We start from the raw sequence: 144,179 nt of genomic DNA on the forward strand, positions 1-144,179 counted from the left end.
ATCTTTGTAGTCTTTCTAAATATGAATTATGATACATGTTCTTCCATTTGTACTATCACCTACCCCTCTCAACAGGTTATTTCTTTATGGAAGGCAGTCAACACTGGAGAAAAGTGGCTTGGAATAAGCAAAATAATAAAAATATTCACCAAAGCAATTCTAATACACAATAATTACCCAGTGATTTGATAATACTGCAGTGTGCCTCTCAAATCTGCCTCCAGAGCTGAAGAACTTATTATCATAGCTGCTTACAATGGTCCTCTCTGTGAATTGTTTTCTGCTCAAGACAGTTTCTTCACACCAAGGAAAGACCTTCATCTCTATTCAGAATATTCAGAAGGGTGTTTGAACCTTCTAGGATGGGGGCAGGAAGGCAAAGTGAAAAGATTTGAGCAAAGATCTTGCTGGGTTTCTCAGTCCCTAATCTCTCTCTGTCCAATCTAATTTCCTTGAGTTTACCCAATGGGTAAACTCACTTGCAATAATTTTTGAGCTCACTTGCAATAATTTTTCCTGTTAATCTTTGTCTCAGAGTCCTGCAACCAGAGCAGCAATAATACATACCATTACTATTTCACTACTACTTGGGATGTGTCCAAGCATTTTCCAAAAATTTTTAAATCTTTTTGATGAGGAAGTAGGTACTCTTCTTAATACCCATATTAGAGAAGATGAAACCAAGACTTATGCAAAATATATCATTGAGTTACTGAAAATCATATAGAGAAATAGAAACCTCAAGTATTATCTAGCTGTTTATCCTTTATGTAGAGACAATAAGAATATTCAGACTTTGAAAGTAGAACCAATTTATTATTTACAAGTTCCTATCTGCTTTCTCTTTTCTCTTCTTTCCCTCCATCCCCTCCTCCCCTTCCTCCCCCTCCTCCTCCTCCTTCCCTACCAACAGTTCCTCCTCTCCCCCTCCCTTTCCTCCTCCTCCTCCTCCTCCTCCTCCTCCTCCTCCTCCTCCTCCTCCTCCTCCTCCTCCTCCTCCTCCTCCTCCTCCTCCTCCTCCTCCTCCTCCTCCTCCTCCTCCTCCTCCTCCTCCTCCTCCTCCTCCTCCTCCTCCTCCTCCTCCTCCTCCTCCTCCTCCTCCTCCTCCTCCTCCTCCTCCTCCTCCTCCTCCTCCTCCTCCTCCTCCTCCTCCTCCTCCTCCTCCTCCTCCTCCTCCTCCTCCTCCTCCTCTTGCCACTCTCAGAGATTGAAGTCTGGGCCTGAGCATTATCCCTAAACTTTTAATATTAGCATTCTACCACATGAGCCACAGCTCCACTTCTGGAATATTGTGATTAATTAGAGATGCAAGTCTCATGTTTTCTGCCTGGTCTGGCTTTGAACCATGATCCTCAGATCTCTACCGGCTCAGTAGCCAGGATTATAAGTGTGAGCCATTGGTGCCAGGTTCCTTTGTTTTAATTCTAGCCAACTGTGAGAGATTATACATACAGGTCCATTGAAAATTATTGTTTGGAAAACTCTATGTAGTACCATTTTCCTTATAGTGACAACAGAAAGAAAGCAGGGGAGAATATTAATGATAATCAAATGTAAAGAGGAATCATGAGGTATGATGTTAAACGAACACTACTGGTTAACTGTAGCCTCTATTATTGATGATATTCCTGTATCACCTTCCTGTGGTTGTACCTACAGTATCTCTGTATCTTATCTGAGTATATTGGAAACTGGTATACTGGTATTAGAACTGGAAATTGGAAGGGAATACCAAAATCGAGAGACAAAAGGTAAAAAAAGACAAACAACTACAAAAGCAATACTTACAAACTGTTTGGTGAAAATGAACTGAACAACTGAACAACTCATGGGGAGGGAAAGGGAGAGGGGGAGGGGGGAATGAGGGACAAGGTAACAAACAGTACAAGAAATGTATCCAGTGCCTAATGTATGAAACTGTAATAACTCTGTAATTCAGTTTGATAATAAAAAGAAAGAAAGGAAGAAAGAAAGAAAGAAAGAAAGAAAGAAAGAAAGAAAGAAAGAAAGAAAGAAAGAAAGAAAGAAAGAAAGAAAGAAAGAAGGAAGGAAGGAAGGAAGGAAGGAAGGAAGGAAGGAAGAAAGGAAGGAAGAAAAGGAAAGGAAGGAAGGAAGGAAGGAAGGAAGGAAGGAAGGAAGGAAAGGAAGGAAGGAAGGAAGGAAGGAAGGAAGGAAGGAAGAACACTACTGGGAATAGCTTGAGCTATAGGCTACATATAAATGTCATATATAATGCCAGAGTGTCTGTAAGTTCCAAAAACTGGCAGTTGGAATGATGCTGAGCAAAGTAAAGATGCATGGTTTCACTCAGGGCACAGACATATTCTTACATCAGTCCTAACATGAGCTATATTTTGGGTCCCAAGGATGTTCATTAGGTTGATAATGACCTAGTTAGTTCATAAAAGTTTCATATTTTTTCTCTCTTTCCTTCATCAGCAAGGAAATTAGGAGGAAGGGGAAAGATTGTTAAAATGCTAATTTGTGAAGGTTTCTGATGGGAGGTAGAATTTGAAGTAGGTTTCACACATAAATAGAGAGGAGAAAACTACTTTGGCAGCTCCTATGCATAGTTACCTATCTTTCTTGTCTCTTTCTTATAGCTTAAGATTTTATGTTTAACCATATCTGACTAATTCTAGTGCTCCCTAGAGAGAGTGTTGATAGCCTAATTCTTTAGAAATACCTGGTTACACTTTTTTCTAATATAATTTTTGTGGTGTGTGTGCCTGTCCTGTGGCTTGCACTCTACCATTTGAGCCACAGCTCTACTTCTGGCATTAAAAAAAAAAGTGGTACTTAATTGGAGATAAGAATCAGACAGACTTTCCTGCCAAGGCTGGCATCAAACCATAATCTTCAGACTTCAACTTCCTGAATAGCTAAGATTACAGGCATGAGCCACTGGCCCCCAGCTTGTTTTTATTTTATTTATTTATTTTTGTCACCAAGTAGTTGTTCAATGAAGTTTCAACATGTCAGTGTATGAGAATAAGGCATCTTGCTCAATATCACCTCTCCCATCCTTCAATCCTCCCAATCTTGTATCAATGCCATCTGTCCCCTCCCCAAGCTACCTAGTTCCATTTTCACATATGTACATTTAATATTATGACTGTATTCACCTGTACCACCTCTCATCATTCCTCTGCTCCCCAATTTGGGCCCCCTCTCCCTCTGAATAAACATGTTTCAGGATAGCCTAATTGTTGAAGAGTACGGTCCTTTGTACCATTCCATGAGCACCCGGTTAGATCAATGGTCTGCATGCACAGCCCATCCTGGTTCTATTAAGCAAGTCACTAAAGTACATGAGTTAAAATGCTGTTTTCCTTCCTTTGCTCTCAAATCATTGGACTTTTCTGAGCCTTGGTCTCTTCATCTATAAAATGGGAACTTATGTGTGGATATTCTAAAGAGTAACTCTAAGTATTCTAACAACTTTATGCAATTTTCAGTCATCATGAGTTCCTATGAAATGTTAACTGTTTACTCATATAAAGACACAAAAGACTCATTAATGCAAATGGGCAAGGATGGCTCAAGAGGAAGGAATCTTCCTGAATAACCTTTTGTCCACATCACCTGGGAAATGTCTAATCCGTAAGTCAGTTTTGTCATATTTCTTATTCTTGGCTCTCTGTAGCTAAAAGAGCAATTCAAGCGATACCAGCTATCAGCAATCCCTTTTGCTGAGAGGTAAGTAATAAGTGGGTCACTTCACATTCTTTCGAATAAGCAAGGACTGTCATAAGAATTAAGAGGGGGGAGGAAGAGAGGAATACAGAATGAGAGATAAGCAGACAGGGGAGAAGGAAAAAGAAGCAAAAGAAAGAGATGAAAAGGAAGAATACAGGTTCATCTCACCAGGGCTTTCTCATCCAAGATGGAAGCCAGGCAGTCTGCTTTGACTACCTGCCTCCCTCCTGGCTTCTGAAAACTCCTCACTGGTTCAAGATGTGCCACTAGGATTCAACCGAGTCTGCTGCACCTCCATCCATTTGTGGCCTTACAGAAGGGCTGAATGAACTCAGCAATTCAATGCCATTTGTGAGCATCCCTAAAACAATAGCTTTAGAAACCAAGAAGAATGATACCTTCTTCAACAAAAGTTCTGTGTCATTTGCTTGGTGATTGGAAATAAGGTGGGGAGCCCTTTCCTAAATACGGTATGTTACCAAGCAGATGTATAAGAATCAAAGGGAGGGCGGTTGCCAGGGAGACAAGATACTCATGCCAACTCTGTAGCCGACTAATCATAAAATGTCTCCAGGGGGCATTGTATAGCCACAAGCACAGACAGGAACACAGCCAAGCCAAGAATCCAGATGTTGCCCTTGGAACTGGGCACCCATTTTAGGGGCTGGCATCTGCCTCCCGCCAAACAGAATGTGTGTGGCCACATCTGTTCACGGCAGAAAGTTAACACACACTAAACACAGAGGAAAGGTTGCCATAAAATAATGATTTGGCACCATGCATGGGGAAAATATTAAATATTAGATAACGTTTCTGTTAACCCTTCATATGTGTTTTTTTCCACTGTGCTACCCTAATCCACCATAGGCCCATAGCCTATCTCTCAGCAATTTCTGTATAATTACGAACAACCTTGTTTGCAAGTAATATCTGAATTGTTGAAAATCTACCTAAGAGTACTTGAGAGTAAAAGAGAAAGAAAGTGGCCTCATTTTTCCAGTTCGACGAAGTACAGCTTTTACTTTATAGCTCTTAAAAAGAAAGGACAAAAGGTGAACAAATACAGCAGCAGTACTTACTAGATACTATGTGGAAAATGAACTATAAAACTGGTGGGTGGAGACACGAGGCAAAAACAGAGAGAGAGAGACAGACAGACAGAGGGAGAGAGAGGCAGAGGGAGAGAAGGAATGACATGGTTCAAAGAGAAATGTACTCATGACTTATGTAACTGTAATCCTGCTCTACAGCACTTCTACAACAACAATAAAATATATTTTAGAAAAACAGAAAAAAGCCATATTAAATATTTGTATCTGAAACTTAGCTGGCAAATTACTGTCTGATAAAAGGAGATGACAGCAAAATATTTTCAAGCTGTTCATGTTCACTCCTATCTAATTCTCACTTGGAATGGTGAGATTTTTGAACAATCAGTTACTGCACTTTAGAAACTCTTGAAGTTTATTTCGTGGGGGAAGCAGGGGATGTTTGACCAGGGAAAAGTTCAATGCTGTGTAATTTCATTTAAACATGTTCTGTAACTAGTCCTATATCAGACTCTCTAGATATGTTTAGTATTTCAGTTTATAGGACTTTTTTCAATTTATTTGTGTCTCATTCTTCACAAATCTCTCTAGAAGTTTGTTCATAAAGGTACCAGTAATCTTTGAGGACAGGATGTAATAAGCGTATAATTATGTGTGCACTGCCACCAATTGTCACTATCTTCTTCTTTAGAAGAAATGTTTCTACCAATACATATTAAAAAACAATGATTAGTCCTTTTTTTCTGTTTTTCTCAAAACTTTCTCTTTTTTTCTTCCTTTTTCAAAATTTTTGTCTTTGGGTTGGTGCTGGGACTTGAACCCAGAACTGTGCATTCTTCACTTTCCTGCTCACCGGTGAAGCTCTATGACTAGAGCTACACCTCCAGTCTGGCATTTTGATGGTTAAATGGGGATGGAGATTCACAGACTCTTCTACCCAAGCTGTTTCAAACTGCCGATCCTCAGATCGCAACAGCCTGAGTCTCTAGGGCAACAGATGTTGAGCCATTGATGCCTGGCTTTCCAAAACTTCTTTTTCATACCAAAATAGCAAGATTCTAGTTGGTTGTATTAAATATAAACCATCCTACTCATTTTAGTTTTCTAGTGTTACATAACAAATCACTGTGAACTTAGCAGCTTAAAGTAATATCCCCTCTGTCACATAATTCCTAAGCTGAGATCTTATATAGTCTTTCAAAGTAGAACTCAAGATGCAGACAAGGGCACATTCTCTTTGCAGGCTCAGGGGATGGACTCCCTTTGCAAGCCAATCAGGCAAGCTTTTGGCAGAATTCAGTTCCTCTCAAGTATAAGATGGATCAGAGGACCCCATGTCCTTGCTAGCTGTCAGCTGGGGGCACCCACTTCTATTTGAGGCTGGAACATTTCTTCCCACCTGCCACTTCTATGCTCACATCAGCAACAGTACACCGACCTTTCCTTTGTATTGGATTTCTTTAACTTGTCTTTTGCCTTTTGAAGGTCTTCTGTTATTAGATCAGGCCTACCCCGGACAACCACTGTATCCTAAGGCCAATTGAAAGTGACATGGGATTTTAATTACAACTACAAACTCCATTCCTAGCAGGATCTAGATTGGTGTTTGATTAAATAAACAGGATCCAAGCATCTTGGAAGGAGAGGAATCCTACAAATCTATCTCACACACATCTACTCAAAAAGTGGTTTTTAAACCATCAGCATCAGTGTAATCTGTGAGCTTGTTGGAAAATGCAGAGTTCCCGGCCTCACCTCAGAAACAGTGACACATATTAATTAGAAGCACTTGCTTTGTAATGCATTTTTGGTATTTTTCCTATCATTCTTTTCATTTTTGTAGCAGAAATTGGATTGGCAGAAACAAGAAGCCGGCCATTTAGTTCTTTTATTCTATCTGTGAATGTTTCTTCTCTTCCTTTCTGGTAGAGAGAAAAAGGGTCAGATAAGGCCAAAGGCAACTTTCTGGATCACAGCCTGAAAGTGTAAGTAGAGCTACATCCTGCCGAGCTGGGGAAGGAAAGGGATATTTTTTTCAGAGCATTTGCAATGGAGCTTTTGATGGTTTATTACTTCTTAGCCTTTAGCATTCTTAGTGGCACTTCTTTGCTGCTGAGAGTGGACAAATCTTGAGTATATTATGAAATCTTTTAGTGTTTGTTTATGGTGCATGGCTACAAAGTTTGAAACTTTAAATGAAAATAGATCCCTCTGCAGAAGAAGGATAATAGTCCAGAGGACAGAAATCAATTTTGTTTTAGATGGAGGGAATTATGCACCATCCGATTGTTACAATATGCTGCATTATTTAGAACGTATCTCACAAGAGGCTGGCTCTCCACGAGTGTCTATTGATTTCATGTCCACTTAGCTATAGACTGAGATGGGACCATAAGGAAACCCAAGTGCTGTTGGTCAAGGGCTTTCAGCATATACACAGCAGCTCAGGGCTGACCACACTTCACCAGAGGAGTGTTGAGACAATAGACTGCCTTTCCACTTGGTGCCCATGTGGCCCACTGTAGCAACTCCTCAAGCTGGTGCATAATACAGGGAGATGTCATAGAGTTAAAATACGAATATGGTGAGATCAGAATCTGATGGTGACATTTTTGCTTCTAATAAAATGAACAACTGCTGAGGAGAGAAAAACAAATAAGAAACAAAAATCAGGAAAAGTGTTTGTATTTAGGATGTGCCTGTGTGTGCTTCAGTGGCAAAAGTACAGGGAGTGGAGAGTCACCAAATGCAGAGATGCTCTGCCATCCTTTTCACAAGTTAGAGGCAGAAATATCTAACATCAGTTTTCAAGAGTAATGGTACTCACATGTCGTATCATGTGAAAGCATGCATATTACTTTACATTAAAACCATTATCACTAAAATGGCATCATTATTTCTGGTGTACAGACAGTATTGTAGGATTCTTTTTTGTATTTATATGAAGACTTGTGGAAATTACATTGTGTGGTGGTGGTGGTGGTGGTGGTGGTGGTGGTGGTGTGTGTGTGTGTGTGTGTGTCCATCCTGGGCCTTAAACTCAGAACCTGAGTGCTGGCACTCAGATTTTTCACTCAAGGTTAGTGCTCTACCACTTGAGTCAAAGCCCTACTTATGGATTTTTGCTGGTTAATTAGAGAAAAGAGTCTTTACCAACCTTCCTGCCTGGGCTTGCTTCAAACTGTGAGCCTCAGATCTCATACTCTTGAGTAGCCAGGATCATAGTTGTGAGCCACTGATTCCCAACTGAAATGACATCTTTAATTTCTGACTTTCTCTGTAATAATAGCATGTCCAAAGATAAAGTAGGAATATTGGACTAGCAGTATTACAATTAGCAGGCGTGATTGACTGCCACCACTTCACCAGAGGTGATGTCAGGTGCTATAAATGAAGAAGCTTGCAGTCCACAGAAACAATCAGGCATACAGTCAATTACACAAGAGTTTGGTGTGGGTACTCTGAGGAAAGTGGAAATTGGTACAGGAATAATGGTCAAAGCCTGACAAACTAGGGTGATCGGGATGAGAAAGACCTTACAGAGATAATATTACAATGTGCATTTTAATTCTATTTATCTTTATAGTAAAGGTGATATACAGAGGGGTTATGGTTATATAAGTCAGATAAAGAATGCATTCTTTTTTGAACAATGTCACCTTTTCCCTCTCTCTCTACCAATTTTTCTCTTCTTTCCCCACGAAAGAGTTGTATAGTTCAATTTCAATGTGTTTTAAGATATAACCAAATCTCATTCATCAGAGAAGAAAGGCAACACACCAACCAAGTGAAAAGAGTATGCTTTGTTTAAAAAAAAAAAAAACACGCGAACTAATGTGAGTTTTGGTACAGATGAGTTGTAGCATCTCTGGGGATTGGAGAGCAGATGGGAATATCACAGTTTCACAAGGAGGAAAGTCAAAAGGGAAAAAAATCAGAAAATGTGATAATAAATTATGCTTTAGCCTAAAACATTATGAATTCCAATAATATTCAAATGTTTTGCTTATTGTCCCTAAACAGTATTAACATTTTGATCAAAGAAGAGGTTCCTGAAAATGGAATTATTTAAAGAAAGTAAATTTAGGGATTTGAGAAAATGGTCTCTCTGTTCTCTTCTGTGTTCTAGTGTATGATCCAGTGATGAAATCCATCATTTTTGGCTATGACTTTCTGATTAATCCTGAAATCCTCCCATCTGGATTAATACATGTGTTGCTCAAGGCATATCAGTGGCTGCTACAAACAAAGGTATTGCTGTCATGACTCTTTCCTGCTTCAGAGACATGGCCTTGTCTTCTATCTCAAGTAAACTTTGTATGTTAACTAGGGAACCACCAACTCCCTCACCCCCATCTTCATTACTCCCACCCATCAGTGTAGGTTGGCCAATCAGTTATCTTAGAAATGGTTTCATGAGACCCTTCTCCTCAAACATACAATGGTTTATGAATAACTAATTTTTTTTCTTGTTCACTATGATATTTATATTTTTAAATTTTTTCATTGTTACCTTTAAGTAGTTGTAACTAAGAGTTTTAAAAAAATGCGTGGCAATCTTTGAGCTCGCTGTTCTGTCTGGGTTACATTTTTAATATTCAAATCTTGGTGAAATAGTCATATTATTCATCCCTCCTTTTTTAAGCAATGAGTAAAACAATGGCAGACAAGGCTAAGTTTATTTACACAATTATAAAGAGACAGGGACCTCATTCATGGCCAGTCTGTAGTATGCACACTTTATGAGCTCTACATTTAAGCTGCCTGTTACAGTGAGCTGATGGTGAGACAAGGTAGAAATAAAAATATTTACTGAGTACCTAGCATCAGTATGACACTGATAAGGAGCTATAAATGGTGTCTCTCCAAATTTCATATCTGAGCCAGGGAAGATTAAAATTCATCCACTGAAAATTAATTCTTTTGCATGTATGTAAAATGAGGAAGGCATTTCCTGAATGAAATAGTTTTCTCTTCTTTTTAACTTTTTTTTTTTAATTTGAAACTGTGAATTGATTGCTTTCCTGGCCTAGGCTAGAGTCATTTTAGGCAACAGGCATCATCGCCACAATCTAGCAACAGCAACTATGATCATTAGGCTTTAAATTGCCCTTACATTCACGGTCATTTCCTAGCGCAGTCAGATTTAAGCTTGGTTATTACGTTACAAAATGGAATGTATTAAGTTTGCTCAAGTTCATCTCCTGAGTTTACATGGAGAGTGCTGCGATCATCTAGTGTTTAGACTAGAGCTAAAATGGACATTTCCTTACAATATAAAAAGATGATTAAAATATTTCCCAAAAATAAACAAAAACTAAGGAAAGTCCCAATCAGCTTAAGGGTCTGAAAATAGAACTTTGACATCACATGCTCAAGTTACCATGCAGACAGCCATTTCAATGCCCAAGTCATAGCGACAGCAAATTAGGCCCAGAGATAAAATTTGTTTCCCAATCCAAGCATCATGAAGTCATTGGAAGTGTTCACTACAAGTTCCTACCACACTTGGAAAAGGCTCTAAGAAAAATATTATAAATATTATAATGGTGTCACAGAGTGGTCTGAATTTGAATCTTGAGCTCTGCTAATGACCAATTTCAGGACATGAAGATTCTTAAACCTTGGCAGCCTCCATTCTTGCATGGAGAAACTAGGAGTAAGAATATTTGCCTCAGTACATGAAATGTATCCAATGCCTAACGTATGAAACTGTAACCTCTCTGTACATCACTTTGACAATAAATAAGAAAAAAAATAAAAAAGAAAAGAAAAACAAAACAAAACAACATCAACAACAACAAAGAATATTTGCCTCTTAGAATCATTCCAAAGAAAAGAAAGAATATTTACATGTGAGAATTATTTGGGGAACATGAAGGTGGTTAAGTAGTCAGTAAGAGTCTATTTATTGAAGTGTCTCATCAATAGTCTGCAAGAATATGCTCAAAGTACATTATTCTCATCATGGAGATATCACAATGAAACCCCTTACATTGTATAGTTGGTTTGTGCTAATAAAATAGGTTTGATTTTATGTCGGGGACATTCTTGGGGAAATAAGATCTTTCTACCAAGTACAAATTGCAGAAACATTCACTTAGTTACAATTTATTATTCACCAGCTGGGAACCATTAATGTATTTGTGGGCTATTAAATGTCTTATAATTCTCCATCTACCTCTGTCTAAGCTACTTTTATTCTTCTCACTCCCCAAAAGGAGTCTATAAATTAAATGTTTGGAATCTGTAACCTAAGCTATAAATAAAGAAAAGAAATAATAAAAAATAGATTTTTGAAAAAAAATGAAGGACCATTCATTTCTCATCTTTATGATGGTAAAGTCACATAAAATTATCATTATTAATTAACATATTTGACTGCAACTGAATATAACAAAGATTAAGAGCTGTCTCCAAACCACGTTCAATTGAAGTGTCTTGAATTTATCAGGAAGAATATGAAAATTTACAAGAGAAAATAAGAAAAATGTTCCCTGTGTCATCAGTGTATAAGGAGATAGTGCATTGGGCCTATATAAACATACATACATATAATTGACTATGTTCACAATTATGTGGCTAGATAATATAGGAGTTCAGACATTTAAAGCAGGAAGAACACACATACTTTGGTAATGTCAGCAAGGAAATCTCCTTTACAAACTAACATGATAAGAATCATTATATTTTTGTTGTTTAGAAAACAGATATCTCAGTAACTACTGAGAGGCTCTTTGTCTTTTCCTATGTTAATACCAGAAGTATCTATGTAAATACATTGGAATTTATTTTTAAGCCTGCTACAAGTTTATAATCACATTTTTATAACATGAGAAGGAGGGGAGGGAAAAAGAATGCTTGTTTGTGAGCAAATGGCTCACGCCTGTAATCCTAGCTGTTTAGATCTTGAAGGTTGAAGTTTGAAGCCAGTCTAGGCAAAAAATAAAAGCTCATGAAATTCCATCTTCCAAATAACCAGCTAGAAGCATGACTGAAGACATGGCTCAAAAGCACAAACTGAGCAAGGAAGCAAAACAAGTATGAGACTCTGAATTCAAGCCCTGGTATCACCAAAAACAAAGAAAGAGAGAAAGGATGTTTATTTCACTTGTTTGCACACTCTAAGTCTATATATTCTCTTCTCTGATAATCACTAATGAAATGAGAATTTTCAAAAAAAAAAGCAAACATACATAACAAAAAATATGGAAATGAATATCTGTAGTGATAGAACAGTTCAATCTAACCCTAAGTATATAATAGCATAAATAACACCTCAATGGCAATAAAAAAAGACGTAGGGTCTAATACCACGTGGGTGTCTTTAAATTTTTCATATAACTCAAGACCTTTACATGTTTGGTATTGTATATATCAGTGAAGAATTTTTGACATCTGGATATTGGAATGTGTAATTTATCCTGTTACCTTTTGCTGTTTTACACCAAGTATCTTTGCTTTTGAGTTTGAATAGACGTAAGACTCAATTCCTCTCAACTACTTACAGAGCTCAAGGTCTTAGGAACAAACACCCTTTCTATCACAATGCAACTCAATTAATACTTTCTTCAGAACTGTTTTTTTCTCCTTGCATCACATGAAGGTTCTCAAACATGTCACAACCTTCTGAAAGTTGGGGCCTGGGCTTTCCTGTACCCAGAATGAAATGTTACTCCCCTAAGATAGTTCCATGGATATATGACTGGTCACCTCTCCATTTACTCCAGAAAGGTTTATCCTTGAAAAAAGATCCTTTGCAGTGGACACATTTAAATAATTACATATTGTATCTTGGGATTTGTCTTTTGTAAGATGAGTCAGGGGTGCAGGTCCCTGGAATGAGAGACCTCATCAGTGGGCCAACTTCTCACAGCCTCTAAGAACAGATGCTCAGCCATCTTCTCTCACACCTACTCATATCCTGTTGCCATCCTCTCCTCCATGGAAATGTCATAAATTCAGGTGCCTCTGTCTAATGGCCTCTTGAAGAAGGATAGGTTGCCACACATCCCTCACTGAGCTGATAGCATTGCAGAACCTCTGGCAGGTGACTGGCCAAAAGAGGGTTGCTCATTGATGCATGTGAACACCGACCAGCCTCATTCAGGGTGTGTGTACTTCCTGACATTCAGAGTTAGTGATCCTTGGCAAGCAACCCCTATACTGTGTTGAAGTAGTAACTTACAAGACAGGGAATTGCCCAGTACATGTCTACTACCTAAGTGAATCTAGTCCCTAAGAGGGTCTTGGCATCAGCTGCAAAGGCAACCCCAGGGTGACTGAGACACTGTATTTGCTTCATGACTATGCCAATTTTTAATCTGCTATCACCCATGGAGGCTGGTCATCTCATCTTCCTCCTTCCTACCTTTCTGAGTCTGTCATCTATTTGACTCTGACCCGTGTCAATGCACCTTCAAAGAAAAGCCGTGTGTAATAACTATGCATTTTTTTGCGAATTGCGTGAGGATTAGATGTGCTGATGCTTGCATTTCAAACTTTGCTAGCACATTTTTTTAAAACGCAAGAAAGAAACAACCATGCCATGTGGACAGCAAGAGACCTGAATAAACGAAAGTAGTATTCTGTGTGCACCTTTAATGGAACATTTTCCTTGATATTTTGAACTAAGTACTTTACTTTCTTTCATGTTTTTTCCCCCTAAGGGGACCTGCAAAATGCACACTCACTCTTGTCCTTACAACCCAATCTTGGACTCATCTGCGATCCCAGCTAGTAGAGAGGCTAAAATTTGGAGGATCTGTATTTGAGGCCAGTTCTGGGAGAATGTTTTCAAAACTCCAGCAGGAACTGGGCTGGGTAGTACAGGCTTGTTACCCTAGCTATGACGAGAAGGAAGCCGGGCAGATAGAAGACAAGGCTCAGGCAGGATTTTTTCTCAAAAAGAGCTCTATCTCAAAAAGAGCTAGCATTTTAGAAAGGCATGTATGTAAATAGGAAGAGTATCTGTGTTGCAAGTGTGAGGCCCTGAGTTCAAATCTCAACACCAGCAAAAAAAAAACAAACAAACCAACCCTAATTCCTTAAAGTCAGGCTATGCTGTACATCTTGGCTATTCTGCCCCTACCTAGTACCTGATATTAGCCATGTATTCAGTAAATGCCTTTTGAAATTTTCATTCATGTGCATTATAAACTTGTGTGCATGATGTATGTGCAATGTCTAAACATTTACACATTTAGTGTAATGTTCATATATACTATAAAATCTTATAAAATTTATATATGCTAGGAGTTAGTAGGGACAGATTTTGTTTCAATATATACTGTGAATATGTAATAACATGAAATAGATGTAAAACAGATTTAGAAAACAGATTTTCAAATTTATGTCTTTGTTATCATTCTTATTAAGAGACTACTGCATTAGTCTCTTTGCATTTAAAAGGTCATTAATCCAAATGCTAATTTAATCAATATTATATTAAATGAACTATAAAAAGTAAATTAATACCAGGTAAGCAGATTTGTTGCACCATAAGCTTTCAGAAAGTGCCTAATGTCAGCAAATTTCACTGAGAAATGAGCCCTATTTACACCCAATAGGAGTTACTTATAAAAATCTTGGTCTGTGCTTTCCTCATTGTTTATTCCTTGATTCACTGTGAAAGCAAAGATGAATATTAATATAATTACAATTTCTGGTTTGTCTGTTTCCAGTGCTTATCATTTTTTTAACACCTGTGGCTAAATGATGACAACATAGAATTTGGTATTACCAGATGTCTTTTAATATGAATTTTTCCAGAACATTAAGCTCTAAGTAGCTTATTTTTCTGGAAGCAACACTTTCATTTATTTAAAAAGTAGGAAATATGTTAATAGGGCACATATCAAGATATATAAATTTACACAAGTAGACAAATATGCATATAGACCACACAACACACACACACACACACACACACACACACACACTCGCACCACGGACACAAACTTATTTTTAGTAAGTCTCTGAATTAGGTGGGCTTACTCTACACACATATTCTTTATACTGTTAGCCTTTGGAGTTGAAGAGAACTGCATGAAATAAAGGAGAAAACCTAGATGAGCAAAATATAATGGCAAGAAAAGGAAAGAAAAACCATTCAAATTAAACTGTGACTTGCTGCAAAAAGGTACTGCCTTTTGCTGATAAACTAATTTAATTAAACATTTAGTAAGTATTTCCTGGGCATTTCAAGTGCCATGTCCTATCTAGATGTATGCACTCCATACCTTCTAAGGTTACTCTTGAATCACAATTATACTTTGATGTGTCCTAGAAGTTCAGAAGAGATGCTAGGTAAAGCAGGATCTGCCACATACACTTTTCTTCCTTCTCCCTCCCTCTGTGGTACTCTTTATCCCAAATCAAAAGAGCAGCACATACTCTGAGAAGCCATAAATTACCTCTATTACGTCTCCCTCCTACCTTTTCTCACTTAAATTGGTTCATGACCTTATTTTGTGTGGGTATTTGTTTATGAGGCTGTTTCTTTTCTGTTGTGTTTGCTTTCCAGACAGAGGCAGCATGCAAGAAGAAAAGGACAATACATTTTAGAAAATGCATATCAGGGTTGGAATATACAGTTAAACCTGGAGATATGCAACATTAATTAGTCTTCCAAAGAGGAGAGTGGATAAAAAACAAAGAAGCATTACTCACTTCCTCATCTTCTTTCTCCCCTGCTGTGTAGATAATAGAATCTGAGTTCCAGAATGTCCATAGATATTTTGAGTTTATAGAAGGCAGTGGAATATGTGTTACAGGTTGTTCTATCTAGCATTGTAATCTCTGTCCAATTTTCTAATCACGAAACTGTAAATACACACACACACACACACACACACACACACACAAATGCCACTTTTGTAACCTTGGTCTGTAATTAATTCCTTAATGGAGTCATGAGACTAGATTGATTGGGAATTACAAAGTGAACCAAACAGGATCTTTAAAACATTGCCAGCTGCCTTAGATATGAAACTGTACCCCTCTGTATCTCACTTTGACAATAAATACATTAATGAATTTAAAATAATAAAATATTTAAGCTTAAAAAACATTACCAACAATGCTTTGTATTTGAAGCTCTAAGCAAAGTTTAAATAATAATAATAGTATTTCTTATACTTAGTAGTTGAGGTTAAAAGTCCTATACTACTGATCCACTATCTATATCAAAATATTATATAAAAAGTCTTGGAGTAATAATACTTCTCCGTCTGCTAAAGGAACTTTTGCCAACTTTTATTTACACATCACATATATTCCATTCTGCCTTTCAGTACCAATAAGATTCCCATTCAACCACCATTACATGCTAACAATCTGCCAGAAACTTCCTTTACCTTCTGAGCCTGTCCTGACCATTAAATAAGAAATGACAAATGCTTTAGCATGCTGATTTAGCAGTATGGAAAAAAAAATTGTAGGGCAAAGGAAGTGAATCTTCTGGCATCTTTCTCCTGCTCAGCTAGGCTAAACTCTTCTCATCATAATTTATTTGCAATCCAGTCTCCTTCCCAAACCCACTCACAGACAATTAGACATTGTATCCACCTGTCATTCTGGCTTATTGTGTATTCTTGAGAAATATGGGAGAGAAGTTCAAGTGGCTCAATGTTCTGTGTGAAGGTTCTTGTCAACCTGAAAATCTTCCCACTAATTCTTCAAGCCTTGCCTGCAATGCCTGAAATGTTCCTGCTTCTATGAAGATTCTCTTCTCTTGCCCTAAAACTTGCTCTTCCTGGCTGAAACATTTAGAAATAATCAGATGATCAGATGGAAAATTGGAAATAAGATTTTTTTTTCTTTCTTATACTTTTTCTTTTTTTAAATTATTTTATTTTATTTTATTTTTTATTTATTTATTTATTTTTTGGCCAGTCCTGGGCCTTGGACTCAGGGCCTGAGCACCTTCCCTGGCTTCTTCCCGCTCAAGGCTAGCACTCTGCCACCTGAGCCACAGCGCCCCTTCTGGCCGTTTTTCATATATGTGATGCTGGAGAATCGAACCGAGAGCTTTATGTGTAGGAGGCAAGCACTCTTGCCACTAGGCCATATTTCCAGCCCTCTTACACTTTTTCTGATCTTGATCCTTGAACTCTGGGCCTGAGCTCTGTCCCTGAGCTCCTTTTGCTCAAGGCTAGCACTCTACCACTGGAACTAGAGCACCACTCTTGGCTTTATCTGTGATTAACTGGTGATAAGAGTCTCATCAACTTTCTTGCCAGGGCTGGCTTCAAACTGCAGTCCTCAGATCTCAGCCTTCTGAGTAGCTAGGACTACAGTCATGAGCCAGAGACTGGCTGGTAATGAGAAATTTTCTAAAGCATCTTCTCTTCTACAGAGACTTAAAAAAAAATACCTTTGAGGTATATAGGGGGACTGGCTGACCAAAAATAAATAAATAAATAAAAAATAAAACAAAAAAACACATTATCAGGGGATGGCACTCTTGTTTGAATACCAAGTTCCTTAACTACAGACAAAAACAATGTAACTTGATCCAAGTGAGATAGAAGCAGGTAGCTGGTCAGCATTTGACCAGCTTGTGAGTGAAAAGTTTATACTAAGTGGGAGCTCTGGTAGTCTTCAAACACATCCTACCCATGATACACTGGTATCATGTAGAATGGGGTCAATTTATCAAGAGAAATTGGTGACATTCACAAATTGAGGTTACAGTGTAGTCTTTATAATCCAAATACTTATTTATTAGCAGAGCAGTATAGGAAATAACTCATGGAATTATAAAAAAATTTGATTATGGTATGCTGGCTGCCAACAGATTATTACCTTTTTGTTGTTGTTTATCTCATTTGTGTAACTCTTACACTTTTAAACTTAGTAACTGGCCCTGTACGAGCAAAAGTTACCACCTTTTATACATTATGCTTAACAGTCCTATACTACTAGAGACAATATCCTAGACAAATTCTCTTGGCCTACCTTAGATTTCTGTTTTGAATTGTTCATTGAATCAAGTTCTGAATTGCTACTTTTGTGTCACAATATAAGTCCTGGGTCTGTATTTTGTTTGAAGATGAGTATTGTGATGCTGATAACATGCTTAACAGATTTCTGTAGGTCAGATTCTATTTCTGTCATTTTAAAATTTATTTATTCAAATATTATTAGGCACAATATATCACATATAAGAAGATAAAAACAATACTCCTGTGCATGCAGTTAAATTGCATTTACTATAATATGCTGTAGGATATAATTGCAATAAGGTGCATGCTTTTCCTAAGACCTGGATTTGCCTCTTTATACTGAATATACAGGCTCAAACGATCTTTATCTGACATCAGGCTGTCTGCAGAACCTGACTGTTTTCCTTGAGTCTACCTTGCCTCTGTTTTGGGCCATTGCTCTTTTGCTTCAGGAAAACCCATACAGCCCATTGGTGCCTGATCTCGTCCCATTAAGGCACCCTTTCTCTCTACTCTTCCATTTTCAGAAGCAGAAAACAACAATGTTCTGCTCTATTTGCAGCTTTCAACAAACATACAATATCATGATGCAAGTGGTTGTTCTCAATGCATCTTTATAACACTAATAACTAACACTCTCTCTTCCATTTAGAGGTATTCAGTAAATGTTGAACTCATTGGCTCTTTTGATAAATGCAAAACAAGCTTAATGTGTCATCATCTTCAAATGGAACTCGAAATAGGATTAAGTTTGTCATCCCTCAGAAATGAAGCCATTTCTAATATGCCTTGAGTGAAGGAGAGGGGGAAGGAAAAAAAATCATTTTACAAATTACAATAACTTGACAGCTGATCACTAAACAATATCACAATCATTTTCAGTGTGCTGCACATGGCTGAGTAGAAGAATCATTAATCTCAGGTCCCATTTTATTTTTGCCTCAATTTCTCTCTCCCCTCATGGTATCACTAGCAGAAATCATCAGTGGCTGTGTTCTTGCATATACCAGATTATTGCTAGAAAAGTCATACACTAAGTTAATGCAGATCTGCTTCCCAGAGGTAAGTCCAAATGGATTTAAGTTCTTTATTTTGAGTGACTTTGAGAAATCCCCATCTTTATCAGTTGCTACCAGAGAAATAGAACCTTCCAGATGTGACAGTAAACTGGCCACATATTCATCAGTTCCACAGACATAATAACTTCCTTAGAGGATTGAGATTAATACCACCATTTGTCAGTAGGCAAAAATCAGATGACCCTGTGTTTCAGGGCCAATGACATAGTATGTGGGAGGTTTAAACGACTGGTTTCCAGAGTTCTATATTTGAACAACTTTTCAAACAAATTGTGTATGCTTTAGTCGTGTCACTGCAATGCTTTTGTTCTTGGCTTACTGTTTCCAACAAATGATTACCTTCAAAGGAAAAGGATAGGGCAGTACTTCTCGAAGAAGCTCTTCATCTAGAAAAGAAAAAAAAAGGAAAAACCAAACATTGCTATCTTATTTTTCAAAGCCTAATAACCTGCTTAGGGAAACGGCAGATGTCTTTCAACTATAGGCGATGAGTGGCACAAAACACAGCTTGGATGGAAAAGAAAGGTAATTACAATTGAGCTGGCATTTGGGAGAGTAAAGTACTGTTTTCTATGCCCCTTGTTATCTAGTAATAAATAAAGGGATTGGGAAACTTCATAGATTTGGCTATGCAAAACTATCTTTCATTTATTTTGACTCTTGCAAAATTCTGATTATCTGTAGGCATATGAGAAATCATCTAAAGAGAATTCAGGAATCCTGTTCCTAAAATCACTTGTGTAAGCTTGGGAATTATGGGCCAAAATGACAGCACTCGGGTGAGCATATTTACCACAAAAGTCAAATAGAGTGTCGGCCCCCAACCAGGGTTCCCCAAGGGTAGATTAAACATCAGAACACAGAAGACCTCAAACAGCATCACAAGACCAAGAGGTAAAAGAGATCAGCCCAAGCCACACTCCTAATCAGGCCCTTCATGGGGGCATTTGTTCTGCCTTTCCTAACCCTGTTAGGATCATTCCTCCATTGGGCCTAAAATAATAAGGAGCAGTATAGACACTCCTTTTTTATTCATCCAAGATTTGAATGCAATGCAAAGAAAAATAAGAAAGATTAAGATCAGATAGAAGAAACCAACACAGGAATGTTCCAATGAAGAATAAAACAGCAAAAAAGAAAATTATTAGAACTCAGTTATTAGTGTGCTCTTTTGCACATAGGCACTAAATTGTAAGATAACAGTTTATCATTTATACTCTACAATTATATGTGTGTATCTACAAATATGTGCATATATTTACGTAAGCCCATATACATATGCATCTGTACACCCCTCCTATACACATGTGTACACAAATGAATTTATAAAGAATATACAAAATCTATTTATACAAACTTGTATTTAAACATATGTTCACATATGTATCTGTGTGTATATATGCATATATATATAGTGTGTGTGTGTGTGTGTGTGTGTGTGTGTGTGTGTGACTTGAGGAGGCTGCAGAAGTACAGCACAAAAGGAGCAGCATGTCCTTTGTACATGTCCCTTTATGGTTCAGGTCTGTCTTAGATTACCACGACTCTCCCAGTTTCACTTATCCCTCTCTAAAATGGATCTTGGTGTCTCAGCCTTCCAAATATAATGGAGCACTAGAGACACAGGAAACCATTTGGAGTCCCATGTGTGCCTTTGAACATCATTTATGTCTCTCCTTATCCAGCTGTCAAATTTCCACTTATCTTCCACTCATCTCTCATGAACAAAATAAAATGGCACTTATCATAGAGAACAATAACTGGCTCCTTCAGCCCATTAAGGGCCATATTCTTGGTCTTCTCTTAACATATCTCTCTCATACATCCTGTCACACAAACATTTGTCATGTTTCTAGAACTACATGTCTATTTTCCCAGAGTCTTCCTCTCTACAGACTGGGACTTGCTAGCAGGCAACATATAACATATAACAGTGAGCCTTTCTTTCAACTATGTAGAAATGCATTCTAAAGTGCTATAATATCAGAAACAATATTTATATATGAATGGGTTAATATATATGGAACTTCCCTTTAGGATTTCTTTGGCCACCCCTCTATTGTAAAATAAATTTTTTACACTTAAAATTTCCCTTTGCTTGAGCATCAGCATCTATTTTTGGCACAAAATTATAAATTATGCTGTGACCATGATCTGTGGGAGCCTATGAGTTTTTTACTCACATAATCCCATGGTTATCTTTCCAAGTTGATATATAGGATCAAGTATGGATTAAATCCAGAAAGAGAAAAATGAAGAAACTCATGTCTCCTCTAGATAAGATCATGCACTTGATTATATTTGGAAATGCTCAGCATATTTTTCACTTTAAATATTTCCAACTTATTTTAAATTCATGAGTCCATTTCCTGCAACATCAAAGTAGAAAGAATATTTGTCAAAACCTTTCGGTAAAATTCCAAGTAAGTGAATTTGGAGCTTATCATGCAATGTCCTTGTAATAGAGCCATTGAAGACATTTACACTTATTTCTTCTGACTCTATATTGTTCCTATACCCATAAACTCATTAGTGAGGTGAAAATAAAACCCTCACTTGAGAAGTTGGACACATAAGAGCATCCAATCAGTTCAGCTACTGCCATTATCATTAACCGTATTATATCGTTATTTCATTGAGTGGTTTCATTCTAAAAACTTCTGATAAGCAGAGATTTTTCAGTCATCGATATTGGGGCACAAATTCTCATTCCAAAGAGCTAGGTGGTCTAGCGAAAGTTCCTTCACATTGTGAAAGTTCTTTGCTTTCCCTGTCACCTATGGTCTCACTATAGCCTCTGACTCATGTTTACTACACTGGCTTTCTTTTGGTCCCTCAAAAACATCAAGTTGCTTCAGCTCTAAGAAATCCTATGCTTTTTGCCCTCTTCCTGGAGACAACTTTTCCCTTAGTGGCGTAGATGAGTCAGAAGTCAACTCTCCACAGTCCCTTCCCATGAATTGATTTCCTTCCATTGGAATGAGACATTGAAATGTCTAAGGCTGTTCCTTCTGTATCCTCAGCAGCTTGCCGGAGAAACCTTGAACACTGTGCTCAGATCTATTTCCTGCCACAACAGTCATGGTTTATTCAAGAGAAAGCAGAGCTCAGCACGTAGTAGGATTTCTACAAATAAATGAACAATGAATCAATTGAAGAATGAACTGAGTACAGCACCAGCACATGAGAGCTATTCATTATGACATCTTTACAGCTGCCCTGCAATACTTAAACTAAGTGCAATTGATTCCCCATATCCATGCAGTCTATATTGTTGGATTCAACCAAGACCAAAAATATTTCTTCAAATACGTGATCAAAATATTCGAAAGACTAAAACTAAATAGGTACTGAACATGAACAGAATTTGTACTTGCCTTTATCCCTTAAATAATGTACTATCACAACTCTTCACATAGCATTTATATAGAGTGTATAATCCAGAGATGATTTAAGTTCATAGGAGACCTGTGTAAGTTAAATGCACTTGAGCATGTATAGATGTATTATATATGCAGGGGACCTGGAGCCAATTCCCCAAAGACATTGAGGGATGATTGTTCTAATACCACTATTGCCATAAACACATCCTTGCTCTTTATTTCAAGCAAAGAAAAAACAAAAACCAAAACAACAAAAAAACTTAAAAGTGCTGGTAGATCTTGACAATTCACAAACAAAAACTAATTACTTTCAGGTATTAAACATCAAGGCAGGAGAGCAAAGGAGACTCACCCTAATTATGTAAAGAGACAATGCTGTATGCAAATTTCTAGTTACTGCTTTAAAAAAATGAGTGATTGCTTGGGAAGGAAATAATTGCTTTGGCACTAAATGCAGCTGTTATTTATGTCACATTACTTACAAGACTGATGTGCATAATATTCCTCCAGTCCTACTATAAATTAAAACAATTCAAGAACATACTACCTACAGACACATATGAGAATATGTGTTTACAGTTGCTACACTGCTGATTTGAATAAGAATAGGGACTTTGCTCAGAGATGAAGACATTTTATGGAGAAAAAAATGAATAAATGTCCTCATCATTGTCATTCTGGTGTGAAGGTAAATCAATAGACAAGTTATATGACTTTAAAATACCATCACAAAAGAGAAGCCCTGGTGACTAGAAGCCTCTTAGGCTGCATAAGATGATTTTAGGTGAGAACAGTAGTGTGTGAAGTTGTAAATGAGGCTTATCATCAGAAAGCATGACTCGCCACAGAAACTATGTTTGTCGTACATCTTAGGGCAAATGGTACACGAATCTAAGCCTCAGTCTTCATGTCTATAAAATGAAGGTAATAATACCTTATCTTAAGTAGTTTGAATGTTTCACACACTGAAAGATAATCCCACAGTGTGATAGAGAAGATGGAGGTATTTGAGAAGCAACTTAGTCCTAATGACTCTGCCTTCAGGACTAAGATGACATCAGGAAATCTCTTTAAAGTTGTTTTAGGTCTAAAAGCAGACAACATATGCAAAACAGTGTAATCCCCGCCCTATTTTTTAAAAAAGTGCCAAGTGGTGATGATGAAGAAAAGCAAATATGCTTTGGATAAAAACCCTGTAATGAATGTAATTAATTAGTTAATTAATGTAATCATTTGGGAGTAAAGGTATAGATGTGAGTGATAGCTTTGGGACTGGATTGAAAGCTGCAGATTGTTTTGTTGCATTGGGGAGGGAAGGGCTCATGATCAACCTGAGGGTGACAGAATAAACGTAGAATGACAATAGAAGCAACAATGGTAATCTGACAGCACCATCTCAGTTTCACCTAGTGGCAGGTAAGATCTTCAGGACAGATGTCAAAACAAACTTCAATGCCTAACCTGTTAAGTAAGGTCAAGGCACTCCATGTAAGATAGTGGGCAGTATCCTTGCAAATCTACTTTTACAATTAGTAGCATTTTACTAATGAGGGAGCTTAGCTAAGAACTTAGAGCCAGTTGGGTGGTAAATTTAAGCCAGGGGCAGGCTTCCAACTCGGAAAAAGTTAAGGAGGGAACCGGATTTTTCTTCCTCTTCTGCCAGTAATACTGGCAGAGAATATCAGCCTTTAAGTGAGTTTAATGGTATCCTGGCAAGAAACAAAGTGCCTCTGAGTAGAAATTCCTTTTCTTAGTGTTCTGTAATGCTGATCGCCAGAAGGTTCCTGAAGAAGAAGCGTCTGTTTCCGTGTCTCATCCATAGCATCTATGCGACCTCACATAACCATCATAGCCCAGACCTGGGTTTCTCTGCTCGTCTTGCTTCATTGCCACTCTTGCCTCAGGCCCCTTTGGAAGGTGAACTGACTCTGTTTAACTTCTAAAAAAACCCATTCTCTTTTTTTATGACAGAATTTTCACGGAGTAAGGCTATAATAACAACAGTTACTGTTGCTACTGTGGCTGCTGAGAATTGAGTCTCTATGTGTCAGGCACGCTGCTAGCTGCTTTAGACACATTATCTCTCACCCTTTCAATGACCCTGGAAGGGGAAATTATTATTCACATTGCATAGAGGTAAAAGCACATTGTCCAACATCACAGAAGTGTGGGAATAAAACCAATGAGGTTAAGTCAGGTCTGTCTGATTCTAAATTTATGCATACTCATCTATACCACAATATGGAAGGTTTATAATCATCCCAATACTTTTGATAACAATTATGACTAGGGAAATAAAAAGCCAACAAATATTTGCCGAGCTTCAATGAAGCATTATTCTCATAACCCACTGGCATCTTAGGTTTAAATGTTGCAATATAATGAACACATGCATTTGTGTGATTGACTTCCTTGGTCCTCACGCGGGTCTTGTATTTCTCAACTGTGATTTCCCCTCTTCCACATGTATAGGATCACCGGGTATATTTAGATATTTGAAACTGAAGTTGGTGTCTAGATTTATTTTATTTTTCAGGATTAAGAAGAATATGTCATTCATCCTAATTAACCTGGGGAGTGTGTGTGTGTGTATGTGTATGTGTGTGTGTGTTTCCTGCTCTGTAGCCACCATTTCTCACAACTTATTATCAATGAAGTCTCACTCATAGCTTGACTAACATGGCTGAGCTAGAATTGCAGCCTATCTCCAATCAGGGAAGCCAGGTGTCCATTCTGGAGAATTGGCTTGCTCACTTTCATCTAATAAGTGTTATGTTAAAGCTTTCTACCAGCCTTTCCATGTTCCCTACCATCTTCCTGCTGCAAACAATTCACCTTTTCCTGCAAGCAGCTAATGGATGAAAACTCTTGCACGTGCATTAGATAAAATTTGATCAACAGGTTTCAAATACAGTCGTGCAGTCTCAACCCTGAGTCCTGTCATGGGGAAGAGTCAGGTATCTGTTGGCATGGCTCAAGACTAAAATTAGAAAGGAAGAAAGGAAAGAATGGTGTGGTCAGAGCTTCATATTAAAAATCAGTAAAGCCTCATACACAATGCCTGTGTTTATATAGTTAAAAACAGTGGCCTTTACCTTTTTGCCAGTTTTAATTTTTGCATGACAAATTAAAAAGAGGAAACACTGAAATTGCTCAACAATGAGAATAAAACTGGCACCCATTATCTGGATTCTTCTAGTGGATCAAGATGCTAATGAGCAAGTCAGACTGCACAAAAAGCCTCACCTTAGCATAATGAGAGATTAGTAAATTAGATTGCTTTGCCCCTTGAAATCCTGCATTTGAATCATCCCTCACTACAATGCAGTTCCTTCCAAATGACACGTTCTATAGCAGGCCAATAACTCATTTCTGCCTCCCTGAAGGTTTCTCTTTCTATCTCTGAACCCAAAATGCATTACTCATAAATATTAACATTTTGTTAGTGCAGATCTTAGGCCAATTTGAATGCTGGAGATTGGGATGTGATTTGACTTTAAAAGAGTAATGAAGTTATTGTGAATCCAAGGATAGAAATGAGTTCTGCAGAAGAAAATGTCTGAAACAGTGCATAAAATAAGTGACAACCTTTGGTTTCTTTAATTACAGTCCAAATAGGGAAAAATCACAATGGAGATATTAGGCTCATTTTTATAGCCTTAAAAATTGGATACTGACCCTTTGAGCTCATTTTTCCCTCACCTCCAAAGCTTTAAGAATAGACTTTTAAAATAAAAAAAATGTCTAGCACATATTAGCCATTATTATTAACATTTCCTACATGCATCATTTCGTGAAATCTTTGTAAAACTTCTCTGAATACTAATTATGATCTCCTAGACTTATCCTGTTACTTAACTTCCCTACAAATTGCAGGCAAAAGATTTGAACTGAGAACTGTTGAAATTCAGAGCTATGGGAGGAGGTGGTTGACCACTAAATGAACTGCATAAAGTTTATATAGCAAAGGTGAAAGCAGAGTGGAACAGAAACTGCCTTAGTCCTTGCTTTGAGAAGGTCCTTGCTGCTTAGATAAAAAATTTTGAGTTCACATTACTCCCAGTTTAATGACAGTACATATCACCAGGCTCAAAACCGGTAGATTTAAGCTTTTTTACTTATTGCAAAACAAAATGCCATATTAGACACCTTCAAGGCATGGTGTTAGTGGGCAGCAAAAATTTAATATCTCTAAATGTTTCTGTATTGATAAACTCTGACTATTTACAGTTTAAGGTAATTAAACCACAAATGCATTGGAATAATGTTTAGGGCTGACTTAAACCCTTAAAAGCCATTAGCTGTTAACTGCCAAGTTGCTTTGAGCCTTGGCATGAAATTGAATCATATCTAAAAGGTTTTGTAGACTAGTGGCAGAATTCATAAATCTTTGACAGCTTCCTTTCTTTCCTCACAAACCAGGAAATGGGGAGGGAGCAATAAAAGAATGGATTTGGTAGAGGAAAGAACACTTGGCTTTCCATCCATCCAAAGTTTCTCTAGACTCTAGTCAATTAACCTTGTTCAGTCTTTAAATTGTGAAGTGGCAACTATCCATTTACTACTCTTTAACTCAATTCCAGTTAGAATGTATTTGCATCTCCTATAGGGTTTGTGAACTAGATGGAGCCCTCAAGTAATTTTACTATGAAGAAAGGCAGGCAGATGAGTAAGAGGAAAAGTAACTCATAGTGTTGATAATAAGAACACCAGAAGGAGATAGTGGAAAGCAAACAGGAGTGTATTAGGAAGTGAGTAAAGGAACAGTTCTTGCAATTAACTGTAATGGAGCCAGGTATGTACGTTTAACGGGAATTACTGGTATTGGAACTAGGAAATTGAAAGGGAATACCAAAATTGAGAGACACAGGGTAAAAAAAGACAAACAACTACAAAAGCAATACTTGCAAAACTGTTTGGTGTAAGTGAACTGAACACCTCAGAGGGGGAAAGGGTAAGGGGGAGGGAGGAGGGGGTTATGAAGGACAAGGTAACAAACAGTACAAGAAATGTATCCAATGCCTAACGTATGAAACTGTAACCTCTCTGTACATCAGTTTGATAATAAAAATTTGAAAAAAAAATATTTCACTCTAAAAAAACTATATTAATAACAAACACATAGACAAAAATGGGAATCTTTTTATACTCAAATAAATATTTCATAAATACCTTGTACACACATGAGCACCCCACACACACACACATGTGCCTACACAGAGCTCTGTCTTTTACATACCTGAAACAATTATGTGACTTCCTGCTGATCCTTCTCATTGATGGAAATGCTCTTGTCACTGAAGACTGTGGAATGCTAATAAACCCATTTCTCATAACCTCTATTTTACCCACCCCTGTAGTCCCTACAGCTATTCATATAAACTCCTCTCCCTGTCTTTCCTCTCATGTCAACGTAGCTCTCTTCATCATGCATAATCTTTCATTCACCTCTCTAATCACTGTATGAGGTCTGAACTTTACATAAATAGACCAAAAGAGTCCCAGAATTTTTACCTAATTGTTGAGATAGAGTGGTGTCAATTTGGACTAAATAGGGATCTATTATTCGCCAGAGAAATAGACAAGGAAAGGAAATAAAAAGGTCACACATAGAAAAAGAGAAGTCAGATTATATTTATTTGCCACTGTAGCATTCTATACTTAAAAGACCCTATAAACTCTACCAAAAAACTCCTAGATCTGATCAATATTTTTAGCAAATAGCAGGATAATATACCAAATATAAAAATATACCAAATATATCAAATATACCAATATACCAAAATCAGTAACTTTTTCTATATACCAACAATGAAAATACTGAAGGAAACAATTAAGGAAAATACCCTATAAAGATACTGGTAATCAACAGAGAAGATGAAAGATTTTTACAGTAAAAACTATATTACAAAAACTGTTATGAGGGCTGGGAATGTGGCTTAGTGGTAAAATGCCTGCCTAGCATGCATGAAGCCCTGGGTTTGATTCCTTAGCACCACATATACAGAAAAAGCCAGAAGTGGCACTGTGGCTCAAGTGGTGGAGTGCTAGCCTTGAGCAAAAAGAATCCAGAGACAGTGCTCAGGTCCTGAGTTTAAGCCCCAGGACTGGCAAAAAAAAAAAAAAAACTGATATGATTTGAATACAAAGAGGGGACTGTCTATGATGGGAACAAACAAAAAGAGGGAAGAAGAAAAGACAGGATGATGAGGGAGGAGGGTGTATGATCAAAGTAAGTCCACTAAAATATGCTTAAAATGGACTAAGGGAGAAGAACAAGGAAAAGCAATAGAGAAAATAAAATCTGATCAAAGCATTACATAAAATGACATGTATTCATTACCTGATTTATGAAATGGTAATCCCTCTGCTCATCACCTTAATGACAATAAATAATTTAAAAATTTGATCCAAGTTTATTCAATCAAATATTACAACAAAGATCTTTTGTACCAGTAATATGTACTAGTAAAATTAAACACATGCAAAAGAAAAACCAATAAACACTGAATACAGAAATGGAAGAAGACACTAGAAGATGGAAAGTTCTCCCCTATTCTTGAAATCTATACACAGAATTAACATTGTTAAAATGGGTATACTCACCTAAGTGATCCATAGATTCAGTGTTACTCCTATCAAAAGATGAATGCTATTTTTCATAGATAAAGAAAAGTCCATCTTAAAATTCGCATGAAAGCCAAAAGAGGAGAGAGGAAGAACTTCTAGAAGTACATACTATCAGACTTCAAATTATACTACAAATCCCTAGCAACCAAAAAATCATGGTGCTGAAACAAACAAAAGCAATGAAATAGAAGAACTTGAAATAAGTACACACAGTGTAGTCATTTGATCTTAAAGGATGCCAGAGATAAATGTTGGAAAAATCCAGCTTCAACTGTATTGGGAAAACTGGATATATACATGTAGAATAGTAAACTTAGAACTTACCTCTTACATTGTATGAAAATCAAAGACCTTTATGTAAGACTTCAAACTAAAGCTTGTACAGGAAAACATTGGAAGATGCTGACATAGGCAATGACTTTCTAAATAGAATTCCCATATCTAGGAAGTAAGAGCAAGAATTGACAAGCATGAAACAATTCCAAATAAAAAGATAACAGCGAGAGGTAGGAGAAAAAGGAGGGAGCATAGAACAGAGAGAGAACAAAAGTGTGAAATTCAGAAAAATACACCAGACAAAAAGGACATTTTAGGTAAAAGAGTGAATATTCTCCATAAACAACTTGGAGTCTAACTCTATCCATTGAGAAGGAGAAGATTGGGTGTTCCTTAGAAATGAGCTTAAAGATGAAAATGATGGAATGTTGGCCAACTACATTTTTTAAGTCAAATTTTCAAATGTGGATAATTATTGCTGAAATGTAAGTGGAGACTGCCAAATGAGACTGAAATTGAAGAATGGCACAACTTCCTTGTAATAGCGTTATTGACTCACAAACTTGCCTTCATATTTTGACTTTCCCCTGGGAAAAAAATTGCCAATATTTTTCAACTGATTTTACTTTTCAAACTGAAGTGATAGCTAATCTGGTCACAAATTGAGCCCACATAGGTAACTGTCAGCAGACAGAAGAATGGATTTTTACACCTGGACCTGATTTTCTTCAACACTAATGATAACATCTGTTTTCTCTCTTGAGTTCATTTGAGTAGAATCCAAACTCCAACAAATCCACCAATGTGAGGGTAATGTTTTAAATGGAAATTCTTTTCAATAGAATTTGAATGCAGATTTCACAGCTAGAGTGGATTGAAATAAATGTATTCTTGACAAACTTATTAAGCAAAAATTTCATGGTATTTCAATTTGGGACACCTTGAAACATGGGATGACCGATTCTTCAGTTCACACATAATCAAGATTGGAAGTGGAGTGCTAGGAAAATAGACACATTAAACATTGCATGTGAAATCATTTACAGAACAGAAGCCTTAAACATGTATTGCAAAGATGTATCAAATAACAAGTTTCAAACATTCTTTCCCATTAATGCATTTTTCCCTCCATGTGGCGTCTTTCAAGAGAAGAAAATCCTATCACCACTAAGTCCTTCTTTAAATTCCCATTGATCATAGACTTAGAACAAGATTATCAAAAATAGCCTACACTGAGGTAATGTGACAGAGATTCAGGGGGAAATCTCAACATTCTATTTTAGATTACATCTACTGGTTTCTTGGGCTCGTGTTCATTCCATTGAAAAAGATGGATTATCAGTGTGTGCCTGTTAATTAAGCACAAACAATAACTATTGCTTCTTACAGTTGCAACACAAATACCATAACCTTTCCCCTCTGTATTAAAAGCCCCATGTTTGATCTATTTGTCATTTAGGTGGAAAATACAGCCATTGTGCCTTCAAAGAATCAAGTATTGACTTAGAAAGAAACAATCTAACTAAGAGCAGAATTGTATGCCTTTTTTTTTTTAAAGTTATGTTTGGATTTTAGACCTTGCTTCCATTGTCACGAACTCCAAACTAATAGAAGAGAATAGTTCAGTTTCAAGTCAGCTTTTGATAGTGATAATGAGTACATAATTTTCTTTAATTAAAGTACTTTTAATTTGAGGGGGAAAAGCCAATTAGAAAGGCACTGCCAGCTTTATCTGAAATTATGTAAGTAGTTCTGGATCAGAAAGTGCTAATGATGGTCGATCTTCAAAGATATGCATTTTACTGTTGTTTTGTTACATGTTGGTATCATGAGCTAAAAATCAAAGCAGTGTTTTACTTCTTGATAAAAACTGATATTGGTTATTAGATCAAAGGACATTTTATACATGGAATGAGCACAGCACCACTGTGGTCTAGCACTGAAATGTAAGTAACCATATGTTTGACCACATGATACTCAGCATTTTATAGCTCTAGAATCATGAGAGTAATCCTTTACTACCCTGTTTGACTAATGTACTTAAAACTCGAAGAACCACTAATAGGTCTTTTTTTTTTTTCAATGAAAACACTAACTGTAGCTGCAGAGTCTGATCTGCTACATAGTGCAACTTCCTTTGTTAGGAGAATATACCAGGGTATTGGTGAATATGGAAATTAGGCAAAAGTAAATGAAGAGAAAATAGTGAAGAAAGAGGTGCGGAATATACCCCTAGCCTGAACTCTGGTAAGCGAAAGGACAGAGGGAGACTAGCTAGGGGAGTCTTAGGCTGTCTTGCTGCCCTAAGTTTGTTCACTTGCAGTGAGTTTAGAAGGCAAGATTTCTACCAATCAGAGAAGCCTCCTGTCTCTCATCCATTTCTGCTAGGCTTGTTTAACTGTCTGGGAGCAGCTTATGGGACACAGTGACTTCAGTACAAAACTAATAGGTGTTAAAATGCATCAACTAGGGCCATTGGTCACATTGGCTTCCTGAAGATGGGGAGAGGTGAGGACACTTTTATGTCCACCTTGACTTCCTAACTTAACCAAACTAGCCCCACTTATATTAAGATTATCCACCAGTATCTTTCCCTGGAATCGCAGTATCTCCTCTCCTCTAAAGAGATTTTATTCAGCTCTGTGTGAGGTTTAACTACTTGTGATAAACAAGAGCCATCTTATTAGGACCTTCTGTACAATGCAGACAAAGTGAGCAGTAACTTTAGCTGATAGTGATGATTAATAATAATCATCCAATAGGCATTCCACATCAGACTTACTATTTCCCTTTCCTTACTTTATAACAATTATGTCCTCATCTCCTTTTTGTTTGTTTGTTTTCTTTTCTTTTCTTTTTGCCAGTCCTGGAACTTGAACTCAGTACCTGGGCACTCTCCCAGAGCTTTGCTTGTTCAAGGCTAGCACTCTACTACTTGAACCACAGCGTCACTTCCTATGTCATCATTTCTTAACAGCCACAATTGTCTTTCTTAAGCCTGCTCGTCTGTCAAGTAACAACATAAGAAACAAACTTTTCTTTCATATGCTGCTAATTTAAGGCTATCAGTATAACCGAATTTGTTAAAGGTTTCTCTACCAAAGGGGAATTCCTTTTAGGGCAAAATACCCTCATCTAGCAACCTTTCACTTAAGGGAATTGGAGAGACAGGGGGGAAATGATGGAGGGTGACACTGGTGAAGATTCCATTGTACTCACAAACTCATGTGTTGAATTTAAACACTTCATACAGGAGGAGGAGATGGAGGAGCCCTCAATTTGAAAACAATATTTCATTGTTCCAACAAAAGAATGGGGATTTTCTACACAGAGAATTTACCTAGGATAACTGTGTTATGTTTGCTGTCTTTCTCATCTTCTCACATCTCATTGTTCTCCTTACTCCCAGAAAATGCCACCTCATCCCCAACCTAGTTTGTCAGGTAGAGTAATTTAAATCTCTTTCTCACTAGTGAAGTTATATAGTTTTTGTTTTTGTTTTTCTGCAAAGGTATCACTTACTTCCTTGCTATTTATTTATGCCTCACTCACTTTTCATTCCACAAAGAACTGGTTATGTTACAGGATCAACTGCAATAAAATATAAAGGAAATTTTAAGTACAATAAGAACATAGGAATATGATTATTCCACTTCTATTCAGTGTAGTAAAAAATGAATAGGACAAGTGAGTTAAAATAAGGTATCAGGGAGAGGAAAAGTATATGCTACACTGTAAGCTTTAGTCCTACATTAAGATATAAAGACAACACCAAAACATGTGCTTCAAAAAACATATTTTTAATTTTTTGTAAAGATAATATACACAGGGCTTACAGTTATATAAGTCAGGCAATGAGTACATTTCAATTAGAACAGTGTTACTCTCTCCATTTTCTCCCACTTTTCCTCCCCACCACACTTTGTAGTTATTTCTAACATAGTGTCCAGTAAGTATTGCTGTTTCATTGGTTCACCCTTTGTCCCACCATTTCTGTGATTCCCCTTCCATTCCCCAAATGAGATAAGCTTATATACAAGACAGAGGGTACTGAAATAAAATTAAAAAAAACAGTGACCACAGGGAATAAACCAAAGGAAAATAATGAAATGAGAAAGAAGTAACTGCATTTGTTTTGAATGTACTGTGTGAAGTTCTTTTTTCTTTCATTTTATTTCCTTTGGTTAATCCCCTGTTGTCACTGTTTTTGATTCTGGTACCCCATGTCTTGTATACATTTATCTGATTTGGGGAAGGGAAGGAGAATAACAAAATGATGAGCAAAAGGACAAAGGGTGAACTAATGCAATACTCACAACTTGAGGGGGAGGGGAGTCAGGGGAAGGAAAGCAGGAGAAAATGAGGGAAGGGATAACAATGTGCCATAACAAATGTGATCATTGCCTTATGTAACTGTAACACCTCTGTATATCACCTTTACAATAGAATAAAATATCATTAAAAAAAACTCTTGGAGTTCATTTAGATTCACATCATTTCATATTGTCATATGTACATAGCTACTGGGCTATTACGAACCTCTAGGAGAACTATCCCAGGTATATAGTAATTATTACAAATGAGGAAAATCATGGAGCATATGTTTCTTTGGGTCTGACTTACTTAAATGATTTTTTCCCAAGTCTTTCCATTGTCTTACAAAAGGGGTAATGTCATTCTTTCTGGTGGAAGCATAGAATTCTATTGTGTACATATGCCACATTTCTGTATCCATTCATCTGCTTAGCGTGGTAAATGATGTTGCAGTGAATATAGTTGTGCTTTAGTGTGGCCTTGTGTTGGGAATTTGGGTAAATTCCCAGGAGTGGGATTGTTGTGTCATAGGAAAGTTCAATGTTTAGGCTTTTGAGGAACCTCCATACTGCTTTCCAGAGTGGATGAACAAGTTATCACCACTAGCATCTGTTATTATTAGTTTTCTTGATAATGGCCATTCTAACTGGGGTGAGGTGGAATCTCAATGTAGTTTTGATGTGACTCTTGATTAACCTGGATTGGAGCTTCCAGAGAGCCAAAATCAAAAGGGAAACAAGACCTGTTTATTATTCTTCTCATCCACATGGAGTAACAAACCAACTCCCAAGACAGTAGCAAAGTTTTGCCTAGCACTGAACTTTAAAACAGCATTCCATGAAGACAGATATAAAAAACATGGAGCTTAGCTAGGGACCAGAAGTACAGGCCTCAGCTAATAAACTCACAAACAGGGATTGCTAGCTGTACAAAACACTGATTGACAAGAGGATGAAAGGATCAGTAGCAAAGGGGAGGCTCCTCGGTTTCTGGAGAAGAAAGAAAGTGAAGTGAAAAGTCACTGAACTCCTTCATCTTCTGAGGGATTATCCCAAGACTCTTGTCTTTCTTGTTCTTCAGTTTGATGGCCAGACTCCTTTATATTCTCCCTAGAGAGGGTCCAATGGCTCTACCTTCCTTAGTGAGCTGTGCTCACGAGTATTGGAACCAGTAGCAGACAGAGCTCTGGGCTTGGACTTTAATATGCTGCTCACTGAAACAGCTATTTCACTTAATGGTCTCTATCCAAAGAATAGTCCAATGGAGGTGACATTGACTATTAACCTTATCCAGAGTGGGGAAGGCCCACACAAATGATGCCTAAATCGTTCCTCAAGAACGACTGAGTGTGAATAGAAACTGCCTGCGAAACAGGCTCTGTCACCACGAATCAAAGATCTTTATTATATATGCAGAAATTATTCTTGCAAGATTCGCTAGTTAAGGAAGTAGGCTTATCACCATGGGTAGAGAAATATGAGGATGATTTTTTTCAAGCCAGCAAAACAAAAGTAACAGGCTTTACCACTGATTGTGTTTATTAAATTTCTCAGCAGGACATTGTTAATAGTCTCAAAAAGACAATTTGGGTGTACAAAGTGACCCAGAATAGAACCTATTATGATGCTTAAACTGTTTTAAATATATCCACTGAGTGCTTTGGTTGTTTTGTTTTGCTGTGTTTATGAGTTGCCCTTCAAGAAAGGAGATTGCGAAGCCTAAGAGGTAGCTTCTTGCATGTTTCCATTACAGGATCAGGCTTAAACCAGGTCTGATTTTCCAGTGAAGAGAAGTTGAGAAGATACATCTCAGACTTGTCTTAGGTCCATATCTCTAAGAGAAAATACAGAACTAACTTTGTGTGTGTGTGTGTGTGTGTGTGTGTGTGTGTGTATGCGCGCACACATGCGTGTATACATGTGTGAGAGAGAGAGACAAAAATGCAGTTTTTCTTGGTAAATGTGTATATACCTGTGGGTAAATGTACCTATTTCTGTACATATGAATGTGTGTAGGTGTGTTCTTTATAACCAAACACATCCATCTGATTCTATCATCATTAAGAACTCAGCAAAAGGATATAAGCAATGGCATCATTTGGAAATTCTTTTTTTCATTAGTGGAGAATATCCCTAATGAATTCAACTGAATCGATTGACCCAGCCACCGAAAGCAAGCACTGATGTCACTAATTTATGTAGGAAAGCAGGAGGAAGTAAGGAAAGGCAGGAAAAAGACAATAAATTATAAGAAATGGCAAGAAACTCCCAGAATCAAGAGTGTTTTAAAGCTCAATGTTTGAGCTCATGCTCAAAGACAGTTTTCCTGTAAGAACAGAGTTGGGGATTGAACTCACAACTCTACAGAAGCTAGAAATGGGTGAGACATGAGGAAGGAAAGAAATCTCTTGATGATTCCTGTTTTCTAAGTTGTGAATACAATGAAACTCATTTTCTGGCAGAACATGCCCTGAAAGGCTATGAATCAATTGTGGTATTTTAAATTGTGCCTTACTTAATAATTCACAAAAACATTGATTAGTATGGTAGTGATATATAATATGGATTGTATATTGGACAGTATCTTTCTAAAGGTTCGGGGAAAACAACTCTGGGTTCTGAGATATTTGACCCTAAGGGTTTTTACCAGCGGTTGTATTTCTTCATCAGTACAGTTAATACCTAAATATGTGTTCTGGGTTTTTGTTTTTTTTGATGTGCCTGCTTTTGTGCTAACTCCTGTTTAAGTATTTGCTCACGTAGTCCTCATTACACAGCTCTGAGGTAGATGCGATGCTCCCTGTCAATGCATAAAGATATCTGAGGCTTACTGAGGATTATTTACTTGCTCAAGGTTACACAGTTCCTAAATATCAAGACTGTCTTTCTGACTTTAAATGCCATTCTAAACCCTGTGGTTCTTATCAGAAAAAGTGCCCAGATGAGTATAAATATAGGAAGAAAATGGCAAGCATAAAGTGATAAAAATATCTACTTGCAGGACATCTGTGCTCAAGGACAATGATCCAGTCAGCCTAAAATCAGTTATTCTTTCCAATAAATAGATAAAACATAACTAACTATACTAAGAAATAAAATACATTTCAGGAGGATTTAGTGACTGTTTAAGCTTCAGCTTTACACGAATACACTATACAAGAAACTTAACTCAAACTAGGGTTTGAGCTCAAGGCCTCATGCTTGCAAGGCAGGAAGGAAATCTACCACTTGAGTCATGCCCCCAGCCCATGAACTTTGGAAACATAGTACTTGCAGGATGCTTCCATGCCTCTGTAAACATGATGTAAGCTGTGTTAGAAGATGTGCCCGCATGATAAGCCTGCTTCTTGTCACTGGTCCCTTTTGTATCTTCTGCTTGCTATGGTCGAATCACAGCCACATCCTTTGGATTGAGACTCGTTGGAATTCCTAAGGCAAAGCCCTCATTGAGTTTTCCAAAGTCACTCCTGATTGAGTGCAAGTAAAGGCACTGAGGGTATTTTCCCATCAGTCTTCATTCTCTTTCCTGGACCCCTGCCTACTCTGTTGAGCCAATTCTCTGGGGGCTTGTCTCATATGGCCTCTTGTGTAGATGGCATATCACCTGTCTCCAGAACCTATGAATATAATAAATCCTCACATCTCAGATGCTGCCTCTCACGGTGTAATTTCTGCAGCTGTGTTAGAATGGTCATTAAACACTCGGCAAGGGGGACAACTCCCCCATTTACAACACAGCACCTGTCTTTGTTCTTTGACCCAGCAATTCTCAACACATAATTAGGAGCCAATCAATTATGAATCAAGTTCACATGTTCTTACCTTCCCATGGTTTTAGAGAATCATAAATATTAGCACCCTGGCTACAACTCCCTCCTTCTCATGGAGGATATTCAATAAATATATATTGAATGCATTTATGTTTAATGAGTTGAAGGCTTTGGCATGGCTATTATTTTCAAGTGTATCATAAAGCTTCAAAGCTTTATTAACAGTAATAAATTGCAGAACTCTTCTCAATATTGCAGCTTAATACTTCAAACAGGCTTCTCAAAAATATAAATAAATAAATAAATAAAGAGGCCTGCTTGTGTAATCTCAAAGTAACACCTCATTATGATTCGCATGATATGGAGAGACATTGCGTGTTTATAAATAAACCGTAACATATACACACATACAGAAAGAGATACAAAACAATCCCTTTCCATTTTTAAATAGAAAGTAGGACTGACTTTTTCACAAGTAAATTAAATGCTTAACAAGTCGATGTCTAGCAGCACACAAAGCTTTTGGCAGCCATCAATTGTGCTAAATATGTGGCATTAATTGCAATTTATGTGGCATCTTCATAGCATGTATCTCCAAGTGAAAGATTTAGGGACATTCTCCTCTATGTTCTAATGCTTTGGTTGGCCATATAATGGAATTAAACACAAAGCTTTGGTCCTTCTGTCTAAAGAAAGCACCCACATTTAGCAATCTCAAATCAGATGGTTGTAGTGATGGCTCTGCCACATACAGTGAGATGTGACAATTTAGAAAGACAATGGGTATGTTAATCTATTCAATGGAGTTTCAAAGCTAGTGGCATGCAAAAGAATAAATAAAAGCATAAGCTTTACAGCTGTTGAGACAGATGAGCCAAAAAGGAGTCTCATATGTACTTCCATTCTTTCTTGTAATCATGGAACAATTGCTCTGCCAGCAGATTAGATCTCTTTATTTCTTTTGTCTCATTTATGTTGACTTGCAGTCTTGTCATTATTTTTTTTGTATATAATCATACATTAAGGGACAACTCTAATAAGTTATATGCTATTGCGATTTGTCATTCTGCCAAGGACTATTTACTCAAAGCTTAAATAGTCTCCTTAAAGGTGCCTTTGGTTCCAGAATTTTCAAAGTGGCAGCTTTATCTTTTGCTTGAAACTATGCCCATACTATGCTGTTACTGTAAGTTTTTCTTTCTTTGATATAAGAAATGTCCTTCAAATAGTGTTTTGCATTTAACATCTATTGATGTTATTTATTTATTTAGGATCTGCCACCAAAACTTGATTATAAATTCCCCTATGGAAAAACCCACACCTCCTGGTGCATAGGTAGTCACAATGAATATGGCTTGTTTAGCTCAAACTCAACCATCAAACTGTAGTTTAGGTGAGCTTTGTTTCAATTTTCCTAACTTTGGAAGAATTTGCCAGTCTTTGGAGTTGGGGCCTACGTGGCAATAAGCCAGCCTAGCAAGATCAAGGCCCTGGGTTCAAATACCAGCAATACCTAAAAAGAAAAAGAAAAGGAGGAAAGGGAGAAGGAAGTGGAGGAGGAGGAAGATGAGAAAGAGAAGAGGAGGAGAGGAGGAGTGGGGGGAAGGGGAAGAGGAGAAAGTAGAGGAGGAAAGGAAACAAAAGGAAGAGAAAAACAAAGAGGAGGAATAAGAAAAAGAAGAAGAGTGGACCAATACAACTTGACAAGTTATTCAAACCTTCTTTTACAAATGTGTAGGAAGGGGGCTGGGGATATGGCCTAGTGGCAAGAGAGCTTGCCTCTTATACATGAGGCCCTGGGTTCGATTCCCCAGCACCACATATACAGAAAACGGCCAGAAGTGGCGCTGTGGCTCAAGTGGCAGAGTGCTAGCCTTGATCAAAAAAGAAGCCAGGGACAGTGCTCAGGCCGAGTCCAAGGCCCAGGACTGGCCAAAAAAAAAAAAAAAAAATACAAATGTGTAGGAAGGTGAAAGAAAAATGGGGGAGGAGGTAACAAGTTGTACTCACTACCTTATGTCTGTAACTATAACTCCTCTGTACGTCACCTTGAAAATAAAACAAATTTAAAAAGGAGTAAGACTGCTAGAAGGTCTTGATCAATATGATTAAATAACATAGAACACTTGTTTATATCTTTAGAACAGTCATCAAGTTTTTATTTTTATTATTATTATTGCTATTATTATAGCTAGCTTGAGCTTTAAACAGCACGAATAAAAAAATAGGATCCTGAACTTGAGGTACTTATTTATATGCAGGTTGCCTATATAATGAGAATGCCAGTCTGAAGAACTTGACATTCCAAGAGAAGAGGCAACACAAGTTAGAAGCTGTATTCTCTACAGTCGGCACTGAGTCCATCTCCCTTCTATGTCAGGTCAATGAAATCAATGATTCAGGCCATTATCTCCCCCAACATATCCCTTACCACCGGAAAGGGCCAATCTGATAAAGTAGGTAGTTAAAAAATGGTTATTGATTGCAATGTTGGTATGAATAAGAGTTTGTGTTCGTTAACACATGTATTTTCTTATCTTTATAAATGGGGGGCAGGGCTGTAACAAAGTCATTTAAGAGAAATATCTCATAAACCATCTCATTTATAAGGACAACATTAAAACAGGGAAATGAGTGGGAAGTTGAGATGTTCAGAGAACTCAGTGGGGGTAGGTTGGCGCTCTAGGATTTATTTCACACTATCTACTCATCACAAATTGCATAAATGGCTGCCCATGGGGGACAGACCCAGAAAACTGTTTGAAGAAATAAATGCTAGTGAGAGAACACTGCTGTGGTCTTATAAAGCTTAAAGTTTACTTATCAATTAGTAATTAAATGCATATTAATTAATAATTATTTATGCTCATTAGGTATACTCATTAATTAATAAATAGTTCTGTCATTTAATATTTAAATTACTGCATTCATTAATAATTATTCATTAATAATTAACTGAAATTCATTCATTCATTGAATTACTTCCTGAGCTTGTATGTTGTGCCAAGAACTGTGACAAATAATATAAATATGACACTAAATAAAAATATTTCTGGAGCTGGGTGCCAGTGGCTTATGCCTGTAATTCTAGCTAGTCGGGAGGCTGAGATCTGGAGATCATAGTTCGAAGCCAGCCTGGGCAGGAAAGTCTGTGAGACATTTATCTCCAATTAACCACAAGAAAACTAGAAGAGGTGCTGTGGCTCAAGTGGTACAGCACTAGCTTTGAGCTGAAGAGCTCAGGGACAGCACCCAGGCCCCAGAGTTCAAGCCCCATGACCATCGACTACACACACACACACACACACACACACACACACACACACAGACACATAAATGTATATGTCCAATGCGTACCAGTCGCTCACACTTGTAATCCTAACAATTCAGGAGGCTGGATCTGAGGATTACAGTTCAAAGCCAGTCGAGGCAGGAAAGTATGTGAGGCTATTACCTCTAATTAAGAGGAAGTAGAACTGTAGTTGAAGTGGTAAAGCACTAACCTTGAAAAAAAAAAAAAAAAAACAGAGACACTGCCAAGCCTCTGAGTTAAAGCCCCAGGATGTGCAAGCATGCATACACACAGAGAGACACACACAGACACACTCTCACACAGAAATTCCTGTCATCAGAGGACTTTTTGCTTTCTATTTTTCTAAGTTCTAATTTACACTCAACAGATGGGATATTCTTTGAGGGCAGAAAAAGAAAATCCTATTCTATTTATCCTTAATGTTTCCAATGGCATACAATACCTACTCTTAAAAACTAACCAATATTTAGTTGACTAGATTGGACTTTGTATTTGATATTGACTGCTAAATATCCACTCCAGAACTGTAGGTTAAAAAAAATTATCATTGTACAATTTCAGTAAACAGGAATCTGAGGATGCCTTGTAGATTTGGCCCAAGAGTTGCCTCCAAGTAGCAATCAGTGCTATGTGTTGCCACAGACAAGTAATTCACGTCTATGCACGTTCCCATGAAACCCGAAAAACAAGCTCCTAAGCTCACCCTGATTCTCTGTAGGGACCGTGGAGCCCTGAGGGACAGAAGAGGTATGAATAGATGGTCTGTGTAGAGAAAGCCTGGCAGCAGCGGATAAATGCCTGTGTGTTTGTCTTATCTTGTGTTTGAGTCAAAGAATTCTGAGTGTTTGACAGTACAATGATCCTGCCAAAATACAGGGAGAGTGTCTGTGTATACTTATATTACTGCTTCTTGACATCCTTTTGGCTGCCCCTTAGAATGTGTCCTTCAATCTGTAACGAAAATTGCCCTAATAACATGTAATTTCTCTTACCTATTAAAAACAGAGGACTGGCCTAACACTTATAGCTCAATCGCATAATCCCAGCATCTCAGGAGACTAAGATCTGAGGATCACAGTTCAAAAGCCAGCTGGGGGAAGAAAAGTCCATGAGACTCTTATCTCCAATTAATCACTCAAAAGATGGAAGTGGAGCTTTGACTCAAATTGGTAGACTGCTAGTCTTGAGTGCAAAAGCCCTGGGAGAGTGCCCAGACACTGAGTTCAAGCCACATGATCAACAACAAACAAAAAAAAGCAAAGGATGTGCCAAATACTAGTGGTTCATGGCCTTAATCTTAGTTACTTAGGAGACTGAGACCTGAGGATCATAGTTTGAAGTCAGCCCAGGCAGGAAAGTCTATGAGACTCTTATCTCCACTAACCATCAAAAAGCTGGACGTGTTGCTGTGGCTCAAATGGTAGAGTGGTAGCCTTGAGCAAAGAATCTCAGTTATGAGACAGTATTGAGGCCCTATGGTCAAGCCCCTAAACCAGCAGAAAAGGAAAAAATAAAAAGCTCAGAGCAGAGGAATTTCCGCAGTTTAATCAATCCTGTCAATTAAACTCATATGACATATGATCACATATATGAATATTATAGTATGAATAACTTTTCTTTTACTGCCAGCCTGGTGTCTGCTGGATAGAACCAGCAGAGAGTAAATCTGCTCTGCTCTCTAGTTTAAGCTGTCCAAAAAGAGAACATGAGAAAACACACAAGATGGAAGCCATAAGATTTAAAATTGGTAATCTCAGAAAGGATAGTTCAGCCTTTCTGGCCTATTATATGTTATCATGGCATAATACCTGATAAACCCATCACAAATGGGAAATATTGTTAGTGAAAAATGGATCTAATACCCTTATCCTACCAAACCTTAGAGCGTCCCTTTCAGTATTCACCGCAGGCTGTTCACACTGATTATACTGTGGCTCCCAGAGCTAGGGTCATTACCACTGGCCAGCATCATGCGAGGTTCCCCCTTTGTGTCCCCAGTCTGGAAAATGATCAAAATGCAAACCCTGCAGTATGGCTTCCACTGAATGTACTCATTGTCACCACTAGAAAGTTGAAAACGCCTAATCAAATTATGATGACATTGGGACTGTCTATATAAGCCAAGTCAATAACTCCAGCCCACGCTTGATGGCAGAAGATTACATCAGGACACATATGCTAAGAACTAAGACTTTTAGGGATCCACCTTTGAAAGTGCTTACCAGAAACATTTTAAAGAAAATCTAGGGGATAAAGTACAGGGCTACTCTGAATAAAATGAAAATACTTAGTGAGCAAGTACCTGATGTTTGCTATAGGAAAATAAGTTATTATAGATGGGATAAGTTTGCAGAAAATCATGCTTTATGAGAAGTGGCTTTACCTCATGACCCCTAAAAATCATCAGCAAAACACACTTTAAATTGGTTACGGAGCTAATGGATTTTTAAAAATTCATAATCACAGTTGACTTTGTGCTTGGTTGCTTTCATGGTATGAAAGCAAGCAAAGCAAATCAGAAAAGAAAACATTGAAGTACAGAGGGAGAGACAAGAACACAGCAGCCTATCTTCTCCAGGAACTTAGAGAAAATTTGGAACAATACAAAGAATCAAAAAGCTGTGGAATTAGACTTGGGGACTATTATAAACTGACACGGGAAACATAGAGATTTCCTAAGACTTTTGGTTAATTGTGAAAATGGTTTTCAATGTCCATTTTCCCAGGTTGACAGGAAAACAGCGACGCCATGATGTTCTGTGCTGTATTCACCAATTCAGTGGAACTGATTGCTATATGTTCGGAGAAGAAAAAGATACTAAGTCATCGAGAACATGCTTGGCCTTTCTTCTCCATAAACAATACCTGGCATAGAGCCAGTTTTTATTTTATGTTTATTTCTTTCTGGTTGCCAGAAAAAAGGAATACCAGAACATGTTTACCCATCGTATTTCTGCAATGTAGAGGTCTATCATTTTATGACTGTTTTCTCTTCTGAAGGCTGTCGCTGCAGGCCATTGTATTACACAACATCACCTACACTCGCCACAACACACACCGCCTCCTGACAAATTGAACAGAGGTTCACAAGGAACTTGGCAGAAAAGGATGACTTGCAGCTCAATCATCCCCTCACAATAAAAGTTATACAGAGGAGCAATTAGTTGGCGTCAGCAAAGTATAGAAGGAGAAGAGACAGTGACTAAGCAGCCTTAATGATAAAACACAATAGCATGCATTTCTTGGAGATCAGATCACTAAGCCCTCAATTTTGTGTAAATAATCATAAAACCTATTATAATTTTGGGAAAAAATGTTCCAAGTCTCGGTAGAATTGACTGTGCCTGTCAAGGTTTCTTCCTTGCTTCTTTTGGCTTTCTCTCTCTTTTTTTTTTTTTTTTAACTCTTGGGTGTCTGTTGACATTAAATTCCCATTATCTAAGCTCAAAGTGTATTGTCTGGCTCTTGACATTTTTGTCTATAAGTGAACATACCTTAAAGGCCTATACTGCTTAAGGGCAAAGATCACATGTTATTTGTTTGGAAGCCTGTTCCTTAACCTACTTATCTCCCAGCAACTCTTCACCGAGTTTATTCTTGGTATCCCAAATTATATGGTAAATTTCACAAAGGAAGTAATGCATTTATCTAACTCAAAAATGTATCCTACATAGTAAAGCTCCTTGAGTATAGTAAGTTCTTAATAAATATTCATCAAGTGACTGTTTAATGAATAGGCATCATTTCAAAGCCTCATTATAAACAGGATATGAATTTTCATTTTCTCTTCCTCTGATTTAATAGGATCAAATTCCTTTAATAAATCATGCATTGCAAAAAGTCCTGTCACTAAAGACAAAGGCTCTTCATATTCTGTTTCTCCTTTTCTTTCTTTCTAGACACTGATGTTTTTGAGTTTCAACAATTATGACGTCAACAGTAGACATTTCACTCAAAATTTCAATGGAATTTAAAATCAATTTTCTTGTAGAACAAAAAAAGCCAGAAATAAGTAAAAAAAAAAGGTTAAGTATTTTTTTCAGTTTCACATACAAAAACGAAACTGACTTGCTTAACTGCTTCTGCATAATTTCTCTCCAAAAGCAAACACATCCAGTGTCTCCCATGCCTCTTTCACATCCTCCCACTTCATTTCCCATCTATTTCTGAAGCAAACAAGTTTTTTACTGATATAACCTGGTGTTAGTTTCCCCTGAAACATCTCACTTAATTGTCCATTTCTGCACTCCATCTTTTTTAAGGAGACCTCTATATGTACCTGCAATGGAGACAGAAAATCCCTATAATGGTGGGAAGTTGACAGAGCCTCTATTAGGTTTCTACATAGAAACAGAATTGTAGAGTCTATCTATCTGTGTGTTTGTCTATCTGTCTGTCTATCTTCCCGCCTGCCTATCTCTCTGAAATTATATAGACTTGCAAGTCCAAAATTTGCTTAGCTGGTATCCAAGTTCAAGTTTGAAACTGGCAGGCTGCTGTTGAACCCGGAAGAGCCAAGGTCCCTAATGGAAACCATTAAGCAGATTTCTTTCTTACTTGGCAAAAGGCTTTTTTATTACTCTGGCTTTCATTGAATTGGTTAAAATGTACCAACATTGTGGATGGCTTTATTCATACTACAAATTTCAATGCCAATTTCATTCAAAGACACTCTCACAATAAAACAGTCACAATAAAATTTGAAAAATATGTGCACACTATTAGTGGCCCAGTGAAGTTGACACATAAAATAAACCCACTATATACTCCAGAAGAAAAAAAATCTTACAAATGAGGAACTTAATAGTGCTTAAACATCCCCCTACAATGTCCATCCTTCAATTACAAGGCATTCTTCTACATGATACTACAAAGATATTCACTAAAACTAAGCCTTGATCGCAGCTTCCTCCCAATCTCGGTATCTGCTGTTTTGTTCTTCCATATTCTACTCTCCCCTACATATCCTTGTCACTTTCTAAAATCAATGACCTGTATTCACGTCTCGCGATGTGCCTCCCTAGGGAAAGAGAGGGCAGCTGATAGAATATTCAGAGCATTCATATATGCCCTGCTGACGGTGCAAAGCTATCTTTGACTCATTTCAACCTCCAGAATGATCTCCTGCCAAGCAGTGTCTTTTGGCCTAAGGTTTACATACACAAAGGAAGCTGGGGTCACGCTAATCATTCCAAACAAACAGGAATTGGATAGGGAGGCAGGCACCAGTGGCTCACATCTGTAATCACAGGTACTCAGAACGTTGAGATCTGAGGATCACAATTTAAAGCCAAGCCAAGTCAGGAAATCCATGAGACTCATCTCCAGCTCACCACTAAAAAAGCCAGAAGTAGAGCTGTGACTCAAGTAGTATAGCACCAGACTTGAGGGGGAAAAAAATGCTCAGGGACAATCACCAGGTTCTGAGTTCAAGCCCCACAGCTGGTGCAAAAATTACCCCCCCCACCCCCCAAAAAGGATCTCTTGCTTTCACTAATTAGCATCTCTTTACTTCAACTTGGGGAACATCCTTTAGTATTCCTTATAGGACAGGCCTAGTGAAGTTATATTCTCTCAGCCTTTGTCTAATAATGTCTTTATCTCTTTCACCTCTAGGATAACTTTTCTGGGTATCATATCCTTGGTTGCTAGTGATTTTTTTATCCCCATGGTTTCTTTTTTTTTCCCATCAATACTCTAAAAGTCTTCTGTCACTCTCTCTTGACCTATAAGGTTTCTTCTGGGAGACCTGTTACCAGGTGAATTTGAACACACATATTTGTTCTTTCTTCCTCTTGCTAGTCTAAAACAATGTATTTCTCCTTTGAGAGGCAGCATATAATGGATCAGGAGTCAATTTCCTCATGTTAAATATGACTAGTAACATTTACTTGACTGTGCCTGGATATGTATATCTGTCTCTGGGTTTAGAAAGTTTTCTGTTAACATCATTTTCAGTATACGTCACATCCTTGGCATTCTCAATCCCCCTTGAACTCCAGTGACTTGAATAGTTGCTCTGTTAATGCTGCCCCATCACATGTCCATGGGCTTTCTTGATTCTTCTTTTTGTTTAATTGTTCTTCTACAGCTATATTTTCAAATAGTCTGTGCTCACCTTACCAATTATTCCTGTTTGATTTATCCTTCTATCAAATTTAGAATTTTACTTAGTGCTCAAGAATTTCTGTTTAATATTTTAAATTTCTTTCATGTCTCTCTAAAATTTCTCCAAGTATTGAATTGTTTTCCTGTGTTCGCTTTAAGCTTGCTGAGTTTCTTTCAAAGAACTGCTTTAATTTCCCCATCCAAAGAGGATAGAGGAATGAAGAGAGGAAGATGGGGGAAATGTAATTATAATATTCAATGTGGGTCCTATAAAACTAAGAAAATTGAGGAGAGGGAAGGGGTTGATAGGAGACAGGGAGGGTTGGGAATATGGCCTAGTGGCAAGAGTGCTCGCCTTCTATACATGAAATCCTGGGTTTGATTCCCCAGCACCACATATATAGAAAATGGCCAGAAGTGGCGCTGTGGCTGAAGTGGCAGAGTGCTAGCCTTGAGCGAGCAAAAAAAAAAAAAAGAGAAGCCAGGGATAGTGCTCAGCCCTGAGTCCAAGTCCAAGGACTTGCAAAAATAAATAAATACATAATTTTAAAAATTTAAAAAAAATTCTAAGAAAAAAAGAAAGGGGACAGGGAAAATGATGAAAGGGGTCACATTAATCAAGATCCCGTTGTACTTATGAACTAAGCTGTTGAATGAACTCCTTAGTTAATAAAAACATGTTTTTATATATTCTCCATCCAAGAGTTTTCCCACACTATTTATCTATCTATTCACAGCTTCTGACACTTACTTTTACCATTAGGTAAGGTCATGGTCTTCTGAAATCTCTTGAGGTTTGGTTCTTTCCATTGAAGAATGAGATATTTATTCCAGTCAACCTCTAAAGTCTGACTTGGTTTCTACTTCTTCACAACACTGCAAGACTTCATGATAGAAAATGCATCATTTTATTCAAGGCTAGTCCAAAAATGTCAGACGTGTTGAGTTGAAAACAATGAGACTAGTAAAGTAGGCTACAGTCATAGCAGAAACTACAACTTTCTTTCCTTAAGGCCCAAGTCAACCCCTCACCCTCTGCTTTTGACACGTTCTCCAGGGAAATATTCTCCAGTTTGTTTTGATTCTACCATCTCTTAGATCTCAACAATAAAATTATGTGCCAGAGAACAATTCACTTATCATGCCAATAATATTAATTGGTTATGTAAAACTGACTCTCCACTATAAAATTAAAACTGAACTGTACTCTGTACTCTAAAGTACCTGAGAATACATGAAGATGTTTACTATTATCTCACCCTCACACCCACCATACTATGAATAATATCATGGTAGCATATAAACTTTTCAGTGCTCTTCCTTATTTTACATTATGGTGATTATACCTCTAGTAGGAATATGTTACTTATTTATATATAAAATTATTAAACTCAAGTACTTCCAAGAAATTTATTAGAATGTTATGTTATTCAACCAAATGAAAGCCTGTAAGTCATATTTCATAACTAGCCTCACTATAACCAAATGAGTATATTTATGTCCAAGAAGTTAAGGTTTCAAAAATTAACAAATATAACTGGTAATTTTTACTTTTTAAAAATGTAATAAATCCTATTTATAATTCTATGAATGACTGAAATCTAGACACATCACAGTTGGCAAAGGTTACTGTAAGAACTACAGTAAGATCTCTACATATATATATAGATGTGTACATATATATGTCTTGGTTTTCATAGATAGGGCATGTTGCAACAAGAAGATAATTCTGAGTGTATAATTCCATACACAAATTGATTCATTGTAATCATTTTCTTCAATCTCATTTGCTTGCTCAGATCTATGTTATAGAATATCAAAGAGGCTGCATTCTATAGCATTTTAGAAATAAAATTTTGCAATCTCTCTCTATGGGATTTAATTTCTTATTTGTCCCATGGTCATAATCAAGAGTTTTCACTGCCCTGTTATAGGCATCATATTTGTGTTTCTAAAACTTCAGATACAAGCTATTTTTTTCAAATTTTTATTATCAAATTGATGTACAGAGAGGTTACAGTTTCATACGTTAGGCATTGGATACATTTCTTGTACTGTTTGTTACCTCATCCCTCATACCCCCCTCCCACCTCCCCCTTTCCCTTTCCCCCCATGAGGTGTTCAGTTCACTTACACCAAACAGTTTTGCAAGTACTGCTTTTGTAGTTGTTTGTCTTTTTTTACCCTGTGTCTCTCACTTTTGATATTCCCTTTCAATTTCCTAGTTATAATACCAGTATACCTGGTTTCCAATATACTCAGATAAGATTACAGAGATAGTGTAGGTACAACCACAGGAAGGTGATACAAGAACATCATCAATAATAGAAGCTACAGATACACATGGGACGTTGAAAGGAGTTACAACTGTGATATAACAATCATTTCCATAACATGGAGTTCATTTCACTTAGCATCATCTTATGTGTTCATAAGGGTATAGCTATTGGGCCTTGTGATGCTCTGCTGTGACTTGCCTAAACCTGTACTAATTATTCCCAATAAGGGAGGCCATAGAGTCCATGTTTCTTTGGGTCTTGCTCACTTCACTTAGTATAATTTTTTCCAAGTCCTTCCATTTCCTTACAAATGGGGCAATGTCATTCTTTCTGATAGACGCATAAAATTCCATTGTGTATCTGTACCACATTTTCCTGATCCATTCGTCTACTGAGGGGCATCTGGGTTGGTTCCAGATTCTAGCTATGACAAATTGTGCTGCGATGAACATTGTTGTGCTGGTGGCTTTAATGTGATTTTGTTTGTGGTCTTTTGGATAGATAGAACCCAAAAGTGGGGCTGCTGGGTCATAGGGGAGTTCTATATTTAGCCTTCTGAGGAATCTCCATACTGCTTACCAGAGTGGCTGAACCAGTTTACATTCCCACCAACAATGAAGTAGGCTTCCCTTTTGGCCACATCCCCTCCAACAATTGTTATTGTTAGTTTTCTTGATATAAACTCCAATATAATAGCATTTACACGATGTAACAAACAGTGCAAGAAATGTATCCAATGCCTAATATATGAAACTGTAACCTCTCTGTACATCAGTTTGATAATAAAAATTTGAAAAAAAATAAAAGCATTTACAGAGGAGATGTCTTTGAGGTGAATGAGGTCCTAAAAGTGAGGTCATCTGACTGGAATCAGTGCTTGGATTACAAAGAAACACCTCAGACACAAAAGACCTCCACCTTAGTGTGTGTGTGTGTGTGTGTGTGTGTGTGTGTGTGTGTGTGTGTGTGTGTGCTGGAGTTTGAACTCAGGACTGAGACCCGAGTTAGTACTCTACCACTTGCGCCACAGCTCCACTTCCAGAATTATTGGATTTTTGGTAGTTACGAGTTTCATGAGTTTTCCTGCCTGGCCTGGCTTTTAATCCAAATCCTAAAATCTCAGCCTCTGGGGGAGCTAGGATTACAGCCATGAGCCTCTAGCACCTCACTCCAGCTCTCTCTCTGGATGTTCTCCCAAAGCACAGGTCATATGAGCCTGTAACAGAGACACAAGAAGAAAAGAGTCCGCATCAGAAACTGACCATGGGGGGCACCTTTCTCAGGCTTCCAGCTTCTTGTAAAGAAATTAAGGTATTAAGTCACCCAGTCTATGATATTTTGTTACAGAAGCCCCCAAATAAAACAGATCTCTTTACAGATGCCTCATTGGCAAGGTAGGGTAGCAGAAGCATGTATGTAGCAAAACTTAAATGAGAGAACAGTATTTCATATGAAGTCATAAGTAGAATATAAACTTTTTCTTTTTCTGCTAAGTACTTCATTTGAAGTTAATCTCTGTCTTCAAAATTAGTATCTGCTTTAAAGGGGACATGTCTTCACATACAAAATATTTCAAAGGCTTTTATTTTCTATTGTAGAGGAGATGTGATCATTGTCTTCTTGGTTTTGTTTTTTTTCAAATTCTAAAGGATTTGAAAACCCTGAGGTCTATCAATAAAATCCCTTGAGTTAAGCCTGCATATATGACTCCTAACTGAATTTTCCTATTCACCGTATTCCAGCAGGTCAAACATGGAATATATATAAAAATAAAATAAAATCCAATAATGGCAAAGACATGAAGATAAATAGAACAAACTGAGACTTCTTTTTTGTGGCAGATTTTCAGATGAGAAATCAGATATATACCACACTTACTTCAATCAGGATAACACATAGGGAGCCTCTGTGGTGTGAGCTTGCTTATTCTGGAACATCAAATCTGAAACCCTTGACAAAATGGCATCCATGTCAGGTGATATTCTAGAGAGAGGCTGACCCTGAATATAGGTTGACAGTCCATCTGGCAAATGTGAATGTCATTTACCAGTCTATATCCCAATGAAATGAAATAAGAATGTAGATTGGGTGTCATTCCAGACATACTCAGTTTCCAAGGTATTGATCACATTTGCAATAGTATGAACAAACTCTTTTCCTTCATCAACAAAAATATGAGCACACCAAGGAATACTACCCCCAAAAGCCCTCCATAAATAGAATCTTCTTGGAAAGTTGCAGTTAGCAAATGTGGGCTGATTTTTTATTAAAGAGTTAAGATAATAATAACTTTTCATGTTTACCTTTTTTGCATAGCTGGTTGATGAGAAAAGAATCTGACAGTCCTCACCAATTTCCTTCTCCCTTATACAATAAAAGCTAGGAAATGCCATTGCTATCCTTGTATCACCTCTCTTCCAACTGTGTGGATTCATGTGCCAGCTGGGACCCATGAAACATAAGGAGAACTCTGTTGGAATGGAGAGATAAAAAGGAACTACTACTCCATGAAAAGAACTTTTTTCTCATTTAACTTCTGTAATCCACATGTTTTCCTGAGTTTATAAGACATGGTGACTAAAACGGAATGAACCATCTTGTGAGCATGTAACTAGACTAGTCCCTGCCCAACAATATCAGCAGTTGAACTTTACCCAGTGCTCAAGTTCAGACTCCCTGTAGTAGGAGGTTGATACCCATAAACTTTACTCCCTGACATTTGCCTATGGCAAAGGGGCTTTGCAGATGGAATTAAGCAGCTGTTGAAGTAAGGCAATAAATGGAAGAAGAGGCCCACATATCATATGGAGCTAAATTCTGCAAACCACCTAAGTACTAAACTAGATTCTTCCTAACATCTTCCAGTGAAAAAAAAGTAGGCTGGCTACTACATGATTTCAATCTGCTGAGGTCTGAAGCAAAGAAATAGGCTGAGCTGATCAGACATTTGACCTATTGTGAAATATTTATATTTGTGTTTTTCTTCAATTGACAACATTTCCATTCCAGCCCTGATAGGAAACAAATACATGTCCTTCAAACAAAGTTATGTATGAATATGTTGAATACAGATAATTCTAGGGAGTCAAATAAACAATGACAGTAACAATATGATAATAAAAACAATAATGGTAGAATATTTGTCATTATTTATCATGCATCAACTTCTGTTCTGCAACAATAGGGCAAATAAAGATGCTAGAAACACTAGGCCAATGAAGCATAAGGAGAGGGACAAAAGAAAACAGCTACTCTCTGGTCACATAATCTCTCTACCTGAGTAAAGAAATATTTTCCATTCCTCATTTTTTGCGTTATATTCTTTTATATTCCCTCAATCTCATTGAGTAGAAGTGCGTTAGTCTTAAGAAGAAATAAGTAGCAAAGTACCAATATATTGAGGAGAGGGGTCTCAAGGTGCCTGGATACAATTTAGGTACCTGTCTGATTTTTAAAGACCGGAGTGGGTTGAAAAGCTCTGTGACTAAAATGCTCATTTTTCCCACACTCTTCCCTTAGACTTTGTGCCTTAGTAGAAGAAACAGAAGACAAACAAATGCACAAGAAAACATTAAAGTTTACAAACAGCTAGATGAGGGCAACTCATAAGAAAATTGCTTATCAAATAATTCGGGTTATATGGTCAAGAGAAACCTCTTCATTTGTTAAGTGAAATCTGAGTAATAAGAAGGAAACAACTAATAAATTTTGCAATGAGGGTAATGCAAAGGTCTGCAAATGTTCACTGAGAGAAACCATTGAGTGTTTTATACAAAACAGGTAGAATCAGGATGCATTAAAGAAAAATGGATGATAAAGAGCAATGACTTTGGGCTGGGGATATGGCCTAGTGGCAAGAGTGCCTGTCTCATATACATGAGGCCCTGGGTTCGATTCCCCAGCACCACATATACAGAAAATGTCCAGAAGTGGCACTGTGGCTCAAGTGGCAGAGTGCTAGCCTTGAGCAAAATGAAGCCAGGGACAGTGCTCAGGCCCTGAGTCCAAGCCCCAGGACTGGCAAAAAAAAAAAAAAAAAAAAAAAAAAAAATTAAAAAAAAAAAGAGCAATGACTTGAACTCTGAGACACACAAGAGAAGATTAGACAGAGGTATGTGCTCCACAAACACATTTAGCTCTTATATTTTACTCTCAGGGTAACAGAAAATCAGTGGCCAGAAAGGATTTAAATTGAAATTATTCGTGATCTTACATAGCATATGTATTGTAAAAGTAGGAGGACAACAATGGAAACAAGAGCTCAGGTTGCTCAAGAAAACCAGGCTATAGACAAAAGTGGCAACAGTGGCTGGAATTAACTGGATGGTTTCAGATTGTTTTGGACATAAACAAATATGGCTTTCTGAATATTTGTTACTGAGGTAAGGCTAAGAGTAGACTCAAAAATATCTTTAAATTTCTGGCTTGAGCAGCTACATACACAATACTCTATAAAATTAGGACGAGAGAGAAAGAACCAACAAAAAGCTTAGCAAGTGGAGGTGATAGGGTCAGAAACCAATTCTGCTTTAGTTATTTTAATTTTGAGATGTCTATTAGCTAGTCTAAAGGATAATTTGAAAACGTGTTGTCCAAAGTCTTCATATAGCATTTTGACACATAACACTTTTTTGTGATTTATTTAAACTATTTTCATATTTCTTATTTCTTTTTCTCTAAACAAAATCAGCATTCACTTTTAAAATGTGCTCCAAAAGGAATAGATATGATAAGTAGGTAATATATTCCTTTATTTTTTGTTGTGGTCATATGTTAGAGAAGTTATATGACCAGGGAAGATAATTATAAAAATACATAAATATAAAAATTATTTTAAAATTATTATAAACAAATATAAAATTCTTATTAAACATTGTTAAATATATTATAAAAATTTTAAAAATAGTTTATGAGCAAAATTATTATTTTTGACTTGCACTTTCTGTGACCTACCCAACATATTTTGAATATGTAGTCAGATTGGGTAAAAAACACATATGCATACCTACAATCCTAGTAATTCAGGTTGTGATCCAAGATTAGATAAGGCAAAGTTGTTGGGGTTTGGACACTCCCTTTCTCCCCCCACGGGGAGAATGGTAACCACAAACTCTATGAAAGAGCACTCAGCCTGGCCCTCCGCCAGCGGAAGGCCAAAGGCGTGCTCACATGGGCAAGCGCTAAGTTGAGGAAGGGTTGCTGAAGCCTCCCCTCCCCCCAGTCCCCCCACATGTTACCAAGGGCGGAGGCGAAAAGGAAGGCATCAGGGACATGCTGCGGTGGTGGGAAGCGTCTCAAAGACTTTAATATGGAAGGGCACTTATATAGAAGTAATGGCGGGAAAGAAAGGGGGCTGGCCAAAGGGCCAGTCATAGGCTAGGGACCACGTTCATCAAGTGACATCACGAAACTTCCCTTTGTGGGCGGGACAACCCCATCATGGTGGCACGCACGTGTTCACCTCCCAAGGGGTGGAGGCCAGAAGGTGGGAGGGACTTCCATTGTCCCAAGGCTGGTGGAAGGGCAGCCTTTCCCAGGCCATAATAATCCCCAACACAAAGTTAGCATAATATGTGATCTGAAGAACTAAAAGCAAAATGAATAGGAGTGTGGCTCAAGTCGAAGAAAGTTTTCTGGCAGTCACAAAACCCTGAGTTCAGTCAGAGAAAGAAAGAGAGAGAGAGAGAGAGAGATCAGCCTCTAATAATTTAATGTGAAAAACTCAGCAGATACAAAATAAGACATGCCTTTTCAGTCTTCTTGATTATTCCTTCAAGAACATTTTCCCCTTCCAGTTGATTTATAGTGTAAAACACATTATCTAAATTTTTCCTTAATTTTTCCTCCCTTCATATCTATAATCATGTATATGTCCTGTAGTTGGATGATACTGTTGTTGACCTAATAGATATTAAATTTATACATGGTAAAATAACATAATTATCAGAATACTCATATTTCTGGTCTTCAAGCATTGGAATGACCAAAAAATGTTTCAAGAGAGATTGAAATGTTTTTGTGTGCCAGGTACTGAACTGATACTTGTTTTTTTTGTTTTTGTTTTTGTTTTTTTTCAAATTTTTATTATCAAACTGATGTACAGAGAGGTTACAGTTTCATATGTTAGGCATTGGATACATTTCTTGTACGGTTTGTTACCTTGTCCCTCATACCCCCTCCCTCCTCCCCCTTAACCTTTCCCCCCCTGAGGTGTTCAGTTCACTTACACCAAACAGTTTTGCAAGTATTGCTTTTGTAGTTGTTTGTCTTTTTTTACCCTGTGTCTCTCACTTTTGATATTCCCTTTCAGTTTCCTAGTTCTAATACCAGTATACCTGGTTTCCAATATACTCAGATAAGATTACAGAGATAGTGTAGGTACAACCACAGGAAGGTGATACAAGAACATCATCAATAATAGAAGCTACAGATACACATGGGACGTTGAAAGGAGTTACAACTGTGATATAACAATCATTTCCATAACATGGAGTTCATTTCACTTAGCATCATCTTATGTGTTCATAAGGGTATAGCTATTGGGCTCTTGTGATCCTCTGCTGTGACTTGCCTAAACCTGTACTAATTATTCCCAATAAGGGAGACCATAGAGTCCATGTTTCTTTGGGTCTGGCTCACTTCACTTAGTATAATTTTTTCCAAGTCCTTCCATTTCCTTACAAATGGGGCAATGTCATTCTTTCTGATAGACGCATAAAATTCCATTGTGTAACTGTACCACATTTTCCTAATCCATTCGTCTACTGAGGGGCATCTGGGTTGGTTCCAGATTCTAGCTATGACAAATTGTGCTGCGATGAACATTGTTGTGCTGGTGGTATTACTGTGATTTTGTTTGTGGTCTTTTGGATAGATACCCAAAAGTGGGGTTTCTGGGTCATAGGGGAGTTCTATATTTAGCCTTCTGAGGAATCTCCATACTGCTTGCCAGACTGACTGACCCAGTTTACATTCCCACCAACAATGAAGTAGGGTTCCCTTTTGGCCACATCCCCTCCAACAATTGCTGAACTGATAGTTGTACATTGTCATATTTAAGCCAAGGACAATTTGGATTAAGATGACCAACTCCCATTTCTTATAATGGTGTTGGCCTGCCCTGTCAGATGTATAAACAAAATTGGGGGATTCCTGTGACTCTTTTTCAGGAAAAGCTAAAAATATATCTTCCTAAATAAAACACTTTCCTAACACATTGGCCTTAACTTGCAGATATGCTTTATCCATGATCTGGTTCTCTCGTTCTATAGTTAAGCTTGGGGTGAGAGTTATTTGCCAAAAGTATCGAAGTATTCTGGTGCCTCTGGCAACTCCCACTCTCACTGAAAATATTTTCTTTTCTACAAACACTTGTGTACAAAGGTAGACACTAAGGCCTTCTTAATTTTCTGCAATTTTAAAATCCTGGATTAAAAGGAGTTAAAATAGTTTAATGTAACTGACCACACCTTGCTTTATAAAGATGATTGTGAAGTTGTCTATAGCTGAGGATGGCGAGTGGGAAACAGCTCTGGTAATGTCTGCTGCTCAGCTATTTCTCCTAAGGACAGTAACAACAAATAAAAAACTTGGCCCTTAAAAAAATAATTCCTTCCCCCTGAGGCAAGAAATGCCTAACTCTATTGACTAATTATAGTTGATAGAAACATCAGGCAAATAAGGCTCTATACTCATTAACAAATGAAGAAGGGAGCTGAGGATTTGGGAGTGTTTAAATATGGAAGAAGTACTGACTTACCCACTAGCAAGAAACAACTCATGTTTATTTGAGCTAGGTGTTTGTCTTATGAATCTATCATTTTATCTCTTCTAGACCTTTCTGCCTAGAGTCTCTATGTATGGAAACCAGAGCCAAAAATCCTAAGACATTCAATGTTATTTTCACAACAGGTGCAACTGCTTTCAAACTCAATGACTTTAAGCCCACTGTGCATCCAATGGAGGCTGTACATTCCCTTGCAGCACCCCCAATTATTTCCCTTTGACTCAAGTATATTTTCTTTTTGTGTAGATCTATACTTCTTCCTAGCATATGTGCTGTTTTTCTATTCTCTATCCAGAGCTTAATGCAATGAAATAAATATATGCGTGCTTGTACACATTTTGTTTTATGCAAAAAATTCTTCTCCAGCAATCACAATTGGTAACAAAGCTGAAAATTAACTATGCCTCACAGTCAGCACTGAAAATGTTTATTCATCAGCAAACAAAGTTGGTGTACAAAAGGCAATAGCAAAATATCAACGCATGGAAAATGAACACTTGTTTTGTTTTAAAGTCAATTGGCAGGAAATCAATGACTTATGATGCGGGAAGCCCCATGCCCACCTCTAGAGGCCTTTGTATTAGTGTAAAGGATTCACAAATCATATGTACGCTCACAATTTTTCAAACAGCAAATGCTAATGTTATATTTACTCATCTTTTGAATGTTAGTTTTTAGCAACTGCTGTGTTTGTTGCAAAAGGTGTACCTTGAATCAATATTATCAATATCACTTAAGAACTTCGAAATTCAAATCCTCATATATATTTTTCAGAGATACTGTTGATATAGAATTCTTGTCCAGAGTTCTATCACTAGTATATGTATATGTGCATACAAATATATTCCTATGCATAGATGCATATTCATGTCTACCTCCATTCATATATATTTCATTTGTTTTCAGTGACAGAGGTCTGGGAAATTATTAGAGAATTCTCCATGGTTTTACCCATGTGACAACCTATCTATCTGCCATGGTCTCTTCCTCAAAAACAATTCTTTAAAAATCACTTAATATTAACCTAAAACTAAAATATACTACTTATTTGTATACTGTGTCTGCCACTCTTTATGTTTAATATCTTAACCACTGGATAGTAATTTTGGTAGCAAAATAACTTTGGTGTCCATGCAGAACATGAGAATATTGCTTGTGGAAAGTGAAATCAAACATTATAAATAGAATATGTGTCTGAAAATAAAGGATGTTATATAGAATGCATACCTGAGATTTGTGAAGTTATAACTTCTAGAAAGTCTCTGGATTTCAGTTAAAATAATAATAATTTCATTTATCTAATATTCTCAAAGTTACTTCTCTATGCATTTACTTGATTTTTCTAATATAATACATTCTATATAGCCCAATATATTGAAAGGTAGTCCTGATGCTTTCTCTTTATTTTTACAAAAATGTAACTTAATCATAATATTTTTAGATACTTTAACTATCAATGTGTTTCTTTGTTTAATGAAAGAACTCTCAAATTCTCAATGCCCTTTTGAATGCCAGTTGTCTTTCATGAAAACCTAGAGATCAGAATTTTCTATTCTTCTCTCCCTAAGTTCATTTTAAGACTGGAAAGAATGGCCCATGGATGCAACTTCAAACAAGTGGATGTCTGCAAGGTTCTTCACAAGTTATAAGTTTTGTTCCAAGGTGCCAGAGTTATAGTTCTGTGTTTCTCTGGGCAACAAATAAAAGTGAACTATTGTTTCCAAAACTTTAAATGAAAAAAATGGTTTCCTGGGGAAAATGACAAAGTGATTGTTAAACAATATACATAGTTAAAATTCAGAGGACTTTTTTAAAGTGGTCATTTATATCCATTGCCATCAGATAATAAGCATTATCCAGGCTATTTTTATTCTGGTCTTTGTTAGAACAAAGTCCAAATGTTTTTTTATATGTCCAAATTAATTTTCAAAAACCTCTGATGAGATGGTTAGAAAATCTTTTTCTTGAAATTCTAGTTTAATTTAAAATCACTGCCCAAGTTTTCTTAATTTTCATAATATAACTCCATTCAAATGAATGAACTTAATAGAAAAGGAAAATACATGTAATCATAATAATTTTATTGGTCTCCAACAGCATAAGACTGAAATTATGGATGTACAATTATATATAGCAGGGTGACCCTTGTGTTTTTGTAGTCAATTTTGCCTTGTAGCAACCTATTCAGAATTCCTCCCATCTCCCAAACCTGTACCCCATGGAGGTGGTATGATGTGAATTGCTCATGGTGACCATTCTTGTTTGTACCACTGAGACTGCTGTCACCTTACTGGACATGAGTATGGGTGAGACTAAGAATTATCCCTGAGATCATATGTACTCCAGAACTAGGCCAGGGTAATGAATCAAATTTGAGAACCAATTGTCACAAATACTAAGTAGAATAAGAAAGATTAAAAAATCTGAAACCTTTCATTAAACACTATGAAGAGTTTAAGTAAGATGAACCAAAGATTAAAAGACCTGGAGCCTTAACAGATATGGGTCATGTTTGCTTACCTTACAGTGATAAGCTACCTTACTTTTCTTCACAGAGGACTATAGATGATACTTTAAAAAATTAATATAAAAGTATTTTGGGGGCTAATAGCTCACTACTGTCATCCTAACTTCTTAGGAGGCTGTTATCTAAGCATCCTGATTAGAAGCCAGCCCAGACATAAAAGCCCATAGGACTCTTACCTGCAATTAACTAGTAAAATGTCAGAAGTGGAGGTGTGGCTCAAGTGGTAGAGCATCAACCTTGAGCAAAAACTATCCCCACCTTTTGCTTGAATTCAAACAAGAACAACACACATACACAAGTGTGGGTGTGTGCACGTGAGCGCACACACAGATGCATGTGCATAGGATATTAATTCATTCCCCATGCTTTAATTTCGATGTCTTAACTCACTTTATACCTGAGACACAATTGTTACTTTCTGCAACATGCTGATAAGTAGGAGGGGAAAATATACTCAAACATTCCAATTCCTATGATGTTTAAGGAAACATCATTTCAACCATTTTCAAAGGTTTATCTGCTGCAAATATAAGACTGATTATAATTCCCCACTTTATTATACTCTGGTGTTCATATACTAATCCTTATTATATTGCCATGAAATTAGAAAAAGAATATCATCACAATTGTGTGTTTATTCTCAATATGCTAGATAAGCTGTTAGCATTAATGCAGCTGAGGTTTTATTATGTTTCTTCAAAGAAAGAATGGAAATGAGTTTACTTAATATGAGATGATAATTTTGTATAACTGTTAGGATTAGGTAATGTTGAAAGTAGGAAATCTTAATAGAAAAAAAAACATGTTAAATTTCTGTGCATCTGAAATATGCGGACTTCAATAATGAGATTGGAGCAGCTGGTCTGATTTGGTCATTTGCAACAATTAATTGATGGAGTGCTACACTGTGTCATCATTCTCTCCAGACCCTGCTGGAGTGTGTGACATGTGTAACCCCTCTACTCCTTCTGGAATCTCCGAGAGAGACTTTCTGTAATTAAATTTGGTCTTTTCATTGGAGAATCTTAATGCTAGAAATAATAGTTCCGCAAATAGTTTACTTAGTGAGCAGAAATTTAGCACATACTAACCGAACACATAACTATCCTTTGTTCCTTAATAAGGAACGAATAAGGGCTTTCCGAATATGACTGGTAGACATTGAAATCAGAAAGATCTAGTTTTGAACCCTGATTCTATCCTTTAACTAGATCTCTTGATTGTCCATTGGTTCTTATTTAGGAAAACAGAAAGAGAAAAGCGCTTCTCTTATTTTGGGTGTAGGCACCTCACAAGAAACAATATAAATCTGTTCAAAACCAAGTGCTCCTTTTCATTAAAATGTGTAAAAATGTGTATTATGCATTTTCCAAAGTGGGAAAACTACATTGCCTTGCAGTTGCATCCCACACTCTATGTGAGATATGACAGACATATGACTGCTAGGCTCAATGACAGCAGTGATGAGATGAGGTAGTTAGGTGATTGAATGAGAAGAGGTAGTTAGGTGATTGAATACCTTATAGTTCAATATTAAAATCACAGCTAGACTGTCAGCTTTAACTTAAAGAGGGTAGTAAAATAAATAAATAAATAAATAAAACACAGAGTCTCTTAACACTTGAAGTTATTTCCCTCCTCTACTATCAAATTTCCCTAAATCCCTTCAACTATGCCTCTTTCACAGGGCAGTATCCTTTCAATTCTTCTAAGCAAATAAACAATAAACAGAAATATGAATTTTGACAGAAGCCAATGGCTCACATCTGCAGTCCTAGCTTCTCAGAAGGCTGAGATGTATCACAGTTCAAAGCTAGCCCAAACAGGAAAGCCCATGAGAGTTTTATCTTCAATTTATCACCAAAATGTCGGAAGTGGAGCTGTGGCTCATTTGATAGAGTGCTAGCCTTGAGCAACAAAGCTTATGGACTGAGCCTAAGCCCTGAATTCAAGCTCCAAGACCTGTATGAAACGAACAAACAAACAATTTTAAAAAGCTGAAAAAAAAGAAAGCAAAGCCTAGATTTCCAGCTGATCCATCATTACTAGACCAGCAGTAAACCTGGGACAAAAGGAAAACAAATGGTCATGATGGACCATTATTAGCCATTTATAAAATAGCAGAAAGAAATCCAATGTGCATTTAATTAGTTGACAATAATGACAATGCCTCTTAGAATTTTTTTTTAAAGAAGGCATATGCTCCAGGCTTCTGTAACTGAGAAGTTTCTAGCCTGGCTACAATGCAAAAAATCAGGCATCTTAATTCAGACTAACAGATGGATTTGGAAATCAACTAGGCCTTCTCACTGTACACTATTCATGACACACTCACAGAAAACATTAACCAACTTCCTAAAAATCATTTACTCCACTCACTCCCCTCTTCTCCTTCTTTGAGACTGGTAAAAAGTCTCTAAGCCAAGGGGGAATCAGAGCTATACAACAAAACAAACAAAAACAACAAAAATCCTCTAGATACCAGAAAAATGATGTGGTAAATAGTCATACAGAAAAACCTTGCCATTTAGGTCAATTCCCACTGGACCATGGCAGTAACAGCAAATGCAATTTTATTGTCCTAAGTCACTGGCATTTTGAATTGCTTTGATGTGTTAGTCAGACTTTTCCTTGTTTGGGGGGAAACATTGGGAGACCAACTCAGGAACAGATTTATTGAGATGCACAGTTTCAGAGGGTTCGTTCCATGGTTGCCTGGCTCCATGCCAGTGAGCAGAAGATCATGGTGCCTAAAACCTGTGGAAAGGAACAGTTCCTATCATAGTGGCCCAGAAGTTGAGAAAGGGAGTCATTGGCACTGGGTTAGCTTTAATCCCCTGCTCCTCGTTTATTCCATGCAGGATCCCAGTCTATGGAATGTTGTTGCCACATTCACAGGGGTCCTTCTCCTTCAAGTAATCCTCCATAGAACCTCCTTCAGAGAAACTCTAAGGACCATGACTCACCGGTCTCCTGGGACCTTCTAAATCCCATGAGGAAAAAAAAATCCCTCACATTTGACAATAGCCTTCTCTGACTAAGACATTCTATCTCACACCACAAAATCGGTTTATTCTAAGCCTGGATGGTTCCTGGAAGTCTTCCTAGGCTTTCATATAATCATACCATAACCTTTTCTAGTTCATCTAGTGTACTATAAGCCACCTTTGCTCTTATTCACCCTATCCCTTGTGATTTAGGTGGAAAACTTCTTTCTGTGTAAAGACATCATTCAACAGGACAAAAACAATCTCCTATGATTAGAGGTCCCAATATAAAGCCCAGGCTATGGGTGTTTGTGTATATGTGTGTATTATATATACATGAAAAATAAATTTATTTACCTTTTGGGGCAAAACTGAGAAGGGAGAAGTGTTTAGTCTCTCTCACCTATTTGACCATAGCAGTGCTACAACTCACATAAGATATGAAACTTTTTAAGTGAGAAAATAATACACATGTAGATTTATCTTTGGGCACAAGTGATTAGAAGAGGCAGATAACGACATTCCAGAAGCCGGGACTCCTGTGGTAGGCCAGGATGCAACAGTGTTCCTAATTCCTAGGGGCACTACTATACTCACACTTATTTTTCTACCAGAATTTACAGATGGCTTCTCCTCCTTAAAAAAACAACAACAACAACAAAAAAAAAAAACCCACAGTTTAATGCAGTGGCTCACTTCTGTAAGCCTAGCTATTCAGGAGGCTGAGATCTGAGGATCAAGGTTCAAAGCCAGCCCAGGCAGGAAAGTCGTTAAGAAACTTATCTCCAATTAATCACCATAAGACCAGAAGCAGCACAGTGGCTCAAAGTGGTAGAGCACTAGCCTCTACCTTAAGAGCTCAGGGACCAGGCCCAGAGTTCAACCCCACAACTGACCAAAAACAAAACAAAACCAAAAAAAAAAGAAAGAAAAGAAAAAATTAACTCTGATTCCCTGTTTCCTAACAGTGTAACCAGGGCAAATTGCCTATCCACTATGACCTAGTTTCTTCATGGTTTCCATTGCTTTGGTCTATCTGCATTGTATTGCCTCCCCGATAGACAATATTGTTTTTGATGTCAATCATGATAAATTAGTTCTGTAGAAAATAGTTATAGTGTTCTCTTTTGTATATTGTCTTCTAAGAAATAATGGTCTAGAGTTTTGTCCATACTATTTTCTTTTCTCAGTATCTCATTCTCTCTTCAATTCTGAGCTTATCTATTTGCAAATCAAGGGATACAGTCTCTGCTTGTCTTCTCTGTCTGGTTTTGTCTCTTTTGTAGTTTCCTCCAAGACTATGTTTTAGAGACATAATTCTTACATGTTTTCAGTAAAGCCTAGGACTGGAAGTGATGGGTTTCAGGGTGCTTGTATGTGTGACTTTTTTTAGAAACTGCCAGCCAGCTTGAAAAAGGGAGAGCCCATGTTTTCTGAGTACTGGCTGAGTGACAGGTGCCTCAACTCTTCACATTGCTCATCTCAGCTAACTCCTTAACACCATGATTCCCCAAATCATATCTTTATCTCTGATTTTCACAACTTTAAATTGAAGTTTGGAAAGGTTAGAAAGTATCCCCCCCCCCCCCCCGCCCTCCTCACACCATTGGTAAGAGTTGCTGCAGGCACTTGAAGCCAATTTGGCTTACCTTGGAAGTAGAGCATGGGCTAAGGATGAGGCAGACTCGTGTCTTCCCTTCCAAGTGCTCACAGAACTTCAAATCTCTCCATTTGGATCACACAGCCCCAGTTGTTCTTAGTAAAATAACTAACTGGGTCAGAGAAAGGTTTGCTTTTATATTTAAAGAAACTTTTCTATTACCTCTAAGTTACTCTTGACCAGTGATATGCCAAAGGCAGGAGAAGTGGAAACCACTAGCAGGATTGTATTCTGGAGCTGGTGGAAGCAGTTTGTCAGGCTCTGCTCAGCTACTTTGCATAGGCCACCACACTTGGCCACTACACTACAATTAACCTATCAGAATTAGGCTTCCAATTACTATCTAAGGAAGCTGGCAGAACCCTTTGGGTATTCTCCATGGGGGCTGAGTTAAGCATACATTTACATGTAAATGGCCTCTTTTTCTCCTTCTCAGCCTGCTAATGAAATATTCTACACTATCTCCCTTGCTGTGTTACACACACATTTTGAGTTAGAAAATGCTTCTGATGAAGGGAAAAAAAATAAAGGAAAACTACATAATTTTTTTTTAAAAAATGACCCTCGGGGAAGCCATTTACCTTTTTCTCTTCATTTATTACATTATTCAGTGAATATTTGAGTACTGTACCAGGTATTGGAAAAATATTGCTGATAAATAAGAACTTGAGACCTGCCCTCAAGGAGATGCTGAAGCCTGAAGGAGCTGATTGTTAAATTGGTATTTCAATGAAATTTTAAAAATAAAATAAATTGAATTGTACTAAGTGAAAGATTAGCACAAGTAGCTTGAAATAAAATTAAAAGATAATATCTGACTTAGGTTAAAGTCAAGAGAGTTTCTAAAAGAAGCTGCAAGGCAGGTTAACTACTTAAGCTGTTGAATAATGAGTCTAATCAATGTTCGCTACTATTAAGCATTCATCATAAGCAGGCAAACTCCTAAAGACCGTACGTGGATGTGGATAATCTCCACACCTTTTTGAGGGTGGAATGGCAATTATTCCATTATTCAGACAGAAATGTGGAGCCAGGGTTCAAACCTAGTCTGTGATCCTAAAATGTGTATATTCAAAGGCTGAGGGACCATGCAGCTCTAACTGCTATTACTTTACTTCCCAGAATTTACTTCTTTTTGGACTAGACATGTAACTTCATGATAGTCACATTGTGCAAGTTCTTGTCACTGCAACTTAGAGAATTGAAAGGCAAGGGCTAGGAATATGGCTTAGTGGTAGAGTGCTAGAGTGCTAGCCTTGAACAAAAAGAAGCCAGGGGCAGTGCTCAGGCCCTGAGTTCAAGACCCAGGACAGGAGACAGAGAGAGAAAGAGAGAGAGAGAGAGAGAAAGAGAGAGAGAGAGAGAGAGAGAGCCCAGAATATGAACCCAATGGAGTCTTCTTGAAAGGTGGTCATTAAGCGTTATTACAGTACAGAGCTTTAAGTGTTATTACAGTACAGAGCTTCCCCCAAAAATTCTCCCAGCCATGGAAGTAGCACTGATTGTTTAATGGCTGATGCTGGTGCTCCTCTGGCTCTTTTCATTGTCTGAGTGGGAACCCAGGGTATTATGGGAACAACAGGCACAATGATGGAGCACATATCTGTTGCATGTTACATCTGACATCTTTGATGTCTTTCCCCTTCTTTCCTTCAATGAAGTATTAGTTTCATATGTCAATATGTACCATAAAAAAATAGTCCCAAGTACTTCTTTCTAATAGAATATATATTTTTCTTTAAATTATTACTCCAGGAAACTTGTTCTTGATCTAAACCTAGGCCAAAATAGTTGCTATCTTGTACAAATAATTACTTTATTAACAAGCAAATGTACTCATTACCTTACATATGTAACTGTAACCCGTCTGTACATGACCTTGGCAATAAAATAAAAAATTTAGAAAAAAAATATCTACCATCCTACTGTTTTCTTCCATACTAAATTTAAATTTATATACTTGATTAAATGTTTTTACACAATATAATAATACCTACTGAATAAAAAACAAGCAAAGGTAAGATTGTATTTTTAAGACAATATGTTTCTAAAGAGCACCCATAACTGTGAAATTTTTTCTCCCAGAAGATTTTTGAATGGATTTTCACATCCCTATGTCATACATGAAGAACTCAGGTAAAGCAAAGTACAAAGGTTTACCCACTGCCACCCAGGAAGAAAGCTGGGGGCTACACTTCCATGATGTTGAGTGTCTGACTGGTCTCAAAATAACACTTGCCTATTTCAGGCTTCTTGGAAATCTTCAGCAATGTCTAGCGTAGTCTCATACTCACAAAATAAACAAGTTCTGATTACATGAGAGAAATGACCGAAGCTTTGCTTCCAATTGTTTTGCCTTTATTCTCCATTCACCAACCCATATCCTGATGGTTATTTCTCCTGTTGTTTTGATACCCGCAATGAATTATCCTGAGTATTTACACACACTTAGTTGGCTTGGTTGACTGCTTTGCATTATAAATTTGCATAATTACTTTCTTATCCAGCTCCATTTTATGAGAATTTGGAAAGTCTGTATGTTCCAGAATAGTAGAATGAAAGTCACTCTTATTTTTCCATGTTCTTTAGCCTCTCTTTCTTGTCCCTCTTGAACTTGATCTCTCTGTGTCTTTGTCTTTGTCTCTCTGTCTCTCTGATTCTCTCTCTCTCTCTCTCTCCCCACCTCTTAATCCCACTTCTGTATTCATTTCTTTCTTCCTAAGATTACCTTTTCCTTTTGATTCCCAGAAACTACAGGATCACCTTCCATGGCAAAGCAGCTCTGCTTTCAAATCCTCAGCCACTGTCCGCAGGACCATCTGAACACCTGTCAGGCCACACACACGCATGTGGGATTCAGGAAACAGGTCTGTTTGAGCTCCCTGTTGACATCTCTCTAAAAGCAGTTGGCTTTCACAACCTGTCTCTAGGGAGGTTTATAAAAAAAATAAAAAAATAAAAAAAGGAAGGCAGATGCTGCTGCTGCTGCTGGTGCTTGGCTTTCCCTTCACTGACAGTGCCTGTCTGTTCCTCTACATCGTGCAATTTCAGTCCCACAGCCTTCTCTTAAGCGTTCTCTTTTACTTGGCCTCACATCAGATCACTGGCTCATCTAAGCCCAGAGATTTTTCATTAGGTTTCATTACAGGACGTTATAGCTTCTGGTTGCATGGCCGCGCTCTTGGTGGTGACTTTTCACTGACACTGTTTCGAGAAACTAAGCGATCTGACATACAGTGGTGGCCGCACAGGCACCATGTCAGATTTTTAAGCCAAACAAGACTGAAGAAGTCATGTCTAAAAATGTAAACGTGCTGAAAGGTCCATAGTCACCTAGCTAAAAACAACAATGAAGCTGATGCTACAGAAACCCCCATGTTCTGAAACAGTCTACTTGTACATCCATTCCTTTTGCATGTATTCTGTCATGTACTTCTATAGGAAACTGAGTGCCACAAGGAACAGCTTACCTTTGTTATCTTTGACCACTGAATGCAGTTTGACAAGGACATATTTAAGTATATTTGACTAATCCATACTATCAGAAGCTGTTGTTGTTCTACATGAAGTAAGGTAAACATTAGCTGGGAGTGAATGGCTCATGCCTATAATCTCAGCTACTCGGGAGGCTGAGATCTGAGATTGATAGTTGGAATCCAGCTGTGACAGGAAAGTCTAATGGGGCTCTTAATCCTGAAAAAGCCAGAAGTGGTACTGTGACTCAAGTTGATAGACAGCTAGCCTTGAGCAGAAAAGCTGAGAGACAGCACCCAGGACTAACAAAAAGAAAAGAAAGAAAGAACAGGCAAACATAAATACATCTTTGAAAAGGCCCATACATAAATAAAATTTTAGTTTCATAGCAGACACAAGTTCTATCTGCACGGTGTCTTCCTTAGAAGAACTCTCAGAATATTTTCATCTCCAAAGTTCACAGATTCAATTTCAAAAGTAGTGCTAATCAATGTAAAATTGCAGTATGTTTGCCTGAGCAATAAGTGATATTGCACAATGTGCATGAAGAAAAACCACCTAAATGTTTCCTTTCATCATCTCTCCTCTTCCCTCCATTTGTCACTGATCTCACTAACTCTATTTTATCCTTCTCTTCCTCAGCTTTTGTCTTACAAAAAAAGCTTCCTCCTGCTTCACTCTTCAATCACCTTGGATTACAGAAATGATGGGATTGCTTAATAAGCATGTTTATGAAAAGGGCTAAAAGTATTCCTAAGTAATACCAAGCTTTGCCAGAACAAACTACCCCATATGGAGAAAACCCTCTAAATAAGAGCAATTACCCAGGATAGTGAATCTGTACCCACGAGGTAGAGGGATCATATCCTGTGGGATACAGTACTCCCTTTGTGGTGACAGTAATATTCACCTTCCTAGACACTCCTCCCATACCCTTGCAGAGGCAGAAGTGGGATAAGGCTAATCAAACCACCCCAAGACCAAGACTACTGACTCAGCTCAGCTATGCACACCTAAGGTGTTTGTCCTAAAATTCCAGCAACATCACAACTTGGCTGCCTTTGTACTGTCAACCATGTGTTCTCTTTTATACTGTCTTTACTTCAGTCCTATCCCTCTATATCTTATATCTTCTCTGCTGTTCCCCAAAACATCCCTCCATTCTGGAGAATAATCACTGGGTCAAGGAAGTCCTCTTCCTTATTTAAGGTAGTGTGTCACTTTAACCCTGTGTCACTTAGCATGGCTGGACCCTGGCTGCCTCCCCAGTCAAAGCGACACAATGCCTCTTTATTGTACCTCCATATCTTCAGAAGGCAAAGAACACATCCTGCTGGTCGTTTCTATTTTTCTTGTTAGAGTTCCTTTCAAGCATCTCCATCTCTACATATGTAAAATTAAATCCCCCAATCCACCCAATTCTATGAATGACTACTTTAAGTAGTGGCATAATTTTTAATAATAATAATAATAATAATAGTACATTGAAAACCTATGGTGTCATATGCTCAGGCAGGTTTGCTTACTGTGAAAACACATGCTTTTCCTTTCACTAGTGGAAGCATCTTTGCTGACTGTTATCTGCCTTGGAATTACTGCATGCTTATAGAGAAGGCTGCAAGAGGATTTCTCTGCAGTGCTTGTCTGACAAATGAGAAGTTGATATTTCCACAAATATAATAGGAACCCAGGAAGTGAGCTCAATTGCAAGCATCCATTTTCATGAACCGCAGTTCTTGAAAATACCTATTTTCTATTAATTTCAAAAACAATGCTCCGATTATCCTTGTGCTATAAAGTAACCATCACAATCTCTGAAATAGTGTTAAACCTCTAATGTATTTAGTTTGCTAAGTTAAAGTCTACCAAACTAAACACTATAATCTAATACAACATGATATTTTTATATCCCTAGAGATATTTCTTTCATGTTTCCTAAGTCATATTTTTGGATTTAACAAACTTCTGGTGTGGATAGAAACAAGATGGTTTCATTGTACTGTAAAGTGTAAAAAGAAAAAAAAACTGTAAATAACTCTAAACCAAGCTGTGTGGTATTTTTTTTCACAGCTGGAATACTAGTTTTTATTACAGCTCAACTGGCATTGCAAATTAAAATTCATCTCTGTTTGTTAAACTGCTACTTAAAATGGCTTCCACCAACTGTTACAGTTGAATATTATGTTGTCATTTATGCATTTTGTAGGAATGGTTCAATAGCATGCATTTTTTTAAATGAGTACACAAAAAGTCCTTTTGCTCCCCCATTGGTTTTCAATAGTTTACTAAATTATTACTTTGAGCTCTTGATCAAATGTAGCTTACTTTTCACTGGTGATAAGGCAGCTGTCAGCTGAATCAATTAAGTAATCTGTATAGGTATAAATTAGCTGGAATGGCTGCTTATAGCCAGACAACTCCATTATTCCTTCCTTGCTACATTACCTTGCAGAGTGGCCAATTAATAAAAACTAGATAGTCAGTGGATGCTTATTGCTCACACTTGTAAGCCTGGCTACTCAGCTACTCAGAGGCTGAAATCTGAAGATCACAGGCCAAAGCTAACTTCAGCAGAAAAGTCCATGAGGTACTCATCTCTAATAAATGAGAAAAAAACACAAGTGGAGGTGTTACTCCTGTGATAGAACACTACCCTTGAGCCAAAAAGGTAAGGGACAGCATTCAAGTGCTGAGTTCAAGCCATAGAGCCAGCACAAAAATAAATAGATAGACAAACAAAAAACTACAGGGCCCTACAGTGGCAAGTCATCCTCTTCTAAACAATAAGGGACATATTATTAACAAGAGGAAAACAAGATGCCTTTCTTTAAAAAATGTTTTAGTTTTTATTTTTATTGACCACATAAACTTAAAGTTTATTTTGAGTGGATTGTATGTTCATATTTAATTGTTCATTAGGATAAGCTAACATGTGCCTAAAACACTATTTATTTTATCCATTAATGAAATTAAAGAAAAAAAAACTTAGCATTATGACATAGTCATGCAAAAACAGCATGTGTTGCTTCCTTTAATACCAGCAATCCTCATTACAGTAGATTCCTCTTTATTCTTGGTTTTATTTTCTATGGCTTTAAGGCAACCATTGGCTTCTAAAACTATTATTATAGTACCATAAAGAAGTGGGATATGTGAAAGGGGAAGGAACAGGGTAGGAGCAAGATATTAGGAGAGTTTTAATATGTTTTCTACTTTTTAACCTTATTTGGTCACTCCCTTACAGTACTTAATTAGTAAATAGTCTTCAGTGTATATTTGCATAGAAACATAAGATTCTTACCTTAGCACTGATGTGCTTAATGTTGTGGAGCTATTTGGTGGTCTCAGATCACTGGAGTCACATTATCAAACGGGATTATGATATGCTGCTCTCCGCCTCCCTCAGTTTCATAAACTTTTCCTCTTTTTAAGGTTATCTCGTGTATTTCATTACAGTAATGAGAAGCTGACTAAAGCAACAGGGACAGGCACTGTCCACAGCTTCAGTTACCCAGCAGCGGGCTCGGAAGGGATTCCACATGGAATCCCTACTGCACCTCCTTTAAGAACCTCTTCTGATATCCTAGATCATTTAATGAGAACTTCATCTGAGGCCCTCAGTATCTCCTCAGTCATGTTATTCTTACCAAAATGGTTTTACACTTTTGATTTTGCATATCACACAGAGAGAAGATCATAAAACAAATACTATGTTTTATTACATATTAAATCCAAGTTTCCCAGCACAGTTTTATTAATACATGGAGGCAGGATTTCTATGATATTTTGGAGCCATCAAAGTAAACACCAATAATGAATTTAAACTCTTTTAAAACTCTGCTCTTATCCAATTGTGAGCTTATGTTTTACATGTATTTTATATTTATTTATATTTCTATATTTATAATATCCTTTATCCTGGGATAGTATTTGGTCTCCCTAAATGATTATTTTTTTAAGAAAAAAAAGGAACTTCAAATTCGTAGTCTTTTATGATTTTCACATACCAACTTCAAATTAAGAGAAAACAATGTCTCATGATCACCATATAAAGGAAAGAGACTACTTAGGTTCAAATATATAAGTTCTGAATTTTGCTTGAAAATAAAAATATGGTTACAATTAACCATTATTTCTGCAGGGCCATCACAATTCCCATTCACCTCATAATCTATAGAACAGAGAAATCCTGTTTCATTATGTGGATTGTTTCTGAGCAGACTAGATTCTTCATAAGTACTTAACAGAGACATGTACAATACATGTCTAATTTATAACCTATTCATTCTCAAGAGTTTTATCTAATGCACCAAAAACAATGACAAGGAGAGAAGGCTTGTGATCGCTTTATAGCCACCATTAAGAAAAATGTTAACCTTTTCTTGCTTTCATAGTTCACTAGAACATTTTTCACTCAGCATTGTCCCCTTAGCTATCTTAATCATATTGTACATTGTGAATTCCATAAAAAATATATATACATAAATATATGATGTCCTAGTAAAATGTCATCTTCGTGATAGCTTTTTTGTTTTTCTCATACCTGAATCATTTTATTTTTCCTATTGTTTAATATAAGGGGCAACTAAGGATCACAAATGGTAAGAAACAAACAGGAGATCACAAGAAAATGCTGAAATAGACTTTTTATGACTATGATATTTGAATGATAAAAAGAGTTAGCTTTAAGGAACTTGTTAACGAATGCTTGTATTAACAAAATTGTTATTTAGGAAAAAGATGGTGAGAACTAATTGCATGTCATTTGTAAAGAAATCATATTTGCCTCAAGCTTTGTACATGTAGTTTTTCAGGATTCATGTTTTTTCTATTCACAGGTAAATACTTATTCACCCATTATATTTCACCAAATAAGAACTGAGAGGTAAGCACCTTTGGATCATGCTTATAGTCCTACTCAGAAGGCTAAGGTCTGAGGATTGAGTTTTGAAGACAGCTCAGGCAGGAAAGTCTATGACACTATTATTGCCAATAAACTAAACTAACTAACTAACTCAATCAATCAATCAATCCAACCAGCAAGCAAGCCAGCCAGAAGTGGTAGAGAACTAGCTTTGGGACAGCTGCCAGACCATGAGTTTAAGCCCCAGGACCACACACACACACACACACACACACACACACACACACACACACACACACACCCCACCACCACCACCACCACCACCACCACTACCACCACAACAGCAGCAACAACACAACTAATGACAGCATTACAGAAAATCAACTGGGAAACAGTGGTCCAGGCTCCAGTTTTTTTCTCTTCTTTTTAAGACTGAAGAGTTAGTATTTCCTACTTTCGTGATGACAACTAATCAAGTCAAATCTGAAACTTAAGACTAAAAACAATCTTTAGCCTAGACAAAGGAGAACTATTGCTCTATTAAGGAATAAAATAAATGTCTTTTGAATCCTAGGTGATAATTTATGTAACTATCTTTAGGATGTATTTGATAAGCATTTTCAAGTGTGTTTTTGAAGCATCTTCTCTAGAATCTCACTATGAATTCCTAATAATATTTTCCAATATTTTTAAATGCTATTGAAGGAAATTATGTACCTTCATCAAGAAAGTCAAAAAGTAGTGACACATAAAACATACGCTATCAATGATGTGATTCTAGAAGGGACATCTCACTAGTGTTGGGTCTAGGGTCAGAAATAGTAAGTACTCATTGATTCAGAGTAGGAGATTTTCACTTAGAAATAAACTTGAGTTACCCTTGAGTTCTTCTATAGAACCACATTCCTTTTGATAGCTCACTGCCATATTTCCAAATCCTATCATCCCTTGCATTCACTCAGGCAAACTCATTTAATGGATGTGTTTTTTTAGGAAAGCATTTTCCCTACAGGAGCTTAGGGAAATAAATATTTGGATTTAGATAATGAATGTACATTTATAAATTGCAGGAAGAATTTGAAAAGAGGACCCCATGACAACAGAGAGAAATAGAAAACAGAAAAAGAAAATGGGAATGGAAAATAAGGAAGTCTGACTCTTGGGTGGCGAAGGGAAGGGAAAGTCAGTTTTCATTTAAAGTGGTGGGAAACCCAAATTTTATAAGCTATGACTACCAGTTGGTAGTCACTAACTATACAAGTCTGTTGAGCACTTTAAAAGCAATGAGTGAGTGAAACTGGATTTAAATTTTTGCAGAAGGGGCTGGGAGTGTGGCTTAGCAGTAGAGTGCTTATTTAGCATAGATGAAGCCCAGGGTTCGGTTCCTCAGTACCACATTAACAGAACAAACCAGAAGTGGCTCTGTGGCTCAAGTGGTAGAGTGCTAGCCTTGAGCAAAAGAAGCTCAGGGATAGTGCTCAGGCCCTGAGTTCAAGCTCCAGGACTAGCAAAAATAAAAATGCACAAGTTTATTTAACTCAAACAGCCATATGTGAACAGTATGGTTTCAGACATACTGAAATGGTCATCAGTTTTTGTACATATTGTGTTCCATTATTTCCTGGTGTTGCACAAACCATATTCTTCACCTCTAAATACAAATTAGTCAAACTGAAAATGTAATACAGAAAACTATATTAAGCCAAAAAAGAGAGAGAGAGAAAGATGAAAAAGAAACGAGAAAGGAGAAGGAGTAAGAGAAAGAAAAAGAGGAAGAGGAAGAAGAAGAGGAGGAAGAAGAGGAAGAAAAAGATGAGGAAGAAGAAGGAAGAAAGAGGAGGAGAAGGAGGCGAAGAAGAGGAGGAGGAATAGAAGGAGTAGAAAGAGGAAGAGGAGAAATAGAAGGAAGAGAAAGAGAAAGAGGAAGAAGAGAAGAAGAAATATGTTAAAACCTAAAATAAGGACATAAATTATTATTTCAGTCTACCTAAGATATCCACTTTGCTATTTTAAATGAAGACATATCAACTTGTCATTGGGAGACAAGGAGGGAGGCGGAGAGAAAAGTAAGAACAGAAAGGAGGAAAAAATCAAAATCCTTTCCTCTATGTCCTGACAGCTATATAACTTTTATTTCACATTATTGGTAGGAGAGTTGGTGATGCAGATAATGGACCCCATCTTTATTTAGTACAAATTTAACTTGAGAATAACATCAGAAGTTAGAAGAGTTATGATGATAAATGATAACTTTGACAATAAATGATGAAAATGATGAATTTCACACATCTGTGCAGTAAAAGCTGTGAGGACAGGTTTTGCTAATACAAAGCTCTTTTCTAATGCCATGTGGGACAGGAGGTCTCCCTGTCGACATTCTGGCTCATAATTACTCTTCTCTAGAATGCATGCCGTTTTTACTCTATACGGTATAACTTACTATCTAAATGAAAGCCTGAATAATATTTCCAGACAAAACTGCAACCAAATCTTTCTCCTCATTATAAAAATATAGACAAAAATATAGAGAGAGACTAAGAAAGCTATAATCTGTGTTTATAATAAAATAACAAAGGTTAAAGGTAAGACTTAGTTGAAGAATACACTAAGGTTGGGTGTAAACAAGATGATCTTCTTTTGGCTCATTTCATAGCTCTTGTAGCTACTTTTTTTTAAAGAAAACACTCAAGTAAGAGGCCTTAGAGAAAAGTAGGTTCATTTGTGTTTGGAAGAATGAGTACAGAGCATGGGAGGTGTTACAATGCCTTATTTTAACCTGGCAAGATCATAATATTTTGTGCTTCATACATGATCATATAAAGGATCAATCCTATTAGCTATTATCAGTTACTGGTTTCATTAATTTATCACTCACTAACTCATTGAGGTCTGCAGAGAATACAGAGGATGACACGGACTTTTCCTCTCCTGATGAAACTCAAGGTCTATCAAATTAGGAATACACACGTGGTATGACAGTCTGCCCAGGATGGAGTGCTAAGCATTGGTGCTCACCTGCCCATAGATGCAGATATTATTTTTGAGAATGGTAAAGTATATTTTCATTGTCTAAAGGCCACTTTTGTTTAGTCTATTATGAAAACCACCTCCTTCTGTCCTAGTGTATGAAGATCTGCTTGCCTTGCTGCCTCAAGTCACATTTCTCTTAATTTTCTAGTAAATTGCACTTTGCACAATCCTACTTTCTGTGTTTTTCTTTGCTCTCTCGGCTCCTGTTTTGGTGGGAGGGTCTCCATACAAGACCAGGTTTTCCCAAGCCACGAGATACATAAGGGAACCTTGCAGTAGAAGTTGCCAATAATTATTATGATGCATAAATGTTATTTTTTCCTACTACCAAAATTTCAGTGAATCTGAGAATTTCAAGTGCAAACATAATATGTACAAATGGAAGTAATGAAATACAACATGCCAATGCTGTAAACTGTATAAAGAGCTTAAATTTTGTATAGGAGGGGGAAGATAATTTTGCTTGAGTTACCTGAGGAGGTTCCATTAGCTGGATCTTTGTGGACAACTGCTATGTATCTATCAATATATTACATCAATAAACCCAGTTTCTAAAAGTAGACCGGGTAATGCTAAAGAGGAATCACACACCAAGTATATAGACACGAAAGAGAATGCCATCTAAGTTTGCTATCCAATAGACAATGAAAATCACACACAAGGAAAAGACAGCCAGGATCCAGTCACATCTGTAATCCTAGCTACTCAGAAAGCTCAAATCTGAGGACTAAAGTTCTAAGCCCAGCCCCGGAAGCAAAATCTATGAGACTCTTAACTCCAAATAGCCATCCAAAAAAGCCAGAAGTAGAGCTGCTACTCAAGTGGTAGAAAGCTAGCCTTGAGCAAAAAAGCTCAGGGACTATGCCCAGGCCCTGAATTCAAGTCCCAGGACTGTCGCTTGCACGTGCACACACACACACACACACACACACACGCACACACACACGCACACACACACGAAGGAGTCCAGTGTCAGTGGCTCATGCCTGTAATCTTAGCTATTCAGGAGGCTGAGATATGTGGATCATGGTTCAAAGCCAGCCCAGGCAAGAAAGTCTGTGAGACTCCCATTTCCAATTAACCACCAGAAAACTGGGAATTAGTAATATTATTCAGGAAGAATGTTCTGAGTTCTGGAAAAGTTCTCATTTTCTCCTAAAGAACGACGAAACAAAGCTATAACTCTGATAAAAACCCATGCTTTAAAATGCAGAGGCCATAAAATAATAATCATAAGGAACAAATGGTGTATTTTTGAAGTCACATATGTGACTCACATATGTGAGGAATTAAATGTGCTCTTAGTCATGGCTCCAAAAAAGGAAAAAGATTTACAGTAGGCTTTTCCATCCCCTTTGTTAGATTCCTAAATATGATGATCATCTTAGGTCCCTCAGAATTACCCACAGGAGGAGATAGGGTTAACACCATTCTGACCATGCAACTGTGTCCTGAGATTCACAAAGAGGACCAATCTCAAAGAAAATCACCTTAGGAAGTAAGAATGGAAAATAAGCCGCCAATCTAACAAAAATGTCAGCTTGGTGGGGTATTAATGTCATGCGCACAGTGCATTGTTTAAGGAATAGGACTTCCTCATCTTTTTGAAAATGGGGATGTGATTTTCTTTAGTCTTCAGTCTCCCTGTCCTCCTCTCACTCCCTATTATTCTTCAAAGATCAGTGGTTTGGCAATATAATTTCCTACTTCTTTCAGAACCCAGGGAAAGCATAAATCCTGGCTGGGGTTATTGAACTCATTTAAGACCTCTATTTTGGTGTCATTATAATGTATACACACATCTGACTGTGTGATGCATTAAATATAAGTACTCATTTCCATAATCATTCAGAGTTTTGCATTGTGCTAAATGAGACTTGGTGATTTTTTTTTTGACTGCTCTCTGTGCTTTGTCCAGGGAAGAATGGTGCTTAAAGGGCAGCCTTAGATAATTCACAGAGAGAAAGGTCATGAAGTTGGAAAAGAAAGAATGATAGAGTTGCTCATAAAAGAAGGTGGGTGATATTAAGTTGAGGCAATTCAACTTTAAAGAAATTGAATAATGAATTGGAAGAAAGATAAAGTTTGATGGAGAAAATATACATACCTGAAATACTGGGATGTTATAGAGTTATTAAAAACTAAAGAACATTATAAAAGAAGAAGAAATATATATATTTATAGATGTGGAGAAAGATTGGATAGCAATGTATGAAAAATGTAATAAAATTATATGGCATGTACATTTTTAGTCTTTATACTTTATTTTCCAGACTTTCTACACTCGGCACTTATTATCTTGAGATTAGACCAAAAAAGATAAATATCTATTTGGATTTTACTTCTACTCCCCTCCACCCACCCAAAAGTTTGAAATGTATTGCTCATACTCAGTCTTTTTCATAACAAAATGCATAATATTTAGAGGTGTATCTCAAAGTTCTTTTGTATGGGATGTACAACAGTCATTCTTTTCTTTTTTTCTTTTCTATTTTTTTTTGCTCAAGGCTAGCACTCTCCCACTTGAGCCACAGCGCCACATCTGGCCTTATCTGTCTATCTCTCTCTCTCTCTCTCTCTCTCTCTCTCTCTCTCTATATATATATATATATATATATATATATGTGTGTGTGTGTGTGTGTGTGTGTGTGTGTGTGTGGTGCTTCATGTATATGAGACAAGCACTCTTGCCCCTAGACCATATTCCCAGCCCAGACAACAGTCATTCTTTTATGTTCCAGCCACTCAGGAACTTTAGCTTTCAGAGAATTCCTGTGGATATAGGGGAAACTGAGCCAAATTAAAACATGGACAATCTACAGAAATACATAGAAACACAATTCAAAACATTAGCAATGCAAAATTATCCAGTCCCTGGAAAAGATATGAGGGAGGGAGAGATTGACAAGAGGATTGTTACTGGGTACAGGGGTGGCACAGGTTAAGAAAAATAACTATTACTGCTGTATAGCACAAGAGGATTAATATCGTTGACAACCCTTAATTGAACGTCTCAAAACAGATAGTGAAATTCTGGAATGTTCCCAACAGAAATAAATGGCATATATCTCAAATTGTAGACAGGACAATTACCCTGATCTGATCATGACAAATTGTATATGTGAATTGAAATATTAATACTGAACCCTATATGTATGATTACTATGCATCACATTTAAATCAAGTATCTTAAAATTACATGTTTAAATTGTTGTTTTCTCCACAATATGCTTAATAACTTTACACCTTATTTCAGTTACAATAAAAAGTAATAATCCAAAAATCACATACAAGCCAATTTCTAAAGTTAAAAGTAATTTTATCTTTTAATTTAAATTTTATTGTAAAGGTGATATATAGAGGGGTAACAGTCATATAATCTGGTAACAAGTGCATTTCTCTTTAATAGTGTTACTGCCACCCTTCATTTTCTCCTATTTTTTCCCTCCCGCTCCCCTTCCCCTCAAGTTGTAAAGTCCATTTCCAACATAGTGTCTAGTGAGTATCACAGTTGAATTGGTTCACCCTTTGCCCCTCCATTTCTGTGATTCCCCTTCCTTTCCCCAAATCAGATAAATGTATATACAAGACAAAGGGTACAGAAATCAAAAGCAGTGACGATTGGGAATAAACTAAAGGGGGAAAAAAGGAAAAGGAAATATCTGCAAATAGTATAATTTACAAAAACCTTTTGCTCCCATTTCCTAGAGTTCATTTTGTCTTTGTTTTTCTTTTGCCAGTCCTGGGGCTTGAACTCAGGGCCTGAGCACTGTCCCTGGCTTCTTTTTCCTCAAGGCTAGCACTGTACCTCTTGAGCCACAGCACCACTTTGGCTTCTTCTGTTTATGTGGTGCTAAGGAATCAAACCCAGGGCTTCGTGCATGCTAGGCAAGCACTCTACCAATATGCCACATTACCAGCCCATTGGAGTTCATTTCGATAAGCATCATTTTATATGGTCATATCCACATCAATATTAAGCCATTGTGATATTCTCCTAAAAATATCCCAGACAATTCTCGTTATTACAAATGAGGGACACTATGTTTCTTTGGGTCTGGCTTACTTGGTTTAATATGATTTTTTCCAAAACTTTGAATTTCCTTACAAATGGGACAAAGACGTTCTTTCTGATGGAAGCATAGAATTCCATTGTTTTCTTGAAATACCATGTTTTCTTGATCCATTCATCTACTGACAGGCATCAGGGTTCACTGCATATCTGAGCAATGTAAAATGCTGCAATGAACATGTTTGTGTCAGTGGTCATTTGAATAAATGCCCAGGAGTGGAATTGCTGGATTATAGGGGAGTTCTATATTTAGCCTTTTGAGGGATCTCTGTACTGCTTTCCAGAGTAGTTGAACAAGTTTACATTCCCATGAACAGTGTAGTAGCATTTCCCTTTTGGCAGCACCCCCAGCAGCGTCTTCTATTGTTAGTTTTCTTCATAATGGTCATTCTAACAGTAGTTTTGATTTGCATTTCTTTTACATCCAGAGATGTTGAACATTTCTTCAAGTGTCTATTGGCCATTCTTACTTCTTCAGAGAAGTCTCTTTTTAAGTCTTTAACCCAATTATTAATGGTGGTGGTGTTTGTTTTTTGAGGAGTATAATTTTTTGAGCTCTAAATATATCTTAGATATGAGACTCTTGCCTGGTGCATAGTTAGTAAATGTCCTCTGCTATAGAGAAACTAGTTTGATGCAGTCCCATTTATCCATCCTGTTTTTGATTTGTTGTGTTATTGGGTATTTATTTAGGAAGTTTCAACCTATGCCAAGGAGTCCTAATGTTTCCCCTATCCCTTCCTGTAATAATTTCAGAGTATTACAAGACAGTTTTATACAAAATGGTACACTAGTCTCATTTCATTCTCTAACATGTCTTTTGGAACTCAGTAGAAGTAACTTCTTGGATACACTTGTCTCTCTTTGACTAATCTTTGCTTATACAGCTCAATACATGCCAATTGAATGCTAGACCAATGCTTCAAAGCTTTAAGAAAAAGAAAGGCACAGAACAAAAACCTTCTTGCCAGAAGTTGGTAGTTCATATCTATAATCTAAACTACTTAAGACATTGAGATCTGATGAGTGCAGCTCATAGCTAGCCCATGCAGAAAAGTCCATTTTCTATATCACAACAACCAGTGAGAAAGTGAAAGCTTGGTTCAAGTGGCTAGCCTTGAGCCAAAAGCCAAGGAATATCATCCAAGCCCTGTGTTCAAGCCACAATACTTTTAAAAGAAAAAAAGATTTAAAAGAAAAAGGATTAGGACATGTAAGATGCTAAAAACAATGAGTTAGCAATATATGTAATTTTCTGTGATAACTTTATACTTTTTGGTAAACCATATTCTGAAGTTTAAGAAAATGATATAAACACTCTGCATGCACACATGTACACACACGCATGCACACGAACACACACATACCTGAACACTTCTGAGCAACAATGTCTTCTTGAAAACACAGACTAACCTTTTAAAAATGCACATTCAGTCACTTCATTGCCCTGTCCAAGTTCTTAAACTACCTCCTCTCAAGAACATTTACTGCATTCAGCACAGGGGTTTTGATGACCTTTCCAAACCCATCTTCCTCCTCATCTCAGGCTCCCTGCATTACCCCAGGGCTCCTTGTGTTTCCTTCATGCTTTCATAACTTCATACTGTCTAATATCATGAGAGTAGACATCATTTGGAAATTGATTACAATGGAGGTTTGTCTCAGTTTAATAAAGATTAAATGGGCCAAGAAGAATGGCTGTTTGTGTTTATTTTACTTATTCCCTGCTACCTACAACAGTCATCCTGTCTGACAGAATCTTTTGATCAAAGATCTAGTCACGTAGATTATTGCTTGCTTGAAAAATGGCCTGTGGTGCCCTAAGAATGAAGTTGAGACGAAGCCAGCCCATCGTGTGTGCAGCATCCGACCTCTAAATTCTATCTCTAAGAGCTATGTTCATAGCAAAACTTTGATAGATGTCTCTCAGAAGTAATACATTTTATTTTAAGCATTTGATTGTTGTGATAATGATAGGGTAATAATGATGAACAGGGGTTTAATCTCAGAGTACAAGGAAGCCAAAACACAATTGGTGTAAGAAATTATAGGAGGGCTTTGTTTTGTTTAAAGACATTATTTAGTAAGATATATAGGCTATTATCTTTGCATTCTCTCTGATCCATAAAGAATTCAAATCTTTATGGATTCAACAAAAGATTCACATTGAAAGAGAAACAAATTAGGATGGATGGCCTAGCTGTCTTTTTTTTTTTTTTTTCGGAAATAGAATCTCAATATAGGTCTTGTGAGTTTAATAAATAACATTTTTACACTCTGGTTCTATGATTTCCCCAAAATAATCTCACTTATATAGTTAGTTATATATATATATACTTAAATAAAAGTTAGTGTTTATTTATTGAAGCATTATTTGTTTGAAAATACTACCAGACATTTCTATGAAATATTAAAATTTACTTTTTGAAACACCTCTATAGATTTCCTTCTCAAAATGTCAAATGTGTTATTATTGGAAACAGCTATTTAGCTGTGGAAAATATTTTTTCAGGAGGCTAAAAAAATGGAAGGTTGCAGAGGAACTATAGGCAGTGTATGTGTTGAATTAAGGTGAAGATTTGGCTTGATTACATGAGTTTAGTTTGGGAGCAATAGAGTGAAAATATTCCAATAAATATTGGATGCTTCATAACCATTCTTCTTGGCGTGGGGGGGGGGTGATTCAAGTCAAGTATAAAAGGAAAGTGAAGGTTGAAAGTTTCAGATTTTTAAAGCAGCAAAATTCCTATCTCTCAAATGTCAGGAGACTGTATCTCTCATCTTAGGTGAGAACCAACTCTACCCAGCTAGTGTCACCCAAACCTAAAAATGCCATTAGAAACCAGTGAACTTATAAAATCATTGTTTTATATACTGCAATTGCTATTTCTATGGTTGTTCCTGTACTTGTTCAGATTTTGTGTGTGTGTATATGTGTGTGTATGTGTGTGCGCGTGCTGTTACTGGAGCTTATATACATGGGCCAGGCACTGTCCTGATATCCAACCACTTGAACCACAGCTCTGCTTCTGGATTTTTTTTATTGTTAATTGGAGATAAGAGTCTCCTGAACTTTTCCTGTTCAAGTTGGCTTCAAATCGTGATCCTCAGATCTCAGCGTCCTAAATATCTAGAATTATAGGCACGAGCTACCAGCTTCTGGCCTAGATTTTTATATTCTTGACTTTGAAGAAGTGGCTAGCCTTATCTTCCACAGTCAACTTATTAGCTTATGTGTAACACTGTTTTGAAAATTTAACAAAAATGACATGTTAAATGACTTAGTATACTATAGGTAATATTACATCAACTCAGTAGAAAGTCACTACTAATTTTACTAGTTGACATTATCAACAACATCAGTAGTTACAGATTTTTTAAAAAGAGAGCTATTTGTAAAACTAAGAAAATCTGTATTTGATAACCACATCTACTTTTCCTATATACCAGATACATCTTAGATGAAAAATAGTATGGAAACAAGTATGGTCAGGGCAAAGAAGATATTTTAACTTGACTAATGAAAGAACAAGGATCTAGCTAGAGATCTCTTAAAGAAAACTGAAGTTCTTACAAACAAATAAATATGAGTATCATACCATGTAGTATTTAGCCTTTATTATTTTTATCTACTATAGCAAGTTCCAATTAGATTTAGCATTTTCAATTAGCCAGCAGAATACTCTGTTCTCTTCGGCCTAAACTTGAATTTTTCATCAAACTAGTACATAAGAATCTCTCAAAGATGTTTTATGAACATTTCAAGCCATATGTAAAAGAATACATTTAGTATCTGCGAAGTATAGAAATAATAACGACCAAGTTGTAATAAGTTTTGAGAACTTGTTTTATGACTGGTGTTCATAATTGCATTCGATCATCATAAGGCTTAGAGGTAGAAATGAGGGTCTGTGTTGATAGATAAGAAAATCGGTTTCAGAAGCTTTTCAAGGATGTTCTAGTTATTATTTTTTTAAATATGAGGTTATTCATTTATAAAGAGGAAAGATGTCTGTTAGCTCACAGGTCTGTAGGTTCCAGTTCAATATCAATTGACTCTGTCACTTTGGGTCTCCAAGAAGATTATCACTTGGGGCTGGGGATATGGCCTAGTGGCAAGAGTGCCTGCCTCATATACATGAGGCCCTGGGTTCGATTCCCCAGCAGCACATATACAGAAAATGGCCAGAAGTGGCGCTGTGGCTCAAGTGGCAGAGTGCTAACCTTGAGCAAAAAAGAAGCCAGGGACAGTGCTCAGTCCCAGAGTCCAAGCCCCAGGACTGGCCAACAAAAAAAAAAAAAAAAAAAGAAAATTATCACATCATGGTGAGTGTGGTAGAACAAGTCACTTACCTCGTGAGTTAGGAAGGTGCCCATGTCCCACAGTCCCCTCGGTGGACACATCCTCTATTGCCTGGATCTTCCATAGGATTCTAATATCACTAGGACTTCCCCCTTGGAGACCAAGGCTTTATCACATGGACATTGCATGACATTACTCATATTCATTGTGCAAACACACAGTTCCTGAGTGAAGGAGTGACTCCAGTCAATGGGACTCCGAGTACTCTGATTTCCTCCTTTCTAATTTCAATACCTCTCTAATTCACAAGAGATGGCATGTCTTTGATCTATTATTCAGAATTACTGAGTCATGTCATCCGTAAGTATTTAAACCTTTATAGCAAAGTTCATTAGAAGCATCATAATTAGCAACAGAGATTAGCTAATCAAAGAACTAATGATAATCTAATTGGTACAGTGTCTTGTTGCTTACAAAGCAGTTTCAGGTAATTATATAATTTGATTCCTAAAATGATGATGTGTGGCAGGGATTTCCCTCCTTGCATTCCGGTAAGGAAATTGATGCACAAAGAAAATTGATTGACTTGCCCTCAAATCACTAAAACTTGTGAAGAGGCAATGCTGGGGAGTGAAGGAATCCTAGCTCAATAGCACATGTTCTTCAAGTACAGAACATAGCATTCTGCAACAGGGTAAAAGATCAAGGGCAGAGTTCTCAGGAGTCCTTGCCTTTTTTCAGAAATGACGTGTGATGCATTCCTTAGTGGGTAATTACCCTTTCATCTGCAATCTTAGATCCTAGTTATGTTTCTGGTCTCTTCTCCATAGAAAACATTTTTGAAAGGCCACTCATTGCCCTGGGAATGCTGATTTAGGTCTTACTTCTTTCTTTCCATACCCTGCCTGAGAATACTTTTGTAATCTTAAAGAAAACAGTGAGAGCATGTTTAAGCCATCAGCACCCATCCATAGCCCTCACCATATACTACAAAAAATATTTCTTTTCCATTAAACTGCTAAGCTTTTAGCTTTTGGAAGTAACACTAATATTTTTGTAATTTGTTACCCTTAAGGTAAATAATATCCCCACTGGCAGAGACATATATCACACTTATATAGTAAGACATGCCTATACACACACATTCAAATATCTTTCAATTGATAGTTTGATCTGCATGGATGCCACCCTAAACTGGGGGTCAAGTTTACCTTTCCAAGAATAACTCAACAACATTTTCCATAAATCAATAAATCAGACTTACAGGTCATTCTTCATAACTCATGAAGCATCACACAGACTAACATGTCCTTAGTTCTTGGAATTGATATCCTCCTTTTCATTTTGGTACCCATACCAAGGAATTTATTGTTTTGCCTGAAATGCCCTTTCCTTTTTTTTTTTTTTTTGCATCAAATGAATTGTCTCTTCTTTAAGACCTCAACTAATATGTGTCTTGGGGGATCAGGTACTGTTAGATTGGGCCTATAATCCTAGATACTCAGGAGACTAAGATCTAAAGATCACAGTTCAAAGCCACCCTGGAAAGACAAATTCCAGATACTCTTACCTACTATTACCCAGCAAAAAGCTAAAAGTAGAGCTATGGATCAAATGGTATAGTGCCAGCTTTGAAAACAAAGCCAGAACACCCAGGCCTTGAGTTCAAGACCTAGCACCAGTATAAATAGATAGGTAGGTAGACAGAGAGATAGATGGAGAGAGAGAGAGAGAGAGAGAGAGAGAGAGAGAGAGAGAGAGAGAGAGTCCCTCTCCAAACACTGTTTTATTTTAATTTTTGTCTATCCTAGGTAAAGAATTTTATATATTCAACCATCTTGGTCCCATTCACAGTACCTAGGTAATGGATAATAATTGTGTATTTGTTCATAACAATCACTTAGAAATCATTTATTTACCCTTCCACATAATAGATTATTCTCCATGATGTCAATGTATGATCTCCCTATTCTCCTTTGTTGCATTCCAGCACTGACACAGCTCTTCACACAGAACAGGTATACAACATTTGCTTAATGACTGGAAAGTGGTAGCTTTTCCCCAATCCAGTGATTTGAGAAATTCTCTCATGATGATAGACAGAATAAGTTCTCTAATCCTTGAATAGCTTCAGTATACCCCACACAGTCGTGTTTTAAAAAAATTCAACTAATGAAACAAGCCGGGTGAGTCTTGGCTAATGAGAAATAGTGCATTGGCCTAGGAGGAATAGACCACACAAACATTCTAAATTGCTTTTCTTCCCAACTTGGGAGCAGCTGAACCCAGGACTTGTAAAAGGGCAGATGGCTTCACACTGCCACACTCTGGAGGTGCCTGTCTCTGTTCTGCATTAAGAACATCTGCTTCTTTCCATTTTTCACCATGGCAATCCCTCCCCAGTTGAGAGACAGGCTCCAAGGGCTCTGGCCTCTACTGGAGCAGGGAGATGCTTTCTGCTAATTCAGAGAGATGGCACAGGGTGCCGACAGACAACTGATTCATTAGAACTCAGCAGTACATACATCCTGAGGCAAAGTACTAGTGGCAAGCTGTTGTTGGCACAGCAATATGCCTTTGTTTCCACGTCTGAGATTTTAAAGATAAAGTAAGAGCAGCCTAGTCTTTGGCTCCACATCTTAATTAAAGCTCCTATCAGAGATATTCAGAAAAGAGCCAAATATTTGAGTGGGGAAGATCAGGCTCTGAATCCAGGCTCTTCTATGTACGGATATTGTGCCCTTAGATTCATTAACATCTCATGTGACAGAGGAGCCTTCTTGTTCATAAAATTAGAATAAGGAGGTTGGCTTCTTAGGCTTACTCTCTTTATCTCTTAGCTTTGCAGACTGTTCTTTGTATCTCACATTAGCTCATTATTCCTTGGGAGACATGTTTATTCCTTTGAAGCATCACTTATCTTGAAATTTACTTACAGAACTTGCATCAGAATCATACAGCACCTAGAAAATTTGAATCCATGCTAAAGATTGTTCTACATTATTTCATTAGATCGAAATCTATAGTGTACAAGTTTTGTTATAGCAAAATGTGTGTGTGCTGTAAATAAAAAGACACAAATTAAGCTTTCACATATTTTATATAAACACAAAGATAGTTTCATGTGCACATTATTCATGTGCACAGTGTACATTAAATATAAAACTAACCTGGGATAAAACTAACCAAGATCCTTTATTCTTCCTGGTGGTATCTTGATTTGCTTATCATCAACTGTTTTTTCTATGCACTTAAACATATCCTCCTTTTCCATTTTGCTAAGAAACATGGAGGAATCCATCTGGCTTTGTAGGCAATCACCAGCTCATGATTCAACATCTCTTTGCAATATCAATGGTGATTTTTCAAAATAAGATTAGAGACTGGAGAATTATGTCGGTGTTCAGTAATAAGGGCATATATTAAATGGAATATTTATTTGTCTAATTTGAGAATGGATAGAACAGACATTTTCATTTTCATGAATGCCCATGGACTTCGCAGCTGGGAAAAATTACCAATACAGCATCCAGCCAAATCTACCATCTATTAATACAAGGTTGGTTGACAAGCAGTGTGTCCATAACCAGCAGATTTACAGCACGCTGGCAGGTTGGGAAATTGGGGGCTAAAGAAATGTCTAGAATAGATGAACAATGTAAGAGGAGGAGAAAAAGAAAAGCAAGGAACAAATATTGCTACTGATTTCTTAGCCCTTTACATTATCTCAAGCCTAGGAGAGCAATTCTAAGAACCACTTTCTTTTCTTCTTGTTCTTCTGTGTGTACAACAAGAAGGGAAAGTTTGGTCTTGAGTATTTCATGTATTAGCAAATACTTAGCCATGTTAAATAAAGAAAGCTATAATTAAATTCTGAATTTTTGTTTTGTTTTTGTTTTTAGTCCCAGGCAAATCCATTATACTACCATGGCCATAAATAATTATAAAAGATGAAAAACCAAAACTGCATAGGGAACACCAATGTGCTAAGGGGGAAAACAGATAAATCTTCCTTGTACTTTTGCAACAATGAGTATTAGAACTGAACATAGAGAAAATGTAGAGTTCTAAGTTGTAGAAATGGTATCTACTGTATTTTATCATTCGTTTTACATTACAATATTGCTAACATCAGTATGAAACATACAATAGGAGACAATATGTAATCATCCTCATTAAGCCAAAAAAGAAAAAAACTAACTCTGTGTTAAAGTTCTTTTCTCCCTCTATATTCATACAGAATTCATACAGAAGCTTTCTTGATTGCTATTTTTGGTATCATGTTGCTGGATAATAATAACCCTTTCATTAACGAACCAAAAATAACAAACTCGTCTGAGAAAGACACCAAGAATCTGAGATATCTGACAAAATTCTAGGCAAACATTCTGGTAAAATCAAGACTGGAAAAAAAAAAGCCAACCCAGTGACATTGCTATCATGGGAAATATTGGGAAATATTGGAGGGGGACTTCAAGAGTCAGCCCTTGTACTGATGTACCATTAAGCTAAGAAACACTGATAGAATAAACTTCTGTGCAACTCTGGAAGCTCTACCCAAAGTGGTAAACAGGGGAGTATGTAAGAGGAAAAAAATCTCCTTAATTTTGGAAAGAAAGTGGTGCCGTGATTTGCTTACTCACCATGGAAATGGTGGTCTTATGTATGTCCCTGATGGATTTTATCATTTCTGGAAGTGGCAAAAGGACTTCATCAAAATACCAGGTGATGTTTCCTGACCTATTTTAGTTTCTGGTACAAAAGCATGTGATCACATTGCCTTCATTGATCTTGACTAGCTTCAAGAACTAGTATGAAGAATTTAAAGGCATGTAATAAATAATATCTTTTCCAAAGAGAAAAGGTAGTTTGATGTTTTTAAGAGAAAAAAAAAAAAAGAATGAGGTAGAGGTTGGGGAAGAAGTAGGCAGATGTCCAAGGAAGCAAAGATGTGGGAATAAGCACTGTCTTTGAAGGTTACTGAGTACAACAAGGAATCTTTTATGCTCACTTAAGGATGAAGATGAACTCAGAAAAGTCCACAGCAGACCCTGGGCCTGACCTCTGTCTGATCTCTGAGTTCCATGCCAGCAGAAGGTAAGTGCTAAATCTATGCCAAAGTGGCCTGCGTAACATTGCACAAATGTCCCCACTCACAGCAAATCAGCAAAGACAGACAGGGAAAAGGGTTTTGGCTTTTCATTTTGCCCATGGGTCTCTGTCAGGTCACTGACTAACTGCTGAGATAATGAAACCATCTTCTTCTATGGCCACATATGACAAATAATGCAAACTTGCGTTGTAAACGTCACAAAAAATTCATGACTGCAACCTTCAACAAGCAATGACAGAGAACACTTGGGAGGTGAGAAAACCCAATTTCGACATTCATCACATAATCATATTCAAATTTTCCAATTTACAACCCAAATTATAAGTTGTATAAAGAAATATTTCCTTTATAAGAAAAATGAACTGACAGATACCATATCTAAATTATCTCAGGTTTGAGACTTCATTTTAAATTAAATATCCTAAATGTGTTCATCTAGTAGATAATATATAAGTGTGGGAAGAAACAGAGAATAACAAGGTAACATGAAGAAATAGAGAAAACAATAGTGAGAAGTTAGGGAATAGTCAATAGCTGAAACAAAGAAATTACTGAAATATATTGATAAATTTGAGCAAAGAGGAAAAGAAATAGGTCATCAAACTCAAAGATAGTACAGAGATTGTTTACCCTGAGTGCAGAGATAAAACAAAATTTTAAATGAACATTTTAAGGAAGTTGTAAAATAATTTGCTTACAAATATATGCATTATAAGATTCTCCAAAGCGTAAACAGACCAAGAAAAAAAAAGAGAGAGAAAATTTGAAGGCATGATGGCTGAAACTTCTCAAATCTATAGTGTACTAAAAAGAAAAAATAAAGTCAGCCCCTCATCCTCTGTGAAGCCACGCACGGTGGTTTATGCCTGTAGTCCCATCTACTCAAGAGAGGATTGTTTTTCAAGGCCTGCCAGGATATGGGGACACATCACTATTATTCTAGTAACTATGAAGTTGAGATCAAGAGAATAGTGGTTACAGGTATACACCCAGACAAACAGCAAGACTCTGTCTCCTGTGCAAAACAGGGGTTCATAGTCTCACAGGCTTGTGATTCCAGTCGTAGAGGGCACAGATAGGACAATCACAGTCCAAGACAAACCAGAGACCAAAACAAAAGACTTTATACAAAAATATGTAAAAGGAATGTGAGTTTGATTCCAGTAGAAAAGGGCATGCCTAACAAGTATGAAGTCTGAGTTAAAACCTTAATACTGCTAATATTACAAAAAAATGAAGACAGGAATTCAATAAATATTTGTACAAATATTCACCACAGCCAAAAGATGAAACCCCAAATTTCTATCTATTAACAAGTGACAAATAACAAGTATTGTGATATGAACATTTAACAAAATACTAGGGCTGGGAATATGGCCTGGTGGCAAGAGTGCTTGCCTTGTACACAAGAAGCCCTGGGTTCGATTCCTCAGCACCCATATATAGAAAATGGCCAGAAGTGGCACTGTGGCTCAAGTGGCAGAGTGCTAGCCTTGAACAAGAAGCCAGAACAGTGCTCAGGCCCTGAGTTCAAAGCCCTGGACTGGCCAAAAAAAAAAAAAAAAATACTACTCTGCTGTTAAAATGATACATAGGACAATGTAGATGACCATGAAAGCACTTTCAGGGAAATGCAAATGTCACATATTGCATGATTCCTTATATAAGAAATATTCAAGATATGCTGGGAGCTGGGAGCTCACACCTGCAATCCTAGCTACTCAGGAGGCTAAGATCTGAGGATCACGGGTCAAAATGAGCCGGAAACCCTGAGATCCTTATCTCCAAAAAGCTAGAAGTGGAACTATGGATCAACTGGAAGAGCACTTGCCTTAAACTGAGTTCACACCTTAGGTCTCTCTCTCTTGCTCTCTCTCTCTCTCTCTCTCTCTCTCTCTCTCTCTCTCTCTCTCTCTCTCTCTCTCTCTCTCTCACACACACACACACACACACACACACACACACCTGAAAAGAAAAACAAATATCCACAATAGGCAGATTCAAACACAGAAAGTAGCTTGCTGTTTTCTAAGGGCCAGCAAGAGGTAGAAATGAAGAGGAATTGTTCATTTTAAGGTATGCAGTTTAAGAAGCTGAATGTATTTGAAAACTAGACAGACATAGTGATGGCTTGATATTGTGAATGTATTATATGTCATTGATTGTATAATTTTAAACAGCTAATTTGTTATGTGACTTTCAACTTTTTTTTTCAAAAAGAAAAATGTACATAAGCAGCTTTGAAACAAAGGCCTGAGTTGTAAGAGAAGCCCTCTTTTAGAAATTGTGGCATTATGAGCACCTTGGACTTTGAAATGATGGTACTGGGTGACAATAGATGAGCATCAGCAACTGTAGTGTTCAAGTTCTAAATGAGAACTTCAAGTGCCTATCTCTGAATGCAAGAGGCTCCCTAAATAACCAAATTCAAGGGCAATGCATAGAACACACTGGGTTGTATACATAGAAAAATAATAAAATCCATCTACAAAAGTCTGCAAGAGATTTCTAAAGTAAGTTACAAAATATAAGTACTAAAGCCTGGCATCAGAGTATAATGGGCAACATATTTTTTCCCCTATGGTGCACAAGACTGGGGTGCATCAAAATGGAGGTTATCTTGGGTTTAGTGAGAAATAGTAGATAATGTGATAAAATTACTACACGTTCTACAAGAACTACACAACAGGGATAAAGTATTCATTCACTTGCCTTTGTCAATCAAGACTTGAATGTATTGTGTAGAATTCAGGATATAATTAAATAAAATTTTTACCATGAAAACTTTGAATTACCTTTGAATAAAAGTGGATTTAAAGGCAACCTGAAGAAAATATTCACTGCTTTTCAAATGCTCAACAACAAGGAGACAAAGGAACTTTGGGGCATTATTGTGAATCGAAAATAGTTATAGAGGTGTTTTAGGGCACAGTTTGGGTTCAAAGCAGTGATTCTTCTTTCCTGTAGACTTGAAGGATGATTCCTGAAAACAGTGGGGTTTCAGCAGCACCTTATAAGAGGTAAGAGTTTGAGGTTGATCTCATCAGAATATAGCCAGAAGGCCATTCTGGGCAGAGCAAATTACAAGAAGCAAGGAAAAAGGGTTTAAGGCAATTTAGATAGAAATTGCAGAGAGATGACAACTAGAAAGGGGCAAGTTTGAAGGGTAGGGAAAAGAGACAAGGCCAGAAACAAAATCAAGAATGTATCAAAAATACAAGATTTCTGAGTATCATACTCATAATTATTTCCTTACTTGGCATTTTAACAAAAATTTAAAGGCAATAGCTCATTTCACTATTCTTTAGTGATCTCTTTGATAAATCACATTTGATAGAGTACTAAAACCTAAAATTACTTTGAAATCTACTCATATCCTTGGCCCAATATCTTACAGTCTTTTAATTTCTTTACTTAAGAAAAAAAATTAAATCTAGCCTTGTACAATAGTTTGAGATTATAGAGATACTTTCCAGCAGAATCATTCCTAGAAGACATACAGTGATCTTTCAGGTAATTTATTTATATGCCCTCTTGAAAGATTACTACATGCCGTTTCATAGAGGCTTGATAAAATTAGCACTACTAAGCAGTAAAGCTCTTGAGGTCAACATCCAAGATTTCATCATTCATTCATTTAAATATGTACCAGTAAATGCCTTGCACTATGCATTTTGATTCATTTCTGAAAGACTCTTTCATGTATTACCAGTAAAATTTACTCATTTCTATTGGCCACAAACTGATTAAAACCAGCTATTCTAAAACATCCATTTCAAACCATTAATTCCCTTGAGTAATTCTGCATGAATGTGAAATGCGTGTGTTCCTGAGTGACTACATGTGTGTACATACACAAATACATACACAGTTCGTAAGTGGCTAATGTAGAGAAGTATAGGTTTGAACATCTATTATTTTTTATGCAATCTGTTTGCAAGAATGGCATAAAATATACTCAAGGCAATGTTGGCTCACATCAAAATCACAAATAATGCCATATTTGACATAACTACGTGTTATTTCTTTCTGAAAGTTCAGAAAACAACAATCATACCTACACTCTCTCTATAAAAAAAAATTGAGCCCTGAAAATATATCTCTTTGCTAGAAAGTAGAAATTTAATAAAAACTAAATTTTGAAAGAAAAAGAAATTATCTAAGATAGATGTGTTCCTGTCCTTGATGTTGATATTGACTTTGGTCCAAAAGTTTTTAAATAAACGCTGTTGTTTCTTTTATCATCTGTTCTGTAAATTTTTCATACTGGAGATTTCAACTTACTTCTTTACTCTTCTCCCTCCTCTTTATACCAGGAATTGTTTAAAGGTAAGAACTCTTTCTGATGAACCTTATATCACAAGATTCTAGCATTTTCCCAAACATTAAATAATACTTTGATAATTGTTTGAATTGGTGAACAGGGTACAAGTGGGAGTGAATGAGGGAATGGCTGAATTAACTTCTATATCAGTAAATAAGGGCATAGGTGGATGTCCTGGTAGAGGTTGCCTCGCTACAAAAGTCCGCCTTATTATCATTTTCCACTTAAAAATGAAGAATTGGCACTTCAGAGAATGTAATGAAATGTAATGTAGTGTAATGATGAAACACTCCAAACCGTTACTATCAAGAAATTACTAAGGACAAAGCATTCTACTAAAAGTTTTCTGGGACTTCCAAGGGGGGTCTTCTTTTGTCCTTTGAAGTCTATATAAGATTGTCCTACATCTGAAAGTCTAAATAGATCATTTCATAAACTGGAGCAAATGTGAACCTGAAAAAATATTAAAAGGAAAACTTCCAGCAAATTAAACCCATTGGACTAAAGAACAATTCATGGAATCAAGCAGCAATCAGAACAGAACTCAGTACCCAAAAGACAGAACACAACTTCACTTCCAGAAGACAGAACAACACAATTTCAGGTGGCTCTGTCCAACAGAGTCAGTAGAAAGTTCCTTTTATTTTGTTTTTCAACAGGCTGAAGGATAGAAATACCTGGTTGGTCACAGAGAGGTACATGGTATAATCAGCTGACTGCTTGTTATTGGCTGAAACTGAACCATTTATGACTGATTGAAACCTGAACACTTGTTATAAATATGTGTGTATACATATATACACATACATGTATGTTTCTTAACTATGTTTATACCCTAAGATATGTTGTAATTTGCTACCTAGAAATTTAATGTATGGAGGCAGCCTCAGGCTAATGGTCGCCTGCTGATATTTAAGTTAACAAAGGAACACAGTAATTTTCCTGGGTGGCTTTAAATTGAGATTATCTCAGTACAAGTAGAATATAATCATACCAGCTTAATGTCCAAAAAAAAAATCATCTTTAGAATGTCTACATTCCTGTCTGGGCTTGTATTCTGTCTTTTCCTTCCATATGAGGAAGGAGCTAAGAACAAATTTTGAGAAACTCTAACAAGCTAGAACATCTCCAAACAGAATTTATTAGCAAAGAAGCTGAGTGATGATTTGGAATCAAATTGGGAGAGAAATGTTAATAAAACTCAACCAAGAAGCTTGAGTTGAGCATAAAGCACTGAGAAATTATATTATCCCACAAACAAATTCCACTGGTTCACTTTTCTATAAAGACAAAACTTCAAAGAATTTCTCTCTCCGACTCCTCATTCTCACATCTATTTGTCCTTCTTTTCAACTTTAGAGGATTTACAAACACACATTCATTATTTTCCTTGTTTTATTTTTAAATTTGTATTTGAGGTTCTTTTAATTAGTATCTATTAATTGTATAATGAGGTTTTATTATGTTGTTCCTATACAAGGATATATTTGACTTTGGGCAAATTCTCCTCCTTTTATTATTTGTAGGGCTCTTACCTTAAATAATTTAAACATTTTTTATGTTCATGCATGTATATGAAGTACTTCAATTATATTCACCAACATCGCCCTCTTTGCTTTCCCCTCTTCTTCACTATTCTATGATTATGTGTTTTTAAGAGACTTCATTATTTCATCTCCTATTGCAAAGGTGATATTGAGTTGTTTCTTGTCTCTAATAGTTCAGAAAATGCAGAGTTAATATTACATTATCCCTTGTGTGTCCCTTGGATTAAAACAACTGAGGCAATTCAAACATTTTATCACTCAGCTCTTGTCTATAAGCCTAGAGTTCTGCAAGGTCCATTTCCTTCCTTTTCCTTACAGTCTGATAGCTCAATGTTGGGGTGCCTTTGATCCTCAAGATGTTTCCTGAGGAAACCTACTCTCCTTGTCCTTCACTTTCACTCCACATTTATGCTGAAATTCTAAAACTTGCATCATGAAAACTCTCAGATCAGGCCTGGGTTTGCTCTCTTCACTTGGATTTATATCCTCACCACTGTACTGCCTCGGTTGGAGATTTTTGTGTTGATCTCAAATAACGGAATCTCAAATAAAAAACTTAAAAAAGCCAACCAAAGATATTGTTCAAATAATCCAGGATAAAACAGGGGTGAAAAGTTCATGATTGGTGCTCTATTCACTGACTTAGAAGATGCTTCTTGGCCTTCATATGAGGAAGTAGAAGATCACATATCCACATTTAGTTCACTGTCATATTTCCTTGAACTGACTTAATTCTAAGACAGCAAATGGTGTCAAGACAACTGGACAACCTTTTTTTCTTCAACCCTTCCCAGGAAAAAAGAGTACCTCTGGGAAACAAAATCCTCTTTCTGCAAGTTTCCCCCAAAGTTATGACTTTCACAATTATTGTCTTGTTATTGTCTTATATTATATGTGTAAAGCAGTCTTTGAGCTAGTAGGAATGTTTCAAAATTTCTAGTGGATAGATACCTGAAACCAGAGAGTAGTCAAGTCAACCCTCAAAGAATTTTGTTTTTCTTACAAATACATTTTTCTTAAAGTTTACTTTAGAAAACAGAGCCAGATAGAGTAAGAAACCTTAGCTACACAATCAAGAGATCATGGATTGAGGCTAACCTGTGCAAAAAGTTCACGAGACTATCTTAATCAGTGGCTGGTTCTGTGGGCACATGCCTGTCATCCCGGTGACTTGAGGTTCATATTTCAGGGAAGCCTAAGATTCAAGTGAGACCCCAACTTAAAAGCAGACAACACAGCTGGATGTTGGTGGGTCACACCTGTAATCCTAGCTACTCAAGAGGCTGAGATCTAAGGACTGTGGTTTGAAGCTAGCTGGGGCAGAAAAGTCTGTGAGACTCTTGTCTCCAATAAACTACTCACAAAAAGGCAGAAGTAGTGCTATGGTTCAAGTGGTAGCTGTGAGTCCTAGCTTTGAGAAAAAGAAGCTCAGGGACAGTACCCTGAATTCAAATCCCAGGACTGGCACACACACACACACACACACACACACACACACACACACACACACCATATACAACAGCCAACATAAAAGGAACTGGAGCTGGGTGTCAATGACTCATGTCTATAATCCAAGCTGCTCAGGAGGCTGAGATCTGAGGGTTAAGTTTCAAAGCCATCCAGGGCATAATATTCCATGAGACTCTATGTCCAAGCAACTAGCAAAAAATTTGGACCGCAGGCATGGTTCAAGCAGTAAGTCTCTACCAGTGAAAGAAAAAGTTAAGCAAGACACCCTGAATTCAAGACCCAGTACTGAAAAAAAGGCTAAGAAATAAAACATGGTAAGAGATTAACAATAAAAATATAGACCAATAGTAGCAATGTTCTCTAATAGAAGTGTGTAACTATGTTCTCCCTCCCCACTCCTGGCATGATCTCATTGTATACTGTTTCCACATTTTCCTTGAGAGAACTCCTTCCTGGCTCCTCTTAGGCATATCCAAATGCCAGTGCCACTACTCTCGCATTTGTAGCCATTCATAAGTAAAATCATGGTTTATTAAACAGAAACACTGTAAAATCAGGATGGGAATCTGTCAAGCCAGGTGGCTACCAAGTGCGGAATGAGCAGGTTGTGCATATGGCATGGATTCACATCCTGGGTGGGTTGGAGTGGGGGCAGAGCTTGCCACGATACACCAAATTACCAGCAAGTAAAAACTGAGAATTGACACTTCTTAAAATGACTACATAATATCTTCAGATGATGATAACTGAAGCCATGGAACGGGAAACCATTAACAAAGGAGAATGATGTGCTGATCCTTACCGGTAGACCTGGCTGGGTGATATGCTTCAGGTATGAAGCTTTACCCAACTAGCAGAAGATGAGCACAGCAACATGTGAATCTTTAAAGGAATGAAAGAAATTCTAAAGGACAGGAAGAAAGTACATTTTACAGCCTCATAATGAAAAGATTGCTTTGTTCTAGCGTATTCCCCCACATTTCTGCAAATTTCTCTTCCATACAGTTTGTTTCCCTTCTTTCCTCTCAGTGTTACAGGATCACAGTCCTGAGCTCATTAATATTGACTCCTATGAAGAAGACAGCAAATAGATCACAAACAGTACCTTTCTGTCTAATCTCTTCCCACATCTTTTTCCTATAACATATACAAACAGTGCAAGAGCCCAGGAAGAATTTTACAAGATGTTCACAAGGCAAGTTACCATGTAGGCCCACAATAAATATTCATTGATAGATTTTTAAGTCCTACTAAACTACTTCCTCAAAGCCCCTTTGGCCCAATTAATATCTTTGCAAGAAAAGACAAATCTACAGAGCCATACTGGAAAAAAAAACAACAGATTGATTTTGTATATAGCTTTGTCTATAATCTTCAAGATATATATTGCTTAGAGAGGTGCTCAAGGTGTTTTTTTTTTTTTCATTTCCATCTTGTCTCTTTAGCATCAGTAAAGGTTGTGATGGGGAAAAGAACAGAATTTGACACTAAATATTATACTGGCAAATACAGAGATGAAGTAGGGAAACAAAGAATATCCATTTGTTCTCTGTTTTTAAGACTTTCAGTCCAACAAGTTGGCTTGAAAAATGTTGAAGAGTTTTATCCCTTTTGCTTTTCATGAAAGGAAGCAGACAGAAAAGAAAAATAAATTTGAGGCCATCAGGAGCGGGATGCCTCACAATGCAGCTGCATTTTAATTTATCTCGAAGAGTGTCTGTATTGCCGGTCCTTCACTGTCAGAAAAATCTAAAAGAACTGATTCCTCCTAATGTGAGTCTCACATTTTCCATCCATAAAAGGGTATATTAATACCACTCTTGTTATTTTGACACAATTATCACGGGGATCCCAAACAAAATATTTATTACTTCTTTTTGTTTTTATTTACAAGAGTTTTTCATAGCAGTTAAAACACAGACTCAGGTTTTCCGGATGACAGGTCTCAGCTCTGCCTCCTATTAGCTAAGTTGGCATAGAATATGTTTGAACAGTTCTATGCATAGGCAGGTTTAAGATTCTTTGGAAATGATGCATAGGGGTTGGTATTGTATTGTCTTTACCCAGGGAACTAAATATAAACAGTGGGGGGATATGCAGAAAAATTAAAGAAAGTACTATTAAGCTATATATAATTAAACCAGTTCTGAGATGAAATCCGGAAACACACACAAGTTCAACTTGCTTGTCTGGTGTTGTACCTCTTAAGGCCACATCTCCAGCTTGGCTTTCTGCTGGTTATTTTGGAGCTAAAGTTTCTCAGGTGTTTCTGCCTGTGCTGGCTTTGAATCATGATTCTTTGGATCTCAGCCTCCCCCAGGTAGCTAAGAAGTCAGATAGGAGCCACAACGCCTGGTTGACCCTTTCATTTTTTGATTTACATAAGTAATCAGAGTCAGAGTTAGATTTCACTTCATATTCACTGTTATTTGCCAGAAACATAGAGAAATTACCAACCTTTCTGTTAGGGACTTTTATGTTGTTGTTGTTTTGTTTGTGGGCTAAGTGATAGTTTAGTGGTCCAGGACTTGCCTAGTCTGTGAGAGGTGTAAATTCAATCCCTAGCACCACAAAACACGCAAGCAAACATATATGTACATACATATATGTATATGTATGCATATATGTATATACATATACATATATGCATACATACACACATTTATACATGCATGTTTATATAAAAGGCTACCTATGTCTTTAAAAGAATAGGAGAAAATCTCCTTCTAAGTATAAGGACTAATGAACATAGATGTTCCTTTCTAATATTTATTGTCATAATCAAGAGGCTAGGTCATAAATCACTGGTATATCTAGGAGGACCGGCACACCATCTCCCTTGCTGTCCTGAGATTTGCTGCAAATCACTCACAAAGGGTAAGTACAGCTGTCCTTAATGATCATCCACTGTCAGTCCTGTCAATGGAGAGAGTGATGTTTCTATCTTAGGCTGGAATTTCCTGCCCCATCAGCACTTACAGCTATGTAGTGCTCAATGACTGGTTAGTAAAGAAGCAGCAAACAGGTTCATTCTGAAGAGGTTCTTTAGAAGGAATCCTGAAAAAAAAAAAAAAGTCATTTTTCTTTAGCCATCTGATACTGTCAAAGCTTACAGAAACTCTAGTGGCAGAAACTTTATAAAGTACTCGTGTCAGCCAAGTGAATGTTATTTTGGAATGCTGTGAGACATGTTTTGTTTTGTTTTCTCCTCCAGAGTAGTGTTCTTTCCCTTTTTACTGTGGTCTTCTTTTCAATTCCTCTCCTAGGCTAGGGGGAAGAGTGTTAAAACAGTGTCATTTTTCATTGTCCATCCCTTGTAGAACATCCTACTTTCTTCCTCCACATGTCAGTCAGAGTCATACCAGGTACAGGTAGCAAAACCACAAAGCAAGGCTGAACACTGATGGCTCACACCTGTACTGCTAGCTACTCAGGAGGCTGAGATCTGAGGATCACCAAAGTCAGCTCAAGCAGGAAAATCCACAAGATTCTTATCTCCAATTAAACATCGAAAAGCTGGAAGTAGACCTGTGGCTCAAGTGGTAGAACTAAAGCCTTGAGCAGGAAAAGCTAAGAGATAGTGACCAATCCCTGAGTCCAAGCCCCAGAAGTATAAATGAATAAATGAATAAATAGAGCAAATGTTGCTTTTAAAACATTGTGTCCATGAGAATCCCTATGTGAAAACTTGCCCTGGAAACAAACTACTTTGAAAAAGCCTCAATATATAAACAATCCTACATTGAATACCAAAAAAAAAAATCAAAAAACAAAACACCACGCAAAGTAAGAAATACAATCAGTTATAGCAGAAGTCACTACTATTCACAATAAAGTTGCCAATGCAGAATTTGAGGTGAATTTAAATCTTTTTTTGCAGCTTCTATATGATTAAAAACTAAATAGTGGATCTATATTTTATGGGAATTTAAAACCAGCAAGTTTCTTCCCCAGAGATTTTTATTCACCACAAAAAGACTATCTCTTAGCCAGGTGTGGTGATACATACCTGTAATCCCAGCACTTGAGCGGATAAGGCAAGAAGATTGAGAGTTCAAAGCCAGCCTGGGCTATCAAAATAATATGTATCTACTCAAAAGAATACATACCTTTTCAAACCAACTGTACAGCTCACCAGGGGGAGAGGGAAAGGGGGAGGGGGAGGCAGGTGGAAATGAGGGAGGAGGTAACAAGTTGAACAAGAAGTGTACTTACTACCTTACATATGAAACTGTAACCCCTCTGTATTTAACTTTGACAATAAAGGGAAAAAAAGAAAAAATAATAAAGTTACTGTGGAATGAGAAAAAAAAAAGAAGACATACCTTTCCAAGTCAATGAATTTTTGTGTGTATAGACGTCCACTGTATATGCAGGAAAGTACTTTCAGGTTTGGGAATCAAAAAAGTATATTTTAGTCTCTATGTTGATGATGAAGGTTTATAGCAATTCAGATACTTTAACTTTGAAAGGTAATTATCCCCAAATAACATTTGTATGAAAAAATTACTAAATGAAAAAAAGGAGGAAATGAAAAGAGTTTTGAAGCAATATTAGATCAGTTGTTTTGTTTTGTTTTCTAGAATCTTCTCAAACACCTTCAGACTACCACTGAAGAAAAGTGTCTGACAAACCAGTCAATCACCTTATATCTAAACCCCTTTATAACCGGTTGAAAATAAACTCTTTCTAAACACATCCAGATCATAACCACTGCAATTTAGGACACTTTGTTTAAAAAATAATGTGTAGAGATGTTGTATTAGTCTTGTGTTTCCATATTCAAAATATCTAACAAAAAAAGGAAGGAAAGAAAGATGTGCTCTGGCTTTTGGTTTGGGAATTTTAATCTATGGATTCTGGCTTCATTGGTTCTGTGTCCTTCTCAGCAAAACAAGATGGCTGGTAAGAATGTGTGCAATATATCCTGTTCACCCCATAGTAGACATAAATCAAGAAGCTAGGGCTAGTGACATCCCCAGGGTCACGCATTCAGTATCTTACTCCCTACCAGCCCCTCCTGCTTTCACCACCTCCCAATAAGAACATGATGAATCCATGAAGCAATTAACCTATCAATATGTCAAAGCCCTTGTGGTTTGTTTTTCTGGGAAAGCCACCGCAGACACACTGAAGCTGTGCTTTATTCCCCTGAGGTTTTTCTCAATCCAATCAAACTGACCTTCAGGATAAACCATCTCAAATCCACCCCCTTGAAAACCTGACATTCAAACACATTTCCTCAACCCATAACACTCTATTCCCCCCTCCATAAAGGGCTACTACTATCCACCTCAAAATACAAAATGCCTTTCATTAAAATATTGTTCAAAATCTCCTCTGAGACCCATGGCAACTCTTAGCTGTGAGCCCCTGTCAATTCAAAAGCAAAGTTCACACCTTCAATATAAAATGACCCAGAATAACCAACCCCATAACAAAAGAGGGATAAGGAAATGGCTAGGATGAATAGGACCAAAGCAAGACAAAAATCTCGCAGGGCAAACGTTAAATCCTATAGCTCTGTGTTGGGCATCCCAAGTCCATACTGTCATGCTGTGAGCTCTAATAGGCCTGGGCAGCTCTAACTCTATGACTTTGCCATTTGTAACCAACATGGTTTCTCACTTGGTCTGGATCCACTGTTGCCTACAGCTTTCCTGAGTAGATGTTCCATGGTCTTATCATTTCCGGCATCCTAGGGCCTCCATTGAAGCTTAGTTTTCATTTGCACAGCTTTTAGAATCACCACATCACTGCTAGACAGGCCTCGCAAACCTTCCTCTGAAAACTGGGTAGTTTAGGGTTTTGTTTGTTTGTTTGTTGTTGTTTTCTGTACCTCTTCCACTCTTCATGCCTACAAAACCACCATTATGTGGACAATTCCAAGGTCGGCTGTCAGCCTGAGCAGAAGCCAAGCCCTGTTGGAATAGGGGTGGTAACAACATTTGAATGTCTGAGTTGCTGGGCATAGTGAAAGGAATTCTAGGGGGAAAAAAATCCTAGGCTGTTCTGTGGCAACAGGATGGCCTGATGCTTTCTTCACAAGGCAAGAATCTTCAATACTCTTGAGCTTGGGAATGGTGGGGAAGGCCAATTCCTGAGATGTCCTCCAGACATCTTTCCTATTATCCCAAGGCAAGCACTTGGCCTATTTTAAATGGCACTCATTTCCTCAAGAACCATGCCTTCCTCAGCTACAAGGTCACTATGGGCTTTTCTGAGTGAAATGTGCTCTTGTGATTTGTTGGCTCACCACATGTCTGGCTAAAGGCAGCCTGCAATATGCATGTCACAGCCTGAATACTCCGGACTGCCTTAAAAATGTCCTCAAAGAGATTATTAGCCTGTGGTGTTTTAATTCAGCCTATTCCAAGTGTCAGAATGCAGATGGAAGGCAGGCAAGTTCTTTCACAGAATGTAACACTCATTGCCTCTAGCACTGTCCTTATTCCCGTCAGAAACCTTAGGACTCTGACCTCTCTGGCCACATTTCTATTTCCATTCTGGTCTTCTGAAATCCCACCCATATTCCCTATACTAAGATCCACTTAGAGCATTGTAAGGTTTTTCTGGCACTCATCACCAAACATTTCCAAATTCTTCCCACCAACCAGATTCAAACTCTCAAAAACCAACACTGATCAGGTTTACTCACAGAAATTACCTCACTTCTCTAATATTGACTTTCCTGTGTTACTTTGGTATAACTTGATCAAACTACCTGAAACAGCTAGGTAAAAGAGAGCCTCATTTATTTCAGGCCATGTTTACAGTGATTTCAATCTATAGTCCTTGATTTTGTTGGTTCTGAGCCCCAGGTAAGGCAAAACATCATGGGGATTGGAGGTATGGAAGATAAAGTTGCTCACCTAATGGCAGACAGGCAGGAAAAGTGGAGCATGGAAAAAGAATGCTCTAGTCCCTCTGGTCACAACCAGAGTGACATACTTCCTCCAATTTATATCTTTCTACTTCCCAATAAGGGTATACCCTTTTCACAAAACAGTTGATGTAGAAATCAAAGTTAACCATCACAAGTATGATTAAGTTAAGGATACTGAGCTGAGAGAAAAAAACTTGCATAACAAAGTAATTCACACATTTTACTCAAGTCTTGACTCTAAGAATTGTGTTGGGATTCTTCCTTGAAATACTTCCAACAACTACCACCAACCTCAATGATTGTGATCTTATGATTTTCCTCTGTCGATCAGAAAATGGTGAATAGAAGGTACCGTAATATCCAGAAAGATATTAACAACATTAAGGGGGAGAAGAGAATTAAAAATGGTAGTTTCAAACTTTTCCACATCTGCTTTCTTGAAGGATGAAATAGAATTTAAGCAAGTTGTTTCTCAGTATCAGTCTCATCATCTGGAAGAACCTTGAGCAGAAGTGCTTATCTTTTTTACCTTTGTTTGTTTTGCTTTTGTTTTGTTGTCATTATTGCTTTTAGACATTGTCTATCCCAAGTGGGCCTAAACTCACCATGCAGGGCCTACCTCACAATCATCTTGACTCTTGGGATGTTTGCGTGCTGATATTATAGGAATACACCAAAATTCCTTTGTATCTGAGCCAAAGAGGAAGCTACAGAAATTCTAAGGGTATCAGGAGGTTAAATTCTCACCACAGAAATCTTTAAGCATAAACAGGAAATGATTTTATCCCAATTGACCTATACAAGAGGAAAAAAGATAATGACCATCTATTGAGTCCACATAGTACATAGTCCTTTTCATAAATTACTTCTTATAACAAACTTATAACATGGGAATTAAGATGGGAACTTATAAGATGGGAAGATAAGAAACTGAGGCTTGGTATGGGAATGTGGCTAAGTGGCAGCATGCATGAAACCCTGGGTTTGATTCCTTAGTTCTACATAAACAGAAAAGGCCGAAGTGGTCCTGTGGCTCAAGTGGTAGAGTGCTAGCCTTGAACATAAAAGAAGCTCAGGGACAGTGCCCAGGCCCTGAGTTCAAGTCCCAGGACTAGCAAGAAAAAGGAAAAAAGGGAGGAAGGAAGGAAGGAAAGGAGGGAGGGAGGGAGGGAAAGAAATGAGGCTTAAAAAAAAAAACAGAAAAGGAGGTTTCAACAAGTGTCACACCCTTCCATATTTAAAATGCAACTGAATTTCTCAAAACCCTACTGATTCTAGTTCGTGACATCTCAGACCTTTTCATAGTCTTGGAGCTTAGCACATCTATTTTGGTGAAGTCATGGGACATTGATGCTTGATTCCCTCTTGTTAGGCTCAATTACTCTATAGAAGTGGTAGACACATGAGGTATATAATACATCCTTTTGAGAATTTTTCTAAGCAAAATAAATACATATAGAGGTGTACATGTAACTCTCAAATTCCCACGGAAAGTATTTCTTTCAGAAAAACATTTTATTTGTTCTTGAAGCAGTAATCATTGAAAGCAAAGCTGGAAATGACAAGAACTGATGGAGAGTCACTTGAAACTTACATAAGACAAGGAGACTTGCCCAAGAGAGTTGGGAAGTGGGAGAGATGTCAGACGCAAAGATGTGCAAATGTGTCAAGAAAAATGTAGCCACCTGACCAAATGTTTATGTATGTATCTGTATATTGATGAACTTGTAAGTGTAGGTTAGGCAAACAACCCTAGGCTAAATTTAGTGAACATTATTTGAGGACTATCTGATCCTCAAGAAGGAAAGACCTTTGGGTATAAAGAAAACTGTGACTTCCAACACTAGAGCTAAAAGAAGTCCACTGAAAAAGGATTCTAGTCCTATCTAGCTAAAGAAATGCTATCTAACCTATTCTGTTTCCTGAAGAATTGCTATGGATATTCTCCCAGAAAGGGCTACTTAATTAGGCTTTTTAAAATAGAAATGAAGGCTGGATTGCAGGCAAAGGGCCGGGGTTCTAGCACTGCAAAAATAATGTTAACTGTAATACTAATGATAGTACAATAAAATGGAAATTCCAACACATATTTAATTTTTTCCACAAATCTATAGAACAGAGACCTATTTCAGAGACCTGTTTATAACTGTGCACATGCGTGTTCCATATTTACTTGTATATAAATTAATATCTACATAATAGTTGTCCAAATCCTACCGGAATTATTAAGACTCCATTGTTTGACTTCAACTCCAAGCTGGAACCCTGTCAACTGACTAGAGATTACTTACTGTATGTAGGAATATCATGGGTGTACATTGCAGAAAACCATAAAGAAACAAAAACAAAAATCTCAGCCCCAGCAAAGCCCAGATAAAAGCAATCATTGACTCTAACTGAAAATGTGACTTTCAGTATTCTGCGTGCAAGAAATAATTGCTATGCTACTCTAGACTTGAATCCTCAGGAAAGCATGTGCTTAGACCTAACAACATTTCAAAACATGCTTTATTAGTAAGCAATACAATGTATGCTCCACATTCTTCATAGGATTAACAAAGTAAGTTGATGAAAAATTAATATCAACAACAAAAGACTATTATGGATAATACTTTATGAATTCACAATAATGTATTTGATAGTTAAGACATGCACGTGTGTGTGTGTGTGTGTGTGTGTGTGTGTGTGTGTGTGTGTGTGTTGCCTCTGGAGTTTCAACTTAGGGCTTGGGGCACTGTCCCTGAGCATTATGCTCAAGGCTAGCATTCTAGCACTTGAGCTACAGCTCTACTTCCAGTTATTTGGAGGCTAATTGGAGATAAGAGTCTCAATAGACTTTCTTTTCTTTTTATTATTTATTTATTTTCAAAGTAATGTACAGAGGGGTTACTGTTTCATATGTAAGGCAGTGAGTACTTGCCCTGGGCTGGCACAGAACCAAAATCCTCAGATTTCAGCCCCTGAGTAGTTAGGATTATGGGCATGAGCCATTGATGCTCAGATTAAATACAGTATTTTTGAACTTACAAAACATTATGCATTTATTAGGTTTCATTTAATTATAGTTACATATGTATGTAAACATAGCTTTACTTAATGAATATACTACAAAAGAGAATAAAATAAAATTATAATTTTAATTCCTTTTAAATTCTCTACATTTTACCATTAAACAGTACTGAACTTTTTATTTCTCTATGCCAGTCCAGGAGCTTGAACTCAGGGAATAGGCATTGTTCCTGAGCTTTTTTGCTTAAGACTAGCAATCTACAGCTTGAGTTCAACTCCATTTCTGGTTTTTTGGTGATTAAATTGGAGATCTTATGGACTTGCCTACTCAGGCTGGTGTTGAACTACAATCCTCAGATCTCAGCTCTGATGTATCTAGGATTACAGGTGTGAGCCACCAGCACCCAGCAAAAATGTAATGAACTGTTAAGAAACAATTTTCAAAGGAGGAAATTATACAAGGCCTAACTTTTCAAACAGTTAATGGGGGATTTCTTCCTTTATTTATAACTTTATTGTACTTTATTTATAACTTTATTTATAACTTAATGCTGAAACACACACACACACATTCACACACGCACACATACACAGGGTTCTTCACACTTCCTTTTTCCTATTCTTTCTCACTGTTTTCCCCTCCCATTGCACAAAATAGCTGTGCTAATCTTTCCTGCCTAAGTTCTCAGTTCATATCGGTGTTCTGGGAGATAAGATTAGAGGCCTTGATCCCCCTGCTGTTTGAAGAAGACCTCAATCTCTCACTGTCTCTATTTAATCAGGTCCCTATTTTAGCTGCCACAAAGCTGTCAACAAAAGAAAATAAGCTATCTCCCATCAAGGGGTTAAATTGGATTTCACAGTGTACAAAGGCTCCTGTGAGCAAAATTCCACCTGCACCTTCCATCAGGCAAATTACTTCTGACTTTTAATTTATTTCTCTAGGAAATGGAAAGGTATGGCATAACCAAAGTCAACAGGGAATAAAGTACAAGGTGTAATCAGGTGCTCACCAATCGCAGGCCCTCTGCTCTGTCAGCTTTAATAGGTTCTCAGAACACATAATTTATAGAACGCATGACATGTCCGCTCTGTGCTGAGTTTTCTTTTGGACTTGTCTAGTTAATGGCCCCAACAAGTGACAACTGACGTTTGCTTGATGCAATAGTGCCTGGAAGATGTATACTTTGTATATATCTGAGAGTTTACAAAATAATAATAATCAGACTAGACTCTAAATCAGAAAAGAAATCTAGTGGTAGCAATACTCATGTCCTACAGGTGTTAAATATAGTGTGTATACTAAAATCCTAGAGAATACATTTTTACAGGAGGTTATAGTTTTGTTACCAAATCCATTTAGCAGCAAGTCATTAAATAATTCAAGTAATACAATTTATTTCACCCCCTCTTCTAAATTTTATGGAATATGAAGGCATTTGTCTGAGTTAATTTCATAAAGCCAGTTTTAGGAAGACAAAAAATTTATGTGAATTAATAACTGTAGGTATGCATTGCTTTGGTGAACACGGCAGGCATTTTTGCCTAGGAGATTAAAAGTCAAAAATTGGGTTATTTTGGATACAAATTTAATAAGAGTATGAAGAGAATACCTCTTCAACAAAGGAAAAGTAGAATAATGATGAAAATTTATATTTTCACTATGAATTAAATTATTTGCTGACAGCTTTTATTTTATTTTCTAATATTAATATTTAATTCAAACTAGCTTTGAAGTAAATTTTATACACCCCCAAAATAGTACAACTCTTCTTCCATCCTAAAAGGTTGTTGATTAATTTCATATTTCTTTTCTCAAAGTAAATTTTGAACAGGAGATTATTCACTAGATAAAGAATTATTGGACAGTAATATTTCTTCTAGCTGCAAATAAATAAAACTTGGGGCTGGGGATATGGCCTAATGGCAAGAGTGCTTGCCTTGTATACATGAGGCCCTGGATTCAATTCCCCAGCACCACATATACAGAAAACGGCCAGAAGTGGCGCTGTGGCTCAAGTGGCAGAGTGCTAGCCTTGAGAGAAAAAAAAAAAAAAAAGAAGCCAGGGACAGTGCTCAGGCCCTGAGTCCAAGCCCCAGGACTAGCAAAAAAGAAAAAAGTAAATAAATAAAATAAATAAATAAATCAAACTTGTCGTGTTATTATAATTAACATGGAGATACTTCTTGATCCTTATACTAGTTTCATAGATCATTTAAATCCATGTAATCATGGATTTGGGGAGCCAAATTTTCAGAGTGAGGACTGCAACATAAGAAGGGAAGCAATATTAATAACCATAAATAGACACTTGTTAGGAGTATTGAAAATTCAAACCATAGATCAATGCTGTTCATATATATTTTTAAGGAATGGAGATCTTTTAGTAATGAAAATATTGAGTCTTTGTTACTATTTACAATTCTAAAGAGGGTACTGTAATAATTTTCTAAGAAAGGAAAAGACTGGGGCTGGGGATATGGCCTAGAGGCAAGAGTGCTTGCCTCATATACATGAGGCCCTGGGTTCAATTCCCCAGCACCACATATACAGAAAATGGCCAGAAGTGGCGCTGTGGCTCAAGTGTCAGTGTGCTAGCCTTGAGCAAAAAGAAGCCAGGGACAGTGCTCAGGCCCTGAGTCCAAGCCCCAGGACTGGCAAAAAAAAAAAAAAAAAAAAAAAAGAAAAAGACTGAGTCTCTTTACCACACTAACTGTGGCAGTATTAGTGGCCAAAGTATATTATCCAAACTAAAACTTATTCTAAGAGTGAGCAGTACAGCTGTCTGTAAAAAGGTAGTTCTGGAAAACTTTCTCTCAAGAAAATTTAGATCCACTAACAAACATATCAACCTAATTATGCACTTATCAGTTTTACTTATTAGTAACTTATTACTTATTAGTTACTTGTCAGTAACTAATGGTAAAGCAAAAATTATTAGGGACTTTTGGAATGGAAACAGCTCTAAGGATGCATTATTTAGTAGGAAAAGATCTGATAAAAATAAAAGTGAACCTCACAGATGTCAACGTTTAGAAATTTGGAAAGATAAGGGACATTTAGACAGACAGGAAATAAGAATGCATAATGTCAAACAAAGCAAAAGTAAGCATTTTTGGGGGGAAAAGGATGATTTAATTTTAGACAATGTTGGGAAAATGGAGGAGAACGGAAAAGGAATAGGCCGGACTCCATCAACAGGCCAAGACTGTTTATTGAAGATCAGCAAGGGGCACAGATCTTCCCACTGGTTTGGAGGTTGTACTAGGGGGTGGATTTGGGACCAGGCTTATATGGGGTCTGAGCAAGGAGGCAGAGGTTATTGAAAGCACCACTAGCAAGTTGAGGTTTTTCAGTTTGGCCCATAAAAGTTTGTTTACAGCTTGGCCTAGGTGAGACCTGAGACAATAGTGTGGGGGGTCAATCCTTCAGACTATAAGGATGGCAAACACTCAATTGGAAATACATCCTTACTACAGTGCTAAACACATAGAAAGATACCTATACCTGACAAATTATTACAGTCAAATTATTACAGTGAAAAATTATATATTTCTTACAGCACTCCAAACTATCGGTGTTGTTATGTTCAGTGTACCATGTGAAATTATGCCTTTTTCTTTTGTCTTTCTTCCCCATGGTTTTACCCCTGATGTCACTGTAACCGATTTTTGTACCCAGGAATATAGTTTATTGGAACTAGGGAAGGGATGGGGAACATCAAAATGGAGAGACAAAGGGTAAAAGGTGAACCAATGAAATAGCAATACTTTGAAGACAATATGCTGTAAATCAACTGTACAATACTGTGGGGGGAGAGGTTGGAGGGAGGGGAATGTGGGAGAAAAATGAGGGAGGAGATAATAAGTTTGATAAGATATGTACTCACTGCCTTAAATGTGAAACTGTAACCCCTCTTTACCTCACTTTGACAATAAATAAATTAATTATTGTAAAAAACATACTGCAATGAAAAAATAGTTATGAGTATTCTGAATAAGGTTTATTTTATGAAGTTAAATCCCATTAAATGTAAACAAGTGATTAGCACACTTCATTTACTTTTCTTTTATTTCCTTACAAAGAATTTCTTTCCGAATTTAGAGATTTTTTTCACAGAGATTTGCTTCAACAAATTTACAGAATTACATCAAGACATTTCTCTTAGAAAGCTGAAGGAGGTAGAGAATAAAAGACTGGATATGATCTTAGAAATATATATACATATGTATGTATATATATATATTTTTAAAACCACCAACAGTTACAAAGGGGAATTGTAGGCAGATATCCTAATCATGACCACTACATGATAAGAAAGATTTATTTTGATCACATTTAAATGGTAATTCATGTTTTTTCAAGTAAATATTGTTAGAAAATACAGTATATTTCCCTGTTGTGAACTGAGAACTAAATTATATCTACTTCCCCAATATACCTCTTTAGGTACATGTCAGAGTATTTCTTTTTGGACTTTGATGACAATAGAGGAGACATTAGATATTTTCATCTTATTTTTATTACTCATTATGAGTACATAGCTATTCTAAAATTATTTCAACACTATAGAAACAAACAAATAACAACAACAACAAAAACCCTAACTCTAATAGAAACCATTCAACCCAGGAGGAAGTTAGAATTCTATGAAGTCAGAATTCTATGAATTAAACATGAGCAACTCTACCTTTCCCAACCCTTCTTATTGTTCTGTGAGATATTGCCATGGGGTTTTATAGACTCAACTAAAAGGTGATAGGATGTAGTTAAGAACACAGTGCCTGCCTACAATATTTCTAGCCAGCAGGTCAGTTACTTTACCTCTCTCCGTCTTCATTTCCTTAACTGTAAGAAAAAGACAGTGGAGGGAAATATTTCTTACCTTGCTCCTATTTTTTTTGTGACAATTAAGGAGTTTACCCACATAAAGCACTTAAAACTATGTTGATGTAGCAGACTCTCTGGGTAACTGTTAGCTGTTAGGGTTGGATTTCAAATGTCCTCCTTTCATTAAAGGCTTACTTTCTACTTTGGCACTACTGGGAAGTGGTAGAAAATGTAAGAGGTAGAGCCTACTAGGGATTTGCAGGTCATTGGGGCTATAATATATTCTCAGAAACTGCTTTTTGAACTCCACCTCTGGGACTCCAAGTTAACTGGCTGGCAGAGGGGTCTCCTGAGTTTTTGTCTGTAACCTTTAAGATGCTAAGGAGATGATATTGTCTATTTGAGGAGTAGTTTACCTCATAAATCCTTATTGGTGAATTTTTATCTTTCTTGGAGCCCAAAGTATTTATAAAGTGACTCCAGCAGAAAATGGCTCAAAGCCAAGGGCAGAGATAACCAAGTTGGGGGGCTGTAAGTTAATTCACATGGGCCCAGGAAAAGATAAGTGTCTTTTAGGTTGTCTCTTACAATCTAATGTGCTAAAGTGTTTAAGTGACCGTAGACGGCAAAAATAAGAGAGGGATAAGAAATGATGCACCTAAGCTCCCAATGAAGTCATATTGGTAGACTCTTGATCCCTGGTCCTGTCAGTTCCTTCAGCCATCTAACTGCTGTGTGCTTCATTTATTTTGGATAGGATTTAATCTCACTTGCCAGCAAGCAGGTAAGCAAACAAATCCAATTTCATCTACTTTTCTCATAGTAGGAATAGAGATATTACTCCTTTTGGTGGATCCTTTTGTTGTCTATTTCCTGGTCACAGAAATTGCTACTTTTTTTTTTATTTTCAAAGTGCTTTAACTCACTAACCCATTTTTTCCAATGTGCTCTCATTAGAAATTCACTAGAATAAATTTAATCCTGAAGCTGATAATGGATTCAGCAATGATAAAGAAGTCCATTAATGATACTTCTCCATTCTTTTAAATCTATGTAGAATATTCCAAGTGAGGCACAGAGAGCATATAGTAGACAAATTTTTTACCATAAAACTTACAACCAACCCAACAGGTATTTGTCTTGTCTAATATTAACCAATCAGTAAGCTCCTCCTACCCCCTCACAACCAAAATATCCGAACATCATTGGAGTACATGCCTACAACTTTAATTTTACTTATCCTAGGCCATGTATGAAAATGAATAAGCATGAACATTAATGAAAACTAGTTGCTTAAAGAAATAGAGTTTGAAAGCATAAGTTTTGGCCATCCCAGAGGACCATGAGGAGATAATCACAGACAGGAGAAGAAGGTTCATAAGGAGGTTTATTAGTGGGGCCATAGTTCCCACGGGAGAGGGAGCTACATGGAGTCTGCACCTTATCCAGGTAGCAGCTTCTCTCTCAGGGGGTAAAGGGGAAGTAGTTAGGTAGTAAGTAGGAGTGGCTCATTAGGTATGGGTGGATATGGGAGCTAGTGGGAGGAGCTGAGGACCTGAGGCTAGGGAAATGCTAACAGAGTTAAATACTAAACGCATCAGAATGTAAATGATATTAAATATCATTTTGGAATGACATGAAGTATCATTGTTAAGAAAGCAAGGTGTACCTCTTTCAGAGCTTCTGAGTAGATATTTGCTTTCCCCTTTAAATTCCTTGACTTCTTTATGCAATGATCTAGCTCTATTACCTACCCGGATTATAGATAAGCCTTTTCACTTTAAATCTGTACATCTTGTTTGTGATCCAGATGACAGAAAGCAATTGCACTTAGTCCAGAAGTCTGTTTGCATACAAATGGTGCCTTCCAGGCTTGATTTACATTACCCAAGCAGGTTTTGTCCAGGGAAATTCACTTTTCCCTGAGACTTGCATGTGGGTGTCAATTTTCATCAAGGGTGAATCTATTAGTCTCCTTCATTTCCTGATTATTCAAGGCTTTATCAACTAGAAGGGATATGGCTTGCTCAAAGAATAAGCCATTTATCCATTTCTCTAAATGTGGTAAATATTCTCTATGAATCTAGCCAATCACAAAGCTATGAGCCTGGGCTACCATCTTTGGGCCTCTGATAGAAATGTTTTCATTGAATGACCTGGCTGGTGGCAAGACTCAGCCTTAAGAAAAATTAGTCCTTGCTTACACTAAGGCCTGAGTAAAGTTGTCAATGCTATTCTTTACATAACATATATTTTAATCATTGGGAAAGGATGCTCCACAACACATTGATGAACTGGAAGATATGACTAAATATTCTTTCACTTATTCTTCAGGGACACAAGACAATAGCTATTATCTCTTCGCCACAGTATACCTTAAAAAAACAACACTTTTCTGGTGCACAAGGCTCACACCTGTAATCCTAGCTATTCAGGAGACTGATATCTGAGAATGGAAGTTTAAAGCCAGTCCAGGAAGAAAGTTGATGAGACTCTTATGTCCAATAAATTACCAGAAGGAAAGAAAAATACAGAACTGGAGCTATAGCTTAAGTGGTAGTAGCCTTGAGCAAAAGATAGTCAGGCCCTGAGTTCAAACCTTAGGACTACCGACAGAGAGAGAGAGAGAGAGAGAGAGAGAGAGAGAGAGAGAGAGATCTTTCTTCTTTCTTCCCTATTTGCTTCTTTTTCTATTTTTTTCTCCACATGAAAAAAGGTTGAAAATACTATTACTAGAGACTCATAATGTTAGAAATAAAGTCAGTGATGGCCCATTTTCAAGATAAGGCATTTGACCCCAAGTGGATAATTACCAGCTTTGTTTGCATAGTAACTTGAGAATGTGACAAGGTTCATGCACAATACCTCCTCCACAAATACCAAACTTAATGGACAGTATAATAATGCAACTAAAGTTGATAATAATGAAACTAAAAGAGCATCAAAAGCCCACTTCTGAAATCCAACCAGCCTTAAGATGTGCATGTATCTGACATACCCAATGTAATGCAACCTAGGCATGAACAGGAGGGAACCTGAATCCCACAGTCCTCTGACCAATTGTTGCTGTTTCAATCTCAGAGAATTTACACACCCATCACCAGACAGATACCAGATCTTGTAAGGCCTATATTATTCTAGTTTTGCTCTTGCTTTGCACTTGAGCTTATATAGTTGAGTGTATTTCTCACAGTAACAATTATACTGGTAGATCTCCTAAGTAACTTGTTTTCATTTTGAATCATGAGGAACTTAAAATTCCAACTGTCCTCCATCTTTTCCATTAGCTCTTTAGAATTTTAGTGTCAAACCAAATATTGACTTGACAACCCAGATGCTACAGTGAGCTTTAATGCCGAAAGCTGGAGTTTAAATTTTAAACCCACCTTTGTTGTATGTGTTTTATCTTCACTACCTGTTTGTGTGTGCGTGCATACAGAAACACTTTTGTTAGTGTGTGAATTTGACAACTTTTTCCTGCTTGATGATAATTCCACTAGTCACTATAAATATGAGTAGGAATAAAGTAAGACATGGGGATAATAGAATATTTAAAAGTAGTACCTACACCATCACAGTAATTAATGACTTGTGAAAGAAAACGGGTCAACTTAATTAGCCCAGACATCTAAGTAGAAATGAGCAGAAATAAAGAAACACCTCTGGTCACAAGATTTTATCCTTCCTTCCTAGAAGCAGAATCCTAAAACTCCAGATGTGCCAGAATCCTTGAGCTGTCCTTAAGGACCTGGTCCTATAGCTTCCTTATTGAGCACACTTCCAATGCCCCAGCCAAGCATGCAGCCTGGGGTCTTAATGACCACCCAGTGATAGAGCTACACAGCAAGAGCAGAGGATCAAATGCAAGTTACCTGACCTTGCTCTCTCAAAAGTGCAAGCATATGACTTCCCACATCCAGGGAAGCAATTGTGCCACTGCCCAATCCTTTGGGGAGAATCATAGGGAATGGCCCCAATTTCATGCCTTCTAGTAACTCTCCTGGATAATGAAAACCCCAAGCCCCAACAACTTTAAGGCACTTGATCTTTATCCACACTGCATGCTTCAATCTCAAGTTGTACTTTTGCTTTGCTAGTAAATCATCCCATGAAATCTTTATATCCTTTGACATTCTTTTGTTACACTTGGAACAGTGGCTTAATCGTAAAATAGTGGTACTTGAGTAACCAAAGAATAACCACAAGTACCAAATTTAATGTATAGTATAATAATTCAACTAAAGTCTATAATAAGGAAACTAAAACATATGAATAAATTAAAAGCTTTCCATTTTTTCTACACAAGAACAAAGGATATTTCCATTGTTAAATTCAGTTAGTCTGTTCAGCACACACATACACACATATAAAACATATGTAGTAAATAAAAATTTATAAAAATGTAATACATGTAATGTGCATTACACTGCCGAGAAAGAACAGTGAAGCAAACAAGGAGTACAACTCTATTATTGGAGTAATTTTTATTGTGAATACAAGTACTAATTATGCTACTTTCTTGTCACTCTTACAAATACCTAAGAAAAGCAACTTGAGACAAAGAAGTTATTTTGGCTCAAATTTTCAGAGATTTAATAGCAGGGAGACCATGGCAAAGTAATTTACATCTTGGCATTCAATAAGCAGAGAGAAGGTGTTCTCCTTTTATTCCATCTGGGTTCACAGACTGTAAGATAGGGCTACCACATTCAGCATATCTTCTCAATCCCCATTCCTCCCCCTATCATGAATTTATTGAGTACCACCCAACAGGGGAGGCAGATTGTCTCTTTTAGCTCCTCTTAATTCTTTTTTCTGCAACCCAAGGCACATAGATTGTATAGCAAGTCCTTCCTCAGTAATACTTTTGCAACACAAAAAGGGACACAAATTTATTGATAAGGGAAAAAAGTATGAGCAGCTTCATTTGCATATATTCATTCACTTCATTTCTAGTCACCTTTATGAAATATTACACATATTGTGCAAATCAAGTAACAGGCTTACAGAGTTTGGGCATCTTGTTCAAGAACACATAAAATGTCACATATAAACCTAAACAAGAAGCAGTGTAATTTCCACCAGCAGGAACTGTGCCTAATAAATGCACACACAATTTTAGAACACTTGATGAAAAATGCCAGTTGTGAGTGTAACCAACCACTCGTTTCTTTCTGGAGGAGAAAGAAGGAGGTAAATGTCCAGCATGGAGCAGGCTCTTGATCACCGAACAGTTGATGTAGTATTTGTGCCCTGATCCTGAATAAAAACAGTAGCAATATAAATTCAAGACTTGTAGCAAAAGAGAAATGCCTGCATGTGTCATGTAGAAGCCTGATTGAGCAAAGTCATTTTTCCCATGGTGCTTCTTCTGTTTGGATTGAGGTTTTTTCCTCAACTCTGTTCTATTGCTAAGAAATAATTCCACTTTCTATTTTCCCTACTTATTCATTCAACCACTGTTTATGGAAAACTTTCGTATGAAAGAGAGTTAGAAATGAATACTTTTTTATAATTACCAAAGTGGCTTATAGTTTTATGGAAAAATGCATTCATTTTGTCATCCTTTATTTATCATCTGTATCTCTTATAATCCTACTTACTACTTTTGTGATGGACCTTAACCACAATCTATAATTTATTTTTCCTTTTGAATGAGAAGTTGATATTTGGATAATGTTAATTCCTAGGAGTTAAGTAATTATAAAACAACACACACACACACACACACACCCCTTGAGATATTCACAGTCTTTATCAAGTGCTTATGCAAGGAGACAGCTGGAAGGAATGAATGAATGAACATATGCACTAGCCAACACGTATTTGGAAAACCAAACAAAAAAAGGAAAAAGATCAACTGGCAATCCTTTGCTTAGTCCTTTGCTGAGAATGAGGGCAGGGCCCCAAAATATTCAATGTACACTTACTGCAATCCAACGTACAACTATTGTATAGTTTATAGAGAAAGCTTCCCATGTCTGTTCAAAAGCAGAATCATGTGTGAAATGATAGAGGCAAGGCAGAGGTTTATTGATTCATTTATTTTACCATTTTAGGAGAGCACTGATTGGGACTCATTTTAATGTTCTGAGAAATGGAGACTAACAGACTGGTAACTGTTGTGTGCAGGCATAGAAACTGACTTTTGATTGAAATACTCTCTCTCTAGGGCTGCAGAACAACTGCTGTATACCAGTGGAAAGTTTGAGAGTGACAATAAGAAACTGAGAACACGAGCTGAAATGCACAGGACTAGACCCACCCTAGAGATTCAGCTTTAACAGATCTTCCCTGTGAGCTTAGAATCTGAATTTCATGATTTTACGGCTCTATGGCACCAGTTTGGGAAGACATTTCTTTATGTAAGTGGGGCCCCCACAAAGTGTGATTAGAGAGACACAAGTCCAGGGGACTCTATAAACCAGACACTGAGGAAAAGGTAGATTTCCAAAGACTATTTTCAATCCTGGGGAAGATGAGGGCAGCTTATTCTGTGCATTACTAATGAAGGCAGTGCTTTTATATTAAAGAATCCCTGCTGTGGAACTATCAACTTCAGGAGCAGCCTGAGCTTTCAAGTGCTAATGATCATCCTCTCTCCTTCCCCTAGGGGCAAGGCAGGCTCCACTGTCCTACTTAGGGGCTCTGGGCTCCATTGTGGGTTGACATTCTAGGAACTGTGAGAAAGTAGAGGCCTTTCCCTAAGGGGTAGATGTATCCTTTTTCTAAATCACTTTCACCTCTCCTCTATGCTGAATGGTGTATGCAATCCAGACTTCAGTGTTTCGTCTTTCTCTAAGCAGTATCTTAATGGGAATCTGAAGACTTTCTGTGGTATGGGAAAGAGTCCTATGTTTAAGGTTTGGTGGTCTTGAGATCAAGCAGGGGTTAGCTAGCAACTAGTTGTCTAATGTGCGTACCAACTTCTTCATCTGTAAAATAAAAATAAACTTGTCACTGCAAGGTCCATTCATCCCATGTACAAATGTGGAGTGGGCAACAATTAGGGGCCAAGCATACTGCTAGGGCATGGATACATGTTCATAAATAAATGTAGGGGATGGCTTTACCTTTAAGACCTGGCTGCTGGCCATTCCCATCTCCTTCCAGGTTCTACAGGAAGAGATGCCAAACCAGCCCCACCCTCTCATCTGCGAGCACATGTCTCCTAATGGTGCCGGAGACCCCAGAGGCCCTGTCCTTGGGGGGCTGTGGTCTCCGCCCATAGAGGAAGTTCTGTGACATCACCATGATGGACAGTTCATTAGCTAATCATTAATACCCAGTTAGTCCCTCCTCTTCCTGCCACCATTACTGTTATATAAACCCCTCCCTTGAATAAAGAACCTTGGGAAGCCGGTAGACTATCGGGCGGCTCCCCCGGAATCTCCGTGTCAAGTGTCCTCTCTTAAATGTAAGGGGGGCTGGGGATATATGGGGATTTCGGCAGCCCTATCCCAGCTCAGCTTAGCCCGACCAGGACGCTATGCCCTTGGAGCAGCACGCAGAGCCAAGTGTCCCCCACAATTAGAGGCTTGACGTCTCCCAAGGAGGGACATGGAGATTAAGTCCAACAAATAAACAGTCAGGATCCATGGGTTTTGGAACTTGGGAGGAAGACAAGAATTGCATGCTGAAAGCCAATTTCAAATTAGGGCAACTATTGCAAAGCAAGTGAAGGGAGCACAAGGATTTTAACCAAGGTTAAAATATAGGCTTGAATATTGAGGTTGAATAACAATTTCTTTTTATGAAGTAACTTAAAACATCCAAGGAAGCAAACAACTGGAGAAAGCCAAAGAACATGTGACTGAGGTTCTAAGTTCAGAAGAACTTCATCCATAAACCTGAGAAGAAGCCAGTGTCACCGGGGAAAAGCAGCAAGAGATAAGGTTAGTGAGCTGGGAGCAGCCAAGTCCTTAATGGCCTACAATGCCAGCGACAGGAATTTGGATTTCATTCTAAATATAATGAAAAATTGCAGAAGGGGAAAGAAATCTTCCAATTATGAGAAATATATTATAAGTTTGGGGTACCTAAGAGGAATTCTATAAATAACATCTCTTCTGAGTCATGATTTAGATTCATTGTATAACTAACCGCTTAGTCACTCAACATGACAGAATAACAGAAGTGAATTGGTTAGGGAGTTCTACAAATTATTGTCATTTAACCTGGACTGGCTCAATACATACATACCCTAGTTATTATATCTTTTAATTGCGAGAATCTCTTGTAAATGCTTGAAAAAAAAAAGTTAAAGGGCACAATTTCCAAAAACAGGAAAGCAACTTAAGGCAAGGAACATTGAATAAATATTGAATAACATAAAAAAATTCGACAAAAAAATTTTATAATATGCAACAGCTTTAAATGTTCAATGTTCCTAAATGTTCACTTTGTAAACTTGGTGCTAAATTCCATTAATGAAATGTTTGTCAATGAAGAAGATAGAGCTTGAAGTGAATAAGAAACTTAAGCATCCAGCTAGTAAATAAAGAAGCTTACTTAAATGACAAAATAAGTCACAGCATTTGCTCATCTATTTATCTCTGTAAACCAGGCTGTAGAGTTCCTGTACTGATCTTCTGAAATAGAAAGCAACATAAATAGTAGAAAGAAGAGCAGGCCAACCAGGAAGAAGAGTTACCAACTCATTATTGCCTATAGGCAGAAAGATCACAAAAGTGCAATATTGAGTATGTCCACAAGTCAAAACCCATGAGATGAACAAACCTGAGATTTTATGGGACACTCTAATGAACTAGACCAAATCCACATGCATTTTAATTAAGAAAAAAAATTAAACGTGCTCAAAAACTAGCAAGATCATCTCAAGTGGAAATTAAATTTAATATTCATCTCATGTGGAGATTAAATTTGAGGTAGAATGGAGGGGTACCAAAAGGTTTTCTTCTTCATGTAATACTAAAACAAATTCTTTTGTTTAGTTTGTTTCTGGCTTGAGGAAGCCAGCTTTGTTTTAGCATTATAAGCCATTAAATAGTATCAAGAATGAGGGGCCACAAATACATGGTGAAAATGCAGTTGAGAAATACAGTGCAAAGAAAAGGATAATAAAATAGCTGTGTGAGATAAAAAGGGCAGCTGTTCTTTTATCAGAATTTTGGGCTTCACCGCATGGCCTAGGTTCCGGCTCAATTGAACACTAACCAGCCTCAGTTTCTAGTCATCATTTCGCAGCTATAATATGGGAATCATATTTATTTTTATGGGATAATGTCTATGTGAGCACTTTGAAACACCATGGTGGTGTTTATTGTTAGATTGAATACATCTAATTCACTCTTCCTAAACTCTCCTGTAAAGGGAATACCAAAAGTCAAGTGAGTTACAATTGTCAGAAAAGAATTAGATAGATCGAACCACCTATTATCTTCAAATAATAATTTTTTTAAAATGATTTGTGTATTGGTATTACTGCTTTGTTTTTGTTTTGTTCTCTTTCTATTCTCAGTCTCCAGTGTCAGCAGTGTGTTTCTCTATGGCAACCAGCAGGTGGCTCTCTGGTGTACCACTGTCAAAAAGAAAACTCAAAGTAACTCTGTAAGCCAGTTGGAAAATTGACAATAAACTTTGAAAAAGTATGCCTTAAAAGTTCATATAAAACCATTATTAGCACCATGTTACCACTCTGTCCCACCTTACTTATTTCCATCCTAAAAACAGTAGTGGCTAAATTTCGGCCCAAGCTTACAAGGCAACAAGCCAGAATGGATACCTCACTACTCCTGACAAGTTCACTTTCAGAAAATGGTTTGTTTGCTCTCTTTCCCTAACAACCAGCACTCATTAGAACTAGCAAATGACAACAAACAAATCTGACCAAGAGAGCAAGCAAAATTTATGTTTTATTGTTGGCATGGTTTGAGACAATTGTTTCCTAAACTAGTCCAGGTTGGCCATGAACTCACAATTTTCTGGCCTCAGCCTCAACATGCGTGCTGGGCTTGCAAGTACAAGCTGTACATGAATATCTTTAAAGTAATACCTCTCAATTTGTTGTCTTGTGTTTCTATGGGACCAATTTTGGTATGTTATAAGTTTAGTACTCAGTTACTTTAGCTCAATATTACCTTTATCACACTCATTTGAATGTGGAGCCAAACTGCTAAACACACTCTAAAAAATGTTAAGCCAAACTTCTGGTCTGATGGCATGGATAAGCATGCAAATTCTGACAAGCATTATCATCATATTATGACTCACTTGAATGTATTATGTATAGAAACAAGCTGTGGTTTTCAAACTATTAATCTAAGAGAGCAGATTATATTGTACGAGGAATCTCTGATTTTGTCCAAATTTGAACTACAAACTCCTTTTTAGATAAAAGTTATTGACAATACCCTATATGCATAGCTTTTAACATAACAAATAGCAGAGCACCAGTGACTCATGCCTGTAATCCTAGCAATTCAGAAGGCTGAGATCTGAGGATTATAGTTTAAAACCAGCCTGGGCAAGAAAATCTATGAGACTTATCTCCAATTATCTAGTCAAAAAAGCCAAGGAAGCAGTTGTGGCTCAATTGATAGAGGATTAGCCTTGAGCAAAATAAGGCTCAGGGACAGTGCCTAGGCCCTGAGCTCAAACCCCATGATAGCACAAAAAAAAAAGAAAAAACATAACAAAATAGGTTATCTCTAGCTACACATTTGGTTTTGCCAAAGGAACTTGTGAGTTTATTGTTAATATGGGTTCCTTTTTTTGAATAAAATATTGTAATTTGGAGTGTTACTCAAGGCTGGTAACTTGAATGAATTAATTGCTTATCATGGCTTTAAAGTTAATTCTTTCTTGAGGCTCTATAGTCATACATATTTTAACATCAAAAGCTAAATGCTAAAATTAAAATTAATTTTATAAACCTGCACAGTAACCCAGATTTGAAATGGAGCAGGTTGTTTGTGTGTTACTTTGTAAAGAAAGAAAATTAACTATTCTAGATACAAAGAGTCTATAAGAAAATTAAAGTCTTGGATTCCCATCTAGGTTTTTGGGTGTTTTTTTTTCCCAGTCCTGGGACTTGGACTCAGGCCCTGAGCACTGTCCCTGGCTTCTTTTTGCTCAAGGCTAGCACTCTGCCACTTGAGCCACAGCGCCACTTCTGCCCTTTGTGGTACTGAGGAATCAAACCCAGGGCTTCATGTATATACAAGGCAAGCACTCTTGCCACTAGGCCATATTCCCAGCCCCTTCCTATCTAGTTTTGAAAGAAGTTAAGACAGTTAAAATATTCTAGTTTTTCTAGATGTCAAGTGTCTCCTTACCAGACCCATTGCTTAGGTCTATTAAACCATTTTTATACATAAAACTATTACGTACTATTTCCTTTATCAAAGCAGCTAAGACTTAAATTTATAGAGATGCATGCCTGTAAACCCAGGCTTCATCTCAGGCCAACAAATACATATCTATATTATCATTACACCTTGCCCTCTCCTTGAAAAAAAAACAAATTCATGATCAAATCAATTCTCTACCACATAAGGTCTATTCAGGTGAAGTTATAATAAGGAAACAGAAGATAAAACTATAACCTGATTTCTTCCATTTTGTACTTTCTCTTTCACACACACACACACACACACACACACACACACACACACGGAAAGACCTAGCTTTCTTCTGAAAATTTACTATTTTCTCACTTGTCCTAAAGGAATTCTTCAATTTAATTCAATTGGACGTATCTTATGCTAATATTTCCCCAAATCTACATGTAAATAACATCTAAATTGTGAAAAGAAAAGAAGATGATCTGTGCCTGGCAGGGAACGCAATTTTCCCTGGACCTTTCCACTCTGGCCTCTCATGCCGCTTTCTTCACTTGAATGCCTGGGCTCTAAAAGTCACCCTCAATCTGTCCCCTGCCACCTGCTGGTAGAGGTCGATGTCCCTGCCTCCCCACAGAGCTAAATCATTCATCTCCTCTCCAAGTAACACCTCGCATTGATCACTCCAGTGGGGCTGCTTCTGAAAATGTGGATTCAACCCTGTGGGGAAGATGGGCTGGGTGCTGCTGGATGAGCTGGCCTGACAGAGGCTCTAGCAAACGGCACACCTTCTAGTTTTCATTGGCACACAAAGCAATCACCGACTGCTCATGCTCCCCACCCCTTGCCTGCCTTTTAAGCAAACTTCTGCCAAGCTGGCAAGTGATCTCAACCTGAAGTAGAGAAGGGCAAGTAGAAAGCCAGTTGAATGGCACCACATGAAACATCTGTTTATTTCTGCCCTTGTGCCATTTGCATACTCCCAAGAGAATCTGAAACCCAGCTGCCATCAGAGTTGTCATGCTCTGCTTGGATTTTAACCCTGGGAAGGGAGATTAATGAAAAGCTCTTTGACCACTAAAAATACCTTTCCCAAAGCAGTCGTTGCCTAATGCACAACTGTTCCGAATGGCATCGTTTAACAATGTTTATAAGTCATAAAACATACACCAGGCTGATGTACGAGTTTGTATCTTTAAAGGAACAGGAATTGCAAACAACAACAACCGAAAAAAACTGTAGGGAGGGAAAACAAGAAAAACGTTCTAACAGATGTGTTCAGTACTAAATAGAACACACAACATGTGCTACCAAATAAAAGAACCATTTGGCAACATAAAATATCTTGGCATCTGCATGAGATTTGTAACCACGGTAAAATATTGATATGGACCATAAAATCCAACTTCCATATTCCTGCGCTTCCTGAGTGACTCTGCTTTGAAAGACTTTCTGTGTGTTATAGAATTGTTCTTGTTTATCAAAGATACTTTATGACAAACCTACTTTTATGACATTGTATGATTGGCTCATTTTCATGAAGTTAACACAAAAAAATGACAACAAAAAAAGGACTCATCCATGAATCCCCCAGTGAGGCATAACATTAACATGTGAAAAGAACAGCAGGAACACAACACAACTTGGACCTTTTGAGAGGAATTTTTAAGTAGGGAACCCGGTCTAGATTAGAGATCTTTGAATCCTACAGCTGTTTAAATATCAACTTTATATTTAGGGAATAAATCATAGAGTTGGCTATTTTCAGAAGAATAGACCTGCTGAAAGATATAGACTATAAATGTACATATTATATATACTTAATTGTTATTTGGGTAGGTGGTTTTCCAGATGATATGACAGATATTAGATCAAATATTAATTCTAATTTATATTAAAATATTTTAAGAATTCCTATAATTATGTTTTGATATTATAAGAAATACATACTTGGTTTATATGTCTCCTTATGAACATATGCTGAGATCTCTGGACTCTGCAGAGTATGGTGCATATTTTGCTAGGTGGCTGAAAGTAAACTAGCAAAAAAAAAAAAAAAAAAAAAAAAAAAAGAAAAAACAAGAAATAATATGAGAGAGGGTGAAACTCTCCATAGTCTCCAAAGTGAAGAGAGACCAAAGTGAAGAAAGACTAAACATTCAGTATAGCATATAAAATATATGTTATACACCAAAGAATATAATCAAGAAGACACAAATAATTGTGGCAAGGATAAAGAAGTATAGAGAGATGATATGTGTATACAGATATATCATCCATATACCTATATCTATATATCTATAGATAGAAATAGTATAGATAACTTTTAGATAAATCCTTCCACTCATGAAGGTCCCAACGTTAAACTCCTTTAACATTTTTTTTCTGAAGCATTAAACTTTAATTTTGGAAAAAGTATTTATGGTACTACTTCTTATCCTCTCAATTTTAGGCAATATTAACTCCCTAATATGAAAGATGAACAGTATTTGTACATAAGCTCTCCCCCTCCCCGTAAGTGTAGCATCATTATGAGTTAAATAATAAGCAGTTACTCCTACATTTTCCAGAGTAATAATCACATAGTTGTCCAGATGATTGAGCAATCCCATCCCTTGGTTTTGTGTGGCAGAGCTGATACTGGGACAAAACATGTAAGGAGACTTGATTAACTACTATAAGCCTGCTGTTGGAATAACCCAAGAAGTATTCAACTGTATTCCACGATTGATTAGATTCCATGAAAGTTGTCCTGGATGAGATCAACAATAAGATTATTTAGGTTTTTTATGATCATGAAGAAGTAGCCACTTTCCCAAGGGTCAAGAAAGGAATAAAAAGTGCATCTCTGCCAGGGTAACAGGGATCTCTCTAACTCCCATGTGCTCTGTTGTGCACCAGCACTTTACATTCCCTAGAGGATTAAAAGTGGAAGCATGTACAATCTTTGGGAGTCTAGTCAAGCATTGACCTCTATAAGAGTTTGCTCTTCTCCTATGGTCTCAAAAGAGAGATTCATCAGAAGATCATGTAGTAACCCAAGCCAAAAGAAATGCACATATACCATAGTGGAGAACAACAGCCTTTTCATAGGAAATAAATCATACAATTCATATATTTAAGACATCTTCCTTCAGAACTACCCAGTATTGCATTTCTCATTGAGTAATTGAGCACATGTGTGTTGCTTTTGCACAGGAGTGGAGTTTTCTTTTCCACAAGCATTTATCATCAGAGAAAGGCAATGTTGCAATTGCTTTAAAGAAGCAGGAAACCAACAAGATAATTAAATTTCAAAAATTGAATATTTACAAGCTATTTTAACTTATTTTTGGATCCCACTGTAATCATTTATTAATTTGTTTAGTGAAAAATTAGCTTCCTGAATCCTATAAATCTGGAAATGCTGATAAAATTGGATTCCTCTTTCTGCCAAACTGATAAACTAAATATTGGGTCATGGTAACCAAAATAAAATAAGGTCACCCTAGAAAATTTTTGAAATACAGTCTGTCTTCTCTAGTGATGGTGGGAAACTTGATCAAATCCATTACAGTGTATTAAAAAGAGAGGGAATGCAGGGGGAAAAAACATCTTGGGCCGTGCATAAGGAAAAAAATCAGTGCCAAGTTAGGATAATCAATTAGTCAATCAAAAGAAAATCATATAACCCCAGGTTATCTAACAGGAAATATGGAGGCCAGAGAGCTGCATTTATTGTGGGTTTCAACTTCTATCTATCTCTATGTTTGGTGTAGGACACATATTGGCTCAATGATCTTGAGGTCCCTTTACTGGCAGAACCAGAAACATTCTAGAAACAACAATCATCTATATCCTCCCATAAACCATGGCCCGGTTACTATCACTTGAGGCTTGTGTATACCCAGCAAGGCCAAGGGAACCATGAGTTTTCAATTGTTAGACTCCAGACTGTCTGGGGGTGTTTCTGCCTGTGAGGCTCATTCTCTCTCAGGAGTGTACTAAATATGACAGCAGGGTAACAATTAACACAATCTGTGATATGCAGACACCTGTCCATTAGGAATTGGACTGGAACCATACATTCACTTTATAGAGGCTACAGAATGGGAAGTAACTATTATAAAATAATGGCTTCCAGCCGCTATTGCTCAGGGCCAGTTTTGGATTAGTGGTGAGGAACTAAAAGGCCCTAAGTACTTTTACAAATCCCAGCAAAATGTTCTCCTTAGTTAAGTAGATAGCCATGCATGAGGCTAGAAATGACTTGCCTACACCCAGGCTTTAAACTAAGATGTATGTGGTTCCTCTTGGTGACTTTGAAAATTGTAGACATTTGACTAAAAAGACATGGAGTTATTTCACATGAAGAATAGCTAGTTCATACTATGACATAGATTTTTAGTTCTTTTAAAAATAATTTAACTCATATATTTAATGAGGTAGATGTTTTTGCTATTGCAAAAAATCATTGAAAAAAATCATTGAAAAGTTCTATGAAAGTGAACACCTGTTTTGATTTACATAACCACCTAAACCATCAGAATTGGGTTGAAAGAATTCAAACACTTTTCTCAGTCCAACCTTTAGTAACACTCATGTGACGTTTGTTCTTACAGATTTTCCTTTCCTGGAATGTCAGAAAACAAATTCATACATTATAAAATTTGAGTCTAAATTCCTTCATTTATAGTATTTCATTTGAGATCACTCTCTATATATTTAATCTGTATCAATAATTAAACCATCTTTATTGAGTAGTATGGAAAGACTAGTTCACTTTTTATTTCCTGTATTTGAGATAGGGTCTCACTCACTATGAGTAGCCCAGGCCGGTCTCTCCAGCCTCTACCACCCCACTGTTGGAATTAATGGATTAGGATGCCAGGCTAGATTTACCTCCCCTGGTGCGGGGATGCTAAGCTTACTCCCTTATCAGTGCTCCCCTTTTCACCCTCTCCCCTGGGTGCCCAACCCGCGGGTGGCCAAGGTGGAGTGAAGGGACACGGGCAAGCCTAAAGTGCACATGGCCAAACCAGATCCCCTTTTCCTCCCTCCTTACCCACCAAGGAAGCCAGGCGCAGAGGATCTCGGAGACGCTTCGGAGAGCAATCTGATTTAATCGGGAGGGGCTTACAGTAATATAATGATGATGACGAGGATTGAGCATGAGCTGGAGATAGGCTATCGAGCTTGTACATCCAAGAGCAGCTCCCAAGGACCTCCCTCATGAGCTAACGTCATTTCCCATAGTACCGCCCTCTGGGCAAAGCCGGAGGAAAAGGGAGCATACATGCTTGCTGGCGCAAGGTGGGGGATGGTCTCAAAGCTAGCCCTTCTGGTTCCGGACCCAGAAGGAGATAGGTGTGGCTCACTTCCACATTGCCCCAGGGCTGGGGGAAGGGCGGCGTCTCGGGAGTGCTCTCATCGCCCTTCCCCCCTTAAGGCCAAGATGAATCCCCAACATTAGGCCATCAAACTCAAGTGGAAACCAGTATGCTAATTAACATTTAGAAAAAGCATTTGGGTTATCAGTTAGGTATATGTGAATATGGCTACTATAAACTTTTTCATATGTAAAGGCATTTTTTTTCCATCATGGGGCTTGAAATTTGGTCCTGGGCACTGTCCCTGGGCTCTTCAGCTCAAGGCTAGCATTTCACCACTTGAGCCACAGTGCCACTTGAAGTTTTCTGGTGGTTAATTGGAGATAAGAGTCTTACTTTCTTGCCTAATTGTGATCCTCAAATCTTAGCCTCCTAAATAACTAGAATTACAGGCACGAGCCACCACAGCAAGCTGTAAATTTATATTCTTATAGGCAAAACTCTAAGACATTTTTGGTCTATGTAACCTTTATGTTAACTATCTGTTTTTATTTACATTTAAGCAGGTAGATCCTCTACATATAATAAATATGTTAACATTTTATTGTTATTTTTTTTTCTCTTTTTTAGGCATGCTGGGTGATTGAACCCAGAGCCAGATATTGGCAGGCATTCTACTACTGAGCTGTACTCGCAGCCCCCAGCATTTTATTACTAAGTACATATGATAGAGAAAACTGGTAGAATTATAGGGTAAACTAGTCAGGGAGTCAAGGTACCTTTTACTGACATAGAACCACTAGTGGACATTTGGTTTGGGGAATGAAATGCACTAGAATTCACTACTTGTGAAACACTGTGGTTTTCAACATCTGGGAAATAATCAAATATTTCTCTGAAGCTGGTAGTTCAATATAAGGCTCCACAGTCTAAATTTTGAGTCTTCAACACAGATGGTGATTGAAGTTAGAGAATGAATGAAATGATCTAGGTGAGGAGGAGAGAATTAGAAGAGCTCACATTGAGCCCCAGAGGAACTCCATCATTCAAAGGTCAGGCCAAAGAGGTTCTGAGGCAACCTCAAGAAACTGACATTTTTGCTGACAGACACAAACCTAGTAATAGGGCTATGGATGAGATCTGAAGGCAGGGGAGAGCAGCCAAAACAAAGGGCAAAGCTACAAGAAAAGTTAAATTCAGAACAAATGGGAGAATCGATTAGTTTAGTTGATGACTGTGATGTGAGAAAAGAGATGTGGTGACAGGAAAACCTTTAAAGTTAGGTAGAGTGATCAGAAAATCATTATTCAAACATACTACCATTTTCTTGTTGTTATTTAGTCAGTATCATTCAAATAAATCACATTGAGAACAACAACAGCAAAGACAAACCTCTTGTTTCCATATCTTGGAGTTCATTTCGCTTAGCATCATCTTATGTGATTATATATACACTACTAATGAGCTACTGTGAGCATCCGTTAGGACTATTCTAGTCATATACTAATTATTACCAATGAGGGAAACCATGGAATCTATGCTTCTTTGGATCTGGCTCACTTCATCTAATATGATTTTTTCTGAGTGTATCCATTTCTGTACTAATGGGGCAATGCCATTCTTTGTGATGGAAGTATAGAATTCCACTGTGTATATATACCACATTTTCTTGATCCATTCATCTACTGAGGGGCATCTGGGTTTTTTCTTTGGTGTTGGTGTTGTTTTTAATGTACTGCATCAAATTACTTCTTTTTTTTTTTCATTTTTCTTTCCTGTGGTTTAGCCCCTGTTGTCACTGTATTTGATTTTGGTGCCCTGGGTATTGTATATACATTTACCTGAATTAGGGAAGGGGAACATCAAAATGGTGAGACAATGGATAAAGGACAAACCAACCAAACAGCGATATTTACAAGACAGTATGTTGGAAATTAATTGTATAACTGGGCGGGGAGGTATTGGGAAGGAGGGCAGGTGGGAGAAAAATAAGGGAGGGGGCAACAAGTATGACAAAAAACGTACTCATTACCTTACGTATGCAACTATAACCCCTCTATATATCACCTTAACAATAAAATTACATTTTAAAAAATGAATTAATTTTAAAAAATTACATTAGGACTACAGATGTGGCTCAAGTGACAGAATACCTACTTAGCAAGTTTGAGGCCCTGTGTTTAAACCCCAGTGGCATCAATAAAGAAAAATCACATTAGCACAAAGTTTTAGAATAACTAGCCCGATTACCAATTTCTGGGAGAAAGAAGGATCTAATTCAGACTTTTAAAATATTATGATTTATTTAAATAGTGTAAGACTTGGTCTTGCTGTAAATACCTGTGTTAGGGATGGATAAGGCATACCTACTCATTTGGCAAATGTGTGTTTTCATTTACTCACAATGAAATGGTTGTGTCAAAGTTAGTGTAAATAAATATGGCTTTTCATCTTCTAATTGTACCATCACTTTCTGAAAAGGCAGTCTTGGGTAAAAAGCCCAGTTTAACAATCATGTAAAAAGCATGCTGCAATCAATTGGCAGTTTGGTTTCTGGTGAACACACAAACATTCTAATTCCCTAAGGTGTGGTTTCCTTATTCCATTGAGCTATTGCAGGCTACCATGGAAATCAGTCAAGAGCTGGAACTGACTGGGTACCCAGGACCGGAGACATTAGCTTCAATGCCAACCTAATTGTAATGTAATTCCAGTAATATACGCAGTTAGCACTGAGCACAATTTAGGGTTTCCTGCCTAGAGTTTCAGGAAAGCCATGCTGTTATTATAATGAACCCACTGCTTTGCTGCTCCAGTTTTACTCCTTAGTTTTATTACTCGGGATGAGTTCCCCAGTTCTTTCTAAAACTTCTCTAAGAGAAGGAATGTTAATGTCCTGTAGATTTACATTCAGTAATAGTGGTATGTTATTTTTTTCCTCAATGAAATTCTAATTTTTTTTCAGAGTTCTGATTTTGCTAGATGCTTTGCACATTCTCTAGATTATCAATGCTGTGTACAAATGGGGAAAAAAAGCAAGAAGGAAAAGATGTGGACATGAAAAGGAAAGGAGGAAGAGGAGTGGAGGGGAAAGAAAGATGGAAAGGAGGAAGGGGAGGAGGAAGATAGAGAAGACTGAAAGATAAAAAGGAAGGAGGAAATGAATGAGGGAAGGAGAGAAGAAATGAGAGAGGGAAGCAAGAAGGGGGAGAAAGGGAAGATGAAAATGGGGGAGGGGAGTTAAAGGAAGAAAGGAGACAAAGGAAGAACCATTACCAATATTGTAAATGGCTGAAATTAAAGTGATAAAACATTTTTGTTTAACAACGGATTTGTATGATTACTAAAGAGTGATACATATGAGCTCTATCTTGCCACAAGAATCTAGAAATCAAATCCTGCTACAGTCCGGACAGGTGGGTTTATCAGTTCCTATTACAGAATGTAGAAACTAAGACTCTGGTTTATACAACACTCCGAATGCAAAACAAAATCCAAAATAATGATTTTTATCATTATATTATATTTTGCAAAAAAAAAACCCTAATTTATGGAGGATCAAGTTCATCACTATTTCTCCAGAACGCAGAATTTCCTCTGTAATGAATATGATGTACAGTGCTTACCTTTCTTTGTCCTTTTTTCTTCCCTCCCTCCCTTCCTCCATCCTTCCCTCATTTCCCTCCCTGTTTTCTTTTTTCCCTTCTTTCTTTCCTTCCTTCCTTTCCTCCTTCCTTTCTTCCTTCTTTCCTTTCTCCTTCCCTCCCTCTTTCTCTCGCAACCTTCCTCTCCCTACATCCTTCTCATAGGTGGGAATCACTCAAGGCTTTGCATGTAATTAGCACAATTCTCTCCCACTAACTCTCCGGTTCAATAACTATTTCTTTAGGCATTCTACAAATATTGGCATCTTTTAAATAGAAATATACAGGCATAGGGTACACTTAACCAAAAAATGATGGAAATGCAAAAAAATAACAGTATCTCATTTTCCTTATCTTAGAAATTATAACACTGACAATAACACTAGACAATGCTAAAATTGTAACTAGTTTTACTGTTAGTTTCCTAGCACACCACATTTAACAAAGCCTTTTATTTATAGAATCTCATGTGCCCATCCTAAAACTCATGTAAAAAAGAGAAGATGTACACTCACATCTACTGTAGAGATAAGGCCACTCAACTTCAGAGGGGGAAAAAGCAACTCAAAGATCCAGTAACTATTCTGCTACTGGTTGTGCAAACTTTAACAGAGATCTTCAGTCTCCAAGTCAGGCTCAAGGAGATAGGTTTGTGTTTTTTCTTTTAAAAAATATTATCTTTAAGTAGTTGTACAAAGCAATTGCCATTCACCAAGCCAATTTATGAACACAATGCATCTTGCTCAATCATCCCTTTCAACATTTTCTCCCATCCATCCCAACTTACCTCTTCCCTTATTTATCTTAATTTTAGGTTATGTATTTAATTAATTTGCTTGCCTCTTTTTTTGGTAAGAAAACTTGGCAGAGCTTTATTGAGTAAGTAGGCAAGCAGACAAGCAGACAAACACATAAGCAGAAAGTCAGGAGCACATTCTAACAGTGTGTGAGCACTCTCAAAAACAGTATGTGAGGGAAAAAGAGAGATCTAGTTTTTTGGGGGGGGCGGTTTGGGGGTTGTTTTGTTTTTGCCTTTTAAACAAAGCAGTTTAAGTGTACAAAAAAAAAAAAACAACTAAGCTAAAGTCCAACAAGATAAGTATCAGGAAATGGGTATACTCAAAAGAGGGCAGAGTGGGGCTAAGGGGAGAGGGATAGAAGAATGAAATGGGGGGAAAGCGAGCATGTGGGCAAGAATTCATTGCACATACAGCCAAATAGCAAAATACATGGGAAAGGATGGGCCAAAGTGGAGGATGAAGATTATTCTCTATTTGAAACAAGCACATATATGACCAACTAAAAACACTTGAAACTTCTCTGGCAAACAGCCCTCATTTACTCAGCTCCCTCTCCAGGGTGAACCCCAAAAGACTCCTGGAAATTCTCAAGGCTATCCCCGCCCCAGCTTGAAATTACTTCAACTCTTACCATGCTCAAGCAACAGCTCTGGCAGGAGTCCTGTCATCTCAGAGCACCATCTGAAAGAGTGCAGCAGCTCAGGATGAAAAACTCAATCACTCCCATCCATCACTAGTGAAAGGCAGGAAAACAATTGGATGGGTGTCTGGAGTACCTTGGTCTCCGCCAGCTCACTATATTTGATGTTATTACTAATGGAAGAAAGGGGAGTAAATGCCCTACTGTGTATAATATCAACTGCAAGAGTCTAGATAGATAAATGTAACTTTTATGGAGTTTATAGATTAGCCATCAGGGAAAGCCTCCACTATGTTGGCAGACACATTTTCAATGCCATGCTAGATAGCTGGGCAGGACAATAAGTACAGCAAACACCTATCCTCAAGGGAAGAGCCGCAGTTGATCTTTAATGCTCTGGTCAGAGGAGACCTTCCGTTCAAAGGATGAGGGATGAGGTTCAATGGCATTTATGGTTTCCCTTGGCCAGGTACTTTTCTCTCTGTTATTGCAGGCAAAGCCTTCATTGATCTTTTCTCCTAGCTGTTATTTATGCTGTCCTTTTAGCCTTAGCAAAGGAGGAGGATGAAGGGTTCAGGCACTTTGTCATTCTCTCAATACTTCTCAAGACTATAGTATTTAAAAAACAAAAAGAAAGAAGGAAGGAAAGCAGAAAAACAATAGTTTTCTTTTTCAGTGCTACTCTTTTCTTTGTCCCTGGGAATGCAAGGGCTGCCCCTTGGGTAGCAAGAGACTGGACAGGGTTGGAAATAGGAAGGATTTAATTCACTAGCTTTGTTTTTGTTTGTTGTTGTTTTTTCACTTTCCATCGTGTCCATACTGTTCAGAACTGCATTACTTATAGCTCCTCAAAAATACAACCATTGCAACAACGAGATTCACAAGACAGTACGTTGGAAATGAACTTTACAACTTGAGGTAGGAACTGGGGATGGGAGAGGAAAGTGGGAGAAAATCGAGGGAGAAAGTAACAATGTTTGACAAGAAATGTTCTCACTAACTTATACATGTACCTGTTACTCCTCTGTATATCACCTTGACAATAAAATTAAATTAAAAAACACATCGCATCATTCCATCTCAATAACTATCCTCTTAGTTTTGGTAAATGTATTTTTCTTCTTGTTCAATTTCTTCATTTGTCAGCAAGTAACATTCTTTGTAATAGATTACAGAAGAAGATTCATCCCTGTAATCCTAGCTACTCAGGAAGCCAAGATTTGAGTGTTGTGGTTCAAAGGCAATCCCGACAGGAAGGTTTGTGAGACACTTTTTCCCAATAGTGTACTCAAAAGAAAAAAAAATTCCAGAAGTAGAGCAGTGACTTAAGTGGTAGAATGCTGGCTTTGAGATAAAGAAGCTCAGGGACAGGAGGGACTCACACAAAGGAATAGGGTGCATCATATTAGAAAAGTCCATGTTCTAAAACCAGCTTATCGCTGCTAAACTGTGTGGCCTGTTAGCAGTTTCATAACTTCTCTGAACCTCGGTACTCCCATTATAGAATAACAATAATGATATTCATTTCCAGAGATTGGTATGAGATAAAATACTAGTTAAAAGAATATAGTACATAGTACTAAATCAGTGAGTCAGTATTGAATAATAACTATACAAAGTCATATAACTGTAATTAACAGTGCAGAATGGGTATACTTTATTTGAATTTCTTCAGACCAAAACTGTTTCAGATTTCCGAATTTTTGAGATATGGCAATATTTGTGCAGATTCTAGTGTTTGGGAATCCCAAATCTAAAAATTGGAAACCTTTTGACTGTTACTATCAGCACTAAAAAGGGTTCAGATTCCACATCAGGTACAGCGACTCACACCTATAATCTCAAATTACCCAGAAAGCTGGGTTTGGGAGGGTTGTGGTTCAATGCCAGGCAGCGCAAAATGATTATGAGACCTCTTCTGAAGCAATAGCTGGATGCAGTGGTACACACCTGTCATCTCAGCTAGGTGGGAGGCTGAGGTCAAAAAGACTATACTTTCAGAACATCTCTGCAAAAAGCTATCAAGATATCTCTATAGAAGGCATGCACCTGTCCTCCCGGCTATGGCAGGATGCCTGAAATATAGAATTGCATCCCAGGCACAGGGCCAGGAAAATAGTCATACTCTATCTCAAAAATAACCAGGGGAAAGAAAAAGGAGGCATGGTTCAGTGGTTAGAATGTGACTGTCTTCCAAGATCAAGTCCCTAAATTCAAATCCTACTACTTCCAAAAAAATAGTCTTAGATTCTGGGACATTTTCAATCTTGGAATCTAAATTAGGGATTGTGAATAAAGACAATAGCTTGTGCAATCCTTCCCCATACCTCCCTTGACTTTGATTTCTTTCTCTGGGCCTGATAGTTTTCACCTATCTCAATTATAGGACTACGATGGCCATTTTTTTTAATGGTGGTACTGGGGTCTGAACTCAGGGCCTTGCAACTAAAACACAGGCCCTCTACTTTGTCTAGCTCTTCATTAAGAAGGGGCTTCTCTTCAAGTTTTCTGTCCAGATTGGCCTCAGCTTCCCCAAATAGCTATGATTACAGGTATGAGCGACTGTCATCCAGCTCTGATGGTCAATGTTTACATCTCTTTTGACTTCTGGATATTAAGCCTCATAGTAATATCATTTTGTATACTCAACACATACACAGTTCTCACAAAGTAACATTGATTAAAAGTGCATTGTTTTCTTCACCATCTTTTAACAGCCATCATGAATATCTTGATTGATCTCCAAGCATAGATGAGTGAGACGTGAGGACTCAAGAGTTCATTGTCTTCAGCAAGACTTAAAAGCAGAGAGCTTCAGCACACTGCAATGCACGGTATGATTGATGATCAAGAAGCTTTAGGAATATAACCAGCAGCTGTGGGTCAGGAGGTGGGCGTGGGGGGCTGGTGGTGGTGGTGAACAGGAATACAACTTAGTGTATGTGAGACTCTAATGGAATCTTGGGAGGTAAGCAGCTGTTTAGGCAAGTACAGAGAACAGGGGCATGGTACTGGACTTTACAGGAAGAGAAAATGACCTCTGCAGAAGGAGGTGGAATTATAAGTGGTATAATGAATTTAGGTCAGACCACACAATTTCATATACTGCTATCACAAATAACAACACAGTGGTAGAAAATGAGCCTTGAGAGATGATAAGCCAGATTGCAGAAGACCTTGAATGTCATGATGGTACAATGCCAAAAGCCCCAGGAAGTACAATGAGATGTATTTTTTTGGGGAAACAACCTGGCCTGCAATCTTGACCAGCTATTTAATGTAGGAGGATGACCTATATATTAAATTCCTCCCCTAAAGTGGCATAGATAGTATTCATCTGGGAGAGCAATTGAAGTGTTGGTATTCAAAGTGCACTTCCCATCACGAAATACCTTACAGGTCGGAGACACAAAGCAGAGGAAATAACAAAGTGCATGGATAGAGAAAATTGCCTCAGTAGGCAGAGAAAATGGAGCATGAAGTTGAAATCGTTGCTAACCTGTCACAAAGTACATGACTGGCGAGAAAACTTACCTGCAGGAGGCTCTGTGAGAATTGTGAGCAGGTAGTCATGACAAATGAGACCAACTTGAGCAAACATGGCATCCCCACAAACCCCTAATTAAGAAAGTGGGAGCTCCATAGTCCCTTTGTATAATGTGTGGCTTTCATTTAGAATTAGAGCTGTGAACTGAATCCTCGGCAATAATTGTGATGATAAAGATACCTAGAGAAAGATTTTGTTCTATAGTTTCTCTTCAATTATCTGTCATGAGCCTATTAGTAGAGAATGAAAGACTGAAATCTACGTTTTCAAATTTATTATCTCTGAACTCAGTTCTGTAATATCAATAAATATTTATTCCTCTTCAAGTTTTGTTTTCTTTTTAAAAAGGACTATGACAAAATTAGAGTCAAATCTATTTGATAGACGACAACTTCAGAGAAGTGGAGACATAATTGAGTTTAGATCTGTTGGAAGCCAAAGCCTATGCTTTCCCAGCATTCCTCACTTGATGTGCTGAGTTTGCCAGATGCAAATGGCAACACCAGGAAAAGATGCCAAGTAGAAGATGTTCTACTCTGAGGTAGGAACCAATATTCTACCATAGTAACTTTGAGATACTTATCAACTCCCATGCAAGTCTGACTACAAGAATGAAACAAAAACAACAATAAAAAAGGTCCACTCAAGTCATTATCATATATCACCATGAACACTGAAATTGCCTGATAGTAGTTGCCCTGGGTTAGCTATTTCTTTCTTACCCCAGAAGTTAAGACTAATCACAACAAATTTTTCTTCCCATATTTGAAATTTTATTTAAAAAATTATCTTTAAGTAGTTGTAAAAAGGAGTTACCATTCAACCAATCACCCTACGAGTACTGTGCCTCTTGATCGATGTTACCCTCTCTCATTACTCTCCCCTAGTCTTCCCAATCCTATGTCTGCCCTCAATTTTCTTAATAGACGTTCATTGACTATTATGACTGCATTCTCCCCCACTTTCTTTCTTCACTTGCTTACTCTCCCCCTGGATCCACCCACCCAACTCTAATAAAGTTATTTTTGAGAAAAATTTTAGGTTCGCAGCAAAATTAAGCAGAAAGTTCAGTAATTTATCACTTATTTGTCCATACATTTGTCTACCCTCTCTCGCTCTAGATATCCCACATCTTTAGCACATTTTTAGTATTTTCATCAACTACGCATTGACACCTGATTATCATACAAGCATTGCTGTCTACATGAGAGTTTATTTGTGGAATTGTACATAGGATGGGTTATAATACATGCATCATGGCATGGATCCATCTCTGTACGAATTTTCATGGTCCTAAGCATCTCTGTACTATGTCTATGTGTCCCTTTCTTTCTTCTAACTTTCATTTGTCATTACTGTTTTACTATCTTCAAACTTCAACTTCTCCTTTTCTAGAATAACATATCATTGCCATGGTCCAGTAAGTAGCATTTGTCTTTGTTTTTAAACAACCATCATTTAGTGGAAAAAAGCCAAATCCTTCCTTACTACTGCTCATGAGTTCCTGCGGTAAACTTAGTTACCTCCCCTTTCACATGTGTGATAGTCCCTGAAATTTTCTTTACATTTCTTGAATGTATGCTTGTTTCCTCCTGACAGAGAGTTTTTGTACATGTGATTCCATTACCTGGGAAATTAAATCATATTGAATATTGAGATCCAAGTCACTTGTCTCATTCTGTAAGAAACTTTCCCCATTTTCTCCTACTCTTTCAGTTCCTGTAGTATTTGCTTTTCTTGACTCTGTGTCCCCTTCCCTCACTACAATGACTCCAACTTGTGCTTTCCTGTTAACACCTGTGATGGAATTGATATGGATTACCAACCAGCCAGACTCAAAGTCTATAGAGTAGGACTATCATCTACCTTTATCTCTCACACTTATTAGGGAATTTAGCCTGTGTCTGTGAACATCTGAAGAAAATAAATTACAGTAATTGTTGGAACCAAATCTTAGTTGCATCATTTATGATATCTTTATTACTGGATACTAGTATTTATGAATGCATTCTATACTACAAATATTAAGCTACAACTTTTCTCAGGTACTTGTCCAAAGAGTAAAAAGGTAACAGTGAAGAAGGACAGTGCAGGTGACCCCCGACTTCAGGCATTTTCTCTCTTTTCAATTGCATTTTTCACTGAGAAAACTACAGTTATGGAAGAAGTTGTCAAAAGACGACAAAACAGACATGTACATTTTTACCATTTTCTTCCAACAGTATGTAATAAGCCTGTTGTATAATAGCACAATCAAAATACTGACATTAATTTTGAGATCAGTTTTAAATGAATTGCACTTGAGCATCAAGAAAGGGGAATGTCTGAGAATTAAAAAATCCAACAATGGCAAGTAAAGAGAACAAAGTGGAGATGAACAAATGAACAAGCCTGGAAAATTAGAGGCATGCTTCTTTATGGAAGCCCTTATAAGCCACACATAAGATGTGGGATTATACAAAATATACAATGGAGACATTGTGAGTTTTAAACAAAGGAGAGAGATAAACACAGGTGGAAGAACATAGCAAATTCTAGAAGAGCACAATAGATCCCCCACTTCTAATTTCACAACATAAAGATTACTTTGTGTAGTAGATAAACAGAAAGTAGGAAGCTCTGGTAAATAACTGAGGGGCACATTGTATAAATTATGCTATTTCCATAGCTTGTTATTCAGCATAATCTGCTCATCCATTTAAAGGAAATCTCACAGAATCTCTTGGGATAGACTATGAGAATGTGACTTTAGGACATTCTCTGAAAAAGAGATAACATAACATTTGTTTGCAAAAAGAATGGTAAGATTTTGGGGAAAATATGCTAAGTGAAGTCAGACCCAGGGAGACAAAGAATGCATGTTTTTCCTTATATGCAGAAGTTAGATTTAGCTTATAAAAGTGTATGTAAACATCTTGGGTGTTATGCAATTGTCTACAAATGTATTAACTGAAATATGGTAGATTCAAGGGAGAACTCAAATAGTGTAATTCCTTAGAAAAGCAAAGTCAAGGTTCAACAAAATAAACACCAGAAAGAGGTACTCAAATGGATGGGATGAGCTCAAGAGGAAAACGGTGGACAAATGAAGAGGAAAAAGGGAGAATGCAGTCAAGAACTCAATATATATCCTACAAAATTAAGACTAGAGAAGGAAGTGATGCGTCGGGAGGGTGGATGAGGATGTTGAAAGGGGTGACACTGTCCTCATAAACTGCTTTGTTAAATGGCAACTTCTTTATAAAACTACTTAAACATTAAGAGGAGGAGGAGGAAGAAGAGTGCAGGTCAACTTCCTGTCCCTATGCCCCACCTCCATCTCTACCTTTTGTAGAAAAATTCAAGAAAGAGTAATCTAGAAATTAAATTCTTCAGAAGAAAATATTCTTGATGCACCTTTCCAAATATTGTTTAAAAGTCAACATAATATTAATCTAAAGCAAAAAGGAATAAAATATGAATGCTTGATGAAACACAGATGAGCCTTTAAAATGATGGCTTATCCACTACCCTTGAGTACAAAGAGGATCAGGAAGAGTGTTGAGTTCAAGCCCCAGGAATGGAAAAAAAAGTGATATTTTGTCAAAGACACCTCATTGTTCCAAAGGACACATACACAAATCAACAACAGCCAGCAAGTGAATTTAATGGCATATAGTGGTAAATGGAAAAAAGCTGAATTGCACATTTAAAATTAGTGTGCTGTTGACTCTACGTTCACACAGTGAGACTTAAGGAGCATATTATTAGGCAAGGATCACAAAGGCTCAATACATAGAGGCAGATGATCATATGAAATGATGTGTATTGAAATGAACTCCAAGAAATGTAAACAAGAGGTTTTATGTTATTTGGCTGTTTTTGTCCTTTGTTGCTGTTAGTGTACCTTTTGTTTGGGTGAGGTAAGGGGGAAGCACAGAAATGGTTGGAAAAGAGTAAACATATGCAGCAGTGAAACTCACAAGACACTGTTGAACATGAACAGTACAACTTGTGGGGTGGGGGTTGGGAGGGAGGAACTGGGAGTAATTGAGGGAAGAGGTAACACTGCTCAAAAAGAAATGTACACATTCCCTGACTTATGTAACTGTAAGCCTTCTGTACATCGCCTTTACTTTTAAAACTTAGTGCACTCTGAAGTAAAAAGTTGAATTTACTAACAATATTTGAAAACCACTTGATATAAAAAGAATAAAGTCAGAAAGTACCTTTTTGGTGTGATATAAAGTATCATTTCTGTTTCTCACAGACAAAATGCAAAGGAATGCTTCAGCCTTTAAGGATACATCTGACTCCATTTTGTCTTATTATGTGATATAATTTGTTTATTCCCATTATTCTGTAATATCTGATTGGCTTGTTTTAATTATTTCTCTTGAGCAATTTTAGAAACACAGATTTTTTCTGTGTTTGTCCAGTGACTTTTAAATCCATGACTTCTTGACAATAGGAACTCAATTTGTGCTAAAGGTTTAAAAACACCAAATGAGACAAAGAATTTCATTGCTGCCTGAGCTTTCCTGAAAACTAATGGAGGTGGATATGTGATTAACATTGTTGCCACAAGAGAGGATTAAATGATTTTCATTGTATCTCCTCTTATAAGAAATTTAGGTAGATGCAGCAAGCCTTTGTTTCCATTTCTCAAACATAGACAACAAGTAGGCTCCCACAACATAATAATTGCCAGTCTCCTCAATAAAAACAAGCAACTCTAAGACAGATAATGAGCCTTTTCCAGAGAAGATAAAAAATAAAATTAAGAAAAATGGCAGCTTCCTGTAAACCAATGCTTTCCAAAGTATTAGCTCCAGAAAAGTTAACAGCAACATTATCTGAACGTATTAAAATTACAAACATTTTGGCCATATTACAGATTTACTAAATCAGAAACTCTTGGAATGAAAGTCAGAAATCTGCACATTAAAAACTCTTTGAGGTGATTTGATCAACAATATGAAGTGTGGAAAGTACTTCTATGCCAAGAGCTCATGTGTAGTTAGCAGCAAAGTGGGTATGATCTACAGTGTTTGACTCACATAGCAAGGTGTGTATGTACATATCATTATTTAAATATTCTGAATGATAATTTCTTTGTGGATTACATCACAAGGATAGAAACTGTGTTGGTTTTCTTTTTCAAATAAAAGCTTTTGAAATCACCTGTCTCTCAATATTGCATCCAGTTTGAAAGCTGACATCCAGCATTAGTGAATGATGGATGATAAAGCAATTAATCTATCTGGACCTTTAATCCTCTGATTGAAATAATCCTAGGAATATCTCCTTTGCTCAAGTGACCATCACACAATACACTTAGGTTTGAGGTATTTCTTAAAATATATTAGAATAAGAAAAAAGCAACTTTAACAGAACAAAATTATGTCAAATTGTTAGAGTATATGTGTGTAAATGTGTGTGCCTGTGGATTGAGAGACACTGAAATATATGAACACAAATTAGATTTGAAGATGCTAAAAATTGCCACTGAAAGGCACTAGGTTGCTTGCAGACGTTATTCTGTGTACATACAGCCTGTCTTGTGCAAGCGGACTGACCTAGAAGCCCATAGATATTCATAATGGTTAAGGGCTGGGACTTCTTAAGACAGGTTGCCTTTAGCAAAAAGAACTTTTCCTCTCTCCTCCATGAAAGAATGTTTTGAGGACACTGGATAATTTACAACTCCAAGCCAGGGTGTTTGTCATTTCCTTACATCCCAATGCTGGGTCTGTGCATGCGTCAGAGTGAACGAATCCAGCAGTGGTTTCCACGGTGCTATTTCTGTTTCAGGTGGTGGGTATCTGATGTGGTAGAATGTATGGACTGAAAAACTCTTTTTCTTTGCAGTCCTGGATAGACGAACTTGGAATTGGGCACACCAGCCAGTCTGTTTTCTCAATCATAACCCCTTTCCCTACAGAATGGATGGATGGCTTATGTTTTAACAGGCCAGTGAGAGGAATGGATATATTCAAGTGCTCCAGAGGGTCTAACTCTGAGGCTTGATGCCAGGCATCTTCTTTGAAGTTTCTTATAAGATCTCACCAAAGCATAAAGAACCACTTGCCAATGATCGACCGATTGCTATGAGACAAGCCTTTGTAATTGCACCTTTTCATATCAGTGTTTCTTGATTATGTCATACTGCTGTATTTCTACAATTCCTAGATGCACCAAATAAGGTAGTAAATTTGGGGAAAACAGGTTTTGTAGAATGAGGAAAATGTATTATTAGTTGTTATTTTTTTCAGAAATAATGAAGTGCAGATACTTCATTTGCTCTCTGTCCTCCCTCCGACTTGCATTTAATATCAGAGAAGCAGCCCATCAGGATTTGAGATCCTCACTGGTGATTGCACAGTTTCATTGCATGCTCTGCGGTTTCTTGATTATAATTGAGTCACTTACACAACTCCACGCAAAGGCAGGAAATCAACCATTTGTGATGATAATTCCTGCAAATTGGATGCAAGACTACTTTTTATAAATGCAGATTAGGTAATAGTTCAGATTCTTGCAAAGAACACTACAGGTAGCTACATTACATGATTTCATTCAATAGCACATTCATTACACACAGCGAGGATGGCTGCCTCCCAATCTATCTGTGATGGGTTTACATCTATTGTCCTATTTAGTATTTCATCCTAGACAAAAGCATCTCAGTTGGGAAGATGAATCACATGGCCATCTTATACAAACTACACATAATGTATATGTCTCCTATAAGTGAGCCTACCCTTTCAGAAATGACATGGGTTTTAGAGTGAGGAGATTCTGGGTTTAAACCTCAACTTGACCATTCATTAAATTTTCTTTTTTTTATAACCTCACTGGGGTTTTGCTTCTTTATAAGCTAAATGTAAACGTTCACATTGAAATTTGTTGGGAAAAGTTAATATTTCATGTCTGATGCCTGAAATGTTATAAAAGTAATACACAGGTATTTTTCAAAGGTAGATACAGAAATATAGTTGATGTGTGTGGGTTTTTGTTTGTTTTTGTTTTTTGTTATTGCTGGACCTGGTGCTTGAACTCAGCCTCTTCATGCTCAAGGCCAATACTCTACTACTTGAGTGGCAGTGCCACTTCTGGATTCTTTCTGAGTAGTTTATTGAAGAGTCTCATGGACTTTTCTGCCCAAGCTGGCTTCGAACTACAATCCTCAGATCTCAGCCTCCTGAGTAGCTAGGATTACAGGTATGAGCCACCAGCACCCAGCTGAATGTGTATCTAAAATACAAAACCATATTTTCTGTTTTGTGATTTGCCTTTGAAAAGGAATTCTACTTATATTTCAAATAAGCATAAACTTTATCTACCTTTCTATTTCTCAAAAACATGAATTTTGTAATATTATGTGTTCTTATATAATTAAAAACATGCAAAATTAAATAATAAGTAATACCTAGGACATTTTTGATCCAACAATACAAAGAGTTTTTTGTTTTTGTTTTTTAAAAAAAAACCTTGTCCTTCTCCCCTCATAGTCCCAACTTTGGTATTCTCTGCCATCTCCCTCCTTCTTCTCTCTCCCTTTCCTGTGATCCTTGAAGGAGAGAAAGCATGACTGCTTTTCCACACCCCAGTGTAAGACAGAGGAGGACACGCCAGTGGTTGCAATTAGAATTGTTCCCAGCCCTCTGTGACAGCATGAGCCAGCCCCCAGAGAGCAGGCTGTGTGTTCTCATGGCTTTAGCTTTCCTCTTTAATGATAAACAAAACTCAGCTTCATTGACTTGCAGAGATTTTCTGGGTTTCAGATCTCAAGTCCATTAGGCCTGGAATGTTCACACTGCTCTTCAGCTCATTTCTCCTTTTCTTCTGTGATGTCAATAGTGTGAAACTGTGACTGTGTGTGTATGTGTGTGTGTGTGTGTGTGTGTGTGAGAGAGAGAGAGAGAGAGAGAGAGAGAGAGAGAGAGAGAGAGAGAGAGAATTCCCCCTTGGATTATCATCTGCAAAGCTAATATAGGGACATTCAAGTTTGTTTCTCATCTGAAGATCACACGTAGTTAAATATCCATCCACATTGCTTTTTCTTCAGTTTAAACCAAGAATGTTACTTGAAAATATTTTAGAAATATGCATTTTATAATCTCCATAAATACTACAACTACATAAACTGTACAGATTTCTATAGTGTAAGGCTATTGTAAATTTTATGTATATCTTTTGAAGAGTTTTCTAAATAATTCTAACTA

Source organism: Perognathus longimembris, chromosome 10, assembly GCF_023159225.1.
Source record: "Perognathus longimembris pacificus isolate PPM17 chromosome 10, ASM2315922v1, whole genome shotgun sequence".
Classification (NCBI taxonomy): domain Eukaryota; kingdom Metazoa; phylum Chordata; class Mammalia; order Rodentia; family Heteromyidae; genus Perognathus; species Perognathus longimembris.